Source organism: Mesoplodon densirostris, chromosome 2, assembly GCF_025265405.1.
Source record: "Mesoplodon densirostris isolate mMesDen1 chromosome 2, mMesDen1 primary haplotype, whole genome shotgun sequence".
Classification (NCBI taxonomy): Eukaryota; Metazoa; Chordata; class Mammalia; order Artiodactyla; family Ziphiidae; genus Mesoplodon; species Mesoplodon densirostris.
In genome coordinates this window covers 52,516,186-52,660,364 of record NC_082662.1, presented here as the reverse complement: position 1 = coordinate 52,660,364, position 144,179 = coordinate 52,516,186, and the positions used below count along the sequence as shown (strand labels likewise).

General features: G+C 39.2%; 1 protein-coding gene across 1 annotated transcript; it reads left to right on the top strand.

Moving 5' to 3' along the window:
- Window positions 1-43,715: 43,715 nt before the first annotated feature.
- C2H1orf87 (chromosome 2 C1orf87 homolog) lies at window positions 43,716-133,052 on the top strand. Its single transcript, XM_060119356.1, is given in 15 exon segments — window positions 43,716-43,822; window positions 71,377-71,611; window positions 85,214-85,354; window positions 85,937-85,973; window positions 85,976-86,050; window positions 86,053-86,186; window positions 87,902-87,965; window positions 88,176-88,257; window positions 91,944-92,109; window positions 99,691-99,788; window positions 117,619-117,662; window positions 120,521-120,547; window positions 120,973-121,052; window positions 124,856-125,063; window positions 132,892-133,052. Coding segments are annotated over 15 exon segments (1,659 nt in total).
- The last annotated feature ends 11,127 nt before the right edge of the window (window positions 133,053-144,179 follow it).

The following is a 144,179-nucleotide window of genomic DNA, read 5'->3' as shown; positions in this document are numbered from 1 at the left end:
AGGCACTGAAGCTCTGAAAAGTTACATCACTTTCTTAAGGTCCCAAAATTATTGCAGAGTTGAAATCTGAACTCAGATCTCCTAAATCTTGTTACTAACTGCCTCTTAGAACTGAAAGAACAGCATTAAGAATCCCTCTTTGACCAAGATTAAAACTACTAATCATTAAATTAAAAGTGCCTTGTAGGGACTTCTCTGGTGGCACAGTGGTTAAGAATCTTCCTGCCAATGCAGGGGACACGGGTTCAAGCCCTGGTCCAGGAAGATCCCACGTGCCGCGGAGCAACTAAGCCCGTGCGCCACAACTACTGAAGCCTGCGTGCCTAGAGCCCATGCTCTGCAACAGGAGAAGTCACCACAGTGAGAAGCCCGCACAGCACAATGAAGAGTAGCCCCCACTCACCATTAACTAGAGAAAGCCCATGCACAGCAATGAAGACCCAATGGAGCCAAAACAATAATTTTTTTTTTTAAAGCGCCCTGTAATCACTACAATCTTGTTTTTCCAATGATCATGGTTGTCCATAGCTTTCAGGAAAAAGTTCAATGTTCTTACCTTAACCCACAAAACCCACAAGGCTCTCCATCACCTTTCTTCCTACTCATTTGCCTTCCTCTCTCCTTAATCCCCAGAAGCTTATCTTATTCTACAGAACTGCCCTCCACCCCAGACAGTAATTACAATTTCTCAGTACACATGCCACTCCTCCACTCAGGGTGCCTTCTCTCCCTTATTTATCCAGTTAACTCAAATATATCTTTAAAAATCAGCTCTATGGTCTCCTCTTCTGGAAAGCCTGCTTTGACTCCAGCTTAATTTAGATGCCTCTGCCCTGTGTCCCCACACATACCATGGGGACCAAACTCCTAACTATTCTCCATAATGACTCATTGACTTGCTTTTCTCCTTTACCAGACTCAGAACTCTCTAAGAACCAGACTATGTTGAATTTATCTTGTATCCTCAGCATCTATTACAGCAACTGAGGCATAAAAAGTGATTAATGATTCTGAGTGAGTAAATGATTAAAAACAAGGTTGATCAGGAGATGACTAACAAGACATATGGGAGACAATTTCTGAGAAGCCAAATTCTTTCAGCCACAGTATGGCTTTACCTACCTGTACAATTTCACATATCACTCCCTGCTGCCCCCTTCCAACTCCTCCCATCTTATACTAGAAGGGATATTTTCTAGTATAAGAAATTTCTTATAAGTATATATTATAAGTATAATTTCTGTTGGCCTAAAACAATTAGACTGCCAGTTATTTCTCAGGATCAGTAAAGAATTGCTCTTCGGGGTCTGCAACCATGGTGAGCCATGAGCAAGTCCCCCGCAAAGATGGAGAGAAGAACACTTTCATAGAGGGGAAAAGGAAGTTGGGAGGGTTGTAGTAAACAAAGAGCCCACAGCTTTTCATTGGCTGAGTTCTGACAGTCTCTCACTGGGAGCTCTTGCCAGCAAGGAAGAGGAAGCCCTTCTTTTTCCTGTTGGGCTCTGCCTATTGTCACAGGGCATGAGAGCCCCCCTTCTGGTCTCCTAACTCTATTGAATTGAAGTTTCTGTTTATTCTTTTTTTTTTTTTTACCACCCATTCATGATTATCTTTGATATGTTAAAGTTTAGTTTTATGCTCTCAACTTTCACTGACAACTGCTATGAAAAATAACCCCCAAAACTCACTGCTGATTCTTATGAATCTCTATATTGAGAAGTTCTTAGAAAGTTTAGCCCTAGAAGAACGTAATTTCCCCTTGATGGATTTGGCATCCTTTTTACAATATAAGCTATGTAACCAAGTATGATTTCATATTCACTTTAGCTTCTAGGAAATTTAGAGTCAAACTTCTTGCCCAATCATAGAAACTATACAGGCCCTCTGGTTTGCAAATTTTTATTTTTATTTTACTTTCTGGTCTCTACTTCAATTCAACATTTTTTGAGAACTTACTGGATGCATGAAACTGTTCTGGGGGCTTAGTGTATATCAATTAACAAAATAGAATTAAAATTCTACCCTCATGAAACTTACCCAGTTTCAAGGTATATCATTTTTTATGTACATCATACAAACCAATTCCAAAATTAATGCTGTACATATGATCTAAAGTTGATGCTTATATTTATTCAATCCTATTTCCTTCTTTTATAATGCATTTATTATAATTACATCTCTCAAATAAATTTTGTAAATGCTGACATTCACAGATTTGAAACCTCTAAGAAAAACATAAAATGCTGGTGGAATTAGAATCATCTCATTTCCGACTTTCTTAAATAATGGTAATTGAAAATTTATAGGCAGCTTCAGTAATTCCTAATCAGTGCTTTTTTAACACATTAGCAGTTGGTGTCTGGAGTCTGACGTTTGCTGTGAATGAGTGCCTGACAGCTTTTGTTGTAAGTTTGGGCTTCTTTTGCCTAGTAATTTGCTCCCTGCTGTCTAAGGGGAGGGAACTTTACTTTCCCAGATGTCCTACAAAGTGTCAGTGTCAGTCTCCCAACGCACCCCAGAGCTCACTGCTCCCCACCAATACCAGCGACCCTGACCTGAAGGTTTCCTAGCTACGGGTCAGATATGACTTGTACTGGGATTGGGAGGGCTTCTCCTGAGATGCACCTGCCAGTCTTCAGAATACCTAGAGAGTTTCTTTTTATGCAAGACCTTACAGAGACATCCAGAGCATCAGCTGAGAGCTGGATCTCCTTCATGCACTAAGAATATTCAGTTTGTAATACAATTAACAAAAGCACACTTTGCATTGGATTGTATATACTATACAATGGCAACCTGATATTTATGTCCTATTCAACTTCCCCAAAGGGTTAGAGAAAACCTTTAGAGTGAAATGGCTAACCAACTGAGATCTACTGTATCTATCATTTTTCCTATCATTGTTGAAACTCTTCTCCTGGGCCTCATGCTGTTCTTGTCTCACACTGCCTATTCTGTCAGAGGATCTGACCAATGGGCGCCTGAGCTGAAAATGTATCCCTCATTGGGAAGAAAAATTTAACTCCATTCACTAAACCTTACCTCACTTACACCATCTTTATTTAACTGTTTCACACTATCAATACCATATAGGCTACACATACAACAGTGCTATCTAATCCAGCCTAATTCATCAAGAATTTAATGAATAACTACTAAATATGCAAAATAGACAGAGAATGACTATGGCAGGGACTTGGACCTCCTACAAGGTCCCTCCTGTTTGTGTGCTTGAAGGATATTGTCACCTGCTGGCCCATAGTTCACCGTTTTTCTTTGTTTTTTGTATATTGAAAAATGTGACTTTTATACTACAACGAAGCAAATCATAGCCTCCCCACTTCACCACTTATGTATATGATCCCATTTTCTTTTAATAAATATACCACATTCCCAAGAGCTTATAATCATTTCCTTACAGGAAGATGGCAAGAAAATGTGCTCCCAAGCTATGGATACACAAAACATCATCAACAAATCATAAATGCATTTTACTGGACAAAAGAAGGCCCTCCCCAAAGACTGCATACTGTGTGAATCCATGCATACAACATTCAGGAAAAGGTGAGACTATAAATACTGAGAACAAATCAATGGTTTTCAAGGTTCAGAGGGGGGTGCTGGGCTTACCTAGAAAGAAACTGCATAAGGGAATTTTGGTATATATATAGAGAGATGAATCTGTGTCATGATTTTAGGAGTAGTTGCATGACTCTGAGTATCAAAACCTACAGAATTGTATAGTCAGGAATAATTTTATTTTAGGTAAGAAAAAGTTAATAAATATCAAAGCCCATGTGATGAAAAGAACTCCAGCTACAAGTCTAATAAGTATAAATTTGCTACACTACCTAAGATATATATTTATATCATCTTTAGTTATTAACCTTTAGACTTATGATGTCCAAAACAATACTAGAATTTTGATAAGATATATCCAAGTATTTAAATACCTTATAATCATAGATACATGGAATCTAAAAGTTATAAAGAATCTTGAGGGTAATTTACCATTAGATTAACAGATTAACAAGAAAAACATATAATCATCTCAGTAGATTCCAAAAAATCCTCTGATGATATCCAACATCCAATTCTGACTAGAAAAAAAAAAGACAAAAACAAACAAAAACCCTCTTGGCGCTCAAGGCATAGAAAGGAACAACCACAATCTAATGAACCACATCTACAAAAACTGTGAAGCAAACATCATACTTAATAGTAGAAGACTGAATGCTTTCCCCTAAGATGAGGAGCAAATCAAGGGACCACTTTGGACCACTTCTATTTAACATTACTGGCCGTTCTACACAGAGGTACAAGGAAACTATAATGTTTTCATGCCTATTTACCAAATTATACACTTCAAATATGTGTGAGTTTTTTGTATATCGAATATACCTCAATAAAGCTTTAAAAATTATGGGATTTAAGCACAGTCCTTTCACCTACTGCTAACCAAAGCCTAATCAAGTTCTTGGTCTCTTCACAGTCTGAGAATATTGGATCGTAGAAGTAGCCGGGAAGTCAGGAAATCACTAGGTGGAGACAGGCCTGATGTTTGGGAAGTGGCTAAGCATTCTCTTCTGACAACATGGAGTAAAATAAATCAGACTTCCAGAAATCCTGTTCACTAGGAGCATACACTATGAGTTCTAACCTCCCTGAAAAGTAGAAAAGATAGTATAAAAGACTTAGGGTTTTGGAATCACACAGATTTCAAATCAAATTCTGAATTAACCAATTCTTGGTTGTGTGATTTTGATATATTTATTACACTTTGTGAGCTTCACTTCCTGCTCTGTCAAATGAGGACAATAATACCTTTTTTTCTAAAGGGTGCTTTGAGGAACAAAATAAGTTATCCTATGTTAAATGACATATATTAGGCATTCAATAAATATTGTACAAGTTCCCTTTCTCTTCTCCAAAATCCTTTAAGCCTTTTCTGCTTTTATTTTGTTTCCAAAGCCTTGTAAATAATTATCCAATTATTTATTAGGCATTTTCTCACAATCAACCCCCGTGCTGTGTAGTGAGTTATCATAGAAGGAACAGGCATGGCATTTACCTAGAAAGAGCTCACAGTCTAGTCAGGAAGACCAATGCATAGAAACAAATGCTATCCTGCAAGCAAAGTAAGTACTACAAAAAGTAAGGCTACAACAAGTAGAGTGAATAATTTTGCTCAGATGACTCAAGTAAGGTTTTTCCAGAGCAAAAAGAATGTCTTAAAATATGGATGAGAGTTACTAGGTTTATGTGGATGTGGATGTAGGGAAAAGCATTTCAAGCTGAGCAAACAAAAAATATATACTATATTCACAGACTTTACTAACAAAGTGCTTTTTGCATCTTGCTTCATGACATAAGTCTGATCCACACACACTGAGACCAACTTCAGGTGTCACCAAGCAAAGCCCATTAACAATTCTCCAGTGCAAGCTCTCGCCTCTCCATTCTTTGATCATCCTTTGCTTCTGAACCAAACTCAGTCTTGTTCTATTGGCATGAGCCACACCCAGAAGGAGGACCCTTGTTGGGGCCCAACTTGGGAGGGTCAGTAACACATGGACTCCTACAGCAAGTGTTTAACTGCATGACAATCTGCCCGAAAACTCCATGGCACACTTATCTTATATGATCTTCACATCCTTGGTCTACCCCAGGCTCTGGGAAAGTAAATAGAAGAGGCCCAGACCATCAACAATCTAATCTTGGAAAAAAAGGTTGTGCCTTCTAAGTTCCCCACCAAGTTTGTCTTTATCACAACATTTGTATCACTTGAAGTTTTCTCCCTCTTAGGCTATAGGAAGTAGAGAAATGGCAAGCTCCTTGGGCATATCAGATATAGATATAAATACTGAATATTAGATTTCCAAACTAATTGCAGAGGGAATGAAACAAATTACCCACCTCTAAAGAAATTGCTGAGCACCTTAGAGAAAAGTACCAAATAACCATACCACAACCAGCAAATCTGAAACATCTGGAATCAGGTCCTTTGGAATACACATCAAAAGCTATATATTGAATAGATCAAGGAAGTATTCTTCTCCTGAGCTGGACAAGTTAATTTGATTTAGAATCACAGACAGTAAAACTGTTCCATTTCCCTTACCATGCCATTGCATCTCTTTTCGTGAAGTGTTCTAATATGCTGCCTTGACTTGAAGTTGCCTAGATGTGAGAGGCATCATGAAATCCTACAGGTACCAAATTCTTGATTTCAAGATTTGTGCTCATTTCATTGCAATATGCTGCTTCTGAAAGAATGGGCATTCCATTCTCCCCTCCCCCACCATACCTTTTAGAAGGATCTTGAGTAATTGAAGCTCACTCAGGATTGCTCAGTTTTGATGCAGAAAAGGGAGAGATCGGAGTTTAGGTACATGAGTCCAAGGAGAGTCAAGCTTGAAACACCTTACAAAGAACAATAATTAGAAGGCTCTAAAAAGAAGTAAAGGAAAAGGAACTACTTACGTGCTTTGTGCTGTGCTAAGTACTTAATCACAGCCAGTGATAGCTATTAATATCTCTATTTTAAAGATAAAGAAACTGAGGCTTGGTGAAGTAGTAAAGATGGTCACAAAGCCATCAGTCTTTTATAATCATAATAACCTTATTTGAATAGTACTTGGTATTTTTCAATGTGTTGCTAAATCCATTCTTTAAATTGCTCCTATTTTCATCTGTATGAAAAGGACAAGACATATTTTCTGAATTATATTTTATACCTGATCAAACTAAGGCACAGAGCTTTAAATCCTTTGTCTAATTGACTGCCAAAAAAACCCCACTACCCCATAGCTTACAGTAGTAACAATTTATTGTATCTCATGATTCTGCAGTGAAGTCTCTGAGCAGGGCTCAGCTGTATGACTCTTCCAAGTAGCACTGAAATCTCTCAGTAGTATTCACCTGGCAGATGGGCTGGTTTGGAGGACTGAAGATGGCTTCACTCATGTGTGGTGCTTTGTCAGGGATAGCTGGTAGGCTGGACTCAGCTGGGACTTTTTTCTTTTTAATTTTATTGAGATACAATTGACAAATATCATTGTTTAGATTTAAAGTGTACAACGTGATGATTTGACATACATATACATTGTGGAATGATTATCAAGATCAAGGGGACTTTTGACCAGAATGCCTACACATGGCCTCTCCAGCATGATGGTCCTAGGTTAGTTCCAAAAGAGGGTGTTACAGCGAACAAGAAGAAACTATATGACATTTATAACCTAACTTTGAAAGTCACATAGTCACTTCTCCCAGATTCTATTGGCCAAAGCCGTCATAAATTCATGCAAATTCAAGAGGAGGGAAGGTAAACATGAAATGAAATGGCAAAGGACCCGTGATGATGTTCCAAGACTGCCATAGGTGCACAGGTACTATTGGAATCATGATTTAAAGCCACAACTTTGTCCCATTCCCTTGATGCTCTACCTGAGGAACCACCAATTCACAAGCCTGCAGGGTTGGAAGGGTAGGGAAAAGGGGCTGCCAGGGAACAATGGCAACCCAGAAGGCATAGGCTCAGGGCTGTGCCAAGAATCCATTGCCGTTTGTGTTGGTCTATCATGAAAATCTAGAAATCCAGATCTTTATGTGAAATCTCCCAATTTTTAATTATTAGGAAATAATTCAAAATTTTAATATACTACATGAATTAATTTTAATCTCTAATTTTTTTTCACATCTTTATTGGAGTATAAATGCTTTACAATGTTGTGTTAGCTTCTATTGTACAACAAAGTGAATCAGCTATATGTATACATATATCCCCATATCACCTTCCTCCTGAGCCTCCCTCTCACCCTCCCTATCCCATCCCTCTAGATGGTCACAAGGCACCGAGCTGATCTCCCTATGCTATGCAGCAGCTTCCTACTAGCCATCCACTTTACATTTGGTAGTGTATATATGTGAATGCTACTCTCTCACTTCATCCCAGCTTCCCCTTTCCCTGCCCTGTGCCCTCAAGTCCATTCTCTACGTCTGCATCTTTATTCTTGCCCTGCAACTAGGTTCATCAGAACCGCTTTTTAAAATTCCATATAAATATGCATTAGCATACAGAATTTGTTTTTCTTTCTGACTTACTTCACTCTGTATGACAGATTCTAGGTCCATCCACCTCATTACAAATAACTCAATTTCATTTCTTTTTATGGCTGAGTAATATTCCATTGTACATATGTGCCACATCTTCTTTATCCATGCATCTGTTGATGGACATTTAGGTTGCTTCCATGTCCTGGCTATTGTAAATAGTGCTGTAATGAACATTGTGGTACATGAACCTTTTTGCATTATGGTTTTCTCAGTGTATATGCCCAGTAGTGGGATTGTTGGGTCATATAGTAGTTCTATTTTTAATTTTTTAAGGAAACTCCATACTGTTCTCCATAGTGGCTGTATCAATTTACATTCCCACCAACAGTGCAGGTTTCCCTTTTCTCCACAACCTCTCCAGCATTTATTGTTTGTAGACTTTTTGATGATGGCCATTCTGACTGGTATGAGGTGATACCTCATTGTGGTTTTGATTTGCATTACTCCAATGATGCTGGATTGGAGCATACATTGGATTACAGCTTTGGATTACTCCAAAAGTTACTCCAATGTTGAGCAGCTTTTCATGTATTTGTTGGCCATCTGTATGTCTTCTTTGGAGAAATGTCTATTTAGGTCTTCCTCCCATTTTTGGATTGGGTTGTTTGCTTTTGTGATACTGAGCTGCATGAGCTGACTGTATATATTGGAGAGTAATCCTTTGTCAGTTGCTTCATTTGCAAATATTTTCTCCCATTCTGAGGGTTGTCTTTTCATCTTGTTTATGATTTCCCTTGCTGTGCAAAAGCTTTTAAGTTTCATTAGGTCTCATTTGTTTATTTTTGTTTTTATTTACCTAACTCTAGGAGGTGGGTCAAAAAGGATCTTGCTGTGATTTATGTCATAGAGTATTCTGCCTATGTTTTCCTCTAAGAGTTTATAGTGTCTGGCCTTACATTTAGGTCTTTAATCCATTTTGAGTTTATTTTTGTATATGGTGTTAGGGTGTATTCTAATATCATTCTTTTACATGCAGCTGTCCATTTTTTCCAGCACCACTTATTGAAGAGGCTGTATTTTCTCCATTGTATATTCTTGCCTTTGTCAAAGATAAGGTGACCATATGTGCATGGGTTTATCTCTGGGCTTTCTATCCTGTTCCATTGATCTATATTTCTGTTTTTGTGCCAGTAGCATACTGTCTTGATTGCTGTAGCTTCATAGTATAGTCTGAAGTCAGGGAGCCAGATTCCTCCAGCTCCGTTTTTCTTTCTTAAGATGGCTTTGGCTATTCAGGGTCTTGTGTGTTTCCATACAATTGTAAAATTTCTTGTTCTAGTTCTGTGAAAAAATTCCATTGGTAATTTGATAGGGTTAATCTCTAACTTTTATCTCTATATCACACAATTTGAACTTTTCTGTTTTGTTTTCATGTCTGGAGGAAAATGAGTTAATTATTTGTTTCTTTTGCCAACTACAAATTGACACTTGCCATCTACCTCTGCAAGAATTAAATCATGAGTCACTGCAGCTGCTGACCTTCAACACTCCCTAAAAGGGGTTTAGGGTGGACATCAGGAATGAGGCACTCTGTGCTCTGGGAAAAACTGGCAGAAGAGGTCTTCATATAATTAGATATTTTCAGGAGATTTTATGAGCCCAATTCTTGCCTCTCCTCATGTTTAGAAAAGCACTAAAATCATTAACGGTGACATCTGCTCCTCGTGACTAGCAGACAGCCTCTGCCAAAATGTGTGCTTGAGTGCACGTACCTCGTTCACTAAAATCATATGTAACACTGACCTCCCCCACTGCCTCTTTGGAGCAGTTTCTCAGAGCTCTCTGAAATGCTATCTCCCAGGCTAGAGTCCTCATTTTGCCCCAAATAAAACTTCACTCACAACCCTCACGTTGTGCATTTTTTCAGTTGACACTTTCAAAGCAAGAAGTATAGGTCCCAAATATAGGTCTGGTGTCAGACAGCCACAAGTTCCAGTCCCGGTTTTGCCACCTGATAATTCTGTGCCTGATGCTAAGTCACTTATGCTCTCTGAGTCTGTGTCCTCAACTATAAAATGGGGATAATAATAATAGTTATCTCATAGGACTTCTCAGAGTGAAAATGAGGCAAGAAGGCTAGCACAGCTCATGACACATAGTAGGTCCTCAGTCAGTGGTACTTAACATTATGAAGGGGAAAACATCCTCCCCCACTCTGACAAGAATCAGTCTGGAGAACTTTCACCAGGAGTCAAAAGACCTGAGTTTTATTCTGGCCTGAAGTGAGTCTAGGCTATGGATCAGTAGTCAGCGAGGCAGGAAAGTAGGAGGCCCCTGCAAATCTGAGGTCCAAGTTGGGCTATGACTTGAATAAAGTGCATGAAAAGAGAGGCCATGGTCTACACAGAGGCTGAAGGACCAGGCAAGCAGCATCTTTGAGCCCTGGCCTTGGAATCAGGTTGTTACTTAGATGATCTTGGGAATATTACAGGATTTCTGTGGAGTTTGCTTGAATTCCTCACAGGTAAAATAAATAACATAATCTCTTCTTAAAAGGGTTGATGTGAAGATCAATTGAACAAGTTCATGTGAATTATCTGTCAATGTCTCATACATATACTTAATGAATGTTTATTGAATCTGACTCTGAGCCATTCCAAAGTCAGGCAGAAGACTGCAGATGTTTCCTCTTTAAAACTCAGAACACATACGTACACACACATACACATACACACACACATGGGTGCATCTAAAACTGTTGAAACCTGAATACACCCAGTGGATTGTACCAATGTCAATTTCCTGGTATGAATATTGTACTATAGTTATGGGAGATGTAACCATTAGGAAAAACTAATTGAAAGCTATACACGGGACCTCTGCACATTTGTTTGTTAGGTTTTGGGGTGGGGGGGGTTTGCTACTTCCTACGAATCTATAATTGTTTCAAAGTAAAAAGTTTTTTAAAAGTCAGAATAAACAGTGGAATATCAACCAAAGAGAGAGTGAGAGAAATCAGCAAGACACTCCTAACAGAACACATGGCAAAGAACAGGAAGGTGGGGAGGGTAGGGGCAGCAGCAGGAAATTCACAGGTATTGAAAAAGGCTGGATGAAGCCTGTAGGGAAACAAACAGCTGTGAAGCACTGATCCTAAAGCTTCAAATCTCAGGCCATTTTCTCTCACAGCCTAGACACTTCTTGCCTGGTTACTATTCTATTCAGAAGACTATCTTGGGACCTACCTAGACCAATGGCTGCAGACAGAAACAGGTAAATAAGCACACAGGACCAGAACCAGAGGGTGCACTATGGAATAGAGGAGGAGACAGAGGAAGGAATAGTGGCCACCAGAAAACATACCAAAATTTGATTATTCATCATGCCACATGTGGTTTTACATGTGTCCCAGAGCTTTCTCTGAGGCAAATCTTGAATGGTGCATTTGGTTTTCAGGCAGATTGGTGATCACTTTCTTGTTTATTCAATCCACAGAAAGGTTAATTATGCTAGTGACTGTGGCTGGGAAACAATTCTTGGAAAATGCTTTGGTAACAACAGGTTGGCAGTGTATGAAAACCATCTGCTTCCCACAAATGTTAAGGTAAACTTTCAAACTTGTGGGGTTAGCAATTACAGATTGTATGGTAGTTTAGCAGAGGGAAAATACATGCTGTGTTGATGTAGACTTTCGAGATCTTCTTGACACCCAGCTGAGAAAGAGCACCCTGTTATAAGAAGGATGGTCTTTGAGCATATCAAAACTTTGGGTAAGTCATCTTTGTTTGCATGTATTAAGGCTAACAGAACAAGAACATCACACAAGGGAATATAGTATTTATACTGAATGTCTCCTAAGTAAATTAAGCCTCTCTGGTTTGCTCTTGCCTTGACCCACTAATGGGAAGAGGATTATAGATGGAAGATTTGTTTCTTATAAAAATATTCAGTTTATTCTACAAAGGAACATAAAATGCTGCTCCTCTGACCCCGTAGCAGGAGCTGCTCTCAAGGGCTGCAATTGTGATTGTTCCAACTGCTTTGTCATGAAGAGGTCTACTCTCCAACTCTTCTGATGGCAGGCCTTCATGGTTCTCCACCTCCACTCTGGAGGAGAGAAATGGAAAGGGCTAACGGGCTCCCAACTTAGCAAATGTTGTCAAGACCACTAATCCATCATTCTAAGGGTACTTCTCAAAGAGACAGATACTTGTGAAAATCATTCAGCTGAGGCTGAGAGGGAATATTTTAAGTAAAGTGGAGTTCAAAATTATGAATGGCAGCAGAGAATGGACACAAATTGTATTTGCTAATGGAAGTGAAAAATCTAATTTGTCCCTTGTGGTTATATCTTGAATAGCAACACCTTATAATGCTTAGGCCCTAGGTGGCTTATGTCCACTACTTATTGAGGAATGGCCACATAAATATATAAATTAAAATTTTAGGCAATCTTAGATCTATAGGTGATTAACACCATCCCCACAACATTCTCATCCTGATTGACCATTTATGACATTTCTGCTAAGATCTGGAAAGGCAGGGTGAAGAAAATGGTGATATCTACCTCAATTTGTATGTGTGAACATCTTATAGCGGCGGTTATAAAAAAAAAAAAAAGGAAACTTCTATCCTTGTCAGAAGACTGCAAGGCATTAAAAAGAACACAGAGGGGTTTCCCTGGGGGCACACATTGGCTTCCCTGTCCAATGCAGGGGACACGGGTTCAAACCCTGGTCTGGGAAGATCCCACATGCCACAGAGCAATTAAGTCCATGCACCACAACTACTGAGCCTGTGCTCCAGAGCCCGCAAGCCACAACTACTGAGCCCATGTGTCACAACAACTGAAGCCCGTGTGCCTAGAGCCCATGCTCTGCAACAAGAGAAGTCACCGCAATAAGAAGCCTGTGCATCATAACGAAGAGTAGCCCCTGCTCACTGCAATTAGAGAAAGCCTGTGTGCAGCAAAGACCCAATGCAGCCAAAAATAAATTTATTTATTTATTTATTTATTTTTTAAAAAAAGGAACACAGAATCTGGAATCAGATGATATTTATTTTAATAGAGACTCTGACACCAAATAACTGACCTTGTGCTAGGTATTCAAACTCTGCAAATCACAGAATTTTCATAATTAAAACTGGATCAACAACAATAATATGCTTCTCATAGGACTGCTGTATGAGACCCAGCTATCTCTCCAAGTGACAGATACATATTATTTCCTTCTTCTTTGTTAATCAGGTCCCAGTTTTGCTTACATGTTCACACTCCCCTTGGCTATATACTCAGAGAAAGGACCCCTCCCCAGGCCTAAGTGGTTAATCTTGACTAGTCTAAGTCAAACATGGCCCTTCCGTTGCCCCTGACAAAATCTGGTTTAGGCATAGGCATGTGACAAAATTCTTGCCAAAGAGACATGAAGGGAAGACTCTGGGGGAAGGAGGCCTCCAGAAGATGGATTATTCACTCTTACACAGAGCCCCATAAAGACAACTTCACTTTCCTACCTCAAGATAGTGTTAGCTACATATGAGATCCATAACTGCAGCGACCATAAAACCATGAGAACAAAGCCAAGAGAATTTTAAAGAACCCAAGCTAGATCCGGGATGCATTTATGAATTAGCAGCCAAAGAACCAGCCTATCTCTGGATTTCTTGTTATGTAAGATGATAAATTTATTCTGTTTAAGCTACTTTCTCTTTTACTTGCAGCATCCCAGGGAATCTTACCTGATATAAGAATCAAATAAATAATGTTTATGGGGGTCTACCATACAGATATGGGATGGACCAGATGCAAATGGAACCTTACCAAAGTTGCAACCCAGCTTCAATGCATCTCAGTCTCAGACTGTATTTGTGTGACCTGCCCTCTATTGACGATCTTGAGCATATGGCAAACTCACTCTAGAGGCAAATGACATCACCAAGAGCTTCCACAAATTCCCATAAATTATGTCTGCCATTCAATTAAACATAACAGACATATCAACAAACAAGAATAACAGGAAGAACACAGACAATGGAAAAAGAACAGGAGATGACCTGGTTTGGGAACCCATCAGACATGAACTTTAAAATAACTGTCAGTAGAGGCTTCCCTGGTGGCACAGTGGTTGAGGATCCACCTGCTAATGCAGGGGACACAGGTTTGAGCCCTGGTCTGGGAAGATTTCACATGCCAAGGAGCAACTAAGCCTGTGTGCCACAGCTGCTGAGCCTGTGCTCTAGAGCCCACGAGCCACAACTACTGAGCCCACGTGCCACAACTACTGGGGCCCACACGCCTAGAGCCCATGCTCTGCAATGGGAGAGGCCACCACAATGAGACGCCCGCACACCACAAGAGTGGTCCCCACTTGCCGCAACTAGAGAAAGCCTGCATGCAGCAACGAAGACCCAACACAGCCAAAAATTTAAAAAAATAATAAAATTAAATAAATAATTTTTTAAAAAAGCCTTTGTCCAACTTAATAAAAATAAATAAATGTCAGTAAAATATGGAGATGACAAGATGGAGAATGTAATCAGAGAACTGGCACTTACAAAAATCAAATTAAAAATTTAGAACTAAAAAATATAATAATCAGGGCCTCCCTGGTGGCGCAGTGGTTGAGAGTCCGCCTGCCGATGCAGGGGACACGGGTTCGTGCCCCGATCCCGGAGGATCCCACATGCCGCGGAGCGGCTGGGCCCGCGAGCCATGGCCGCGGGGCCTGTGTGTCCGGAGCCTGTGCTCCGCAACGGGAGAGGCCACAGCAGTGAGAGGCCCGCGTACAGCAAAAAAAAAAAAAAAAAAAAAAAAAAAAATATATAATAATCAAAATTAAGAATTCTATATGGACATAACAGTGAACCCAGAGTTAGGTCAATAGAAACTATTCAAGCTAACACTGGGAGAGCAAGAAAAGATAAAAATTTTAGAAAGTACCAAGAAAGACATATGAGAGAGGATATAAAGCTTTATCATGTATATAATGGAATTGCGTAAAGGAAGAAGAAAAAGAAAGGATCAAAGGCAATATTTGAAAGTTGACAGTTGAAACTTATCAAAAATTGACAAAAGATATTAAGTCACAGATTAAAGCAGGATATATAAAAAGAAAACCACACCTAGGAATATCATAATAAGACTACTAAAAACCAAAAACAAAATCATTTTAAAAGCAGCCAGAGGAAAAAGCACACTTATCCTCAAAGGAACAATAGTAAAACTTAATGCCTGACTTTTCAATAGAAATTTTAGAGGCTATAAAACTATAAAAATGTTTTTTAAAGTTCTTAAAGGAAATAACTATTATCTCCCAAAACTAAAACCAATGAAAAATGGTACATACCCAACAGAAATAAGTATTTATCTCCTACCAAAAGGAAGCCTGTACAATAATATTCATCACAGCTTTATTATTAATAGCCCAAAATGAAAAACAACCCAAGTGTCCATCAATAATAGAGTGGATAAATAAATTGTAATATAGTCAGTGGGATACTACATGGCAATAAAAAACAAACCAAATATTACACATAAAAGATGATTCCACAGACCTAATGTTGAGTCAAAGAAGCCAGAAACAAAAGTACATGTTGTATGGTACCACTTGTATGAAGTTCAAGAACAGGCAAAACTAACGTATTGTTGGAGAACACAGAATTGCAGTTACTTCTATAGCAAAAGTGTCTGTAGGGAAGGATGGGAAAACTTCTTGGAGCGCTCTACATGCTCAAAACCTTGATTTGGATGGTATACATAAAACTTCCTCAAGCTGAATGCTGAGATTTTGTGCTTTGAATGTATGTAAGTTGTTCCTAAATAAAAATAATGTCACATATAAAGAAGAAAAAAGCAAAGAGTAAATAAAAATGTTTCTATACAAGCAAACAAAAAACCCTGAGAAAATTCATTGTCAACAGAATCCCACTAAAGTAGTTAGCTCTTCAGACAGTAGGAAAATGATTCTAAGCAATAAAATCAAAATGCAGGAAAGAATTAAGAACAATTGGTAGAGGTACATCAAGTATATAAACCTAAATGAATATTATCTATACAAACAATGATAATAATGTCTTGCAAACTCTAAAATGTATGTGTTACTTTGCTTGACATTAATAACCAAAAATCAGGAAAAGAATAAAAGGAGTATAAATGTTCTCAATCAGCAATATCTGGGAAGTGGTAAAAGATCTAATTTATATTAGACTGTAATTAGTTACATGTGCTTGTAATTTCTAGGATACTCACTAAAAGTATGGTAAAAGAATATATAACTAACAGGTTAATAGAGGAGAAATGAAGCTAGACATGAGAGAAAACACACATTAAGTGTAAGTGGATTAATATTTTGATTAAAAACAAAAACTAAGAGACTGAATAAAACAAAACACAACAATATGCTCCATCTTTAAATATAAAGATATTAGACAAACTGTAAGTAAAAGATAGCTTCCTAGGCTGGATTTCTTCAGAAGCAGACCCTGACACAAGTATTTGAGTGCAAATAGTTTACTATTAAGTGATGACAGGATCATATGTAAGGGAATAGGAAAATGAGACAGGGAAAGGAAGGATACTGGATGCATTAATGAACAGTTTAATTCTTGGGGCAATTATAACTGAATTCTGCTATGGACTGATGCGGGATGATATAAAATATATATCACAGTTGTCTCAACTGAGGGGTTAGAAAACTGAGATACTTATCCCTAAACTCCCACACCTTATTGGCAGAGGGCTCTGCCTGGAGAACTACTAACTCCCCCTACTTCCTGCCTGCCACAGGAGTCAATTAAAAATGTCAGGCAGAGAGTTGAAGGTGCTTATGGGACTCAGGAGGATGATGTAGCACTTCCTGGAAGACTGAGTGCTGAGGAGATACCAGTAGGACATCCATAGCTTCAGCCACAAATGAAAATATATATACCATGCAAACACTAATTTAAAAAAAAGAAAAACAACTATATCAGACAATGTAGGTAAGACACATTTAAAAAAAATTTTTTGGCGGCACTGCACAGCATGTGTTATCTTACTTCCCTGACCAGGGATTGAACCCGTGCCCCCTGCATTGGAAGAGCAGAGTCCTAACCACTGGACCACCAGGGGAGTGCCAAGACATATTTTTAGAAATTAAAAAGAAAAATTTTCATAGGAGAAAAGGATGATTTAACACTTATTATTATGAACTCAATTGCATAGATTCACAATACATGAAATGTAAACTGACATAAGAAAAAAGAAAAAATAAATATATAATCATAGAAATATTAGCATGCCTCTCTCAATAAACAGTATATACACTGACAAAAATATCAGTAAAAACAAACAAGAAAAGATCTGAATAGCACAAATAATACTCCGGAACTAATTGATAGCTATAGAGCACTGCAACTGAGAGCAACAGTAGCAGTACACACAGTATTTTCAAGTGTACATAGAACATTTATCAAAATTGACAATACACCTGACTATAAAGCAAGTCTCAACGATAATTTAAGTCACACATAACATGTCCTCTGAACATGGTGGTTTAGAGCTAGAAAACAATAACAAAAATCTAAACAGAAAATCCCTAAAACTAATGATTATGCAAAATAATTCCAAATGAACCTTGGGTTAAAGAATAAACCACAATGAAAATTAGAAAATATTTTGTACTAAATTATTAAAAAACATATCAAAACTTGCAGATGCTGCTGAAATACAGACTTAAAGGAAAATGTGTAGCATTAAAAGCATATGTTAGAAAAGAAATTTTAGAAGGCCCAAAGCCAATGTTTTAAGTGATTAATTGAAATAGTAGAAGGAGGGAAATAAAAAAGAGCAGAAATAATAAAATGGAAAAAAATACAGTAGAGGAAATAAACAAAGAAAAGTGCCTATTAAAATAACAAAAAGAATAAATGCTTAGCAAGATTGATCAAGAAGAGAGGGACAGAGACAGAGAAAGGAGGACAGGGGAGTGGGGAGAGAGATTTGATAACCAGGTATGAAAAAGAACATATCACAACATATCCTACAAACACTTTTTTCAAAAAAAGGAAGAATAAGGAGAGGATATTATAAATAATTTTATGCCAGTAAATTTTAAGAGTTAAGTGAAATTGCCAAATTCCTAAAAGAAGGAAATTTGCCTAAACTGACACAAGAATAGAAAACTTGATCTATAGCTATTTAAAAAGTTAAATTTCCAATTAAAACATTCCACCGAATGGAGAAGTCTCTAGGCTCAGACAGCCTCATTAGTTAATTCTTCCAGATATTTAAGGAGAAAATATCATCAATCTTGCACAAGTTTTTCCAGATAATAAAAAAGAATAGCTAACTTTATGAGATCAACATAACCTTGATGCAACAACCTGACAAGGATATTGAAAAAAAGGAAAATGTCAGAGAAATTTCTCTCAAGAACATGTAAAAATCCTAAATAAGACATCAACAAGTCCAATCCAGCAGTATACAAAAATGATAGTACCCAAGGCCAACTAGGGTTTACTCCAGAAATAAAAATTCCTGGTTGGTTTAGCACTCAAAGTGCAATCCATGTAATTTAGCACATTAATGGAATAAAGAATAAAACAATATGATAATCTAAATACATAAAAGCATTTGATAAAATCCAATACCCTTCTTCTAAAAATTCCTAGCAAACTTGGAATGGAATGAACTTTCTTAATTGGATAAATACTATTCTTTAAAACCTTATATCAAATATCATACTTAATAGTGAAATATTGAAAACTTTTTCCCTGAAATGGAGAATGTGACAAGAATGCTTGATACTACCATTTCTCTTCAACATTGTAATGAGGACTGGGCTAGCACAATAAGGGAAGAAAAAATAAATAAAACCATAGAACTGGTATGGAAGAAATTAAAAGGTCCTTACTCACAGATGACATGATTGCATGCAATAGACAATCTGAAAGAACACACAATTAGAACTAATAAGTGAAAATAGCAAGGTTGATATTTAAAAAGTATTTTTATATAGCACTAACAAATAGAAAATATTTTAAATAACACCATTTACAGTAGCATCATAGACATGAAATACTTCAAAAAATTTAACAAAAGATGTGCAAGATTTCTGAACTCACAACTATGAGACATTACTGAGAGAAATTAACACCAATATAAATGGAGGGATATACCATCCTTATTTACTGGAAAACTCATACTGTTGATTCAATACTATTCAATACTATCCCATTCCACATCTGTAGCAAGACTAGTTATTATTGTAAAAAGTGACCAGCTGATTCTAAATTTTATGTGGAAATGCAAAAAGCTAATAGCAAGACAATCTTGAAAAAGGCAATACTGCAAGATTTACCTACCCAATATCAAAACTTGTTTAAATGTACATTGATTAAGACATTGTAGTACTGGTGCACAGATAGACAAATATATCAATAGGAGACAAGAGAGTGTTCAAAATTAAACCTATTCATATACGGTCACTTGGTTCGGACAAATATTCTCTGCAGTGCAGTCAGGAAATAATGGACTTTGCAATAAATGGAAAATGAATTGGAAATTATTATGGGAAAAGTGAACCCTGATTCCTTCCTAACAACAAACAAAAACTAATTCCCGATTAAAAGTAGATCTAAATCTGGAAAGTAAAGCATTAAATCTTCTAGAAAAAAAAGAAAAAGAAAATACCTTTATGGAAAATAAGTGAAAGTTTATTAAACAGGACACAAAAATCAACATTATAAATCAGACTATATAAAAATTAAGAAATTTTATATGCCAAAAGACAACACTTCAAGAGTGAAAAGTTAGAGGGGAGGGATAAATTAGGAGTTTGGGATTAAAGTATACACACTACTATATATAAAATAGATAATCGACAAGGGCCTACTATATAGCACAGGGAACTGTACAAAATATCTTGTAATAACCTATAATGAAAGAGGATGTAAAGTGTGTGTGTATGTATATATACATATATATATATATATATAACTGAGTCACTTTGCTGTAGACCTGAAACTAAGACAACATTGTAAATCAACTATATTTCAATAAAAACTAAAAATATAAATATATAAATACATATATAAACAGAGTGAAAAGGTAAACCACAAATTGGGATAATATATTTGCCATATATATACAGCAAAGAACCTATATCCAGAATTTTAAAAAAGAAAAGAAAAGCCTACAAATCAAGAAGAAAAAAGACAGAAAACCTGAATAGGCACTTCCCAAAAGGAGATATTCAAATAGCCAATAAGCATATGCAAAGGCAATCAACTTCATTAGGTGTTAGAGAAATGCAAATTGAAATAAAAATAATACCACTACACACCCAACAGAAAGGGTATAAATAAAAATTCTGACAATACCAATTGTTGGTAAGTATATGGAGCTACCAGAACTCTCATTCTCCGCTGGTGAGGGAATAAACTGAATTACTCTGAGAAACCTTTAAGCAGTACCTAATCAAGCTGAAGATTTACACTCTACAACCTAGCAATTTATCTCTTAGGTATACAACCAGCAAAAATGTGTTTCTGATTTACCTGTATATCAAAAGACAAACACAAGAATTCATAACAACCCAAATGTCCATTAATAGTAGAATGAATTTTAAAAAATACTATACAGCAGCAAGAAAGAATTATTGCTACAAGTAACAACATGGATGAATCTCACACACTAATTGAAAGGAATAAACCACACATAAGAGTATATAATTCCATTTACTAAAGTTCAAAAACAGGCAAAATTAATCTAAGTTGTTGGAAAGCAGAACAGTGGTTACCTTTGGTTAGGAAGAGGCACAGGGGAGATTTTTGGGGGGGGGGGTTGTATAGGAAATCTTCACTTTTTTATCTCAGTGCTGGTTACATAGGTACACGTACTTTGTAAAAATTACTTGACCACTTGTGATTCGTGCATTTTTCTGAATATATATCATAGGTAAATAAAATGTATTGAAATTAAACAACACACATTATATAAATGTACTTTGTAAAATGAAAAACATGTAAAAGCAAAATGAATGTCCACAAAAGTACTTTGTAAAGGAGTTTGATTGCTCTGTTGTAGGAACAAAGTAAATGATCAAGAGATGTTTGACTTTAAAAATATGTGTATCACTGAGTCACTTCGCTGTATAGCAGAGATTGGCACAGCACTGCAAATCAACTATACTGCAAAAAAACTTCTTTTTAAAGAGATGTTTGACAAAGACAGGAAGAAAGAAATATACAAAGGACTGAAAAAAAAAAACAGTAGAAAGGAAAGGAGAGAGGGAGGGAGAGTCCAACAATGCAGTACAGCCAGGGATGTTCCACCTTGAGCAAACTCTGTCCTGCTAGCTCTCGGATTCACTGATATAACTTGTACAAAAATCCAAGCAACCGCGACAGTCAGTTAACTGCTAAGTACCAAGCTCTGGGCTCTTCTTCAATCATGCCAAGGACGTACTTTATACCTATTTTATGGGTGAGTGTAATGAGGCTTGGAGAAGTTGGATACCTGTGCAAAGTCACAAAACCGGTAAAGACAGAAGCAAGGATGTGAATCCCTGTCGATGTGACTTCCAGACCATATTCTCAACAGCCACCCTCTCCTGCTAACACAGGAATCAATAGTTACCTATTTAGATATGTTTTGAAAGGTTAAGTAAATAGCAAGGTCTAAGGATCTCCTGCATCCCAAACTGCTTTCCTAATACTTATCTTCCTTTATCTTTTTTAAAAATGTTCCTTTATCTTTGATGAACAGAGATGATGTTCCTCAGGAAAGAAAAAAGTGATGACATAGCAACAGCTTGATGTCCCACAAAGCTGTCTGGAGTTGGTCTCTGGAAGTGTTTGTGGTTTGCACACGCAGGGGACGGCAATGGGGATCTAAAGCAATGGGACTCATGTACACTGACTTCATCACTTACTAAAGAAAAGAGTCCTTTGCTCTGAAAATAAATGTGTTCCTTCCATTGCTCAGAAAGGCCTCTTTATTCACAACCTGATCTTGGCCTCAGGCTGGTCTGGCACTTGCAGTATCAAAACCACACTGGAAACCCTCTGAGTGATACCTTCATTCCCCTGTGCACTTCCTCCATCCAGGCAGCACTGTCCCTCGCCTCATTTTAATACTTTGGCATTCAGTGTCCTACTCTTCTGGAACTCTCATTAAGACATGTTTGTGGTTCACCTACTGGGTGACTTCAGAGCCTTATCACAGTTTATCCTTATCACACATCTTTGGGGTAGCTTATTGGATTCCCATTTTGCATTGGAGGAGAGTGAAGGTCAGAGATGTTAAGGGGTGTGTTCAAGGACACACAAATATTGAAGGACAGAGCCAGGACCTATCAGATACTAGATACTGGTCATTCCTTTCTACACACACCTATATAACACCCACAGTTGTAGACCCATATGAACAGCAAAACATCCTGGAAAAGAGGGAGGAATGTGAAAAAAAAGCAGACAAAACCTTAGTGATCTGGGGCTAAATGAAGAACCAATCTTGCATATTTCAGTAGCCTCTTAAACATTTGTAATTGAATTGCATTAGAATTATTCAGCTACATTTTACAATTATGCCTGTGGTGCATGCATTCATGACTCAGGCCTTTAGTTAACAGTAGATACCAGGTACTGGGCTAAGAACTGGGTTGATGATGATGGCGATGATGATGATAGTGACAATGACAGCATACTGTCTACCCACATGGACCTTACCATCTAATTGGAAAGTTAAACAATCACATTAACAACAAAGAGTGTTGTCTGTTATGACAAGGGAAATTATGACCCTGATCATCAAGTAAAAAGTACAATCATGATTACAGTTCTGTTGTCAAAAAAGGCACCAAAGTGTCAAATGTATTTAAAACAAGATATTATTAAAAGAAGTCTGGGACGTTTACTTGCCTTAATAACTAGAAAAACATTTGTTAACTTCTTGGGGATAATCAGAAAAAAATAAGAGATTATTGGGCTTCCCTGGTGGCGCAGTGGTTAAGAATATGCCTGCCAATACAAGGGACACAAGTTCGAGCCCTGGCCCGGGAAGATCCTACATGCCGTGGAACAACTAAGACCGTGCGCCACAACTACTGAGCCTGAATTCTAGAGCCTGCAAGCCACAACTACTGAGCCCACGTGCCACAACTACTGAAGTCTGCGGGCGCCTAACGCCTGTGCTCCACAACAAGAGAAGCCACCGCAAAGAGAAGCCCGTGCACCGCAACGAAGAGTAGCCCCCGCTCACTGCAACTAGAGAAAGCCCACGTACAGCAACGAAGACCCAACACAGCCAAAAATAAATAAATTAATTAATTATTTTTAAAAAGAGACTGTTCTAATATGACAGATTATCTGCCTTTGTTTTACTAAAATCAAAGCTCATTAGCATGTCTGGTTCTACCTTCTGTGTCTAGCAGGGCAGTATGGAAAGAGCAAGGTCTTTGGAGGCACAAACACTGAGTATAAATATCAAGTGTGTCATTAGTTTTTTTCTGATTCTTCTTATTTCTATTAGAAAAAGCCACTCATAAGAATACAGGGAACAGAGCTGTTGGAAGAACCAAGGAAGACAATGTGTATAAACAAACGTTGTTACCTATTATATTACTCAGAAATTTTTTTGGTTGCAAATGCCAAAAATCTAATTCAATTAGTTTTAAAATTGTATTTGTTAAAACCTTTTGTCCACACAAAAACCTTCACACAGATGTTTATAGAAACTTTATTCATAATTGCCAAAACCTGGGAGCAACCAAGATGTTCTTCAGTAGGTGAATGGATCAATAAACTGTGGTACCTCCAGACAATGGAGTATTATTCAGCTTTAAAAAGAAATGAACTATCCAGCCATGAAAAGACATGGAAGAAACGTAAATGCATATTACTAGGTGAGAGAAGCCAATCTGGAAAAGTATGATTCCAACTATATGACATCTGAAAAAGGCAAAACTATGGAGACAGTGAAAGAGTCAGTGGTTGCCAGGGATGGAGGAGAAGGAGGTCAGGGTAAATAGGCAGAGCACAGAGGAGTTTTAGGGCTTCCCTGATGGCACAGTGGTTAAGAATCCGCCTGCCAATGCAGGCGACACGGGTTCGAGCCCTGCTCCATGAGCACCTAAGCCCATGCACCACAACTACTGAGCCTGCGCTCTAGAGCCTGCAAGCCACAACTACTGAGCCCGTGTGCCACAACTACTGAAGTCTGTGAGCCTAGAGCCTGTACTCCACAACAAGAGAAGCCACTGCAATGAGAAGCCTGCACACTGCAGTGAAGAGTAGCCCCCGCTCGCTGCAACTAGAGAAAGCCCACGAGCAGCACCAAAGACCCAACGCAGCCAAAATTAAATAAATAAAAAGAAATTTTATTTAGTATCATACAGAAACTACTCTGTATGATACTACAGTGGTGGAAACATGTCATCATAAATTTGTCTAAACCCATAGAATGTACGACACCAAGAGTGAACCTTAATGTGAACTATGGACTTTGGGTGATTATGATGGGTCAGTGTAAGTTTGTCAATTGTCACAAATGTACAGCTCTGGTGGGTGACGATGGGGGGAGCCTAAGCATGTGTGGAGGCAGGAGGATATGGGGAATCTTTGTACCTTCCTCTCAACCTTGCTGTGAACCTAAAACAGCTCTAAAAAATGTGTCTTTTTTTTTTTTTAATGGTATTTACTGACTCCCATGACTGGAAAGCGTGGGGTGGATCTCACCTCAAGCACTGCTGGGCCCAGGGGCTTAAAGGATGTAGCCAGAACGCTCTCCATCTGTTGCCTCAGTTATTCTGTTGGCTTCGTTCTTTCCTATTGTAAACAGTCTTCTTGAGTCTTCTTACCTCATCCTGGCTGGCAATCCTACAGGAGAGACAGTCTCTCTCCCCACTTTTATATATATAAATCCTAGGGATCCTGGTTGGCCAGGCCTTCATCCTGTACCCAGCCCTTGAGTCAGTTAATGGGGCTAGAGTGAGAGTATTATTGTGACCAGCTAGGCCTGGTCACACTATTACCCTGTGGTGACATGGACAGGCACGGAATACGATGGACTATGGCCTGGAGGAGGGGTGACTGCCCAAAGAAGAAGAGGGGATAGAGAAAAGCATGTTGGAGTGTCAGATCTGCACAATCCACCACACACACTGACTAAGTTAAGATCTGTGGATTTCTATACACTTCACGATACTCCAGCTGTGCGATCTAGGCCTATATATTTCACTGCCCTATGCTTCATTTTCCTCATCTATAAAATAAGGCATTTCCTTTGTAAGCATTAAATGAAATAATAAACCCCAGATGCTTGGTACCTGGCACATAGAATTGCTCTGTAGAAGGCAGCCATTACTAATAAGATTAATCCCCATCTCACAGACCTGGGAAGAAAGGCTCAGAGAGGTTCTAATTTGCCCTGGGCCACATCCATGGAACACCCTATGGAGAGATCATAACAACAAGTATAAGAGCCTGGAGTCCTGCAGACATCCTTTGCACTTAGGGAATTATACAAATGATTTCTCATTGATGACTTCTGGTCCTGAGGGAGATGAGGCTCACTTTTAGCTGTGCTTAAGGACAATTGTATAGTCATCATAATGTCTTGTGCTGCATGCTGCTTTTATTTTTCAAAGTGTTTCCCATCAATTACATCATTTTACTCTTAAATATCCCTATGAGTCAGGGAAGACATTATCACCATTAGTTGTTGTTCTTATTATTGATTTTTTTAAATGCTCTGCTTGTTATAGAGCAAATACAGCCATTCCCATTTTTAAACTGTTCCTAATATATTTTTTCATGAATTCTGGTGCTTAGTTTTCTCTGACTTGAATTATCCTCTCCAAATTGAAAATGGCAAATGTCCTTGACAAATGCACAGCAAGATGGCTTAGGACGAGACTAAGGAGTGGGAAAGCTGGAAAACTGATTTTTACATACAAGCAAATGAATGACAAAATCTGTATTTCCCAATCCTAAACTTCTGCAGAAGCTGGAGTCAGGAAGACCAGGGAATCTGTGAACTAGCTAACACCACAAGTTAGCAGCTGTTCACATTGGGCCCAGACAATTGCCAAATGAATGCATTTCTCAGTGTAAACAGAGCTGATGGAAAGTCTGGGCCTTGTGAAATCTTGTAAAGGTCGGGAGTCCCAGATTCTACTACTCAGCTCTGTCACTGACTAGCTGTCTGACAGTAGGAAAGGGACACCTGCTCTCTGAGCCCCATTCACTTCTGGAGAGTGGAATACCAGGAACTTCTGAGGAAGGTAGGTCTGGGTGTGAACCCAGCTTCCTTATATTCTGAGTGCGTGGCAAGCCATATAATTATCTGAGCTCTAATTTAATCACTCAAACTGCTTATATTTGAAAATTAAATAGCATCAATATGTACAAGGACCTAATACAGTGCCTGCTGCATAGCAAGGATCAATAATTATTAGTCTCTCTTTCCCTAGAGCAAAACAAACAAGTCTATATATATCTGATAGATAAATTTATATATATATATATATATATATATATATATATATATAGGAGCATAGTATAATTATATGTATATATAATTACTGTGATAAAATTAAAACTTTCAGTAATTTAAAATGATTACAATACATTTAATATGCAATATACATTAAACAACTCATACTCTGTATTATTTCAAATTCTCAAATAAATATTCCATCTTCAAAAAGAGTATCATTGTGTAAAAGCCAGGGTTAGGATCACTCTATTCTCTCATAGAGTAATTATTCAAGGACCTCCTATGTGTCAAGCACTTCCATGCATATAATGACAAGCAAAACAGATAAGGTCTCCACCTTGCATCTAATGGAAGTTCAGGCAATGATGACAAAGAACTGTTCCTCCCTGGAGAAAGTACCTAGGAAGGATATCTGGGGAACACATCAAAGGGCCACCAAGTTCATTTTCAACAGAATTTATCCAGGTGAAAACAGAAGCAGAGGATTCTACATAGAGCAAAGCGAACATAAGCATTAGCTCTGAGAAGGAAGCCAAAGAGATGTTCCCTAAGGCAGAATCTATCACAAATGATTGGCCAGAGACAAGATCCTTATCTAAGTATATAAAATAAGCAGTGACCATATGATGAAGGTCTACCTTTTCAAGGAATTTCACCATTTTCTCTAAAACAATCCATGTGCATATCTGCAAAAAACAGAAAGAAGCTTAGCTACTCAACTTGCTTTGGTATCCAAAAATTCTTGAACAGGTCTCTAAAGGTAATCAGTTTCACAGCCCTCCCATTGCCTTAAGGGAAATCTAGTTTCACAGTATGGTTAGATCACTCATCAGTCACATGTCACTTAACAGCTAGGCCTCAGTTTCCCCATTATCAAATGCTGATAGTCATAAACCAATTCACTTTTCTTTTCAACCACCCACGAGACCAACACTTTAATGAAAAAGGGTATTTTGATGTCACCCCCTTCGTTATGATTCTATGAATTTATCTTAAAGCCTGACTTTATCATCAGCTGGTTACCATTTATTTAAAAAAAAGAGGAAACATCTCTGCATAATAAGACTCTAGTGGGAATGATAAGGGAATTGGACTCACTTATAAAAATCAAGTAGCAAAACGATTTAGCTGTTGGTTCACTCCAGCCTGGGCTGTGCTTTGCATGAAAAATGAGCTCATCTTTGAATGTAGCAAATTGTGCTTGTTTGGGTAGTGCTTCTAATCGAGGCATCTATATTTTCCCTCAATCACAGGAAAGCAAATTGTCAGTGGCATATTGCTTTGATATTTCAACCATTTGCGGGATTCCCAGCCTCCAAAATGTCTTAAACAGAAGCATGAAGCATGAATAGGCCAAACTAGAGAAACCAGTATTTATGAGCCTATTCGAACCTTGTAAAGATTTGATCAGCAAATATGCCAATTGATAGACCATAATGTTTTACAACTGCAGTTGTCTTGGTCTATAAAACTTATTATAATTCTGAAGGGATTTCTGCTTTCTTTGCAGACATTTCTGTTTTACTGCCACCTAGTGGTGAATATTAGAACTGGCAGTATTGCTGCTGGAATTTTAGGAGGCAGAAAGTGAAAGAAAAAAATAGTAATAAAATAAAAAGAAACAAACAAATGATCCTAAAAGGCATCTTTCTCTCTGTCTCACGCGTCTCACCTTCCCTATCCAAGTAATCCCCTCCGCTTACATACATAAACACAATATTCCAGGCAGATTCTATAAGGCTCTTGTATAGCTTACGGACTATGCGGTAGAAAAAGTCCCAAAACCACTTTTGACAAAGAGCCCCGATCGTCCTGATCTTTAATATCTACCAGACTATAAATAAAGCTGATGTTTTTACTCTCATTTGACTCCTCTTTCAAAAATCTCCACCAGTTGGAATGCAGTACTTAGAAGCTTCTAGACCTCTGACGACAGAGACCAAGACGGTGGTGGTGTTGAGGGGGCCAGGATTGGCTCCTCAGGATGATACTGGGATGGCCTTGGCAGATTCACTGCTCAGGAAAAGCACATGGGAATGTCAAGCGGAGCTCCTTTCTAGGACATTCCTAGGGCACCAACCAAAGGAAGCAAGAGAAAATCCCAGTCACCAATGTCCTGAGCATACAGAGAAAAAGGTCTCACTCTACAGAAGCTCTATGGCTTCCCACAGAAATATTGGTTCTAAGCCTGCATAGCAGTCTTGGGTCCCATTAGATCAATTATTTTCAACCTGAGGGAGTAGCATCCCCACAATAAGCATGGGGTGGTGGATATTTTGATTGCTACCATGAATGGAAAATGCTCTTGGAAACTAGTGCTAAATGTTCTTCCCAGTCCTGCACAATGAAGAATGTTCCATCCAGAATGCCACTACTGTCCCCACAGAGAAACACAGCATTCACTTGAGGATGGGGATGATTCTTCATTCCTTCTTTTATTCTTTGATAAAGCATTTCCTGAGTTCCTTTGTGTCAGACCTTGAGTTAGAATCTATGGATCGGCTATTAAAGACACAGCCTCCTTAAAATTTCAAAGGATCCCAGTGGGTATTCCATTCATTCTCAACAACATGGTACTTTTGTTGATTTTCTTTTTCTCCCTTGAGGATATGGTAACTGATCAGGAAGCCACTTGAGAATAGCACAGCCTTGTCACAGTCACAGATGAGGATGCCCACCAGGTGGATATTGATTACCTCCCAAGGGTGCTGTTGTCCAGTGCACTCAAAGTATCACACTCTCAGGAGACTCTAGCAGAGCCACATTCTGATTCTTATGGTGTTCATGCCAAGGTGGACGGAAATAGCCTTCCTTTCTCTTGTGTGTTACACTTTGTCACCTACTTACCAAACAAGTGCTGCTTCTGTCTCTGTGACTCAGAGTCTCTCCACATCATCTCCTTTACCATCTACTTCTAGCTATGTACAGTCTTGGGTATGTGGTGGGATACCTAAATCTCAACAAACAGCATATGTCCATCCTATTTCAAGCTAATTCCTAGATACCCACATGAAACCACTTTATCATATTCCTTCAGTAGCTCCTCTCTACCCCTGGAAAAATCCCTCATGCAAACCCACTACCTGAGGCCTTATTCACCAGGTCAGTACATCAGATACATTAAATCCCAGTTTAGACTCAAGCTGGAACACTCCCTCCCATTGCATAAGAGCTGAATCAATGTCCTTACATATGTTAATGAGAAAGATAGAGAGAGATGGATAGAGGATAGATGATAGATATGATGTGATAAAACATCACATGTAAAAAGTTTGACACATACCAGGCTCTTAATTAAATTTAGCTGTTATTCTTAATACATTTTTGGAGAATTCTGTTGTTATCAATGCCATTTTAAAGATGAGAAACTGAGGCTCGAAGTCACAGAGCAATTAGTTCATAAAGTTAGGATTCTAGCTTATTGATCTCTGACTCCAAAGCTCAGGCACTTTTGACTAGGCCATACTAGCTCTACATTCCATTCTCAAAATATCTTCCTTTTATGTAGATCGTGTAACATGTTCACACCACATACAGGCGACTGTGTGTATACACATTTCATCAGTGTTCTTCTTTCCTTAAGCATGGCTTTCTCTCTCATCACATTCTGATGAGGAGGCATCCTTTGGAAGATGTGGTCTATAATGGCTAGACTGCAGCTTGCAGCTGAAGCCAAGTAAGGTGTCAGCTGTGTGTCGGCAGAGCTTATGCCCCATACAACATACACCAACTTATGCTGCCCTAGAGATAATCACAGGCAGACTACAGAAATAAGTAGCTATCTTCTTCTCATTATGTGTTGTGGGTAGATAAACCGTAAACAATATTTCCTTCATTTGAAAGTTGTAAATGCAACAGATGGGGAAATTTCTGTTAATAGAGTATTAGAAACCTTACATATCTCTATTTTGTTTGTAAATACAATCTTGTTCTGAATCACAGTGATTTTCTGCAAGTCTGGGTGTGGTGGACATTACTAGGGCTCCTCAGTATCCATGTCCTCCCCATTTCCAGACACACAGAGACCATACTTCCCAGGCCCCACTTGCATTAGGAAGGGCCACGGTACCCGTCTGGCCAATGAGCTGTAAGCAGAAGCAGTGCTTGTGTGGCTTCTAGAACAAAGTAACTTAGTTCCACATGGGTAACCTTTCAGAACTTTTTTCTTGCAACAGCCATTGTGGAAGCCTGTGTTAACATGGAGGTGCCAGAGGGTCCACAGGGTCCACAGAGACCAGACTGCGGAGCCAACCAACACACAGAGGATAATTGTCCTGGAGAATTGCCCAAATCCACGGCAGAATTTGCATAAATAAAAATAAACTTTTGAGTTTTGTTTTCTTAAGCCACTGAAATTTAAATGTCATCTCTTAACAACGTAAGAGACATAATTTGGACCCTCCTAACTAACGCTGTGGGTGAGGTCATTTCACTCATACCATAAAATAGCATACACATCCTTCCATCCTAATCCAAGGTAATATATGCATTTTAATCTCATACTCAACGTCTTCTATAAACTGTCCCAAACCTACCTTCCGAAATTACCTTCTACCATCCTCCAAGTGAAACTAACCACCATTCTTTGACCACATCTCACAATTCCTTGCTCTTTTTTTTAATCTATGTTGTTCCCTTGCCTAGCATACTGTCTCTTCCCTTCACACATATCAAACTGCTATCTTTAAAAGACCCAACTCATATGCTACCTCTTCCAATGAAACCTTCCCTAATCCCACTATTCTGAAGTAATTTCTCCTTCCTTCAGATTTTCATATTTCTTGCTGTTCCTTCTAACTGTATATTTTGTATTATGCTTATTTTACATGTAACATTATATTAGTTTCAGGTGCACAGCATAAAGATTTGAAATATGTATGTATAGTAAAATGATTACCCCAGGCTACTTAATTTCTATCACTGAACATAGTTACATTTTTTTCTTCTGATGAGAACTTTTAAGATCTACTCTCAGCAACTTTCAAACATACAACACAGTATTATTAACTATAGTCACCATTCTGTACATTATATCCTCATGACTTATTTTATAACTGGAAGTTTGTACTTTTTGACCCCCTTCACCCATTTCACCCACCCCCGCCCACCTCCCACCTCTGGCAACCACCAATCTGTTCTCTGTATCTATGAGTTCAGGGTTTGGGTTTTTTTTTAATTTTTTATTTCTATTTTTAGATTCCACAAATAAGTGAGATCCTATAGGACTTGTCTTTCTTTGTCTGATTTTTTTCACTGAACATAATGCCATCAAGGTCCAGCCATGTTGTAGCAAATGGCAAGATTCCCTTCTTTTTTATGATTGAGTAATACTCATACATATGTCAAATCCTTTGCCTGTTTTTTCATTGAATTAATTATATTTTTATTGTTTAATTATATACTGTAAGGTTTTAATGTGTCTTGCCGGAACTCTTTTTCTATTACTAGAGTATGTTATTTTTACTATATGTTTTTAAATGGCATTTATGACACATACAATTTTGTAATTTGGTTTTAAAATTTAATATATTGTGATCATCTTTACATGTCTATGTCTAATTACGTCACTTCCAATGACTGCTCTGTGGTTCATTATATGAATGTTCCATAATCTAAAATCTAATGCTTTTTTTTAACATCTTTATTGGAGTATAAAATCTAATACTTTAAATTAGATTTAAAGTCCATGGGACTTTCCTGGTGGTCCAGTGGCTAAGATTCTGCACTCCCAATGCAGGGGGCCTGGATTCTATCCCTAGTCAGGGAACTAGATCCCACATGCCTCAACTAAGAGTTAGCATGCCACAACTAAAGTTCCCACATGCCACAACGAAGGTTGCACACATAGCAATGAAGATCCCACATGCCACAACTAAGACCCAGCGCAGCCAAATAAGTAAATAAATAAATATTTTTAAAAAAATGTTTAGGGCTTCCTTGGTGGCACAGTGGTTAAGAATCCGCCTGCCAATGCAGGGGACAGGAGTTCGAGCCCTAGTCTGGGGAGATTCCACATGCCGCAGAGCAACAAAGCCCGTGTGCCACAACTACTGAGCCTGTGCTCTACAGCCCGCAAGCCACAACTACTGAGACTGAGAGCCACAACTATTGAGCCCATGCACCACAACTACTGAAGCCCACATGCCTAGAGCCCATGCTCTGCAACGAGAGAAGCCACCGCAATGAGAAGCCCACGCATTGCAACGAAGAGCAGCCCCGCTCACAGCAACTAGGGAAAGCCCGCACAGCAACACACCCAGCACAGCCAAAAAAAAGATTTAGATTTAAATACAGGATTTATTTTAAAGGAAAAGAAAAAAATGCCACGCTGCATCTATATCTTTGAACACTTATACAATCACTTCTTTTTTTAATTGAGGTATAATTGACATATAACATATTAGTCTCAGGTGTACAACATAATGATTCCATGTTTGTATACATTGAGAAATGATCATCAGGAGTCTAGTTAACATCCATCACCACACAGAGTTACAAATTTTTTTTTCTTGGGATGAGAACTTTTAAGATCTACTTACTCAGTAACTGTCAAATCTACAGTATGGTATTATAAACTATAGTCACCATGCTGTATATTATATTCCCATGACTTGTTTATTTTATAACAGGAAGTTTGTACCTTTTGAGCCCCTTAACCTGTTTCACCCACCCCATCCCGCCTCTGGTAGGCACCAATCTGTTCTCTGTACCTATGAGTTTGCTTTGCTTTGGTTTTTTGTTTGTTTGCTTATTTGTTGTTTATATTCCACATATAATACAGTATTTTTCTCTTTTTTCACTTAGCATAATGTCCTCAAAGTACATCCATTTTGTTACAAATGACAAGATTTCCTTCTTTTATATGGCTGAATAATATTCCTATATCTATATAGAGAGATACAGCAATCACGTTTTCTTTTTCTATCCATCCATCAGTGGATACAGGTTGTTTCCCTGTCTTGGCTATTGCAACTAATGCTGCAATGAACATGGGGTGCATACATCTTTTTAAATTAGGATTTTCATTTTCTTCAGATAAATATCCAGAAATGGAATTGCTGGAAACATATGTTAGTTCCATTTTTAAGTTTTTGAGGAATCTCCATACTGCTTTCCATAGTGGCTGCACCAATTTATATTCCCATTAACAGTGCATAAGGGTTCCCTTTTCTCCACATCGTCACCAATACTTGTTATTTCTTGTCTTTTTGAAAATAGCCATTCTAACACATATGATGTGATATCTCAATGAGGTTTTGACTTGCATTTTCCTGATGATCAGTGATACTGAGCATCATTTCATGTACCTGGCCATGTATATCTTCTTGGAAAAATGTCTAATCAGATCCTCTGATTAGATTGTTTGTTTTATTTGCTATTGAGTTGTATGAATTCTTTATATATTTTGGATATTAACCCCTTATCAAATATATGATTTGCACATATTTTCTCTCATTTAGTAGGTATCCTTTTCATTTTGTTGTTGGTTTCCTTTGCTGTGCAGAGCTTTTTAATTCAATGTAGTCCCACTTGTTTATCTTTGCTTTTGTTGCCTTTACTTTCAGGGTCGAATTCAAAAATTTACTACCAAGACCAACATTAAGGAGCTTACTGCCTATATTTTATTCTAGGAGTCTTATGGTTTCAGGAGGTATGCTCAAGTCTAAACCATTCTGAGTTGATTTTTGTGTATGATGTAAGATAATACTCCAGCTTCATTCTTTTGCATGTGGCTGTCCAGTTTTGCCAACACCATTTACTGAAGATTCTGGTTTTTACCATTGTATATCTTGGCTCCTTTGCTGTAAATTAACTGACCATCTATGCATGAGTTTACTTCTGGGTTCTGTATTCTATTCCATTGATCTAGACATTCATGTGCCTGTTCTTATGCTAAGACCATGCTGTTTTGATTACAACAGCTTCATAACAGTTTGAAATTAGGAAACATGAGGCTTTCAGTTTTGTTCTTCTATCTCAAGATTGCTTTGGCTATTGAGATTTCTTTGTGGTTCCATACAAATTTTAGAATTGTTTGTTCTATTTCTGTGGAAAATGCCATTGGGATTTTGAAAGGGATTGCACTGAATCTCTGATTGCTTCGTGTAGTATGGACATTTCAAGAATATTAATCATTCCAGTCCTGTATTATGAATATTTATGAGCATATTTTACCTCTCCGATTGGTAATCTTGAGAGGGGCATTCAAATCTGGTTCATCATCGTAACTTCAACAACTCAGTGTGGTACCTTAAAATTATGCCCAATAAATATTTAATAGATATAGATACCAGTGATACTAATATAGTAATCTTTATCATAAAATCAACTTAGACCATTTGGGGGCTCTATCGATAAGTGTTCCTTCTCTCAACCACTTTCTTACTTCCCACCAAAAAGAGGGAGCATTATCCCAATCAGGCCATTTTAGAAGTGGGTGGGGATACTGGGCATTGAAAAGTCCTACATCTACACAAGGTCCCTCTTCTAGGCCATGAAGCAGTATTAGGAAGTGAAGCAGGCTTCCTTCTTTCCCCACAAGCATTCAGGAATTGAGTTTATGGCACTTGGGTTTCATAGCTGGCAGTAAGAAGATTAGAACTGGGAGGAGAGTCATGGCTGCAGCACTGACATTTATTGAGAATGTAGGGTGTGTCAGGACCTGTGCTAAGCTCTTTATGTATACTCTGTCACTTGTTCTTCCCAAGAGCAGCAGGGAGCTGTAGAACATGGTGGTGGTGCATAAGCACTGAAGCTGGACTGCATGTGTTTGAATCCCAGCCCTACCACTAAGTAACTGTATAATCTAGGACAAGGTATTGAATTTCCCTCTGTCTCGGTTTCCTGAATTGAAAATAATATTCCCTACTTCACAGAATTATTATGATAATAAATGTGTTGGTAAATAGAAAACACTTAGAAGAGGGTCTGTGCATAAGTGCATAACAAATATTGCTTTGAAAAAAAAAGAATAATGTAGTTATTGTTATGATCTTCCTTTTACAGATTAAGATACCAGGCATAAATGTTAAACCCATTGCCCAAGGACATGCAACAGTAAGTGGTGGAATTGATATTTGAACCCAACTTTCTGATCTCAGAGTCAGTGTTCTTAATTCTACCATACAGCCTCTTTGAGACCTTCAGAATCATTGGGCATAACTTATGAGATTCCTTTCAACCTTGAAATTCTGTGATTTACAGCTGTTAATGCTTAAAATCAGGTAATGTTCTTAACAATCCAGGGCAGAGGTGACCAGAATGGTCTTTCTGTGATTTAGAACTTCTAGTCTGCAGTCATTCTCTAGGACCTTTCGTTAAGACCACATTTTTCTAGGACTCTTTTTTTGTACTCTAGAGATGAAAAATGTATCCTCCAAGGAGAAGATGCAATACTTTAGAGTCAGACAGATGTGAATTTGAATCACTGTTCTACCACTAATTTTCTGTAAGACCTTGGGCAAATTATTCAACCTCCTATCAGACTAACCTCTACCAGGTTCCTATACCTTGTAACTTACTGGATACTCTCTCTTCCTCAAGGCTAAGGGCTCCTCCAACAATTTTGTTTATCTTTCTGCTTTTATCTCTTTTCTCTCAGTGCAACAATTCATTGGTTCAGATGAATTGGCCTAACCCAAACTAGGCCAACTCTAGTAAATGGAACTAAGAAATTCTAGGTTTACTGGTCTCTTGAATGGAAATAATATAAACTCATGAATTGTGGGGATAACTTTTTCCCATGGTCTGGGATCAGAAAGCACCAACTTATAGCAGAGAAGAGAATAAATGAAGCCGATGTACACAGAGAAGCAGAGACAAAGGTTAAGAAAAAAAAAAATTTCCATGTCCCTGACTGTGCCAGAGACCTGAGTTCATTTCTGTACTCGAGTTTCATGAGAAATGCCCCTTTTGCTATCATTGGCTTTAGTGGAATTTCTCCTATTTACCATCAAAAGTCCTGTCTGATCCGGCATTCTGAGACCAGATTCCTCAACAGAACAAAAAAATAAATAATATATCCCTTATAGGAACATTACTGAAATTAAATGAGATACCACACCTAAGTGACTCACTCAGTGACTGACATATTGTAAATCTTAAATAGAAGATGCTATCCTTTGTTAAATGGTCTTTACTTATCATAATTCATATTATGCTATTACAAATTATTCAACATATGTTTTTTTCCTTTCATATATTTAAAATATACTTATGATCACATATTATGTGCCAGCACTGTGCTTAGAACTGGCCATATGATGAATAACACATAATATTTACCATCAACAAGAGAAACCGGGTAGGGAAAAATGATAATAAATCAGTAATTACAATTGAGAGCAATAAGTGTTAATATTACAAACCAGGTTCATTTTGCGGGATGAACAGCAAGCCAAAATGCTGAGACTCTGAAGTTTGCAGCAAAGAGGGTTTGTTCACAAGGCAGCCAAACAAGGAGACAGAAAAACAAATCTCAAATCTACCTCCTTCCCAGAAGGCAAGGGGCTTGGGGTATTTATGGGATAACGAATAATGAAGTGGTAGGCCTGAGGCATGGGAGCGGAGAAAGGTGATTGGGAAAAGGTGCAACAATGGTTGTTCTGAGCAGGCGTAACTAAGAGCTATAAGCCTATGCACGTTCAAAAGATCATTGAGTGGACATTAGCGCATGCCCAGTTAAAGGGTCGGTGGTCTTATCAAGTCTTAACTGGCTCAGCTCAAACTAGACACAGCTGACTCCAAGTCCTAGAAAACAGCTCAGGCAAACATCTTATTGTTCAGGCTACATGCTGCTTGGAGGACATGCTGCTTGGAGAGCAAGCAAATCTTAAAATAACCTTGATTAGTGAAGGCAGGTGAATTGGATTTAACCCATGGGTTCATTTAGACTGCTAGTTTACTGAAGAGAGCAGACCTACCTGCCTAGGGACACTGAGAATAGATAACTTCACAGAATTGGTAACATTCGATCTTATCTTGAAAGAAACAGGGTCATGAGGAAAACATTTCAAGCAAAAACAACAACTTCTGCAAAGGCATGAGGGATAAAACTCCATGGGAGGTTTTTAAGGAACTGCAGGTAACTTGGTGAAGCTTCAGCTGGGGAGAAAGAGAGGGAGATGGGATTGGAGAAGTGAGTAACAGCCAAACCAAGGAGGCCATAATAAAGAACATGTGGGACTTCCCTGTTGGCGCAGTGGTTAAGAATCCACCTGCCAATGCAGGGGACCCGGGTTCAAGCCCTGATCCGGGAAGATCCCTCATGCCAGGGAGCAACTAAGCCCGTGTGCCACAACTACTGAGCTTGTGCTCCAGAGCCCGCAAGCCACAACTACTGAGCCCTTGTGCCACAACTACTGAAGCTTGTGGGCGCCTAGAGCCTATGCTCCACAACAAGAGAAGCCGCCACAATGAGAAGTCCACATACGGCAATGAAGAGTAGCCCCCGCTCTCCACAACTAGAGAAAGCCCATGTGCAGCAATGAAGACCCAACACAGTCAAAAATAAATAATAAATAAATACATTTATAAAGAAAGAAAGAAAGAAAGAACATGTATATCATCCTAAGGAGGAAGGCTAAAGACAAACCCTTACCATATACCAAATACTATCCTAAATGTTTGTTAATTCCTTTCAACCTTACATGATTGTAGGCATTGGTACTACCCATGAAGATATAAAGTTACGGAAAGGCAAAGTACCTTACCTGAAGTAACACCATACTAAGTGAAGAGCCAGATTTTGTATCCAAGCAGTTAGGCCTTCTTATGGATTGAATTATGCCTTAGTTAGTTGAAGTTACTATAACAAAAATACCATAGATTGACTGGTTTAAACAACAACCATTTACTTCTCAAGTTCTGAAGTCTGGGAAGTCCAAAATCAAGGTGCCAGCCATTTCAGTTCCCGGAAAGAACCCTCTTCTTGGTTTGCAGAGGTACACTTTCCTGCTGTATCCTCACGGGATGAAGAGAAAGAGCTCTGGTCCCTGCTTTCCTCATAAGTGCACCAATCCCATGACCTCATCTAAACCTAATTACCTCCCAAAGGCCTCTCCTCAAATACCATCATATTGGGGGTTAGGGATTCAACATATAGATGGGGGAGGAGCGTGAATATTCAGTCAATAGCGAATTGTATGCCCCCCAAATTCACACATTGAAATCCTAACCCCCAATACCTCAGAATATGACCTTATATGGAAATAGAATGACTGCAGAGGTAAGATGAGGTTATACTGGAGTAGAGTGAGCACAAATGTGCACACAGGGAAATGCCATGTGAACAAGAAGGCAGAAATTACAAGCCAAGGGAACACCAAATATTGTCCATAAACCACTAGGAACAAGGACACAGGCATGGAAGAGATTCTGCCTCACCACCCTCAGAAGCCACCAATTCTCCTGACACCTTCTTGGACTTCTAGCCTCCAGAACTGTGAAACAATAAATTTCTGTTTTTAATCCACCCACTGTGTAGTACTTGTTATGGCAACACTGGTAAACTAATATAGGGCCCAAAGTCAACCCATCTACCCAAACTAATATAGGGCCCAAAGTCAACCCGTGTAGTATGCTACATGACCTTGTTTTTCCAGAGCCATGAGAGCATTTTAAAGAGGAAAGAAACTTGGCCATATTTGCATTCTGTTCCAAAATCCGCCTGCCCTCATTCATCTTTTTACTTGACATCCTCCATTAGTCATAAAGATCATTGGCTTGGGTCCTGTATGTTTCTTTGGCCAAAAAAAAAAAAAAAAAGTATAATACCCCATATTCTTTGCAACACAGCTCAGCTTACATTTGTATTTGTCCCTTCTCTTTTTGGACAGGGACTTCAATGTAAAATGCCTCAGTTTTATAGATCTTTGAATAAACTGTTCAAAAGAGTAGTGTTTTATCGCTTCCTATTTATAAACTCATTCTGTTCTGACTTATATGGGCAAAAACAAAACACTGGAGACAATTTTTTCCTCTTCCTTAGTCTGTTTGATGGTAAATGTAAAATCATGAAGTTTTAGGTGGGGGCATTCTTTGGTCCCCTTATTACAGCTATTCATCTTTATGGGGGGTGAAGGGGAGAGAGATGACTCTATTGGATGGAGATGTTTCTCTGGAATCTTTCTCTGGTGACTCGTAATCTAAAGCTGTTGAATTCAAGGAAGGCAGTTTTAACTGCAGTATTTAATCTTATGGAGACGTTTATTTTTTTTTTTTTATTTTTTATTTTTTGCTGTACGCGGGCCTCTCAGTGCTGTGGCCTCTCCCGTTGCGGAGCACAGGCTCCGGACACACAGGCTCCGCGGCCATGGCTCGCGGGCCCAGCCGCTCCGCGGCATGTGGGATCCTCCGGGATCGGGGCACGAACCCGCGTCCCCTGCATCGGCAGGCGGACTCTCAACCACTGCGCCACCATGGAAGCCCTGGAGACGTTTATTGCATAGCTTTTTGTTTTGTCTTGTTTAACATAAACCACCGGAGAGATGTTTCCTGGTTATGTCATTTCATAAAGCAGAGTGTGAAGTAAAAAAAAAAATCCCAGATAAGAAAAGGCCATTCCTTCTTAAGAATTCTGTCACAGAAGCTGCTTCGCTAAGGGACTTAGAGCCTTAAAGCAATGCCAATAAAAACATTAACATTAATAGTAACAATAATAACAACAACAATGGCTAACTAACATCCACAGAGGAGGTGTGGAGTTGTGGTTATAAAGGCTACTTCTAGAGTCAAACACACCTAGATTTTCTTTCCAGCTCTGACTGTAGTTATTGCTTGTCTCTACCTTAAAGATAAAAGAGTTAAATTGTTTGTTCAAGGTCGCTTGGCTAGGAAATGGCAAATCAAAGGCTCCCTGGGGTCTGAAAAAATATATCAAATTTCATTTAAATACCTCCAAACTGATAGAACAGCTGTATTATGGAAAGCCTCCCTCCAATGCCATTATGTTTCTAGTTAGCATTTATAAAACCTCTAAGTCAAGATAAGGTCAACGGATAGTCTTTAGTAGAATATCAGATATGATCAAGATCAATTTACTCCGTCAAGCTTTATCACAGAATTTATAGTGAAACTTAAAATGTCATTCAATCTTTTAACTGCGCCCCACATATAAACCTTAGCAACATGAAGTTTAAGAGTCTCTGTATTAGTCAGAACTCTCTGGGTAAAGATTAATGAGGCCCATCTCAAAATATCCTAAGTAAAAGGGAAATTTATCTCTCCTCTGTTTGGGAATTCTAGACTCTAGCTTCAGGTATAGCTGGATCTAGGCTCTTTGTCTTGTCACTTTTAACACACTGGCTCTATTTTCAGTTCTGATCTGGCTTCCTCCTCTTCTACTGAAAAAAAGGTAGTATGTGTTGATATAGATCTCTGCCAGCAGCCTCAACACCTTATCCTCACAGGTTACTAAACTGTGGGCAGATAGAAGACTTCTTTATCTTCTGACATCTGTGTACTAGCCATTGATAAGAACTGTTCAGCCTACTCAAGCCATAGAGTATGATCAGTTCTATAAAGAAGAAGATCCTTCAGTGGCATTGCATTAATTTCTTATGGCTGTTATAATAAATACATTATCACAAACTTGGTGGTTTATAACAACACAAATTGGAGGCCAGATGCCCAAAAGCAGTCTCACTAAAGTGAGACTAAAGTCAAGGGATCAGCAGCCTGTGGTCCCTTCTGGAGGCTCTAGAGGAGAATCTGTTTCCTTGCCTTTCCCAGCTTCTGGAGACCACCTGCATTCTTTGGCTCAGGACCTCTTCTTGAAATCACTCTAACCCTTTTCTTTCAAGGTCATATCTCCTACTTCCTCTTCTGTAGTCAAATCTCCTACTGCCTGCCTCTTTTAAGGACATTTGTGATTATATTTGGATCCACTTGGATAATCCAGTATAATCTCCTCTTCTCAAGATCCTTAACTTAATCACATCCGCAGTCCCTTTTGCCACAGGAGGTAACATTAATAGCTCCCATGGATTAGGATGTGAACATCTGGGGGGCCATTATTCAGCCTACCACAAGCATAGTCCTGGAAGGTATGATAACTGATGAAAACAGGCAAAGAAAGACACGTTTTATAAAAGAGAAACCAAATTATACAGAGAATGGAGAAATCCTTTTCAGCTTCTGGGATCTGGTTTGGCTTCTTGACAGATAATTATAATAATGATGAAAGCCAACATTTATATTGCTCCTTATGTGTCAGGCATTGTTCTAAATGCCTTATTTATATAACTCAATTAATCTTTACAAAACATCACCCTCATTTTATAGAAGATGAAACTAAGGTATAAAGACATTAAGTGACTTGAGTAAGATCACATTGCAACAGTAGAGCCAGGACTTGAACCCAAGGTATCTGATTCCCAGGCACATACTTTTGACCATTTGAGATGGAACTTAAAGAATGGAGAGCAGGCTGACACAATGAGGAAACAGAAGGGTATTGTAGACAGAGGGAAGAGAATGAACCACAGGGGCAGAGAAATGAAAGGTAGATTCAGGCCAGTGAGTGGAGCAGGTTGAATGGAGTTTAGCAAGTCTGGGAGAAGTAGTGGGATAGCGAGTTAGGTCTAGCTTGAGGCCAGGGCACAGAAGACTTTGAAACCATGGACATTCTCCATGGCTGATGGGAGACCTTTGAGACATTGGACTAGAGGAAGGGGCTTATCAGAGTTGTACCTTGGGAGAACTGATCTGGTGACAACGTGAAAGCTGGACTGGGGGAGTGAGAAGGGAGCTGCCCCCTCTTCTCTACTCCCCTGGTACTTTGTATATCATAGAATATGCCCACTAGAGAGTGAGCCCTAGAGGGGAGCCCAGTATATCATCCATCTCTGGCAGCATGTGCCAGTAGATGATACAGTAAAGCACAAAACACAATACAGTTAGAGGGCAGGAGGCAAAGGTTGTGGATGCTGGGACTGCTGCTGCTGCTTATGGAAATAACACCATTCTGGAGTCAGTTTAAAGTGCCTTTACCCACATTTGCTGAAGACTTTTAGCATAATAAAGAATGCCTAGAAATTTTGGATATATGTAGGTTTATATTCAAATCTTGCCTCTGTCAATTACCTCTGTAATTGACACGCACCCCTGAGCCGCCCGAGTGGTAAGGCTGCCCCCACTGAGCTCTCCAGGGAAAGGATTGACACGCAGCTGTTGGGTAGAGAGGACCCCCATAATCACAAATTCTGGTCCTTGAAGTTTCCAGATAGCTTCAAAGAAGTTGTAGGGATGGGGCTACCCTCGCAGAGCAGGTCCTATTGCTCACCACACACTAAGTGAAGCTAGGGTTTTGGGAAGAACCCTGGTCTACTTATCAGACCAGAGTACTGGAAACAGGTATGCTCTCACTCGCTGTGTGACCTTGGTCAAATAACACCCTCTCTGGGCCTTGGTTTCCCAATCTGTAGAGGGAGCATTTGGATTAGAATGATTTCTAAAAGCCTTTCAATCTCTGAGAGCCTCTGATAGGGAATGGTTAGCCTGGGACCAGGTTTATAGAACTTCTAAGTTTCCCCTGGCATCACACCTATTTAAACATGCAATGAATATCTGGTGCTGGATCTCAATTTTAGATCCACTGCATTGTTGCAGAAACAGATCAGTGATAATGAGAAAAATCCCCTTTTCTATGCACAGTGTTCCTTCAGGTGCATGATCTCATTGGCTTTCCCCTAAATCCAGAGAGCAGAACTGGAATTATTCTGGTTTCATAAATGGGGAAACTGAGCTTCAAAACTGAATTTGAGTTCTTCACATGTCCCTCTAGAGCCCTGGTTTCCTCTCTGACCTCACAAGAATCCTGTCACCTGACTTGTAGTACAGGAAGGCAGAGTCACCGAATGGCTGTCAACCAGTTTTGCAGACCTCTTAGGTGGAATTCCCAACTCTGCTAATTTCTGTTATGTGATATTGGATAAGTTACTTAGCTACATTATACCTGTTCCCTCAACTGTAAGACAAGAATGATAATAGTAATTAAGAGTATCTTTCTCATGATTTTATTAGAAATACTGAAATAATAAAATAGGTAAAGCACTTGGTCTCGCTATTATTATTGTTGCTGTTATTATTGACAAGGATGCTACATTTGCCTAGTGGAAAATCCAGAGAAAGAGTTTTACTTATTTTCCACCCCCAAGGATTTGAAGAGGTTTTGAGAATTATGTCTTCAGTTTGGAAGACTGCCCGTGGATCAAATGCGATGCCTGAGATGATGGTGAAAATCATTGGAAGTAAACATTTTCGATATCTTGTGGAGAAGCCAAAGATGTAAGTTTACTATTTGAAAAATACCTGTTTTGCTTGGATGATAATGAAGTTTTTTCCTTAATCCAGAAATTTACATTTTAAAAATGCTGTCCATGGAAAATTAAGTCATTAAGATGAAACAGTAAAAGTAAAATAGTGTTGATAATTTCTATGCACAGTGTTTTCCTAAAGTTTTCATCTTTGTAATTCCCCACATTCCTTAATTACTTGGGCTGATTTTCCAAATAGATGGGAAATATAAGCATTGAGACATTTATAAATATTAATGGAGTATTGCTGCTTCTTCTCATCAGGTTTGTAATCTACCACATTAGTAATTTTTGGGGGGTGGGGAGGGAGAGGGGAAGGTTGTTAATCAAACTGTTATGAATTAAAGGAGTGGGCTTGGTAATGAGTCATAAATTGTAAGAGTTTCACTTACTTTTCTTCATAATCCATATTCCTCTAATAGGGGCTTCTCAGAACATAACTAAGAGGGCTTTCTTCCTCTAAACTCATCACAGTCACACTTGACGGGGGACACTCATGTATCGCTAAAATTCTCTATATGTTTGGCACAGACAAGTATGACCAGTTCTTCCTTCCAGAGTTTTGGTGGTTTGCATAAGAAAAAGAAGATACTTATCCCTGCCTTTCATCTAGTAGACATTCCATAAATAGCAGTTAATAATTACTTTCCCTCCTAAAATGATTTCGTTAGTTCTTTCCTCTATTTCAGAAACCCACAGACCAAAAAAATAGAGAAACACAAAGATCTAACCTCATTGAACATAGGTTCAGAAAGCAGTGGACACCAAACCTGGCTATCATCAGAATCACCTGGAGAGTCCTTAAAAATAAAGATGTAGGGTTCAACCCAAGACCCATTAAATCAGAATCCCTGAAGATGAGGCCATGAGGACTACTGTTATGTAGTATAGGCTTTAGAAGGGCAAATGGGCTTTACCTCCCCACCAATCAGTATGGTTGCCCCAGGGGATTCCAAAATGAGTACTGTAATCAATTAGTAATGTCTGTCATGGTACAGGAAGTGAGCTTTGCAGCACGTGAGTCATATATTTGAGATCCCTACAGACCTGAGAGATGTGAGTTTGAATCCTGGCTCTGTGCCTTCCTAGACTTTTGACATTGAGAAAGTGAATGAACATCTCTGGCCTCAGATTCTATCAAGTGGGGATAAAATCCATCTATCTAGTAGGGTTGTTGTGAGGATCAAATGAGAAAAAGTATGCAAAACATCTTTCCAGTGCCTAGAAGTATATTCAACGTGCTTAATAAATGGTTCTGCTATTATTATTGAGGCAAATCTTTCCATGGATACAAGACATTAAGTAAAAAATCAAATCTCTTTCTATGAAACACTTGGCATCCCTTTTACATTCTATGCCAGGTTATCTCTGTTTTGTAGATGAAGAAACTAAGATACTGTGATAAGTGATTATTTCAAGATCTGCTGATCTTGACAAATCCCAGTTATTGTCCAGAAAAGTAAATAAGATCAGTTGGAATGCCTTGCTCAATTCTCCTTCTACCTGAAAGACTGCTATTCTACTAATTTCCATTCCTCTTTGAGGTTGTTTGTTTAACCCCTTCATCCTCAACCCCTTCCTTTTTCCAGGGGTATCAGAGTCTAATACGTTCCTAATGGGGGTGGGAGGTAGGGGAAGCATCCTTGTCCTTTTAAAGTGGAGAAAAATTCCATCTGTCTTATAAGAAGGTACCTGTATTTATTTCTCTTTATTCTTTAAACTTTAGATTCAGGAAATAAGAGTACATTACATCAACTACATTAATTGGAAATAAAAGACACAGTTCTCTTTCTTCTATGACACAGACAATAAAACAATTGGTTTTTTTAATATTAAGATAAGTTTTCTGTTTCTGTTTCTATGGACTTGATATTACTGTTGCTGGAATGACATAGGACAGTTAACAAGCTTTCCTAAAATATTCTTGTATGGTTCAAAAATAAATAACTCTCAAGAGGCTGAGTTAAAGACAGACCCACCACTACCATGCCTTCGCATGTTCCAAAGTCTGACTCTAAAAAACATTTTAGTCATGCTACATCTACACCTTTCAGCCAGGGCCTCAAGAAGGTGTTTTCTTTGGGGTAAATCAGTTGAGCCCATAAGTAAAAAATGTACATAAGAAACATAAGTAAAAGCCAAAAGAGGAAGAAGTCTCTATAAGGAAAATCTGGATTAAAAAAACATTACAAATTAATAATGGATGGAAAAATAGAACTATTCTCGTGTAACCACATTTAGTTCAGATTTCTTATAGGATGTGTGGAAAAGATGGATAGTATATCAGTCAGAGAAGTGACCTTCAAGGTACAAGTCAGTCTATTAGTTTGCTAGGGCTGCTGAATGAAAATGCCATAAACTGGGTAGTTTAGACCAACAGAAATGTATTGTCTCACAGTTCTGGAGATGTGTCAGCCAAAACCAAGGTGTCAGCAGAGCCCTGCTCCTTCTGAGGTGCCCAGGAAGGATCCTTCTGTTCCAGGTCTCTCTCCTTGCCTCTCCCTATATATGTGTCTGTGTACAGATTTCCTCTTTTCATAAGGGCACCAGTCAGTTGGCTTATAACTCTACTACTCTAGCATGGCCTCATCTTAACTAATTACATCTGCAGTCACCCTATTTCCAAATAAGGTCACATTCTGAGATACTGGGGTTAGGACTTCAACATATGAATTGGGGGGGAGGCACATAACCCATAACAACCAGTCTCCCATTTTACAGATGAGGTGAGACAACTGAGGCCTCAGTGAACTTAAAGTCAGGCCACTTATTAAGAATTAAGACTGGAATAGCACTCCCTCCATCTGTTTTTAGTTTAGCCTGGACAGTTACTAACAGGAGATGAACGGAAAATACTCAATGCCTACTTAGAATACATATTTTTCACAAAAAAGATCAAGGTACAGGCTTAAAGAGTAAAACAGGTGTCCCTCAGTTTGTGCCACCATCGTTTTCCTCATATATCCCTACACCAGCCTTCCAACCCTGCTTCCCGCCTCTAATCTCATTCTCTCATTCACTCTTTGAATCCTTGTTCCTCAAAGGGTAGTCTATGGACCATCAATGTCAACCTCACCCGGGATTCTGTTAGAAATGCAGACTCTGAGGCCCCTCTCCAGCCATACTGAGTCAGAATCTGCACTGTTGTCAATTCCCAGGTGAGGCCTATGCAACATTCGTGTTTGAGAAGCCCAGTTCTCAAGTATAGCTAGCACCATCTTTTTAAAATGCAAATCTAATGAAGTGCCACCATCACCAGCCTCAGATTTGCCTGCCTCCCTCCCACTGTGGGCTCCCATAACATTCGTAGGGATTATTGCACTCTGACAATTTCCTATGCATTTCTGTGTTCCCCCCATTTACCTGTAAATTCTATGTGTACAACTGTACCCTCAGCACTGAGTGCAAAGTCTTGTATGTATTGAAAGCCTAATAAATGAATTAGAGTACAATAGATGCCAAGAAAAGGAAAGATCTAGAAAGACAATTCTTAGTGCTTTAAATATAAGTCTAAAGGCCCATGATGCTAAAATAACACGAAGATATTACTATGGAACCCTGATGAGTCATCTGATAGCTGATCCAGAAGAACATATGCCAGTTGACTTGAGACAAATATCTCATTTTCTAAAAAGAGATAAAAGTTGGTAATGAAATCACAGAACTTGAGGCTTGTGGACAATCCCTGGCAAAATTACAGACCAAATAATTAAGTATATTAGATGTGAGAACAAAACACAAAGGTGATGGTCACTAAGGGTTGGTGTATGTTGACTAAAAAACAGAGCATGCTAAACTGACCGCATTCTCTTTATTGATGAGGTTACTGCAGTGCAGATGAAGGGAATCATAAAGCACAGTTAATTGGTTAATTTCAGTGAGTCATTAGGCACATTTTTCTCACAAAGACTTGAAATAAGGCAGAGAATTCTGGACTGAATAATATTAAGACAGGCGACATACCAACTTGGTAGTGACTGAACAATGGATGTAAACACAATGTGTGGGAGGTGGAGAGGTTGAGAGGATTTATGTGTGACCCTGTTCTTAGTCAACATTTTTTGAAATCCCCAACTGAAGGAAGATAGACAAAGCACTTTAGTAAACAGGTAGGTAGTAGAATGCTGGGAAGACTTGGCAGGAAAATGAGTGAAAACCAGCAAGGTAAAATCAAGAGAAATATATGTAAAGTATGTTTTTAGATAAGGGTACATGTAAGAGATTATATAGAATAAATGTTTGGTTTTACTTGCTGTGAAGTAGTAGAATACATACTGGTCTCTGAGAATTCCCTGGCGGTCCACTGGTTAGGACTCTGTGCCTTCACTGCCAAGGGCCCGGGTTCGATTCCTGGTTGGGGAACTAAGATCCCAAAAGCTGTGCGGTGCAGCCAAAAAAATAAAAAATGAAAAAAAATTTAAATTAAAAAAAAGAATACATACTGGTCTCTGCTCCCACCCAGCTCCTGGTATGGAGCCCCTAAAACTCTCACAATTTCCTAAGAGATAAGAGCACTAGGAGTATCATTTGTTCTACTATTTAATCTTTGACCCTAGTTCCTGACACAAAGCTCCTAAAGCCCTAAGAATTTCCTGAGTGATAAGGTGTCTTTTGTTCTAATGAGGATACTCTTGGTGGGATCCTGGGTGGCTCCAGGATGGAGGTTGGTCACGAGAAAGACCAAGCCATGATTAAGGCCGCGGGGCCTGTGTGTCCGGAGCCTGTGCTCCGCAACGGGAGAGGCCGCGGCAGTGAGAGGCCCGCGTACAGCAAAAAAAAAAAAAAAAAAAAAAGCTTGGAACTTTTAGCCCCTGACACCACCCTATCCTCCTAGAGGGAAGTGAAGCTGGAAACAGAGTGAATGATTGATCATAACTACATGAGTAAACCTCCTAAAGATCCTAAAAGTATGGGGTTCAGCGAGCATCTAGGCTGCTGAACACATCTATGTGCTGGGAGGGTGTTATGTCTGTAGAATGCATGGAAGTCCCATGCCCTTCCTCACATACTTTGCCCTCTGCATCTCTTCCATCTGGCTCTCCCTGAGTTGTATCCTTTTACAGTAAACCAGTCATCTAGCAAGTAAATGGTTTTCTTGAGCTCTGTGAGACACACTAGCAAATTCATCAAACCTGAGGAGGGAATTATGGGAACCCTAATTTATAGCCACCCTGTCAAAAATATAGGTAACAACCTGGACTTGTGACTGACACCTGAAGGGGGCAGGGCAGTCTTGTGTGATTGAGCCCTTAACCTGTGGCATCAGTGCTAACTCCAGGTAGATAGTGTCAGAATGGAATTGAAATGTAGGACCCTCAGCTGATGTCAAAGAACTGCTTGGAGTGGGGAAAACCCACACATATTTGATGACCAGTAGTGTGTGGTAGTAGTAGAGAGTAGAGTGGAGGACAAAATGGAGGGTTTTCCCCTGTACACTTGGGTTTGAGCTCAGCATGAGCCAAAGGTGTCCAGATAGAGGAATGGTGGGTGGGGCAGGAGGCAGGCATCATACTCAGAACTAGACCTGTCACCTGGGAGTACTATGCTTCATCCTGGATGCAACATTTTAGGAGGGATCCTGGCACACTAAAGGTGCAAGCACTAAAGGGATGGCATTATGGAAGCTCCAGGGTGTGACATGTGGCCTAGGGGAACATTTATGGAATCTGGGAATTGAGTTGTTAAATAAAAGAGGAATTGGGTCCCTTTCAAGAAACTCCTGTGAGTAGAGATGCTTCTGGTGAATAAAGTTGGACTCTATAGTTCCTTCCCATGCCAAGAATCAATGACCCAAAGCATTTTATTCCATAGTTACATTGCTGTTGGTATAGAACTTCTAAGCACAGGGGAAGTTGACTCTGAGATTTTATGGGAAAGAATAGCAAATATTTGTAATAATGTACATTGATGTTTAGAGCCAATAAATATAAAATTCTTTATTTTTCCACATGACTCTCATGGAGCCCATATTCTGTCACTTTTTAATCCTTCAAAGCCCTTCACATTAATACAATATTTTTGAGTTTCTTGAACTCTTTTAAAGTGTTAATGTTAACAGTTTTAGAAATTAATACATATATGGAATTGACATCTTTTCAGTTAACAAACAGTAATTTAGTACTTGCTGAGTGTCAAGCCTTAGGGACACAACAGGTTACCTAAAATTCTAGTGATGGGAGACATACAACAAACAGGTAAACAATGACCATTCGAGTGAGGATAGTGCAATGAGGAAAAATAGAGGAGGGTCATAAGGGTATATGGAATCACAAGGAGTGTTCCCAGAAGGTGTCTCTAAGCAAATGGCATTTAACTGAGACTATGTAGAGATGAGTCAGAACCACCCAATGAGACTTATCCATGGTTAGCTGTCAGTGGGCTGGCTAAGACTAGCCCAACTCTATCCCAGTGGGTGTGGCTCACCAGATTCCAACTTTCCATAAAACTAGTAGTTTCTTCTTCCCTCTCCTGCCCCAGAAGAAGAGGCTGCAACTTCCCACAGATCCCAAGTTCTCCAGATATTGGACATTTGGCTTTCCCCAACAACTGCTACAAATAGCACCTAAGTTGTGCATCTGGAGTCTAAGCAGATTTTTTTGGTACTAGGTCGCCTTATGCCTGCTTCATACAAAAGTGCCAAAGTGTCACTTCCCAGGAGCACAGCACCCAGAGATCAGGGCAGCTGCGTAGCTGCTGATTTTCCACCCATGAGAGTCAGTCTGTACCAAGTGACACCACAGGTGTTCATCACCATCCCCGTGCCTCCACAGTTCTACACAGAGTGTAAACTATGCATATAGCTGAGGAAAGAGCATTCTGGGCAGAGGGAACAGCCAATAGGAAGCCTCTTGGTGTGTTTAAGGAGGAGTAAGGAAGCTAGAGTTGGTGGAGCTAGTGAACAAGGGGAGGGGTGTAGGAAATGAGATCAGGGAGGCCCTAGGAGCTCAGATCATGGGCCATGTGGTCCCTGGTAGGAACTCTGGATTTGTTCTATGTAGAATGGGAAGACATTGGAAAATTGAGAGCAGTGGAGGACACAGTCGAATTTATGCTTTCTAAAGGATGGTTCTGGCTGCTGAGTGGAGTATAAACTGGAAGAAGCATGAGTAAAATGAGAGAGACCATTTAGGGAGTCATTATGGTAATCCAGGCAGGAGATGGTAGCAATAATCAATTATAGTCCCTACATAAAGCCTGGATAAACTTTGTGATTTAAAAATTCAAATATCTACTTATTCTTTTTTTAAAGAAATAACTAATTGTAATACTTTATCTTTGTTTATTGTATTTCTTGCTATATAATCTACATATTACTTTACTATCCATGAACTCAATCTGTCCCTAAAACAGAACGATATCAGGGCACAAACAATTGTCTATGTTTTCACAAGTTCAAAGAAAGGAATATGCTAAAATCATACTTCTCCTATGCCCTTTCCACTGTTTTTTTTTTCTTTTTTATTAACCTCCTACAATAGGTTTTAAGTTATTATTATTATTCTAGACACTGTGAGAAGTAAAAAGGAGCATGAGGTACTGTTTGGGACATATGTCTCCAGCCCAAGACATAGACATAGAGCTTTAAATTAGAGTATAGTGCTTTATGTGAGTAAATGTCAAATCAATGGTATAAAAAACAGGTGGCCATTGATCTTAAATCTTTTTTTTTTTTTTTTTTTTTTTTGCTGTACGCGGGCCTCTCACTGCTGTGGCCTCTCCCGTTGCGGAGCACAGGCTCCGGACACACAGGCTCCGCGGCCATGGCTCGCGGGCCCAGCCACTCCGCGGCATGTGGGATCTTCCGGGATCGGGGCACGAACCCGTGTCCCCTGCATCGGCAGGCGGACTCTCAACCACTGCGCCACCAGGGAAGCCCTGATCTTAAATCTTGAGACTGTGAGGTAAAAGTTGTTACTTTACCATTTGAAATCCTACACTTCCAAAAATATAATAAATAGTAAAAGGCAAAAACAAAACACTATTTACAACATATATGACAGGAAAAAATTAATCCTCTTAATGTATAAAGAGCCCTTTCAAATCAATAGGGAAAAGATGATCACCCCTGTTTCAAAAACTCGCAAAAGATCTAGACAGGCAATTCACAAAAGAAGAAATAAAAATGAACACTAGATATATATGTATGGTTGGGGCAGTGGGGTGGGGGATTAACCTGAGTGGTAATGAAAGAAGTTTAAACAACAGTGAGATATTATTTTCTACCAATCAAATTGGAAATATTTTTATAATGGAAATACCCAGGTTGACAAGAGTTTAGGGAAAAGAGTACTCATATGCTATTGTTTTTTAGGTATACTTATAAAAAGCCTTAAAAGTGTATGTATTTTGGCATCAAATCACCACCTGTGGATCAATTCTGAGGAAATAATTATGGGTGGATATAATGGTTTGGTTTCAAAAATGTACACAAGCATATACAAGTCTGGGTCCAGTAGGAAACAGATTGCATAACTCAAATTAGGATGATTCAAGGAGGATTTGTTTACAAGAGTAAAAGAATTCCAAGATATAGTACAGGAATCATGAGCTAGCAGCTGCAAGGTCTGCAGAGATAGGAAAAGGGGAATGTTATTGAGATGGAAGCATTCTGTAACTCAGGCCACCTGGAGAAAAGAAGTGACCTTTGGGCAGAAGACACAAGTAGCTTGAGACACTCTTGCAGGGAGAACGAATCTCCTGCCAGGGCCAGAATCAGAAGACATGGGAGCTGACCAGCTGATCAGTCCACAAAGGTCAGAGTGGATGAGGACACAAGGAAGTCGGAGAAAAGGAAAATGTCCAGGAGAGAAGCAATATTTAAACGAGTAAAAATTTGAGAACAGTAAATGTTCCCAAATAATAGAGGACTAGTTAAATAAACTCTTGTATATCTATACAATGAAATACTATCTAGCCACTTTAAATGTTCTTGTGGATACATAAACATTGATGCGTAAGGTATCCACATTATATTGTCAACTGGAAAAATTTTAAAAGATCACAAAACTGTATAATCCTAGTTTGGTTTAAGAGCAAAACAAAACATAAGTTCTTGTATATGTACAGGGAAACTTTCTATAAAGAGATAACATAATACCTTGCCACATATAGTTTAACCACTTATAATTTTGAGAAAGCACAGATTTATTTTTATGCAGTACACTTTTTTTAGGACTTTATTTTTTACAGCAGTTTTAAGTTCACAGCAAAATTGAAAGGAAGGTATAGAGACATCCCATATACCTCCTGCCTCCACACATGCGTAGTTTTCCCCATTATCAACATCCCTCACCAGAGTGGTGCATTGGTTATAATTGATGAACCTACACTGACACATAATAATCATCAAAAGTCCATGGTTTACCTTAAAGTTCACTCTTAGTGTTGTACATTCTATGGGTTTGGATAAATGTATAATGGCATGCATTCACCATTATAGTATCAGACAGAGTATTATTGCCCTAAAAATCCTGTGCTCTGCCTATTCATTCCTCCCCTCCTTTTCTATAGTACACTTTTCAAATCCATGGTCTCTTTACATACCACTGATTTAGTTCAATCTAATTAAACAAAACCCCTATAGCAATCATTATTGCTCCTTGTTCCCATAGACCCTGCAGATGTATCCAGAACATGTTACAGAGAGAGAAGAACTGTAGGAGCCGTTCGAGGATCTCAGAGCACGGATGGAAAACCTGGCTCAGAGCTGTGCCTTAAAGCACGGAGATAATTGATGAAGAGGCCAGGCAGCTGCACAATTATCTTGCTTAGAAACAGGGGAGAATGCAAGTGCAAAGAACATTCAATTTCAAACCTATAGTTGAAATTGTTGGCTCAAAGATTTAAAAACAGCACAGTCTGCACAGCTCCTGGGTATAATTCACCTGAGGACACTTTGATACAACAATGTTTGGGGGTTTTTTTCTGTTAAATTAAGGAATGTGATTCCAAAGAATTGTGCTTTATCAGAGCAGATTTTAAATATGAATTAATCTTTTTTTTAAAGTGGGTGATTTCTATAACTTATATTTACTATTATTAGTAAATAACAAGGTGGTGGGAGAGATTACATGAACTCTGTCTTTTTATCTGTTTAAATAGATTTTCCTCAGTTCCTATGAACTGTGAAATGTTGATCCTTTAAACTTTAGTTTTACCTATCAAAAAAGAAAGTTTGGGGACCCAAAGGAAAGAGCATCCCTTCTGTACCTGGGTGATGAGAAAGGTGTTGATAAAGGAGATAGCACTTTAACTTAGGACTAAAATAAAATTACCATTTGTCATGGGCTGACTGGGAACCCAGGTTCAGTGCTAAATATTTTATACATCTTATCTTGATAAGTATTATTTTTCTAATCTCACAGATGAGAAACTGAAAATTAGAGATGTGAAATAACATCAAAATCACACAAGTTATGTTTGAGGTTAGGACTCAAAACCAGGTTTCTTGGACATATAGCTCAAGTCCTTAGCCACTGCCTGAAATTATTTGTACATTTTGCACAACTATGGAAAAGACCTTCCTTTTTCATTGTCTATGCCATTGTTTCTCAAACTTCAGTGTACATAGGAATCATCTGAGGTGTTTGATAAGAATATAAATTTTCTTGTACCGCTTTCAGAAATTCTGATTTAATAAGTTCAGAGTGACCCAAGCTTCTATCTTATTATCCAGCACCCTACACAATTCTTACCTGCCTCAGGTGGTCTGAAGTTCAATCACTGTCTTTTTCTCCAAGAACAAGCCCTTCATTCTATCTGGAATATTCTCCCACCTCTTACTTTCTCTTTCACCTGCTATGTCATAAATCAATTCCTTCATGGAGTCATTTCCACTCCTCTTAAGCAGATTTGGTTTGACAACCCTCTGTGATTCTATATCTCTTTTTTACTTACTCTATTTTTTCAATTATCACATTGTATTATAATTTTCTGTTTAAATGTCTGCTTTTCTCGCTTAACTGTGAGATCTTTGAAGACAACAGAGCCTGAAGACAGTGAGTGGATTGGATGCTCACTGCAACCCTGACTAAGAAGGTAATAATGCATAGCTAAAAAACAAGTAAAATAGAAGAAAACATCCATGGTGTAAATGTGCCTAATGCTGTAGAATTGGATTTACATGTAAAAAGAAGGTTTCAGAAGAGTAGGTATGTTGGGTTATCATCTTCTGTGAGTTAATTTATCTGAAGAAAATGAAAACACTAATTTGAAAAGATATGTGCATACCAATGTTCATAGCAGCATTATTTACAGTAACCAAGATATGGAAGCAACCTAAGTGTTCATCAACAGATGAATGGATAAAGAACATTATATATGCAATGGAATATTACTTAGCTGTAAAAAAGAATGAAATTTTGCCATTTATGACAACATGGATGGACCTGGATGCTTAGTGAAATAAGTCAGACAGAGAAAAACAAATACTGTATGTTTTCACTTATATGAGGAAGCTAAAGAATAAAACAAATGAATATAACAAGACAGAAAGGGACTCGCAGTTACAGAGAACAGACCCGGTGGTTGCCAGAGGGGAGAGGGGTTGGGGGAGGAGCAAATGGGTGAAGGGGACTAAGAGGTACAAACAACTAGGTATAAAACATGTATAAGGGGCTTCCCTGGTGGCGCAGCTGTTGAGAGTCCGCCTGCCGATGCAGGGGACACGGGTTCGTGCCCCGGTCTGGGAAGATCCTACATGCCGCGGAGCGGCTGTGCCCGTGAGCCATGGCCGCTGAGCCTGCGCATCCAGAGCCTGTGCTCCACAACGGGAGAGGCCACAACAGTGAGAGGCCCATGTACTGCAAAAAAAAAAAAAAAAAAAAAATGTATAAGATGTACAGCACAGGGAATATAGCCAACATTTTATAATAACTTTATATGGAGTAAAATCTATAATGATAGTGAATTATTGCACTGTACACCAGAAACTCATATAACATTGTGAGTCAACTATACCTCAATTAAAAAAGAAAAGAAAACATTGGGGGGGGAGTAAATCATACCAAAGAACAATTGGTGATTGAGCTGGTTACTAATTTTGCAGCCAAAATGACCCCAATTTGAGAAACTATTCTCATTCTGTAAAGTAGTATAGTGCAAAATGCCATGAAAAATACACTTTGGTTATTTTCATTGTTGTCAGAATGTGGTTCAATGCTATGAAGAGAGATGTGGGATACTTTGGAAATAACTTTGGGGATGTTATGAATCCCTTGTCCCTGGAAAGGTACAAACCAAAGCTGAAGGATGGCCACTTGGGTGTTCTGAGAGGGACTTTATAAACCTAGGTTGGAAGATGGACTAGGTACTTCTGTGTACATTATTTTTTATTAACATTTTAAAAGAGAATCAAAATCCTCTTGTTTAACAGTAGCCAGTTTGTTTATTATGGGTATGAAGTTGAGGAGAAATGTGGAGGAAGGAGTACACACTTTGGAGCCATACAGACCTGGGTCTGAGCCCTAGATCTCTACTTATTATCAGTTTATCAATGAGCAATTTACTTAATCTCTCTGATGATTTTTTTTCTCATCTGTACAATGATGATCATAATGCCTACTTTTCAGGATTATTAGAATAACATGAAATAATTTATGTGAACTTATACACAGTGGCTGACACATAGAAATAAGCATTTAGGACATGTTAGCTAGCATAATTACAATGACAAAGAAATAATTTGGGCATGGGCTTGGGAATTAATGTACTTTAAAAATCTTTCTGAAGACTAAACATCAATGATCATAGTATATGGATGGCTCCAGGGAGTAAACAAAAAAATAAAAAAAGAAGAGGAAAAAACCCTCACACTTCATCACAACATCATTTGCTACATTAGCACAGGCTTTACGTTTCAGCTTCCCCATGGAGTTTGGTGAGATTTTCAGCTGCAGTCCCCTCCGAGTCCCACTTTATTTTTTATTTTGTTGTTGTCTTTTTAAAAGAGAAAAGTCTGGTTGTGCCGATTATCTGTTATTACTTCCAAACAAGAACATGCTTTCATTTACTGAAATTAGATCCCCATTCACTGTGTTGGCACACTCCGGGCTGTCTTCTCCAGAGGGTTTGAGGCCTGTTAGATGGTACGCAGTTGGAAATTGGCAGCACTGAGCCTCTGCCAAGGCTGGCAGACCTTTAAGATGGCATCTGGTGACCTTTCTGCTGAGCCCCCTGGGTCCTCCATTTGCAAGTTGATGTTCTCACGAGGGGTGTAATCCAAATCAAATGTGAGATCTGGTGAGATGGAGTTTCATGGGAGGTGGGGCCAGTGTGGGATCTGTACATTGCTTTGGGCAGACGATGCTACTAGACACCATTGTGATGTTTCTTTCTAATCCTGAGACTCTGAGCTCTACAAAAGGGTGGCACTAAAGGGCTGATTTGCAGGAAGAGCCTAGTGTGAGAAAGGGAACAATTGGACAGTTTTCTCCTCATTTATTTATCATCCAGCATTACTGTCATCCTTCCTAATTGCCGTAGTTCCCAGATGACACTAAACCCTTCACAGCATCCCTGAGAGCAGCAGCTGAGGTTAGCAGTACATATGAGGAAGCTAGCTGTGTCTTGCTTCCTAGACAGTATTGATGACATTTTTTTCCTTCCTTTGAAATGGCAAATTTCTATTTTCAATACTGCAGGTAGATAGCACACAAGCCTAGAAGAAAGAAATGTGGGTTTGTGAACAAGATAACCGCAAATGCCTGTTGACGAATTGTGCTAATAGAAGACACATGCCATTTCTCAGCTAGGGCGTCTTTCTCATAATTTTAAAGTGCTATGTATATTGTTTGATTAAAAAAAAGAAAAACAGCTTTTACTTCAAACAGAGTTAACAGGTCATTTTTGATTTTACATCTACTGTGGCTGTTTTAACAGGCAGTTACACTTCACATTTCTCAGGCAATTCTGTCCTGAGACTGCCCACAAAATGATTTTGAAGGTGATTAAAGCAAAGATGATTCATCCCCCTTGCCTTCATCCAGAAGAGTTAACTGTCTGCCCCATGACCATTTTGCTTTTTAATCCTGCACTTCCTGCATGCCTCATCCTCTAATTTCTGTTCCTCACATATTCCCTAACTTCCATGGATCCTTTCCTGACTCGGAACAATCAAGGTGCAATCAAGAAGACTTAGACCCGAGTTTACAGGCTCTTTGGTGGGGCTAATACCAGACTCCAGGAGGGCTCATGCCAAGGAGTACTTCCCAGAACTTCTGCTGCCAGTGTCCTTGTCCCAGCAGTAAGCCACAGCCACATCCACCTCTACAGGAGACCCTCCAACACTAGCAGGAGAGGGGATTAAGAGAGCTGCTTAAAGGAGCTCCAGAGGTGGGCGTGAGCCGTGGCTAACAGCGCGGACCTCAGAGACGGGCATGAGATGCTAAGACTGCTGCTGCTGCCACCAAGAAGGCTGTGTGCGAGCACAGGTCACTATCCACACCTCCCTTCTGGGGAGCCTGTGCAGCCCGCCATTGCAAGGGTCCCGGGATCCAGGGACAACTTCCTCAGGAGAACGCACAGTGTGCCTCTGGCTAGTGCAACATAAAAAGGCCTCTGCCACCACAGGCTCGCCCTGCATCATGCGCCTCCCTGCCCCCGGCCTGAGTGAGCCAGAGCACCCGAATCAGTGGCTCCTTTAACCCCGTCCTGTCTGAGAGAAGAACAGATGCCCTCAGGCGACCTACACGCAGAGGCGGGGCCAATACCAAAGCTGAGCCCCGGGAGCTGTGCGAACAAAGAAGAGAAAGTGAAATCTCTCCCAGCAGCCTCAGGAGCAGCAAATTAAATCTCCACAATCAACTTGATGAACCCTGCATCTGGGGAATACCTGAATACACAATGAATCATCCCAAATTGAGGAGGTGGATTTTGAGAGCAAGATTTATTATTTTTTCCCCTTTTCCTCTGTTTGTGAGTGTGTATGTGTATGCTTCTGTGTGAGATTTTGTCTATATAGCTTTGCTTTCACCATTTGTCCTACGGTTCTACCCGTCCGTTTATTTTTTTTTTTATGCTTAAAAAAATTTTTTTTCTTAAGAATTATTTTCATTATAATAACTTTATCTTATTTTATTTTATTTTATTTTATCCTCCTTCTTTCTTTCTACATTTTCCCCCTTTTATTCTGAGCCGTGTGGATGAAAGGCTCTTGGTGCTGCAGCCAGGAGCCAGTGCAGTGCCTCTCAGGTGGGAGAGCCAACTTCAGGACACTGGTCCACAAGAGACATCCCAGCTCCACATAATATCGAATGGTGAAAATCTCCCAGAGATCTCCATCTCAACACCAACTCCCAGCTTCACTCAACGACCAGCAAGCTACAATGCAGGACACCCTATGCCAAACAACTTGCATGACAGGAACACAAACCCACCCATTAGCAGAGAGGCTGCCTAAAATCATAATAACTCCACAGACAACCCAAAACACACCACCAGACGTGGTCCTGCCCACCAGAAAGACAAGACCCAGCCTCATCCACCAGAACACAGGCACTAGTCTCCTCCACCAGGAAGCCTAAACAACCCACTGAACCAACTTTAGCCACTGGGAACAGACACCAAAAACAACAGGAACTACGAACCTGCAGCCTGCAAAAAGGGGACCCCAAACACAGTAAGATAAGCAAAATGAGAAGACAGAAAAACACACATCAGATGAAGGAGCAAGATAAAAACCCACCAGATGTAACAAATGAAGAGGAAATAGGCACTCTCCCTGAAAAAGAATTCAGAATAATGAGAGTAAAGATGATCCAAAATCTTGAAAATAGAATAGAGAAAATGCAAGAAACATTTAACAAGGTCCTAGAAGAACTAAATGAAACAAGCAATGATGAACACCACAATAAATGAAATTAAAAATACTCTAGAAGGGATCAATAGCAGAATAACTGAGGCAGAAGAATGGATAAGTGACCTGGAAGATAAAATAGTGGAAATAACTACTGCAGAGCAGAATAAAGAAAAAAGAATGAAAAGAAATGAGGACAGTCTCAGAGACCTCTGGGACAACATTAAACGCACCAACATTCAAACCATAGTGGTTCCAGAAGAAGAAGAGAAAAAGAAAAGGAATGAGAAAATATTTGAAGAGATTATAGTTGCAAACTCCCCTAATATGGGAAAGGAAATAGTTAATCAAGTACAGGAAGCACAGAGAGTCCCATGCAGGGTAAATCCAAGGAGAAACATGCCAAGACATATATGAATCAGACTATCAAAAATTAAATACAAAGAAAACATATTAAAAGCAGCAATGGAAAAACAACAAATAACACACAAGGGAATCCCCATAAGGTGAACAGCTGATCTATGAGCAGAAACTCTGCAAGCCAGAAGGGACTGACAGGACATATTTAAATTCATGAAGGAGAAAAACCTACAACCAAGATTACTCTATCCAGAAAGGATCTCATTCAGATTTGATGGAGAAATTAAAAACTTTACAGACAAGCAAAAGCTGAGAGAGTTCAGCACCACCAAACCAGCTTTACAACAACTGCTAAAGGACCTTCTCTAGGCAAAAAACACATGAGAAGGAAAAGACCTACAATAACAAATCCAAAACAATTAAGAAAATGGGAGTAGGAACATACATATTGATAATTACATGAAATGTAAATGGATTAAATGCTCCGACCAAAAGACACAGACTGCTGAAGGATACAAAAACAAGACCCATATATATGCTGTCTACAAGAGACCCACTTCAGACCTAGGGAAACATACAGACTGCAAGTGAGGGCATGGAAAAAGATATTCCATGCAAATGGAAACCAAAAGAAAGCTGGAGTAGCAATTCTCATATCAGAAAAAATAGACTTTAAAATAAAGACTATTAGAAGAGACAAAGAAGGACACTACATAATGATCAAGGGATCGATCCAAAAAGAAGATATAAAAATTGTAAATATTTATGAACCCAACATAGGAGAACCTCAATACATAAGGCAAATATTAACAGCTGTAAAATGGGAAATCGACAGTAACACATTCATAGTAGGGGAATTTAACACCCCACTTTCACCAATGGACAGATCATCCAAAATGAAAATAAATAAGGAAACACAAGCTTTAAATGATACATTAAACAAGATGGACTTAATTGATATTTATAGGACATTCCATCCAAAAACAACAGAATACACATTTTTCTCAAGTGCTCATGGAATATTCTCCAGGATAGATCATATCTTGGGTCACAAATCAAGCCTTGGTAAATTTAAGAAAATTGAACTTGTATCAAGTATCTTTTCCAACCACAATGCTATGAGACTAGATATCAAATACAGGAAAAGATCTGTAAAAAATACAAACACATGGAGGCTAAACAATACACTACTTAATAACAAAGTGATCACTGAAGAAATCAAAGAGGAAATCAAAAAACACCTAGAAACTCATAAGAATGGAAACATGACGACCAAAACCTATGAGATGCAGCAAAAGCAGTTCTAAGAGGGAAGTTTATAGCAATACAATCCTACTTTAAGAAACAGGAAATATCTCGAATAAACAATCTAACCTTGCACCTAAAGCAATTAGAGAAAGAAGAACAAAAAAATAAAAACCCAAAGATAGCAAAGGGAAAGAAATCATAAAGATCACATCAGAAATAAATGAAAAAGAAATGAAGGAAACGATAGCAAAGATCAGTAAAACTAAAAGCTGGTTCTTTGAGAAGATAACCAAAATTGATAAACCATTAGCCAGACTCATCAAGAAAAAAAGGGAGAAGACTCAAATCAATACAATTAGAAATGAAAAAGTAGAAGTAACAAGTGACACTGCAGAAATACAAAAGATCATGAGAGATTACTACAAGCAACTCTATGCCAATGAAATGGACAACCTGGAAGAAATGGACAAATTCTTAGAAATGCACAACCTGCCAAGACTGAATCAGGAAGAAATAGAAAATATGAACAGACCAATCACAAGCACTGAAATTGAAACTGTGATTAAAAATCTTCCAACAAACAAAAGCCCAGGACCAGATGGCTTCACAGGCGAATTCTATCAAACATTTAGAGAAGAGCTAACACCTATCCTTCTCAAACTCTTCCAAAATATAACAGAGGGAGGAACACTCCAAAACTCATTCTATGAGGCCACCATCACCCTGATACCAAAACCAGACAAGGATGTCACAAAGAAAGAAAACTACAGGCCAATATCACTGATGGACATAGATGCAAAAATCCTCAACAAAATACTAGCAAACAGAATCCAACAGCACATTAAGAGGATCATACACCATGATCAAGTGGGGTTTATTCCAGGAGTGCAAGGATTCTTCAATATATGCAAATCAATCAACATGATATGCCATATTAACAAATTGAAGGAGAAAAACCATATGATCATCTCAACAGATGCACAGAAAGCTTTCGACAAAATTCAACACCCATTTATGATAAAAACCCTCCAGAAAGTAGGCATAGACGGAACTTTCCTCAACATAATAAAGGTCATATATGACAAACCCATTGCCAACATTGTCCTTAATGGTGAAAAATTGAAAGCATGTCCACTAAGTTCAGGAACAAGACAAGGTTGCCCACTCTCACCACTATTATTCAACATAGTTTTGGAAGTTTTAGCCACAGAAATCAGAGAAGAAAAGGAAATAAAAGGAATCCAAATCAGAAAAGAAAAAGTAAAGCTGTCACTGTTTACAGATGACATGGTACTATACAAAGAGAATCCTAAAGATGCTACCAGAAAACTACTAGAGCTAATCAATGAATTTGGTAAAGTAGCAGGATGCAAAATTAATGCACAGAAATCTCTGGCATTCCTATACACTAATGATGAAAAATCTGAAAGTGAAATCAAGAAAACACTCCCATTTACCATTGTAACAAAAAGAATAAAATATCTAGGAATAAACCTACCTAAGGAGACAAAAGACCTGTATGTAGAAAATTATAAGACACTGATGAAGGAAATTAAAGATGATACAAATAGATGGAGAGATATACCATGTTCTTGGATTCGAAGAAACAACATTGTGAAAATGACTATACTACCCAAAGCAATCTACAGGTTCAATGCAATCCCTATCAAACTACCACTGGCATTTTTCACAGAACTAGAACAAAAAATTTCACAATTTGTATGGAAACGCAAAAGACCCTGAATAGCCAAAGCAATCTTGAGAAGGAAAAACGGAGCTGGAAGAATCAGGCTCCCTGACTTCAGACTATACTACAAAGCTACAGTAATCAAGACAGTATGGTACTGGCACAAAAACAGAAAGATAGATCAATGGAACAGGATAGAAAGCCCAGAGATAAACCCATGCTCATATGGTCACCTTATCTTTGATAAAGGAGGCAGGAATGTACAATGGAGGAGGACAGCCTCTTCAATAAGTGGTGCTAGGAAAACTGGACAGATACATGTAAAACTATGAGATTAGAACACAAAAATAAGCTCAAAATGGATTAAAGACCTAAATGTAAGGCCAGAAACTATCAAACTCTTAGAGAAAAATATAGGCAGAACACTCTATGACATAAGTCACAGCAAGATCCTTTTTGACCCACCTCCTAGAGAAATGGAAATAAAAACAAAAATAAACACATGGGTCTAATGAAACTTCAAAGTTTTTGCACAGCAAAGGAAACCATAAACAAGAACAAAAGACAACCCTCAGAATAGGAGAAAATATTTGCAAATGAAGCAACTGACAAAGGATTAATTTCCAAAATATACAAGAAGCTTATGCAGCTCAATAATAAAAAAAACAAACAACCCAATCCAAAAATGGGCAGAAGACCTAAATAGACATTTCTCCACAGAAGATATACAGACTGCCAACAAACACATGAAAGAATGCTCAACGTCATTAATTATTAGAGAAATGTAAATCAAAACTACAATGAGATATCATCTCACACCAGTCAGAATGGCCATCATCAAAAAATCTAGAAACAATAAATGCTGGAGAGGGTGTGGAGAAAAGGGAACACTCTTGCACTGCTGGTGGGAATGTGAATTGGTACAGCCACTTTGGAGAACAGTATGGAAGTTCCTTAAAAAACTAAAAATAGAACTACCATATGACCCAGCAATTCCACTACTGGGTATATACCCTGAGAAAACCATAATTCAAAAAGGTTCATGTACCAAAATGTTCATTGCAGCTCTATTTACAGTAGCCAGAAGATGGAAACAACCTAAGTGTCCATCATTGGATGAATGGATAAAGAAGATGTGGCACATATATACGGTGGAATATTACTCAGCCATAAAAAGAAAAGAAATTGAGTTATTTGTAGTGAGGTGAATGGACCTAGAGTCTGTCATACAGAGTGAAGTAAGTCAGAAAGTGAAAGACAAATACTGTACACTAACACATATATGTGGAATCTATGAAAAAAAAATGTCATGAAGAACCTAGGGGTAAGATGGGAATAAAGACACAGACCTACTAGAGAATGGACTTGAGGATATGGGGAGGGGGAAGGGTAAGTTGTGACGAAGTGAGAGTGTGCCATGGACATATATACACTAGCAAACGTAAAATAGATAGCTAGTGGGAAGCAGCCGCATAGCACAGGGAGATCCACTCGGTGCTTTGTGACCACCTAGAGGGGTGGGATTGGGAGGGTGGGAGGGAGGGAGATGCAAGAGGGAAGAGATATGGGGACATATGTATATGTATAACTGATTCACTTTGTTATAAAGCAGAAACTAACACACCATTGTTAAGCAATTATACTCCAATAAAGATGTAAAAAAAAAATACTTAGTCCCTTGGGATGTATCTATGTAGAATTGGACAAATCGCGTGAACTGTCGGAACCTTAATTTCTTCATCCTAAAATGAAAGTAATACGAGCACCTACCCATAGGGTTGATCTAAAGATTAAACAAAAGAATGTTTGTAAATTGCTATAATGTGGCTGTCATGTAGCTAAATAGTCAGTGATACTATTATTTTTGCAACCATTGCAAACCATAGCTACTTATCTTTCTTAGGAACTTCAAATAGCACTGATTCTTTGTAACATTCACTTGACATTTATTTATATATCAATTAGGTAGATTTCATATTATTTATGTAAATTTTATGCCAACTTCTTTTAACACTTTATAGAAATATACTTATGTAATACATAAAAGTGCACGTTATAAGTATACCACTCACTGAATTTTCACAAACCTGATTTACCCTTGTGGCAGACATTCAGATTCAGAAACAGAAGGTACCAACATCCTAGAAGGCCCCTTGATGTTCCCTTCTCGACTTTATACCTCCCCCCAAAGATAATCACTATCCTGACTTCTAGAAGCAAGTTTATACCAGTTGTTAACCTTATTATTTCTGTTATTTTTGGACAGCAAAATGAAATGAAATTTCTTGAGGTCAGGGACCATATGTTATATGTCTTCTCTCATTACAAGAACTATGTGTTATATATACACTCTTCTTCTATCAATCCCATCTTGCTGTATTGCCATTTGATTGCACCGTCTGGCAAAGCCCCAGCCCTGGACGAGCCCCGCTGTCTGTCTTCCTTGCATCTCCACGAGGATTACTGGGTATGTGCCCTCTCCAACTGGTGCTGCAAAATCCGTGGTCACCAACCTTCAGTGGCTGCTCAGTTGTGCCCAGCCAACCTTCCTTATTTTTCTGATCAGCTACCTTCCACTCTTTATAGAAGCTACGTCAGGCCGTGTGTCCTTAATTCAGACTTCCTATCCCAGCATTTCCTTTCTTGAGACCCAACAGGTAACCATACCTTGTATGTCAAAGAGAAAATTCAAGCTGTCAGCAATTTGGTCAGTCTCCTATCGCCAAATGTTAAAATTTGCCTACATCCTCAGCCATCTTCCTACTTCCCCACTCTGAAGTTTCATTTCTATCTCTGTTCTCTCAGAGATCTTACTTTGTCAGGGTTCACCTTATTTAATCAATGATATCCTCTCCTTTGGTCAGTTGGCTCTTCATTTATTTTTTGCTTGTTTATTTATTTATTTATTTATTTTTATTTATGGCTGTGTTGGGTCTTCGTTGCTGCATGTGGGCTTTCTCTAGTTGTGGTGGGGGGGAACTGGTCTTCATTGCTATGAGCAGGCTTCTCATTGCTCTGGCTTCTCTTGTTGTGGAGCACAGGCTCCAGGCATGCGGGCTTCAGAGGTTTTGGCTCATGGGCTCTAGAGCACAGGCTCAGTAGTTGTGGCGCACGGGCTTAGTTGCTCTGCAGCATGTGGGGTCTTCCCAGACCAGGGATCGAACCCATGTCCCCTGCATTGGCAGGCGGGTTCCTAACTACTGTGCCACCAGGGAAGTCCCGGCTCTTCATTTAAATATGTTAAAGTCCCTACTGTCTTTAGTTTCTTTTTTATAATTTTGTTTTTTTAATTGAAGTATAGTTGATTTATAGTGTTGAGCCAATCTCTGCTGTGCAGCAAAGTGACTCAATGATACACATAGAGACATGTTGTTTTTTATATTCCTTTCCCTTATGGTTTAGCACAGGATACTGAATATAGTTCCCTGTGCTATACAGTAGTAGGACCTTGTTGTTTATTCATTCTATATACAATAGCTTACATCTGCTAATCCCAAACTCCGGTCCTTCCCTCCTTCACGCCTCTCCCCCTTGGCAACCACAAGTCTCTTCTCTATGTCTGTGAGTCTGTTTCTGTTTTGTAGATATGTTCACTGGTGCCATATTTTAGATTCCAAATATAAGTGATATCATATGGTATTTGTCTTTCTGTTTCTGACTTACTTCACTTAGTATGATAATCTCTAGTTGCATTCATGTTGCTGCAAATGGCATTATTTCATTCTTTTTTAAGAATGAGTAGTATTCCATTGTATATATTTACCACATCTTCTTTATCCATTCTTCTATTAATGGACATTTAGGTTGTTTCCATGTTTTGGCTGTTGTGAATAGTGCTTCTATGAACATAGGGGTGCATGTATCAACGTTTTCTGAAGAACTTCCACATTGTTTTCCATAGTCGTTGCACCAACTTACATTCCCACCAACAGTGTAGAAGGCTTCCCTTTTCTCCACACCCTCTCCAGCATTTGTTATTTGTAGACTTTTTAATGATAGCCATTCTGACCAGTGTGAGGTGGTATCTCATTGTAGTTTTGATTTGCATTTCTCTAATAATTAGCAATGTTGAGCATCTTTTCAAGTGCTACTGGCCATCTATATGTCTTCTTTGGAGAAATGTCTATTAAGGTCTTCTGCCCGTTTTTTGATTGAGTTGTTTTCTTGTTGTTGAGCTGTACAAACTGTTTGTATATTTTGGAGATAAACATAATAATAACAAAGCCTTATCTGAAATAGACGTTGCACTCCAGTCACCACCCCATCGCTCTCTTCTCTTGCAGCCAAAATTCTTCACAGAGGTCTTTATACTTCCTACCTTTAGCTTTTTGTCTCCCCTCTTACCTCAACCCACTTCACTCTAGCGTCCACCTCTGTTACCTCAGGAAACTCCCTTTATCAAGATTCCTGATGACATACTTATGGTTTAACTCAATGGACACCTTTCAGGACCCATCTTTCTCAGCAGCACATGACACTGTTGACTATGCCCGCTTTCTGGAAACATTCTCTTCACTTTCCTGCCAGACCACACTCTCCTGGTTTCCCTTCCACCTTACTTAGATTTCTTCTAAATCTCCTTTTAGGGCTCTTCCCTCTGTAAAAGTAGGTGTTCCTCAGAGTTCTTTCTTAAGCCTTCTTTGCTTCTCATGCTGCCATGACTAAGAGAATTAATGTAAAAAATATACATACACAAAATCTTGGCCTTATTCAAATAAACAAGTATTGTAGCAATTGTTTTATGCTCACATAACATGACATGCTTTAAAATGGGTCCTTTCCACTGTGTCAATAACAATAGCTAAAATTTATACAACTTTCTAGGCATAAGGCATAGCTATTTTTTTAACAACTTTATTGGAATACAGTTGCTTTACAATGGTGTGTTAGTTTCTGCTATGTAACAAAGCGAAACAGCTGTACATATACATATATCCCCATATCCCCTCCCTCTTGCATCTCCCTCCCATCCTCCATATCCTACCCCTCTAGGTGGACACAAAGCACCGAGCTGATCTCCCTGTGCTATGCAGCTGCTTCCCACTAGGTATCTATTTTACATTTGGTAGTGTATATATGTCCATGCCACTCTCTCACTTCATCCCAGCTTACCCTTCCCCCTCCCCGTGACCTCAAGTCCATTCTCTATGTCTGTGTCTTTATTCCTGTCCTGCCCTTAGGTTCTTCAGAACCTTTCTTTTCTTTTTTTTTTAGATTCCATATATATGTGTTAGCATAAGGTATTTGTTTTTCTCTTTCTGACTTAACTTCACTCTGTATGACAGACTCTAGATCCACCTACCTCACTACAAATAACTCAATTTCGTTTCGTTTTATGGCTGAGTAATATTCCATTGTATATATGTGCCACATCTTCTTTATTCATTCATCTGTTGATGGACACTTAGGTTGCTTCCATGTCCTGGCTATTGTAAATAGAGCTGCAATGAACATTGTGGTATGTGCCTCTTTTTGAATTATAGTTTTCTCCGGGTAAATGCCCAGTAGTGGGATTGCTGGGTCGTATGGTAGTTCTATTTTTAGATTTTTAAGGAACCTCCATTCTGTTCTCCATAGTGGCTGTAACAATTTACATTCCCACCAACAGTGCAAGAGGTTTCCCTTTTCTCCACACCTTCTCCAGCATTTATTGTTTCTAGGGGTTTTTTTTATTTTTATTTTTATTTTTTATTAGTTTCTGCTTTATAACAAAGTGAATCAGTCATACATATACATCTGTTCCCACATCCCTTCGCTCATTCATCTCCCTCCCTCCCACCCTCCCCATCCCACCCCTCCAGGCAGTCACAAAGCACCGAGCTCATCTCCCTGTGCTCTGCGGCTGCTTCCCACTATCTATCTACCTTACATTTGGTAGTGTATATATGTCCATGCCTCTCTTTCGCTTTGTCACAGCTTACCCTTCCCCCTCCCCATATCCTCAAGTCCATTCTCAAGTAGGTCTGTGTCTTTATTCCCGTTTTACCCCTAGGTTCTTCATGACATTTTTTTTAATTCCATATATATGTGTTAGCATATGGTATTTGTCTTTCTCCTTCTGACTTACTTCACTCTGTATGACAGACTCTAGGTCTATCCACCTCATTACAAATAGCTCAGTTTCGTTTCTTTTTATGGCTGAGTAATATTCCATTGTATATATGTGCCACATCTTCTTTATCCATTCGTCCGATGATGGACACCTATGTTGTTTCCAGCTCCGGGCTATTGTGAATAGAGCTGCAATGAACATTTTGGTACATGTCTCTTTTTGAATTATGGTTTTCTCAGGGTATATGCCTAGTAGTGGGATTGCTGGGTCATATGGTAGTTCTATTTTTAGTTTTTTAAGGAACCTCCATACTGTTCTCCATAGTGGCTGTACCAATTCACATTCCCACCAGCAGTGCAAGAGTGTTCCCTTTTCTCCACACCCTCTCCAGCATTTATTGTTTCTAGATTTTTTGATGATTACCATTCTGACCGGTGTGAGGTGATACCTCATTGTAGTTTTGATTTGCATTTCTCTAATGATTAGTGATGTTGAGCATCCTATCATGTGTTTGTTGGCAGTCTGTATATCTTCTTTGGAGAAATGTCTATTTAGGTCTTCTGCTCATTTTTGGATCGGGTTGTTTGGTTTTTTGATATTGAGCTGCATGAGCTGCTTTTAAATTTTGGAGATTAATCCTTTGTCAGTTGCTTCGTTTGTCAATATTTTCTCCCATTCTGAGGGTTGTCTTTTCATCTTGTTTATGGTTTCCTTTGCTGTGCAAAAGCTTCTAAGTTTCATTAGGTCCCATTTGTTTATTTTTGTTTTTATTTCCATTACTCTAGGAGGTGGGTCAAAAAGGATCTTGCTGTGATTTATGTCATAGAGTGTTCTGCCTAAGGCATAGCTATTTTAAAATTTATTTTTCCTGATAATAAAATAACATTTCCTCATGTAGGAAATTTAGAATAATAGTTTTATAAGATATAATATGATATAATATAGCATAATGCAATATCCTAACTTCTATTAGGAGATACTTACTGTTTACTTCTGACATTTCCTTCTAGATATATTATGTACTCTAACACATGAACACATATATATCTCTACATGAATTTATAGTTAAGATAATTATATGTTTTCATTTATTTGTATAACTAGACATTTTCTTTTGTCATTAAAATTATTCATAACTATTTTATTGGCTCCATACATTCTCTCATATGAAAATAGAATGAAATCCTCAATACATCCATCTATTAAAAAATACTTAGAGTTTTAAATTGTTCTTTTTCTGCATTTTTTTCCTTAATATACATTCTTAAAAATTGATTTACTAGGTTAAAAATTTCAAGTTCCTGACTCTTAACATGTTTAGTCTGGTCATCCACTATAAGAATTATATCTATTTAAGTGACCATGAGCATTTGTTTTTCTTAATTCCAAAGAAGTTTTCTATATTTAAAACAATGCCTTGGGCTTCCCTGGTGGCCCAGTGGTTAAGAATCCACCCGCCAATGCAAGGGACAGGGGACACAGGTTCAAGCCCTGGTCTGGGAAGATCCCACATGCCGCAGAGCAACTAAGCCCATGTGCCACAACTACTGAGCCTGTGCTCTAGAGCCCACAAGCCACAACTACTGAGACCGCATGTCACAACTCCTGAAGCCTGCACACCTAGAGCCCGTGCTCCACAACAAGAGAAGCCACCACAATGAGAAGCCCATGCACCACAATGAAAAGTAGCCCCCACTCACCACAACCAGAAAAAAGCCTGCTCAAGGCAACAAAGACCCAATGCAGCCAAATTTTTTAAAAAATAATAATAATAAATAAAATAAATTTAAAAAATAAAACAATACCTTGTAATTGTTTTGACTTATGTCTTTAGTTATTAAACAAAGTTGAATAATTTTTAGATTTTTGTTTTTTATTTAAATTTCTTTGAATCATTCCTATAGGTTTTTCTCTTTTTTTCCCCTCTTTATTTAATATTAAAATTAAATGGAAGACTACTGAGAGAAAAAGAAGCCTCACGGTGAGGCAATTAAGGAGAGACATAGAGCAGAACTGGAGCTGACAAACTGCCTTGACTTTCTTCCTTTTCTAGTTGCAAACACTGAAAATATCTGTTAGACTTGTAAGTACAAAAGATATGTGATAACCTTTACGGTTCATCTTTGACACTGCCATTTCTTACAGTAAGGGTTTGGAGCAGATGGACAGATTATGAGTATATGGAAGATAAAGCCTGAGAAGAGAATAACATGGTCTCTCTATGGTAAATGATCCCTAGACAAATAACCAACATTTACTTCTTCACTACGCCATGCTAATTTACCAATGTTCCCAACACCATGCTAATACCTTCCCTTTCTTATGCCAGCCTAGTGCAGATGGAATCTGCTCTGAGTAACAAAGTGCAAAACTGTTTCTTCTCAGCAAGGAGTATGAGAACTTGAAGGCAGAAACTCAAACAGTACTCCAGAAATCAGTGACTGGTACTGCAAAGCAGATTAGCAGAGACCCCCCAGCTTCTACTAATCCCACAGATCATCAAATCAATCATGACCCAGATGATGTGGAAAAGAGCAAGCACCCAGAGAAAAACCAGAAACCAGAGGACAACCAATAACTCCTAACAGGAGCACTAAGTTGCAGATTTCTAGATGGCAAAGTGAGTAACAAATACCTGAACTTTTCTTGGTAATTGGATAGGAAAATTCAGAATTAGGTCGGAAACATAGACTCACACTAACACACATTTCTACTAATGGTAATTAACACAACTTGCATCAGATAGAATTAGAATCATTTTTTTATCTGAAAATGAATTTTAAGGCCATTTTGTATATTGCATCTTTGTTGACCACTAACTGAATTGGTCAGCCTATTCTATCTGTGACTAACTCAGCGATAGTTATACAGTGATGTCACCATACATGCAAATTTGGGGTGTGCTAGAGGGGGAGGGTTCGTTTGCTTTAACATTACAGGAAAAGATCATTTATGTTCAAAATCCAATGAAATATGTCTAGGTATCAAAAAATTATCAGCCTTAAACTATCTTGATATAAATATATTATCACTGCACTCTGTTAAGAATCAACCAAACAATCCACAACAAACTAACTTGGTAATGATGAATCTAAATGATTATTACTTTGTAATTAAAAAGCAAGAGTAGCAGCAATTGAAAACTGGACCCAAATCAAGACAAACTAATGATTCATTGGTAACAAAGTACCATTTCCCAAAATTTCTGAAGTTGCAATTAAACAGACATATAGAGGAGTTTTGCAGTGCTGCCAAGCATGAAGTAACAGCCAGATATTTTAGTAGAATACTGAATTAGAGTCTTCAGTAAACACTAACATAACTATTTTTAGTTTATAATTTTAATAGCCCTTACTAAATCACTCAGATGCTTGCTAGTTTCCAGTCATGACAATATAAAAGCCTGTGGATTTGGGATCTTTTGCTCATGAGAACTCTGCAAAGATTAAACTTTGGAGTGGTTACCAGTCCACCAATGGACCTCAGACCATGTTCTGCAAGGTCTCGAACACTGTGGACTTCTCTTTTTCCTTCCTAAAATTTTTATTGATCCTTCTAATTATAAAATATTATATACTCATGTAGAAATTTTGTAAAATGGAAGCATATAAATAAGAAGAAATTAAAATTCAATCAAATAGTGGTATATTTCTTTCTCTTCTTTCTTCCATGCATGGACACTGAATATGAACCATTATGTATATACTCTTTATTATCCTGGTCTATTCACTCTATATCAAGAATTCTCCCCCGGCTTCAAAAAATTCATCCTAAGTATCATGTTTAATGTCTCTATGAGAGTCATAATCAGAACTAACACTTATATAACATTTACTATGTGACAGGCACTATTCTAAGCTCTTTACATATATTAACTAACTTACTACTCCCCAAGCACCCAATGAGGTAGGAACTCTTATTATCTTCAGATCATAGATGAAGGAACTGAAAAACAAAGAGGTCAAGTGTGTTGCCCAGGTCATAAGGCTGAGAAGTGGCAGAGCCACAGTTGAGGCTCAGGTTCTAGATTCTTAATCCCCAAACTGTATTCATTCTTTTATGTGGATATAATATAGCTCATTTAACTAATCCCTTATTGATGGGCATTTAAGTCACTTCTAGTTTTTCTCTTATAAATGAAATTTTGTTTCTTGGCACTCCCCCTATCACATCAAGTTACCCATTTGGGGTACAGTTTCTGGATTAGCCATTGTAAAAGGCAGAATGTTCATTGGGTATGCTGTTCTTGGACCCCCACAATCTGATTATTTGCTAGCTCTGTAGTGCCAGAGGGAGATGATTTGTCCCTCCTCTCCCAGTATTCAAGGAGGTTTCTGATGGGAGGCTCAGCAGGGCTAACACCCAGCCACCAAACACAGCAATACCTCATAGGAAGTGGGGGCCTAATGGGTTCTGTCTGCCGAGTGTATGGTCCTTGGTGGCCAGGTGGCAGCCACAGTTGCCTGGTACAGAGACCCTCATTACCATCTTGACTAAGTGGTAAAGGGAATCCTGCCACAGTGAAAGAAGTAAACCAATCAGAACTCCTTCTAGATCCTTATTCCTCATACACAGATGAAAATAAGCCTTCCTCCCTGGGATGTAACAGGCAATCTGGACCAGTTGAATTTGCTCTAAAAGAAAAGTAGCTGATAGAGACTTGAGCCAACATGGGTGAGGACAGGCAAGTATGAAACTCTATTGTAAATTACAGATAAATTTGAAGACTATCGTTAGTAGGAGGTAAGTAAAGCTGAAAATGTTAAGAGAATCCATAGTTTCATGTATCCAAGAACAGTAAGGTAGCTTAGAAATCAACAAATACAAACTTTCATTTCACAAATGAAGAATAAGAGGCCAAGAGAGCTTAAATGATGGTTCACGGTCTCACAGTTAGAGCCTGGCTCTTCTCACTGCCAGCCCTAGGACCTTTTGTCTCTAAATTCTCTCCTTCCATGTCTTTGAAAATACATATATGTTGTTTACACTGTTTCTCAGAATCATCAGCTCTGCCTTCTCTCAAAAAAAAAAATGTATGACTAGAAACAGACTCAGTACCACAGTTTCAAAAATAAAATTAAAGTGTGCTTTTTGCATCTGGCAGCATGAAAATGAAAGTGTTCATGTTTTAATTTTAATAATTATCACAGTTGATTGGTAGTATGTTCTTTTCAGAGTCCTTTTGCATGTTTTATCTTGTTTGTTCTCCACAACAGCCGTTGAGGTAGGTAGAGACACATGATGTTATCCTCATTTTATAGATGAATAGACAGATGTCAGGGACATTTCCACTTGACTGTGCATTGGCAGCTGAGATTCAACAAGTTCAAAGCCAAACCTTTGATCCTGCTCTTCTTCCGGTGGTCTGTGTCTCACAGAAAGTTCCCACAACTCTCCCAGTTGCATAAGCAAGAAATCCGGACATGCTTTCCTCTTCTCCATCCCTAACTCTGATATCCAACTAATCACTGAGCCCTTTAAATTCCATCCTTTTTATGTCTCTCAAAGTGTCCTCTTACTTATGTTTCTTCTGCCATCATCCTAGTCAGACCACTATTACACATCAGTAGGAAGATTTTAATTATCTTAAAACAGGACTTATTTTTCTATGTTTTCTTCTCTTTATTGGTCAGCTGTGATAACAACAATGCTGTGGGACAAGCAAGCCCAATACTCAGTGGTTTATAACAATAGTCGTTTTTGTTCACACCACATATCTGAGTAAGACAGCCTTTACTTATTACAGTAGGACTTTCGAGGCTTGGCTCCAGACTGCAGATTTGGTTCAGGTCTGCTCTGTTTTTCTTATTGTTCTGAATCCAATGGGCTCCTCAAGGCAAGCTCTTCTCATGGTAATGGAAACATTTCAAGAGGACAAACACAACTGCATTACTCAACCACAAGTACATTTTAAGTCTTTGCTTATGTCATATCCACTAACATCCCACTGGCCAAAGCAAGCCACATGGCAAAGCACAACGCCAATGGGGCAGGGATATATATATGCTACCTCTTTTAGGAGGAATTTCAAAACCACTGATCAAGTGTATCCCCTACTTAAAAAACTTGAACACCACTGTTTAATCATCACTGCCCTAGTAGAAAATTCAAACTCCTTGACTTACTGTACCAACTCAATTCTGTTCACTGTCTACTTCCCTTCAATCCCTACCTTTCACTAAACTGAACTTCTATGTCCCAAATAGAGTTCTGCTTCTTTTTATCTCCTATCCTTTGACCATGCAATTACTTTTATGTGAAATTCTCTTCCCTCCTTCTCTATTTAACTCCTAATTACATCGGGGTCTCAACACAGATATCAAGTCTATCGAAACATCATTGTGGGCTTCCCTGGTGGCACAGTGGTTGAGAGTCCGCCTGCCGATGCAGGGGACACGGGTTATTGCCCCGGACCGGGAAGATTCCACATGCCACGGAGCGGCTGGGCCCGTGAGCCATGGCTACTGAGACTGTGCATCTGGATCCTGTGCTCCACAACAGGAGAGGCCACAACAGTGAGAGACCCATGTACCGCAAAAAAAAAAAAAAAAAAAAAAAGAGAGAGAGAGAGAAACATCATTGTCTCACCACCAAAACTTCCTTTTCTAAGGTACATCTACATCAATCTGTGCATATGGCAGATGTTATTATACTATTAAAATAGTTTGTTTCCTTGTCTATGTCCTTCCATGAGTCTGTAAATTCCTTGAGAATATTCATTTTTGTTTCCAAAGTGCGTCTCTCTATATATTAACCCAAAGCCAACATATTATTTAATGGAGAAACACTAGAGTCTTTCACATCAGAGTCAGGAGAAGTCAAAGTACCCAATATCTCTGCTGGGTTTTAATATTATGTTGGAGGTATTAGCTAATATAATTAAACAAGCGAAAGCAATCCAGGCATAATAATTAAAAAGGAGGAAAATCTCTTTTCAGATGGTAAGATTATATATATAAACTGTCACAATTTCTAATGAAGAAACTATTAAAACAGTAAGAGGGACTTCCCTGATGGCCCAATAGTTAAGAATCTGCCTGCCAATGCAGGAGACATGGGTTTGATCCCCGGTCCGGGAAGATCCCACATGCCACGGAGCAACTCAGACTGTGCACCACAACTACTGAGCCTGTGCTCTAGAGCCCGTGAGCTACAACTACTGAAGCCCACGTGCCTAGAGCTCATGCTCTGCAACAAGAGAAGCCACCATGATGAGAAGCCCTTGCACTGCAACGAAGAGTATCCCCTGCTCGCTGCAACTAGAGAAAGCCCACGTGCAGCAACAAAGACCCAATGCAGCCATAAATAAATAAATAAATAAATAAGTAAGTAAATTTATTATAAAAAATAACAGTAAGAGAATTTGGCAAAATAGAGTTATAGCATCAATATCCACAAATCAATGGTTTTCATATATACACACACACACACACACACACACACACACACACATACGTACGTACAAAAACTAGTTAGAAAATAAAATGGAAAACACCATTTACAATAGCAAATAGATACTTAACTAAATTAACTAAATAAATAAATCAGATACATAGGTATAAACTGAACAAGAAATAATGTCCAAACATTTATGAGGAAAAATATAAAATACTCTTGAAAAACATGAGTATATTTGAATGATGGAAAGGTATGCTATTATATTCTTGTACAGAAAAAAATTAACATCATCAATTTCTATCCAAATCCCAATGACCTTTTTTGTATAAATGTAAAAACTCATCCTAAAATTCATATGGAATCTCAAGGGACCTTGAATATCCAAAACAATCCTGAAAAAGACCAAAGCTGGAGGACTTATACTTTCTGATTTCAAAACTAACTGTAAAGATACAATAATCAAAGTGGTATAGTACTGGCATAAAGAGAGACATATGGACCAATGGAATAGAATAGGGAGTCCAAAAATACACCTTCACATATATGCTGAAATGATTTTTTTTTAGATTTATTTATTTATTTTTGGCTGTGTTGGGTCTTCATTGCTGTGCGTGGGCTTTTTCTAGCTGCAGGGAGCAGGGGCTACTCTTCGTTGTGGTGCGTGGGCTTCTCATTGCGGTGGCTTCTCTTGTTGCAGAGCATGAGCTCTAGGGCGTGCAGGCTTTAGTAGTTGCGGTGTGTGGGTTCAGTAGTTGTGGCTCGCAGGCTCTAGAGCGCAGGCTCAGTAGTTGTGGCTCATGGGCTTAGTTGCTCCGTGGCATGTGGGATCTTCCCGGACCAGGGCTCAAACCCATGTCTCCTGCATTGGCAGGCGGATTCGTAACCACTGTGCCACCAGGGAAGCCTGAAATGATTTTTTGACAAGGATGCCAAGATGATTCAATTGGAAAAAGACTTTTTTTTCAACAAATGGTACTGGGAAAACTGGATATCTGTATACAAAAGTATGATCACCATATACAAAAATTAACTCAAAACGAATTTATGACTTAAATTTAAGATCTAAACCTATAAAACTCTTGAAAGGAAAAATAGGGAAAAACCTTCACGTTAGATCTGGCAATGATTTCTTGGATCTGACCCCAAAGGCACAGGCACCAGAATAAAAAATTGACAAACTGGATTTCATGAAAATTTTAAAATGCTGTGCATCAAAAGACACTATCAAGAGAGTAGAAAGGCAGCCCACAGAATGGGAGAAACTATGTGCAAAACATAAATCTGATAAGGGAATTAATGTCCAGAATATATAGACAACTCCTAAAGCACAACAACAACAAAACAACCTGATTCAAAAATGGGCAAAGGACTTGCATAGACATTTCTCCAAAGAAGATACACAATGACCAATAAGCACATGAAAAGATATTCAACATCACTATCACATTAGTGAAATGCAAATCAAAACTATAATGAGGTACCACCTCACACGCATTAGGACAGCTACTAAAAAAAAAATGAAAGAAAGGAAAAAAACAGAAAATAACAAATGTTGGCAAGGATGTAGAGAAATTGGAACCCTTGTGCACTGTTGGTGAGAATGTAATATGGTACAGCCGCTGTGCAGCAGTTTCTCAAAAAGTTAAAAATAGAATTACCATTAGGTCCAGCTAGTCCACTTCTGGTAATACACAAAAGAGTTGAAAGGAAGGTCTCAAGGAGATATTTGTACAGCCATGTTCATAGCAGCATTATTCACAATAGCTAAAATGGAGAAGAAACCCAAATGTCCATCAACAGATGAATGGATAAGCAAAATGTGGTGTATGCCTACAATGGAATATTATTCAGCCTTAAAAATGTAGGAAAGTCTGATACAGGCTACAACATGGATAATTTTCACATTTGTTAAGTAAAATAAGCCTGTTACAAAAAGGCAAATACTGTATGGTTCCACTTATACAAGATACTCAGAGTAGTCAAAACATAGGGACAGAAAGTAGAATGGTGGTGCCAGGGCCTGAGGGGAGGAGGGAATAGGCAGTTGTTTAATAGGTATAGAGTTTCAGTTTTGTATGATAAAAAGAGTTCTGTGGATGCATGGTGGTGATGGTTACACAATAACATGAGTAGACTTAATACCACTGAACTGTGCACTTAAAAATGGTGAAGATAATGAATTTTATGTCATGTGTATTTTACCACAATTCCAAAGAATGGGAAAAAACATGAACAAAATCAAGATGTCAATCCTCCCTGAGGCAATTTATAAACTTAATGTGATTCCAGTAAAAATAGTATAAGATTTTTGTTTTGTAAATCATCAAATTGGTTATAAAGTTAATTTGAAATAATAAACAAGCAAGAATAATCAGTAAAACCCTGAGAAAAGCAGTGGGTACATGGCTAGCATTACCAGATATAAAATGTAAAAGCTCTGTTTCTAAAATAGTGTTACTTTGGCACATAAATAGATGAGACTAATAGACTTGAAAAAAAAAGTGAAGAAATAAACCCAATGGCATATTGCAATTTTGTGTATAATAAAGATGACATCACAAATTAGTAGGGAAAACATAGACTTTTTAATAAGCAATATAGGATTATCTAGCTATAGAGAAAATTTTAAATCGTGTATATTCCTCACATATTATACATGTAATGATGTATACCAGGATGTATTCCAAATGGATCAGGGATTTAATATAAAAATTAACTGCATGGTAGTACAAGAAAATGGGCAATTTCCTCTATAATCTGAGATAAGGGAAAATTTTCTCAACTGTGACTCAACATGCAGATACAATAAGAAAAAATGTGATAATTTTGATTACACATATGTGGCCAGAACAACCATCAGCAAAGCACATAGATACTTAACAAACTGGGGAAAATATCTGCAACTTATATCATAAATATATCCCTAACAGATAGAATCTTCTATCTAAAAATTAAGAAGAAAAAAGACAGTAAACTATTAGAAAAATGAACAAAATATAGGAACAGACAGGTCACAGAATGATAAATATAAATGACCCTTAAACATATCAAAAGATATAGCCTTGCTCTTAATAAAAGGAATGAGAGTTAAAACCACCTTGAGATATAACTTCTCACCTATTACACTGGCAAAAGTCCAGAAAATTGACAACATACTTTGTTAGAAGGTAGAGGAAATTTTAAATGGAACAACCACTTTGGAAGGAAATTAGGCAATAATCAGCAAAACTACTTAAGTATGAATTTTTTGACATGAAAATCTCACTTTCAGAAATCTATCCCAAAGGTATACTGGAAATATGTCTAACAATTTATGTAGAAGGTATTCGTTGCAGCATTACTTATTATATCAAAAACTGTAAACAACCTAAATTTCTTTTTTTTTACATCTTTATTGGAGTAAAATTGCTTTACAATGGTGTGTTAGTTTCTGCTTTAAAACAAAGTGAATCAGTTATACATATACATACGTTCCCATATCTCTTCCCTCTTGTGTCTCCCTCCCTCCCACCCTCCCTATCCCACCCCTCCCTCCCACCCTCCCTATCCCACCCCTCTAGGTGGTCACAAAGCACCGAGTGGATCTCCCTGTGCTATGCGGCTGCTTCCCACTAGCTATCTATTTTACGTTTGCTAGTGTATATATGTCCATGCCACACTTTCACTTCGTCACAACTTACCCTTCCCCCTCCCCATATCCTCAAGTCCATTCTCTAGTAGGTCTGTGTCTTTATTCCCATCTTACCCCTAGGTTCTTCATGACATTTTTTTTTCATAGATTCCACATATATGTGTTAGTGTATGGTATTTGTCTTTTGCTTTCTGACTTACTTCACTCTGTATGACAGACTCTAGGTCCATTCACCTCACTACAAATAACTCAATTTCTTTTCTTTTTATGGCTGAGTAATATTCCACCATATATATGTGCCACATCTTTATCCATTCATCCAATGATGGACACTTAGGTTGTTTCCATCTTCTGGCTACTGTAAATAGAGCTGCAATGAACATTTTGGTACATGAACCTTTTTGAATTATGGTTTTCTCAGGGTATATACCCAGTAGTGGAATTGCTGGGTCATATGGTAGTTTTATTTGTAGTTTTTTAAGGAACTTCCATACTGTTCTCCAAAGTGGCTGTACCAATTCACATTCCCACCAGCAGTGCAAGAGTGTTCCCTTTTCTCCACACCCTCTCCAGCATTTATTGTTTCTAGATTTCTTGATGATGGCCATTCTGACTGCTGTGAGATGATATCTCATTGTAGTTTTGATTTGCATTTCTCTAATGATTAATGATGTTGAGCATTCTTTCATGTGTTCGTTGGCAATCTGTATATCTTCTTTGGAGAAATGTCTATTTAGGTCTTCTGCCCATTTTTGGATTGAGTTGTTTGTTTTTCTGTTATTGAACTGCATGAGCTGCTTGCAAATTTTGGAGATTAATCCTTTGTCAGTTGCTTCATTTGCAAATATTTTCTCCTATTCTGAGGGTAAACAACCTAAATTTCCATCAATAAGGGACAGGTTGAAAAAACTAAGGTACATCCATACATGGAGTATTATAAAAACTTTAATAAAACTGTAGAAAGTAATGAAGAATATCACTATATATATGAATCATATATATACACATATATATACACACATAGACATACATATAATTGTATGGTTATATCCATACTATATATCATTGTATGGAATAATATAGCTAGATGTACTATTAATTAAACAAAAGCAAAGTGAAGAAAAGTATGTAGATTATGCTTCCAAATATCTATTATTGCTTATGTTTTTAAAAATGAAGGAATTAATAAAGTTTTTTTTACAAAAACATGGTTACCTCTTGGGACTAGAGGGACTATAATGGAGGGATCAAGAATAGAAACCACAAATCTCTGACTAAATCTTGTTCTGTAGATTTGGCTTTGGAACTATTTAAATATTTTACATAAATATAAAACTAACTTAAATGTTTAAAAAAATTAAGCCCTAAAAATTGAAAACAAAATAAAGTAAGTCTGTTTTAGTTATCTATTGCTGTATAACAAATTGTCTGAAAAAGTGGCCACTTAAACCAATAACCATATATTATCTCTCACTGTTTCTGAGGGACAAGAATCCAGGAATGGCTTAGATGAGTAGTTCTTGCTCAAGGTCTCCCATGAAATTTCATGCCAAATGTCAACAGGAATGCAGTCACCTGAAGGCTTACCCAGGGCTAGAAGATCCACTTCTAGGCCCCTTTGAGTGGCTATTGACAGAGATCTCAGTTACTTGTTGGCTGTGGCCAGAGATATTGTCTCTTTTCAATTTGGGCCTCTCCATAGGGCTGCTTGTGACATGGTATCTGGCTTTCCCAAGATAAGTTATCCCAGAAAGGGAGAGAGAGAGTGAGTGTGTGTGTGCACAACCAAAACTGAAGCCCCAATGTCTTAATAACCTAATCTCAGAAGTGGCATACCATCACTTGTACAGTGTTCTTCTATTGGTTATCCAGACTAATTCTAATTAAGTGTGGAGGGGAAGGCCTGCACAAGAACATGAGTACTAGGAGGCAGGGATCACTGGGGCCACCTTGGAGACTAGCTACCACATGAACCTATGTATTAATTGACAGCAAAACCAAAGAGCGTGGAACTATTGTAAATAACTTTAAAACAGAATAACTTCACTGTATGTCTCTAGTGGGGTATATATTCTAAGGAAATTTTTTTTGAAAAAATACCTTTAAAGGTTTTCAGTAACCATTATGTTGATATTGTTCTTCTGTCCACCCCTCATAGATCTTTTGGAAGGAGACACACAGAAAATAGCAAACAAATTCATAATATAGTTGTACAATATACAAAATATTTAAAATACATATGGCATTCATTCTTCACAGCATTCCTGGGAGCACAATATATTTTCCCCTTTTCATATCAAGGCCATAAAATTTAGTCTGTAATGTCTACGCCAAAAGATCTATGAGGGGCTGTTAGCATTCATACCTGTCTTGTTCACCTGTATCTCTAGTGCCAAAGATAAAGGCACTGAATAAATTTTCTGTATAAATGGGAATAAAGGGACTAAAGAACACCTTGACTCCATGAGAATGATAAGTGTTGATAAATGCGTATTTAGAATACTGTAATATAGAAGTGTATCAATTCTCAGAAGCAGAAAATATTTATATGTGCTTGAAAATATAAATATTTTATATTACAAGGAATTTATAAAGAAACGTATTGTTCTGAGAACACTATGTCTGAAATACCTAACTAAATACCTTGCAGAATGAAACTGTTCTGTGGACAGACTGTGGAATAGTTCTTATCCCAGAGGAAAGGTGAAAAGCAGGGTCCAAATCTTATCTGCACAATTTACTAGGAAGTAAATTTTGGGCAAGTCTAGCCTAGTGCTAGATCTACGAAAAACATTACCATGACTCCCCACTGCCCTCAGGATAAAGCACAAATACTAACAAGAGTTAAGGCTATTCATCTCCTTTCTCCTGCCTCCCTCTCCAGCCTTGCCTTTTGTCTTTCCAAAAACTTAAGTGATGCTCTGAGAGCATCCATTACTCTCTTTTAGGCACGTGCACCTTTGAGGTTTTCTACATCCAGTTTCCTTTTCCTGTACTCTTCCTTCTTCTCTTCTCCTCTTTATTCCCCTTTATTCCCATTCCGTCCATCACGGAAGTCTCCACTCCTTAGCCTATCCAAATCTACCTCATCTTTCAAGCCTAGACTTAAATGTCATTGCTTCCAGACCTGGACCACCAAGTCCAGGTTAGATGGACCCATGGGCTGTTCTAATAGTGTCCCTTACCATCCCATGGTGTACTGTCACAGTCGCTTGTCATACCTCTCATCATCTGCAAGCTCTGTGAGAGCAGAGGCCATATCTGTTTTATTCACTGTAGGGCCTATCACAGTGCCTGGCCTAGCCTAGGCAAGCCATAAGTATTTCTTAAATGAAGGAATACAGTTACTTAACTTCTGTAAGCCTCAGCATTCCAAATATAAAATGGTACAAATACTACCTACCTTATAGGGTTGTTGTACGGATTAAATTGAATGATATAAACAAAGTACTCATAATGGTACCTTGTAGAGAGTATGTGCCCAATATATGTCATGTTATTATTATGCTTATTTTAGAATGCTCTGCCACTGCTGCTCACTCTGCCCACTCTAGAGACCCTCTTGATTTTTCTTTAAAATGTTTCATGACTATACAGCATCTGTAGGTTGCTATTCATACTGATAGGTTATTCAATATAACTATCAATTGAGTACAGACACTCAGTTTTCAGTGAATCCTTCTGATAATGTCTCCTTTCAATTACTTGACATTAAAAATAGCCATGTGATTCAATTTGTACCCAGGATTTTAATTTAATCAAGTATGGCAAGGTGACACATATAGAGGCAACTGCCTTTGAAAGAATGTATTATTTACATTTCCCAGTGAAAAGGGGGCATGCCACACCATGCAGGGCCACATGTGGAAGCACCAAAGTCAATCAGGAGGCAGAGGAGTGAGGGGAGAGCACAGGCCACAGCCTTTACTGGGGTTTCCATGGGAAAGGTAATGCAGATCAGAACTGGCTGGTTTGAACAATTCCAGTGGGCTTTGGGCCCACTGGAGGCTCAAAGAGGGGCTGTCCCCAGTCTTATATCTGGACCTGGGTAGATTTAGGGCAAGGGAAATATTGGCTTGGTGTGTGAGAGTTAGATAAAGGAGGTGGTTAGAGATATGGACTTAGGATTGGTTGGTTCACATATTAAAGATGTATTAGCAGGCAAGCTGCTTACTATCTCTAGGAATTACTTAGCACTTGAAGGGGCAGTCTCCTCCAGCCAGCAAGGCCCCCAAGATGTCAAACCATCATAAAATACAGAAAATAAAAAACATTATTACTACATCATACACCATGGCATGAGGGAATGGGATTTTATCATTGACCCTTGTTCCATCATTTATTCTGTTGTAACCTTTAATAACATTGCTCTTGGGGTGTAATATTCTAGGTGTTTTAATCTCTTCTATTCCATTCTTGACAAAGCTCACAATTGCCTTTGCTGCTCTTCTTGAATCTGCTAATTGAAACAGCCCAAGGTTAGCCCTATCTCTAATAATAGCCCTCCATTTGCCTATAAACATCTTATGGTCTACCTATTTTTTCTTTGTCACCGACACCTTCTTTATTGCACAAAAGAAAAAGTGTCTAATTGTCCATTTATTTATCAAACTTGTGTTAACTGCATAATGATGAAGTTAATGTTGAGGTAACCTTTCTCTTCTGTGGGGATTCAATGACTCAATGACCACATGGGCTGAAGTCATTTGGAACTGTGAATGTGTTTTAAGTATTTGTTGACTCGGACTTCCCCGGTGGTGCAGTGGTTAAGAATCCACCTGCCAGTGCAGGGGACATGGGTTCGAGCCCTGGTCCAGGGAGATTCCACATGCTGCAGAGCAACTAAGCCTGTGCGCCACAACTACTGAGCCTGTGCTCTAGAGCCCATGAGCCACAACTACTGAGCCCACGTGCCACAACTACTGAAACCTGCACGCCTAGAGCCTGTGATCCACAACAAGAGGAGCCACCGCAATGAGAAGCCCAAGCACTGCAACGAAGAGTAGCCCCCACTCGACACAACTAGAGAAAAGCCCAGGCGCAGCAACAAAGACCCAGTGCAGCCATAAATAAATAAATAAATTTATTTATTTTTAAAAAAAGAATTTGTTGACTCACTCATATTCTCCCTTTTTTCTTTCTCTTCACCCATCCCTTCTGATCCTTACTACTATTTGTCTTTGTTTCTTTAAGATTCCCAACCAGGAAAATGTCTACTGCAGCTCTGTACCAACTGGAGACCAGTCCCTGTCCTATATCCATGGCCTCCCCAGGAGAAACCTTAGAGACTGGTCCTTAGAACAGATGGCAAGGGGCAGCCCTGACTAACCCAATGTGTGTATCCTAAAAGTTGTTGGGCTGTTTTCTATTGTGGTTGAAGGGGTATTATTTGTTAACTGTACATTTTGATGTGAAACAGATAATAAGAAGGTCTGAGCATGGACTGGTGGACACCACACTCCATATGTCCCATCAGCTTTCAAGGAAGCTTCCCTGAGGAGTTCACTGGCAAACCTCAAATGATTCCCCTGAACATTGCATCTTACTTCCCCCTTACTCCTCCCAGATCCAATGAGTCTCTAAGATTTGTTATTCTAAATTCCCATATAATCAAAAATTGTTTTGTAAAAGGCAGATGATACATGTTAAGGAGGCTTCTAACAGAGCATGTACTCTGAAATGATTTCCTTCTTTTCTTCTCCTAAAGAAAAAGGTCCTGAGACATTGTAAACTAATGAATATACCCAGACTGAATACTTACTCTGAAGTGTAAGTGTTCTTCCCTGTTCTTTTTAGGACAAGGCTTAAAAGTGGATGCTTTGATACCAGCCAAACTAGGCTTCTTCTTCCTTGCATTAGTGTTTAGTCATTTTGTTTTAGAGCCCTGTTAATTTGTTATTACTGTTGTTGTTTCAGGATATTGGCCAGAGGCCAAGTGGAACAACAAAAGAAGACACTTCTTGCTGGTCAGAAGAGAACTCAAGTCATGCCTTTTGAGTTCTGGCTTATTAGACAAGCTTCAGAAAGAGCTGAAGATCCTGTCTCTTCAAGATTTCTTCTCCAATCTCAGCTGAGCTGCCTCTTCTTGAGGCTTGAGGTCCCTCTGCAGTTACCAACAGTCAAGATCCTTTGCCAGCGATTTTCTGGGAGGGGATCTCCTAAAATGGTATGACCATCTTTTTATTTTAAGTGTGGGTTCCTTTTGTTTACTTCACTTGTACCCACCAGAGTAATAGAATTAAAAGATAAGTTTCTTTCTTGAAAATAACCTTTACTATTGACCCATAAGATACAAAGCATATTTATATTCATATGTGGAAATCTCTAGTCAGATAAGACCCAAATAGAAAACAGATTTAGGTCTCAGCCTTGTTTAATTTCTCTTTAAAGGGTGTCCTGTCCAAACTTTCATTCTCTGCTCTTAACAGCATTGGGATACTTACAGAAGCAAGATAATGGGTCCACCTGAGTCTATTTACAAGCTGATCAGTCTATAGGCTCTGAGGTTAGAATGGAGAACTTATCAAAGATGTATCATGACAGTTCCTAGAGAGTTAAGAGGTGAGAGGTATCTTTGAAATATAATTCACCACCATCATTTCACTGAGTAGGAAACTGAAACCCAGAGGGGTTAAGGAACTTGCTCAGGGCACCCAGAGAATTAATAGTAGACCCAGGACAGAGATAAAGGCTCCCCAAAGATGAGACCAGGGTTCTTGCTCTGAGCACTGCACTTCCCAAGCTCACATTGTGAGTGAATACAAAGCATAATCCAAGTGTAACCAAATTCTGGGAGCTAAAGGAAAATATCCTAAAATAGGAAGAAATAATACCAATGGATAAATCACTTGTGAGCATGTGTTGATGGAAAATCAGGCCAAAACCAATCTCATAGGGCTAATCTGAGGATTTAGTAGTATAATAAATGCAAATTACCTGGTCTCATGTTTAGCATTTAGTAGGTACTCAAATAAATGTTAGTTCTATCTCCTGCCCATCCCTTATCTGTGAAAATAGAATCAGTTGTATATTTATGAGACATATTTAGCAATACAATATCAACCTATTAGTACAAACTCTCTGAATCTTCACTTCAAGCCAATTCACCAGCCTGAGATCTAGTTTCTATCAGGAACTTATCTGGCTCCCCATCTCCACTGCTATGCCCTCTACTGCCCTGGAGTTGTCTGCCCACCAGACCAAAGTCCCTAGCATATCATCCAGCCCAGCAATGGAAATGATGACATTCTTTTAGTCCTTTACTATGTAAAAAAAAAAGTCTTGAGTTTTTCACCTAGGTAAATAAGGCCTTGCCCCTAAGTAATCTGACTATATCTGTTGAATATATCTATGTAAGAGATGTGTGTGAGAGAGAGAAGCTAGATGCTAGGTTATGCTATTGTAACAAATTGCCCCAAAGTTTCAGTGGCTCAAAACAATAAAAGTTTATTTTTCATAATGAGTCCACCCCAGGCTCTTCTCAGTACCATCATCATCTTAGCTCCAAACCCATGCTGATGAAGCATCCACTCTGTAGGACTTTTGGATGTGATGGCAGAGGGGAAAAAGAGAGACCTGGAGGGTGTCATGTCAGCAGTTTAATCATCAGCCCAGAAGTAGCACGTGTCACTTCTGCTCACAGCTCACTGGCCAGAACTGGTCATCACCCTACTCAACCAGGAAGTATTATTTTACCATATGTCCAGAGGGGAAAATAAAAGGAATCGTTGACAAAAAGCACTAATCATTATTATATTTTAAAACCTGTTTTTAACAGTTTTAATGCTAAAACTTTTCCAAATACATTTTATCTCAGCAGGCATCTTCTTTCCCCTACATGTAAATTAAATGAGGCTGTTCTGTTTGATATTTAATTTTCAGGTGAATTATGAAAAGCTACTCTGGTTTTTTAAAGTTGCAGCTTCAGGGTTTCCCTGGTGGCGCAGTGGTTCAGAGTCCACCTGCCGATGCAGGGGACACGGGTTCGTGCCCCGCTCCGGGAAGATCCCACATGCCGCAGAGCGGCTAAGCCCGTGAGCCAGGGCCACTGAGCCTGCGCGTCCGGAGCCTGTGCTCCGCAACGGGAGAGGCCACAACAGTGAGAGACCTGCATTCCGCAAAAAAATAAATAAATAAAATAAAATAAAAAATAAAGTTGCAGCTTCAGATGATCCACAGCAAAACAAAAGAGTTGAGGACAGCAAGGTGAAAGAAACTCAGGGTGATAGGCATCAAACGTACTTTTCTCCCTTTTTGTGGGCATAGTATTTGTAGACTTCAAGAGCTGGCAGGGATTGCGGAGGTCGTACACTCGAAAACTTCACCTAATGCAGAATCACTTTGCTCTTCACCAACAGTTGGCTTCTGCTTATAGATATTTTTTTCTCTCTTGTACACAGGCCAGCATAGAAAGTTATTTGCAACAATTACCAGCTTCTTAACATCAAGCATGTGGCTTTTTTATGAAGTTGCCATGTGAAAATGAAAAACCTCATTATGAAATCAGAAATGAGTGTATACTGGGGCAGAGCTCCAGTTCATACAGTATGATTCCAGAAATACGTTCTGTCAGTGAACTCCTGGGTTACAGGCACTAGCAGAGAAAGGTTTGAGGTACAGAAATCAAAAATTCCTTCACATAATCTCAAAGGAAAGAAATGACTCAACGTAAAAATAGGATGTGAGGAATAGCGTTAGAAATGAGGCACAGTAAAACATGACAGTCTCTGTGTTCTCCACAAAAAATGACAAAGTGCAGTGGTTAGGAGCATAACTTCCATTGACAGAAGCCTGGACTCAATTCCTGTTTCTGCCCATTAGTGGCTCTGCAACATTTGGCTGGTCATTTATCCTCTCTGTGCTTCCATTCTCCAACTGTAAAATGGGAACAATGATAGATTTCCCTTCACTTCATAGATTTGTAAGAGGAACTGAGTTAGTCAATGCAAAGTTCTTAAAAATAGTGCCTGATAGATAGTAAGTGCTATATAAGTGTTTTTTACTATTTTAAACTATCCTACCAGAAGACACTCTTTCCTCTTACAAATAATGTGACATAGTGGTTAAGAGCCATGGCATTGAAGTGTATCACTTCACTCTAGGAAAAAGGCACCGTGTCCTATAAAAATATCCCTGGGCCAAGTAATAGACTTGATTCCTTTCTATGATGTGCCCTTTTTGACTGCAATACTTCATTCAACACACATTCATTGAATGCCAGCTGCTTGCCAGGCACACTTTGCTGAGCACAGTGAATTCAGAGATTGGCAAGGCCCAGTATCTCCCTCAGGGGCTCACAGTCCAAAGAAAATGATGCTGCCATGTGGGTACACCAGTCAACTATCACTTGGCGCAATTGCCCTGCTGAGAGCTGTAAAGCCCTGGCAATATTTAATAATCAGCAACCACACTTCACATAGAACAAATAGTGAGATTTGAGCCCTGAAGGGTAGTAGACGATGAACCAGAACATATTGCCACTTATTGGCAGATATGGGTCTTACGAATCCTAGACAGAAAACTTTTCTTGAGCCCTAGACTAGGTTATATCTCTTTGCGATATGATCCCATAGCCCTTTCCCTTTATAACAGTCATTGTACTTGTAATTACTTCTTTGACATTTGAGGTGAGGAATGGTATCTTTCCTGGCCAACTCAGTGTCCAGCATACTTCTAGCATAGTTCCTGGCACATGGGAGATGCTCAATAAATATCTGTGGAATGTCATTAGCACTCCAGTTATCCAGAGAGCTTGCATCACTTCACTCGCAGGGACATTCGGAAATCTACTGTATAGAAAAGGTGCATAAAGACATCATTTTGAATTCATCAGAGAAGGTGCTGCTCTATATAAACCAGACAGTGTGTTTATGGAAGAGCAGGACTGATGACCTGTAATTAATCCAGGCTCTTTGTTAATTAATGTACAGCTCAGAAAAAGGCCCTCCCCGGTTCCATCAGGTAGAGCCTTAAATGGGGCACTCTGTGATGTTTAAAAAGCCTCCAGCATCACCAGTGGCAGCAGAAGTGGCAACAGCTCTCATCACCTAAGTTGGACCAGATGAAGTGAACTCCTGCAGCATGTTTTTCTACGAAATCCACCAGCTGCAGTAAATGGGTTCCATATAACACCTGCCCATTCAGTACTCTGTGTGCTGAGCCGAAGGCCAAAACCTTACGAATTCCTACCCACAGGAACTTGTTTTGCAAGAAAAGGAAAGAGGAAGGAAAACTTCTGATTCAAATCTGGGACACATACATCAGATTGGTAAGGCCAATCTGTACAAGATCCACATGATATAGGAGCAAAACAGACTCAGCCCACGTCTTATGGAGCAGTCTACTAGGGAGGAGGTCAGGCAGGAAACAACAGCTAAAAGAATAAGGAAGCAGTTGCAACTTGAGGGAGACTTAGTAAGGAAAAGAACAAAGAACTATGAAAGAGTCTCTCAAGCAGGGGGTTATGGAGCAACAGGAGGGCTGCCGGTGAGCCTCAATTTCCAGTTCCTCATTCAGGGACATCACATTGGCAGCTTGACATCAGCCATGGTGGGAGTACTGGCACCATGAAAATTAGTAATGCTACAGGTTAGGGCTTTATCTTGGAGAGCTAGTCGTTAAAGATTTACTGGCACACCACTGAAAGGAAACTGATTTACATGAGTGGAGGTTGGGGGATGTCATGGAATGTCCCTCTAGGGAAGTGGCACTTAAGTGGGAGTGGAAATAAGGAAAAGCTTCACTGTGGAGAAGATAGTGCAGCTTGGATCTGGGAGGACACATACATTTGAATGTTAAATGAGTAAACCTCTCAAACTAGTTTCACAAAATAAATGACTATAACATTTCATCACCCTGTTGTTTTTTGCCAATTATTTAAAGTAACAATGGTCAGTTAGATACACTATTTTAATAACTACTTACATTTGCATGCCAGACGGTAAGTAAATAATTGTACCCAAACATTTTCTGGGTTTTCCAGATACAAAGAGCAGAGTCGAGGATAATGCAGGAAGTTCACCTGCTTCAAGATTTCCTTCTATATAGATCCCTGGTTACAGGGATCTGGTAGGATCTGCTGTGGCAATGGACAGTTTGGAAATTTGATTTGCTATCAGTAATTATCTGGGCTTAAGAAAAGATAAAGCAGGAAAAGTAAACTACTATGGTCACTTCTAAGTTTTTCTAACCTGGAAAAAAAGAGTTAGTGGATTACAAGTTTTGGTCTATGTTCTAGTTCAGTTGGTTGGTACCTCTGGTAGAACAGACTGTGGGACTCAATAGAGTGGAACAGACTTTAGTTAATCTATGCAATCTCCACATGTAGTCCCATGACAAGGTTACCCAGATTTAGAAGGCCTTACTAGGTGGGTCCTCTCATTCCACAGTATATATTGGGGTGAGAGGTATGGTGTGAAAACACACAGCAGCTTTTTTGTTGTTGTTGTTAACATCTTTATTGGGGTATAATTGCTTTACAATGGTGTGTTAGTTGCTGCTGTAGAATAAAGTGAATCAGCTATACATATACGTATATCCCCATATCCCCTCCCTCTTGCGTCTCCCTCCCACCCTCCCTATCCCATCCCTCTAGGTGGTCACAAAGCACGGAGCTGATCTCCCTGTGCTATGTGGCTGCTTCCCACTAGTATCTATTTTACATTTGGGAGTGTATATATGTCCAAGCCACTCTGTCACTTCATCCCAGCTTACCCTTCCCCCTCCCCATGTCCTCAAGTCCATTCTCTATGTCTGCGTCTTTATTCCTGTCCTGCCCCTAGGTTCTTCAGAACCATTTTTTTTTCCACATCTTCATTGGAGTATAATTGCTTAACAGTGTTGTGTTAGTTGCTGCTGTAGAGCAAAGTGAATCAGCTTTGAGTGGACCATCTTTTCACAGCCTTTCTCCTGCCTCTCCAAGCAGTACTGCCCCTCAAGACTCCAACTGCCAGTCAGAAGTGAACTACCACCTGTTGGAGATCTTGAAGATGGCACTAAGGGCAGCCAAGGGCAAACTCAACATGGAGAATCTCAACCTGAGTTTTCGAAAAGAAGATCGTTCGTTCTCTGGCTACCTGCCCCAACCCAAGGTAACCAAAATTAGATTTCAGATTCAGTCATCTCTAGAAGGCTACCTTGGGGCACTAGGGTTATAGTAAGAAGGCACCATTATATTATTCACTAAGAATAATACATACTGAGATACATAACTGGCTAGCTTTGAAAGTAGGAGTGCATATATACTATGTAGGTTCCAGGAGCATTTATATAATGTAAGTTCAATATTTATAGTGTAAGTCTAATAATCATTTCCCAAATTTCAATCAACCAGGAGGAAAGTGATGTGCTAAAGAAAACAGAATGTTTACAGTAAAAGATTTCCTCTTCCTGTTTTTACAACTAATCCTTATATGATAAATCGGCCATCCCTTTGGAAATCAAGCAATATCTTGTTTAATAGAAATTTAAAAGTGATTAGAAGACACTAAAATAAAAATTCAAATTAAAAATATAGAAGGCACAGTTATGATCTGTGTTCTGCCTGTGGATTACATTTTATAACTGTTTTTTTTCTGTGCCCAAGAGGAGAAAAACAAGAGAGAAAAGGAATTGTGAAATGTGCAGAATTGGTCCAGGAATTACTTACACTGGGCTATGTTTTATGCTAACAATAGACAATATGACAATACCAAATAATCTTTCACAATGGAAAAGAAATATTTTTCTAAGGCCAAGTGTTCATTTCTCACACCCTCTACCAGCTTCCAGTGAGGTCAGCAGGTGGTACTCTGTTCCTTAGGGACACCAAATTGTAGGGACTGATGGGATTTATTGCTGACAGAGATTGGCATGCTGTTTGGGAGCATTAATTAACATTGCAGATATGTTTCCTGAAAGAGGATCCAGACCCATATAACTCATGTGCTGTCTTTAGCCAGACAAACTCCAGTCATGAGGTTACCTTGGATAATGACCACTGTTACTGCAATTCCATTCACAACAACTTTCACCTCCAAGCTTTACTGAGTTCTTCCTACAGTGCCAAACACTGCACTAAATGCTCTACTTACATTAACTCATTTAACACTTACAAATAAGTACAAGATCTAGGTAGATGTTATAATACCCATTTAATAAATGAAAAACAACAACAACGGAGTCTCAGAGAAGCCAACTGAATCTCTCAAGGACCACAGCCAACAAGAGGCAGAGCCAGGATTCAAAATACAGATGAATACTGGAAATTGAGACACAATTGGAACTCCAATAGGCAGAATATATCTGGAAGGATATATTTGGAAGGAGTCCAGGATACAGGAGTTAGAATTCCAGAGGAATAGAAGGAATTGGAATTTACAGACCCCCAAAACAAAAACTTCCTATAGGAAAGATTGGAAAATGCCTTTCATCCAGGTAAACAGGAATTAAGAATTGAGAGAGTCAGAGAATTCAGAAGAACAAGTGATGTTTACTAAGGAAGCAAGGACACAACATACTGAAAGTGGATTCTTATTCTAGGACAGAAGTAACTTTCTCTGTGCTTACATTTATACAGTCAACTAACCATGCAAAGGCAAAGCACATGATAGTGTGTACATGTGTGTGTGCATGTAGATTGTATACATGAATATTAAACATGCAAGCCTGTTTCACTAGAAGAGGGAGACAACACTACAGGAGATTGCACACATCATAAATGGCCTTCATTATGTTATTGAGAAGATCAGTGGAAATTGACTAAGAAGGAACCATTTCTTGTTAGATTGGAAAATACATAACAGCATCAGTGAAGCTTGAATGTTCTCAGATGCCCTGGTGGAATGGTACATAAATGACTTGAAAATCAAAATAAATTTACTGAAACTCTTTTTAGCCTCAGATTTTCCATCTGGAAAAACTGGGTTCCAAATATCTTACCTCCCGTGTCTATTGTGAGGATTAAGCAAGATAAGTATGTAAAGGTACTTAGTATACTGTCTGATATATGAGGCACTCAGTAAATAGGTTTCCCTTATATTAAAAAAAAAAAATCTGTGGTGAAATTATCACTGCAAAATAGCCTAAGGAAGGAGGACCTTTCCCAGGGTCAAGCGATAGCCACATTGAATGCTGGCTATCAGAGCGGGCCCTGAATGTCCTCCACCCTGAGCTGGCCCTGAAAGTTTAAATTTGTGGTTCATATCCAAGGAAATAGGGCACATTTTCCTTGAAGCTGGTCTGCCTCTCATGAGCCATCTGGCATCTCTTAAGACATCTGGAACTCATTCAAAGTATATTACAGTTCTGGGAGGCATGGCAAATAGAATTCTGTTTCCCCAGAACGTGAGACAAATTGAGGCCCAACAGACACTGGACATGGCAAGCAGCAGTGATTGCACCCCAACATACTTGTTCCTGGATGCAGGACTTCCGAGGAGACTGGGAAAGGCCATCTGAGTTGGAAGGGTTTCACAGACCTCCTTAAGTTTCTCACGAAATTTATGCACCCCGTGCTGAGGGGAAAAAGAGCACATCCTCACAGCCAATATTTCAGATGGCTCAGAGGTCATTTGCCTCTACTCAGATAAATAAATGCAGTTTTGAAGGGTGATCTATGGGTCTTGTCACTCGAATCAATGGCACTGTCGCCATTCTCAAAGAAGAGTATAAAAACGTATCTAATATCTGTCATCCTCATTCTGTCGACTCACTCATTCTGTTCCTCTATCACATTTTTGACGCAATGATGGCTCAGGAAGAATTCCTGAGGCAACATGGATCCACATACATTTATTTATTAACTTCCCTGACCATTATTCAAATCAGGTGTAGAGTGAATAGTCTGTAGAACCTAAGAAGTTTCCAAGCATGCAGGCTCAGTTTAACACTTTTATACATAATCCATATTCTTTCATCTTCTTTCTGCTCTACATCACAAAGACCTCCCGAACTACTTGCAGACCTTCCTGCCAGGAGGAGCTGCTAGAACACAGGTTGCTCTACCTCTAATTACTCTTGCTTCATTTTCATGCAACTTCCTCATTATCATCAAGAGAGAGTCCCTTTACTTAGGAAACTGGGGCTTGTGAATGTGAGGTTCACGCCTATGGCAAGACTACAGCTATGACACTAGTTTACCAAGTGACCAGAACTGTAAGACTTTCTTCTGCAGTTTGCCAGACTCCTTTTTTGTACTTAGTTGTTTCTATATCAGTACACTCTGCCCTAAAATGATAAATGGTTTCTACTAGCTTCAAATCATTCCCTTCTTCCAAAGCAATAGCCAGATTTCTGAACAATATGGCATGTTTATTCTTACATTCAACATATTAATCACTCAATGTGTTCTGTGTGATAAGACACTAAGGACAGCAAACTATTAAGATTTCAGTTCCAGAGTTCTCCAGGAGCTCAGGGAAAAGGTAATGTTTTAAACATGATACAATTCTATATGTAAAAGGCAGTGATGGCAGTAAATTTGAACACAGAGAAGGAACACCAACCTAGCCTCACCCAAAAACTCAAGAGGAGATGATGCAAATACTGAATCTTAGAGGACGTGTGAATTTGGCAAAGAACTGGGGGAGAGCAGAGGAAGGGACAGGAAAGGTATTCTAGGTAAAAGGTGCAATGTGAAATGTCACTGAAGTAAGAGAGAACATGGCTAATTCAGGGAACTGTAAGCCATTTCATATAGGCAGAGCACAGTAAATATATTGTGGCTGGGGATGGTGGGAGATGCTGCTCAAGTTGATGTTAGAATGAAAAGGAGGAACTTGTTTTTGAAGGGTCTTTCTAAGAAGTGTGAACTTTATCCTAAAGCCCCAGTGGAATCATTGAAGGATATTAAACAAATGAGTGATATGGTCAAATTTGAAATTTGAAAAGAGCGCTCTAATAGAATGTGGAGAGTTAGAGGCAGAGAGAACCTTTAAAAGACTGTTCCAGTCATTCAAGCAAGAAATTATGAGGTTTTAGACCAGGGTAGTAGCAGGAGGGATGGCAATATTAAGGAGATAGAAAAGTAGGTCTTGGTGATTTAATTACACGTAGGTCCTGAATTCAGAGGAATCAAAAATGACTCCCAAGGTTCTGGCTTTGGCAACTTGGTAGGTGGTGGTACCGTTCTCTGAGATAGGAAACAAAAAATCAGTAGTTGGGGAGGTAAAGGAAAGGATGATGAGTTCAGTTTTGAACGTGTTGATGTAGGTTGAGAGCTTAAAGCTAAATGATTTAAGGGTCTTCAGTATGGAGTTGAACCCTTGGGAGTAATTAGGATTACTCAAGGACATAATGGAAAGTGAGAAGGGAAGGTTGAGGAGGATGCCCATTGTTAAGGAGTAGGTAGAGGAAGACAAGCCAAGAAAGGAGACTAAAAATAATCAAAAGAAATATGGCAGTGGTCAAGAAAGCTTAGAGAATAGATTTATGGAAGTATGGCATGATCAGCCATGTCACATGCTGCAAAGAGATCATCTGTAATCAGGACTCAAAAGTATTCATTAAATTTGAAACTGTGGAGGTTACTAATGACTTGGTAAACACAATTTAAGTAGAGTGATGGGGTAAACTGCAAATGGAACCATAAATGGGAAGGGAGGAAGTTGAGAGAGCATCTGTGCATCACTCTCTCGAGGAGCATTTTGAGGAAATGAATATTTATTTTACATGTCATTTCCTAAATAACATAAATATTTTATTTACATTTGATTTTTAAAATGTCGTTATTGAACAGAAGAAACTATACATAGCCAAATATTTTCTTATTGAACAAGGGACATCCTAATGAATATGGATTTTTAAAATAATCCTAGATAACATTAAATTGCCAGGATTTTCTGGTAGATGTTTCTATTGCTCTTCCACAACTGTCAGCAGTCAGTTCCTAGCTATCAATCAATCTGCTTCTAGGAACCCTGATGTACTATTTCTAATCTGCTGTTCATTTAGCCTGGAGCAAAATTCAATGTTGCCAGAAGTAAATAAACTGTTTTTAGAATAACCTCTTAATATTGATGCTTAAAAATACACTAATATGGGCTTCCCTGGTAGCACAGTGGTTGAGAGTCTGCCTGCCAATGCAGGGGACACGGGTTCGTGCCTCAGTCTAGGAAGATCCCACATGCTGTAGAGTGGCTGGGCCCATGAGCCATGGCCGCTGAGCCTGCGCATCCAGAGCCTGCACTCCGGCCACAACAGTGAGAGGGCCACGTACCGAAAAAAAAAAAAAAAAAAAAAAAAAAAACGCTAATATGCTCTAATCATGAGGATAAGTCTATTTTTATTTATTGAGTAAAATGGCATAATGTGACTAATTTCTACCTCTCTCAATTTATATTTTTCCAACCTATGCCCATACACATTCCACTCTTCAGGACATTCAATTCATTCATTCATTCCTAATTCATCCATGTATTCATTTATTCAATAACTATTTTTCAACACTGTGCTAGGAATGGTGATAGGAAAATGAAGGAGACACAATTCCAGCCCTCAGTAAACCACTGTCTTTTAGAGAAGTTCTCATGAACAGATATTTACTGCCCAGTGAAAAGGGGTATAAAACTATAGTAGGGTGAATTATGCCAAAATACATGCAGTTTATAAAAAGCACCATGCTCTTTCTCACTTATCATTTATACATGCTTTTCTTCTGCCTGGAATTATACTCAACCCCTTTTTCTTCTGGCGAACTATTATTCGTTTTCTTCATGTTTTAAATAGATCTTTTTTTTTTTTTTTTTTTTTTTTTTTTTTGCGGTACGCGGGCCTCTCACTGTTGTGGCCTCTCCCGTTGCAGAGTACAGACTCCTGATGCGCAGGCTCAGCGACCATGGCTCACAGGCCCAGCCGCTCCGCGGCATGTGGGATCTTCCCAGACCGGGGCACGAACCCGTGTCCCCTGTATCGGCAGGTGGACTCTCAACCATTGAGCCACCAGGGAAGCCCTAAATAGATCTTTTTCCTTCCCTGACATACTCTTCTATAGCTAGTAAGTAACATGTGCAAGTTTCTAACCCAGATTGGCTGTTTCCTTGCATAAAGACAAATGAAAATTAGCTTTTTGTCACTGTATTAAAATCTAGGTTATATTATTCAAGTACGGTCAGACCAACAGATCAGGAGGTGATTGCCATTGAAAAGACAGTTTGTTACTCAGCTCCCAAAAGGAGGGGAATGGAACACTGCACAGGCCACATGGGGAAGCACCAGGAGTTAGGAGGAAGAGAGGATGAGGGAAAATGTGGGCAAGAGCCTTTATTGTGGGATGGGTGAGACAAGAGTAAGAAGGCTTAGGATTGGCTAGTTTGAATAATTTCAGTGGGCTCTGGGACATAAGGGCCATTCCTAGTTGCCTAGCACTTGGCCCTTGAGTAATTAGGACATGGAAATAGTGGCCCAAGCGTGAGAGCCTCAATAAAAGAAGTAGTTTGTTTGCAGATGAAAGACACACTTGCAAGCCATTCCTTCACTATCTCTAGGAATTGGCTAGCCCTGTGAGAGAGGCAGTCTCTCCAGAATCAGCAAGGCCCCATGATGTCAAAGCATCAGAATAAAAAGACATGCTTAATACAGTCAGTGTATGGAAACTCCTCTAAAAATAATAATAGTAGCTACAATTTTTCCAAACACTGAATTAGACATTTCTTTTCTTTCCTTTGCCCCTTTCTTCCTTCCTTTACTCCTCCCTTCCTTCTTTTTTCTCTCTTCCTCTCTCTCTTTCTAGTTCTCTTGCTCCCCTTTCTCTCCTTTCCTTCCCTCTTTCTTCTATATCCCTTCTTCTTCCTTTTCCCTGCCTTCCTTTTCTTCATTTCTACAAATATTAATCAAATTCCTACTAAAATCCAAGCATTATTCTAACTGCTTATTTTCTCTTGAGGAGTAGAAAATACTGGTCTTACTTAGTAGATGAAGTAGTTGGGAATAAAAAGGTTCAGTAACTTACTGAGGTCACACAAATCACAGGCAGCATATCCGGTATTCAAAATTAGTCATGTTTTATTCTTAAGTCTCTATGTTTAAACATTATGCTAAACACAGAACACATACTGTGACAACCCTAAAAGTTTGATGTGTTTGAATCTAAGTATCACACACCCACCAACTTCAGAGATTAACTGGTTTGTCAGCTGGACTCAGAAAATATTAAATACTTGGGAAACTGCAATGACCCTTCATTCATCCACCCCACAAATATTAATTGAGCACCTGGTTTCTAGACTAAGTTTCATCATTTATTAACTATGTGACATTGAGAAGGTCACTTAATCTCTCTAAGCCTTGGTTTCCTCATATATAAAATACAGATAGTGATAGTAACCTTACTAATACAACAAGCTCCTTTGGTAAATCAAAGTAGTTGTACAAAAATAGTTTGTAATTTACTTATATAATAAGTGTGTATAATTTCTAGGTCTGGACCACCCATTCCATGGCTGACAAAAATGTAAGATCAGCATTTCAAAGTTCAGTGGCTTCTGAGTAATGAACTATACCTTTGTGTCAAGCCACTAAAAATTTGCTGGTGATGCACATTCAGGTGGACATTCTTGTCCTAAATGGTATCTTAATGGTATAATGCACTCCTGGTTATTAATTCTTTGTCCAAATTATATAAGTTCTAATTATAGGAGGGAAATTCAAATCTTAATTTTATTATATTGAAATTTCAAATCTTTTCTTATTTGCAGATCAGGGCTATATGTAGGAAACATGGATTATATTTGACTTTGAGCCTTCTGGAAACATTACTTAACCATCAAGATTTGGGTTACCAGGACGAAATAAAGTAAGTTGATTTTTTATTCACACAGTCTTTTATTAGAATACCAAACACATAGATCTGTCTTTAGGCTAGAAGTTTTATGTATGAAGCAATCAATTTTATCACCTAAAGACAAAGTTAAGGAATGTTTGCTTATATTAAGAACAGAGGATCTTCTTGGTCATAGAAAAACAAAAGCAGTAAACTTTCACTTCCAGTTTACTGGTAAATGGTAAATCAGATGTACCATTTCACCCTAAATAACTAAAAAATAGGACAAAATATATGAAGCAATATTTTTCAGACTTTGGACATCAGGCAGCATAGAACAGTGATTCCTGAGAGAAGGAAATGAGGTAAGCTCAGTTTACTGAACAAGAAGAGGGATTCCAAACTGAGCCCAGCATTCTCCTTGAGCTAAAGGGACAGAGTATGAAGTTCAGGAAGGCCAAGAAGGCTAGAATGTCCAGTACAAAGTAGCAGCAAGGAGAGATCTCCTAGGGGTACTTTCTGGAGATTTCCAAAGAGTTGCCCTCATGTCTTCATGTGAAGACTTGGCTAATGTATGCATTTGAGGAAACCCAAGGCCAGGGAAAGAAACACCAAAAGAAAAAGGTGGGGAAATTTTTAGATCTCACACAGATTTGGGAATAGTTCATATTTCCACCAATAGAGAGAAACACATGTGGCATTGATTAGCATCCCCAGAAGGGTATTGTGCTGTAGTGAAGCCTAATACATGAGAAATTTGAGTCTCAGAAGGAGAGAAGACAAATAGGGGGAAAGAAAAGAATGTTGAAAAAACAATGGCTGTAAGTTTTCTGAATTTGAAGAAAACTATAAAGACACGGACCTAAGAAGTGTAATGAAATTCAAATATTAGAAATTTGAAGTAAGCCATACCAAGGCTCAACATAATCAGATTGCTTAAACTAGCAGTAAATAAAAAACCTTAAATGCACAAGAGAAAATGACAAATTACATATAGAGCAGCAAAGATAAGAATTACAACAGATTTATCATTAGAAAAGATGTAAGCAATAAGACAGTGGAAAAACAACCTTAAAGTATTGAAGGAAGAAACTATCAATCTGCAATTCTACATCCAGCAAAACTATCTTTCAAAAACTAATGGAAATTAAGACTTTTTTTCACACATACAAAGTTGAGAGAAGTCATAACTATCAGAGCAGCACTACAAGAAATATTAAAAGAAGCCCTCAGGCAGAAGGAAAATAATCATTTTTAATCTACACAAAGAAATGAATAGTACAGGAAAAAATAAATGCCAATGAATAAAAATACATTTTCCTTATTTAAAAAAACCTCTTTAAATAATAATTGACTATTTAAGGCAAAAACAATAACAATGTACTGTGGAGTTTATAACATAATAAAGTGCAACATTTGACAATGGCATACAAGACTGGGAGGGGGAAATAAAATTTTACTGTAAAAAGCTCCTTATACTATTAGCTAAGTAGTAAAATTTTGGTTGAAGGAAGAATGTATTGAGTTAAAAATACTAATAGAGAAGATTAAATGGAATAATCACATGTAAATACTAAGAATAGATCAAAAAAAAGAGGGAAAGAAAACTAACAGGACAAATAGAAAATAAATACAAATAAAACTAATAGATTTAAATCTAGCCATATCAATAATTACAATAAGTATTAATGATTCAAATGCATCAATTAAAAGGAGGCAATTTTCAGGGACTTCCCTGGTGGTGCAGTGGTTAAGACTCTGTGCTCCCAATGCAGGGGGCCCGGGTTCAATCCCTGGTCAGGGAACTAGATCCCATATGTATGCCACAACTAAGAGTGTGCATGCCACACCTAAGGAGCCGGTGAGCTGCAACTAAGAAGCCACCCTGCCGCAACTCAGGAACCCACTTGCTGCAACTAAGACCTGGTGTAAACAAATAAATAAATTAAATTAAATTAAATTAAAAGGCAGCAATTTTCAGATTTCATTTAAAAATCAAGACCCAACTAAATGCTATCTGAAATGAACCCCTTTAGAATATAAAGACACATAGAAAGTAAAAGGATGGAAAGTGATATACCTTATTAATTCTAATGAAAAGAAAGCTGGGATGGTTACACAAAAGTCAGACAAAGTGGTTTCTAAATCAAGAGGTATTGCCAGAAATTCAATTCATCAAGAGGACATACAAACCTAAATGATCATGCCCTTAATAATATAGCTTCAATTTACATGAAGTAAAAACAAAACTGGAAGAAGGAATAGATTCACAATTATAGTTGGAGAACTGAACATCTTTCTGTCAGTAATTGATAAAACAAGTAGACATAAAATCAGTAAGAATATAGAAGACTTGGACCATATTATCAACTAAATTGATGTAACTGGCAATTACTCCACACAACAGCAGAATACAGATTCCTTTTAAGTGTTCATGAAATATTTAAGGGATAAACCCTATCTACCCTGATCCATAAAACAAGTCTCAGTAAATTTAGAAGGATTAAATCATATAAAATTTGTTTTCTGACCCACCAAAATTAAATTAGAAATCAAAAAACAAAAACAAAATAAAATCTTGGAATTCTCCAAACATTATGAAACTAAACAATACACTTATAAATAACCACTGATCAAAGAAGAAATCACAAGGGAAATTAGACAATATTTTGAACTGAATTAAAATGAAAACACAATACACCAATAATCTTTGTCTTTATTTCTTTTCTTTTTCTTTTTTTCCCCAAACCCACTATATAATACTTTAAGGGAAGGGCTAGAAAGTGGTATACTTAACAAGAGCCTCAGGTCATTCTTTTTTTTTTTAATTTTTGAATTTTATTTTATTCATCTATTTATTTATCTTTTTTTTTTTTTTTTTTTTTTTTTTTTTGCGGTATGCGGGTCTTTCACTGTTGTGGCCTCTCCCATTGCAGAGCACAGGCTCCGGATGCACAGGCTCAGTGGCCATGGCCAACAAGCCCAGCTGCTCCATGGGTTTATTTCTATTTATTTTTATTTATTTCTTTATACAGCAGGTCCTTATTAGTCATCAATTTTATACACATCAGTGTATATATGTCAATCCCAATTGCGCAATTCAACACACCCCCACCCCCACAACCCCGCCGCTTTCCCCCTTGGTGTCCATACGTTTGTTCTCTACATCTGTGTCTCAATTTCTCCCCTGCAAACTGGTTCATCTGTACCATTTTTCTAGGCTCCACATATATGCATTAATATACGATATTTTTCTCTGTCTGGCTTACTTCACTCTGTATGACAGTCTCTACATCCATCCAGGTCTCAACAAATGACCCAATTTCATTCTTTTTTATGGCTGAGTAATATTCCATTGTATATATGTACCACATCTTCTTTATCCATTCGTCTGTCCATGGGTATTTAGGTTGCTTCCATGACCTGGCTATTGTAAATAGTGCTGCAATGAACATTGGGTGCATGTGTCTTTTTGAATTATGGTTTCCTCTGGGTATATGCCCAGTAGTGGGATTGCTGGGTCATATGGTAATTCTATTTTTAGTTTTTTAAGGAACCTCCATACTGTTCTCCACATTGGCTGTATCAAGTTACATTCCGAGCAACAGTGTAAGAGGGTTCCCTCTTCTCCACACCCTCTCCAGCATTTGTTCTTTGTAGATTTTCTGATGATGCCCATTCTAAATGGTGTGAGGTGATACCTCATTGTACTTTTGATTTGCATTTCTCTAATAATTAGTGATGTTGAGCAGCTTTTCATGTGCTTCTTGTCCATCTATATGTCTTCTTTGGAGAAATGTCTATTTAGGTCTTCTGCCTATTTTTAGATTGTGTTGTTTGTTTTTTTAATATTGAACTGCATGAGCTGTTTATATATTTTGGAGATTAATCCTTTGTCCACTGATTCATTTGCAAATATTTTCTCCCGTTCTGAGGGTTGTCTTTTCATCTTGTTTATGGTTTCCTTTGCTGTGCAAAAGGTTTTAAATTTCATTAGGTCCCATTTGTTTATTTTTTATTTATTTCCATTACTCTAGGAGGTGGATCAAAAAAGATCTTGTTGTGATTTATGTCAAAGAGTGTTCTTCCTATGTTTTCCTCTAAGAGTTTTATAGTGTCCGTCTTACATTTAGGTCTCTAATCCATTTTGAGTTTATTTTTCTGTATGGTGTTAGGGAGTGTTCTAATTTCATTCTTTTACATGTAGCTGTCCAGTTTTCCCAGCACCACTTATTGAAGAGACTGTCTTTTCTCCATTGTATATCCTTGCCTCCTATGTCATAGATTACTTGACCAGAGGTGTGTAGGTGTGTCTCTGGGCTTTCTATCCTGTTCCATTGATCTATGTTTCTGGTTTTGTGCCAGCACCATATTGTCTTGATTACTGTAGCTTTATAGTACACTCTGAAGTCAGGGAATCTATTCCTCTGGCTTCGTTTTTTCCATCAAGACTGCTTTGGCTACTCGGGGTCTTTAGTGTCTCCATACAAATATTAAGATTTTTTGTTCTAGTTCCATAAAAAATGCCATTGGTAATTTGATAGGGATTGCATTGAATCTGTAGATTGCTTTGGGAAGTATAGTCATTTTCACAATATTGATTCTTCAAGTCCAAGAACATGGTATATCTCTCCAACTGTTTGTGTCATCTTTAATTTCTTTCATCAGTGGCTTATAGTTTTCTGCATACAGGTCTTTGTCTCCCTAGGTAGGTTTTTCCTAGGTATTTTATTCTTTTTGTTGCAATGGTAAATGGGAGTGTTTCCTTAATTTCTCTTTCACATTTTTCATCATTAATTTATAGGCATGCAAGAGATTTTTGTGCATTAATTTTGTATCCTGCCACTTTACCAAATTCATTGATTAGCTCTAGTAGTTTTCTGGTGGGATCTTTAGGATTCTCTATGCATAGTATCATGTCATCTGCAGACAGTGAGAGTTTTACTTCTTCTTTTCCAATTTGTATTCTTTTTATTTCTTTTTCTTCTCTGATTGCCATGGCTAGGACTTCCAAAACTATGTTGAATAATAGTGGTGAGAGTGGACATCCTTATCTTGTTCCTGATCTTAGAGGAAATGCTTTCAGTTTTTCACCATTGAGAATGATGTTTACTGTGGGTTTGTTGTATATGGGCTTTATTATGTTGAGGTAGGTTCCATCTTTGCCCACTTTCTGGAGAGTTTTTATCATAAATAGGTGTTGAATTTTGTCAAAAGCTTTTTCTGTATCTATTGAGATGATCATATGGTTTTTATTCTTCAATTTGTTAATATGGTGTATCACATTGTTTGATTTGTGTATATTGAAGAATCCTTGCATCCCTGGGATAAATCCCACTTGATCATGCTGTATTATCCTTTTAATGTGTTGTTGAATTCTCTTTGCTAGTATTTGTTGAGGGTTTTTGCATCTATATTCATCCGTGATATTGGTCTGTAGTTTTCTTTTTTTTGTAATATCTTTGTCTGGTTTTGCTATCAGGGTGATGGTGGCCTCATAGAATGAGTTTGGGAGTGTTCCTCCCTCTGCAATTTTTGGGAAGACTTTGAGAAGGATGCGTGTTAGCTCTTCTCTAAATATTTGATAGAATTCACCTGTGAAGCCATATGGTCCTGGACTTTTGTTTGTTGGAAGATTTTTAATCACAGTTTCAATTTCATTACTTGTGATTGGTCTGTTCATATTTTCTATTTCTTCCTGGTTCAGTCTTGGAAGGTTATACCTTTCTAAGAATTTTTCCATTTCTTCCAGGTTGTCCATTTTATTGGCATAGAGTTGCATGTACTTGTCACGTAGGATGCTTTGTATTTCTGTGGTGTCTGTTCTAACTTCTCCTTTTTCGTTTCTAATTTTATTGATTTCATTCCTCTCCCTCTTTTTCTTGATTAGTCTGGCTAATGGTTTATCAATTTTGTTTATCTTCTCAAAGAACCAGCTTTTAGGTATTTTTATGTTTCTTATTGTTTTCGTTGTTTCTATTTCATTTATTTCTGCTCTGATTTTATGATTTCTTTCCTTCTGCTAACTTTGGGTTTTGTTTGTTTTTCTTTCATTAGTTCCTTTAGGTATATGGTTAGATTGTTTATTTGGGATTTTTCTTGTTTCTTGCGGTAGGCTTGTGTAGCTATAAACTTCCCTCTGAGAACTGCTTTTGCTGCATCCCATAAGTTTTGGATTGTCGTGTTTTCATTGTCATTAGTCTCCAGGTATATTTTGATTTCCCCTTTTATTTCTTCAGTGATTTCTTGGTTACTTAGTAACGTATTGTTTATCCTCCATGTTTTTGTGTTTTTTACACTTTTTCCCCTGTAATTCATTTCTAATCTCATAGCATTGTATTCGGAAAAGATGCTTGATATGATTTCAATTGTCTTAAATTTACTGTATGTAAATTTACTGCGGGTGGTGGAAGGGGGAAACATAGGAGCCACGGAGGAGAGCACAGCCACAGGGGTGCAGAGGGCAAAGCGGAGAGATTCCCGCACACAGGATTGGTGCCGACTGGCACTCACCAGCCCGAGAGGCTTGTCTGCTCACCCGCTGGGGCGGGCGTGGCTGGGAGCTGAGGCTCAGGCTTCGGTCAGAATGCAGGGAGAGGACTGGCGGCGTGAACACAACCTGCAGAGGGTTACTGCACCATGGCTAGCCTGGAGGGAGTACAGGGAAAAGTCTGGACCTGGTGAAGAGACAAGAGACTTTTTCTTGCCTCTTTGTTTCCTGGTGTGTGAGGAGAGGGGATTAAGAGCACTGCTTAAAGGAGCTGCAGAGACAGGTGTGAGCCATGGCTATCAGCGTGGACCCCAGAGACGGGCACTAGATGCTAAGTCTGCTGCTGCTGCCACCAAGAATCCTGTGAGCAAGGACAGGTCACTATCCACACTGGCCCTCTCGGGACTCTGTGCAGCCTGCCACTGCCAGGTTCCCGTGATCCAGGGACAACTTCCCCGGGAGAACGAACAGCACGCCTCAGGCTGATGCAATGTTACGCTGCCCTCTGCCACTGCAGGCTCACCCCGCATCTGCACCACTCCCTCCCCCTGGCCTGAGTGTGCCAAAACCCCTGAATCAATGGCTTCTTTAACCCCGTCCTGTCTGAGCAAACAACAGACGCCCTCAGGTGACCTACAGGTAGAGGCGGGGCCAAATCCAAAGCTGAACCCCCGGAGCTGTCCAAGCAAAGAAGAGAAAGGGAAATTTCTCCCAGCAGCCTCAGAAGCAGCAGATTAAAGCTCCACAATCAAATCCATGAACCCTGCTTCTGTGGAATACAGGAATAGACAACAAATAATCCCAAATTGAGAAAGTGGACTTTGGGAGGAAGATAGATCATTTTTTCCCCTTTTCATCTTTTTGTGAGTATGTATGTGTATGCTTCTGTGTGAGATTTTGTCTGTATACCTTTGCTTTCACCATTTGTCCAAGGGTTCTGTCCATCTGTTTTTTTTTTTTTACTTTAAAATTTTTTTCTTAAAATTATTTTTTATTTTAATAACTTTATTTTATTTTATCTTACTTTATTTTATTCTATCCCCTTTCTTTCTTTCTTTTTTCTTTCTTTCTTTCATTTTTTCTGCCTTTTATTCTGAGCCATGTGGAGGACACGGTCTTGGTGCTCCAGCCAGGAATCAGGTCTGTGTCACTGAGGAGAAGAGCCAACTTCAGGACACTGGTCCACAAGAGACCTTCCAGCTCCACGTAATATCAAATAGTGAATATCTCCCAGGGATCTCCATCCCAATGCCAAGACCAAGCTTCACTCAACGACCAGCAAGCTACAGTGCTGAACATCCTATGCCAAACAACTAGCAAGACAGGAACACATCCCCATCCATTAGCAGAGAGGCTGCCTAAAATAATAATAAGGCCACAGACACCCCAAAACACACCACCAGACGTGGACCTGCCCACCAGAAAGACAAGATCTAGCCTCATCCACCAGAACACAGGCACTAGTCCCCTCCACCAGGAAGCCTAAACAACCCACTGAACCAACTTTAGCCACTGGAGACAGACACCAAAAACAACAGGAACTACGAAGCTGCAGCCTGCGAAAAGGATACCCCAAACACAGTATGATAAGCAAAATGAAAAGACAGAAAAACACAGAGCAGATGAAGGAGCAAGGTAAAAACCCACCAGAACTAACAAATGAAGAGGAAATAGGCAGTGTACCTGAAAAAGAATTCGGAATAATGAAAGTAAAGATGATCCAAAATCTTGGAAATAGAATAGAGAAAGGGCAAGAAACATTTTAAAAAGACCTAGAAGAACTAAAGAGGAAACAAGCAATGATGAACAACACAATAAATGAAATTAAAAATACTCCAGAAGGGATCAATAGCAGAATAACTGAGGCAGAAGACCGGATAAGTGAGGTGGAAGATAAAAGAGTGGAAATAACTACTGCAGAGCAGAATAAAGAAAAAAGAATGAAAAGAACTGAGGACAGTCTCAGAGACCTCTGGGACAACATTAAAGGCACCAACATTCAAATTATAGGGGTCCCAGAAGAAGAAGAGAAAAAGAAAGGGACTGAGAAAATATTTGAAGAGATTATAGTTGAAAACGTCCCTAATATGGGAAAGGAAATAGTTAATCAAGTCCAGGAAAAACAGAGTCCCATACATGATAAATCCAAGGAGAAATATGCCAAGACACATATTATTCAAACTATCAAAAATTAAATACAAAGAAAACATATTAAAAGTGGCAAGGGGGGCTTCCCTCGTGGCGCAGTGGTTGAGAGTCCGCCTGCCAATGCAGGGGACACGGGTTCGTGCACCGGTCTGGGAAGATCCCACATGCCGCGGAGCGGCTGGGCCTGTGAGCCATGGCTGCTGAGCCTGTGCTCCGCAACAGGAGAGGCCACAACAGTGAGAGGCCTGCGTACCGCAAAAAAAAAAAAAAAAAAAAAAAGTGGCAAGGGAAAAACAACAAATAACACACAAGGGAATCCCCATCAAGTGAACAGCTGATCTCTCAGCAGAAACTCTGCAAGCGAGAAGGGAGTGGCAGGACATATTTAAAGTGATGAAGGAGAAAAACCTACAACCAAGATTACTCTACCCAGCAACGATCTCATTCAGATTTGATGGAGAAATTAAAACCTTTACAGACAAGCAAAAGCTGAGAGAGACCAGCACCACCAAACCAGATTTACAACAAATGCTAAAGGAACTTCTATAGGAAAGAAACACAAGAGAAGGAAAAGACCTACAATAACAACCCAAAACACTTAAGAAAATGGGAATAGGAACATACATATTGATAATTACCTGAAATGTAAATGGATCAAATTCTCCCACCAAAGACATAGACTGGCTGAATGGATACAAAAACAAGACCCATATATATGTTGTCTACAAGAGACCTACTTCAGACCTAGAGACACATACAGACTGAGGTGAGGGGATGGAAAAAGATATTCCATGCAAATGGAAATCAGAAGAAAGATGGAGTAGCAATTCCCATATCAGAAAAAATGGACTTTAAAATAAAGACTATTACAAGGGACAAAGAAGGACACTACATAATGATCAAGGGAGCGATCCAAGAAGAAGATATAAAAATTGTAAATATTTATGCACCCAACATAGAAGCACCTCAATACATAAGGCAAATACTAACAGCCATAAAAGGAGAAATCGACATTAACACAATCGTAGTAGGGGCTTTAACACCCCACTTCCACCAATGGACAGATCATCAAAAGTGAAAATAAATAAGGAAACACAAGCTTTAAATGATACATTAAACAAGATGGACTTAATTGATATTTATAGGACATTCCATCCAAAAACAACAGAATACACATTTTTCTCAAGTGCTCATGGAATATTCTCCAGGATAGATCATGCCTTGGCTCACAAATCTAGCCTTGGTAAATTTAATAAAATTGAAATCATATCAAGTATCTTTTCTGACCACAACGCTATGAGACTAGATATCAATTAAAGGAAAAGATCTGTAAAAAATACAAACACATGGAGGCTAAACAATACACTACTTAATAACGAAGTGATCACTGAAGAAATCAAAGAGGAAATAAAAAAATACCTAGAAACAAATGACAATGGAGACACAATGACCCAAAACCGATGGGATGTAGCGAAAGCAGTTCTAAGGGGGAAGGTTATAGCAATACAACCCTACATAAAGAAACATGAAACAACTCAAATACACAACCTAACCTTGCACCTAAAGCAATTAGAGAAAGAAGAACAAAAAAAAACAAAGTTAGCAGAAGGAAAGGAATCATAAAGATCAGATCAGAAATAAATGAAAAAGAAATGAAGGAAATGATAGCAAAGATCAATAAAACTAAAAGCTGGTTCTTTGAGAAGATAAACAAAATTGACAAACCATTAGCCAGACTCATCAAGGAAAAAAGGGAGAAGACTCAAATCAATAGAATTAGAAATGAAAAAGGAGAAGTAACAACTGACACTGCAGAAACACAAAAGATCATGAGAGATTACTACAAGCAACTCTATGCCAATAAAATGGACAACCTGGAAGAAATGGACAAATTCTTAGAAATGCACAACCTTCCAAGACTGAACCAGGAAGAAATAGAAAATATGAACAGACCAATCACAAGCACTGGAATTGAAAATGTGATTAAAAATCTTCCAACAAACAAAAGCCCAGGACCAGATGGCTTCACAGGCGAATTCTGTCAAACATTTAGAGAAGAGCTAACACCTATCCTTCTCAAACTCTTCCAAAATATAGCAGAGGGAGGAGCACTCCCAAACTCATTCTACGAGGCCACCATCACCCTGATACCAAAACCAGACAAAGATGTCACAAAGAAAGAAAACTACAGGCCAATATCACTGATGAACATAGATGCAAAAATCATCAACAAAATACTAACAAACAGAATCCAACAGCACATTAAAAGGATCATACACCATGATCGAGTGGGGTTTATTCCAGGAATTCAAGGATTATTCAATATATGCAAATCAATCAACGTGATATACCATATTAACAAACTGAAGGAAAAAAAAATATGATCATCTCAATAGATGGAGAGAAATCTTTCGACAAAATTCAACACCCATTTATGGTAAAAACCCTGTAGAAAGTAGTCATAGAGAGAAGTTCCCTCAACATAATAAAGGCCATATATGACAAACCCACAGCCAACATCATCCTCCATGGTGAAAAACTGAAACCATTTCCACTAAGATCAGGAAAAAGACAAGGTTGCCCACTCTCACCACTATTATTCAACATAGTTTTGGAAGTTTTAGCCACAGCAATCAGAGAAGAAAAGGAAATAAAAGGAATCCAAATCAGAAAAGAAGAAGTAAAGCTGTCACTGTTTGCAGATGACATGATACTATACATAGAAAACCCTAAAGTTGCTACCAGAAAACTACTAGAGCTAATCAATGAATTTGGTAAAGTAACAGGATACAAAATTAATGCACAGAAATATCTTGCATTCCTATACATGAATGATGAAATATCTCAAAGAGAAATTAAGGAAACACTCCCATTTACCATTACAAAAAAAAAAAGAATAAAATACCTAGGAATAAACCTACCTACAGAGACAAAAGACCTATATGCTGAAAACTATAAGCCACTGATGAAAGAAATTAAAGATGACACAAACAGATGGACAGATATACCATGTTCTTGGATTGGAAGAATCAACATTGTGAAAACGACTATACTACCCAAAGCAATCTACAGATTCAGTGCAATCCCTATCAAACTACCAATGGGGTTTTTCACAGAACTAGAAAAAATTTTTTTCACAATTTGTATGGAAACACAAAAGACCCCGAATAGCCAAACAATCTTGTGAAAGAAAAATGCAGTTGGTGGAATCGGGCTCCCTGACTTCAGACTATACTACAAAGCTTAAGTAATCAAGACAGTATGGGACTGGCACACAAACAGAAATATAGATCAATGGAACAGGATAGAAAGCCCAGAGATAAACCCACACACATATGGTCACCTTATCTTTGATAAGGGAGGCAAGAATATACAGTGGAGAAAAGACATCCTTTTCAATAAGTGGTGCTGGGGAAACTGGACAGATACATGTAAAAGAATGAAATTAGAACACTCCCTAATACCATACACAAAAATAAACTCCAAATGGATTAAAGACCTAAATGTAATGCCAGACACTATCAAACTCTTAGAGGAAAACATAGGCAGAACACTCTATGATGACTAAATCATGGCAAGATCCTTTTTGACCTACCTCCTAGAGAAATGGAAATAAACCCAAAAATAAACAAATGGGACCTAATGAAACTTAAAAGCTTTAGCACAGTAAAGGAAACCATAAACAGGATGAAAAGACAACCCCCAGAATGTGAGAATATATTTGCAAATGAAGCAACTGACAAAAGATTAATCTCCAAAATTTACAAGCAGCTCATGTAGCTCAATATCAAGAAAACAAAAAACCCAATCCAAAAATGGACAGAAAACCTAAATACACATTTCTCCAAAGAAGATATACAGATTGCCAACAAACACATGATAGGATGCTCAACATCACTAATCATTAGAGAAATGCAAAGCAAAACTATAATGAGATATCATCTCACACTGCTCAGAATGGCCAGCATCAAAAATGTACAAACAATAAATGCTGGAGAGCATGTGGAGAAATGGGAACCCTCTTGCACTGTCGGTGGGAATGTAAATTGATACAGCCACTATGGAGAACGGTATGGAGGTTCCTTAAAAAACTACAAATAGAACTACCATATGACCCAGCAATCCCACTATTGGACATATACCCTGAGAAAACCATAATTCAAAAACCGTTATGTACCACAATGTTCACTGCAGGTCTATTTACAATAGCCAGGACATGGAAACATCCTACGTGTCCATTGACAGGTGAATGGATAAAGAAGATGTGACACATATATACAATGGAATATTACTCAGCCATAAAAATAAAAGAAATTGAGTTATTTGTAGTGAGGTGGATGGACCTAGAGTCTGTCATAGAGAGTGAAGTAAGTCAGAAGGAGAAAAAAATACAGTATGCTAACACATATATATGGAATCTAAAAAAAAAAAAATGGTCATGAAGAACCTGGGTGCAAGACAGGAATAAAGACACAGACCTTCTAGAGAATGGACTTGAGGACACGGGTGGGGGAAGGGTAAGCTGGGACAAAGTGAGAGAGTGGCATGGACATATATACACTACCAAATGTAAAATAGATAGCTTGTGGGAAGTAGCTGCATAGCACAGGGAGATTGGCTCGGTGCTTGGTGACCACCTAGAGGGGTGGGATAGAGAGTGTTGGAGGGAGGGAAATGCAAGAGGGAAGAGGTATGGGGATATATGTATATGTGTAACTGATTCACTTTGTTATAAAGCAGAAACTAACACACCATTCTAAAGCAATTATACTCCAATAAAGATGTTAAAATAAATAAATAAATAAATAAAATAAAAAATCTCAAAATTAATTAAAGACCTAAATATAAGGCCAGAGAGTATAAAACTTTTAGAGGAAAACAAAGGCAGAACACTCTTTGACATAAATTGCAGCAAGATCTTTTTTGACCCACCTCCTAGAGTCATGAAAATAAAAACAAAAATAAACAAATGGGATCTAAGTAAACTTAAAAGCTTTTGCACAGCAAGGAAACCATAAACAGCATGAAAAGACAACCCTCATAATGGGAGAAAATATTTGCAAATGAAGCAACAAACAAGGGATCCATATCCAAAATATACAAACAACTCCTGCAGTTCAATATCAAAATAAATAAATAAAATAACAATCAAATAATGGAAGAACCTCTATATTGACATTTCTCCAAAGAAGATGTATGGGTGGCCAAAAAGCACATGAAAAGATGCTCAGTGTCACTAATTATTAGAGAAATGCAAATCAAAACTACAGTGAGGTATCATCTCACACCAGTCAGAATGGCCATCATCAAAAAATCTACAAAAAATTAATGCTGGAGAGGGTGTGGAGAAAAGGGAATGCTCTTACAGTGTTGGTGGGAACGTAAACTGATACAGCCACTATGGAGAACAGTACGGAGGTTCCTTAAGAAACTGAAAAGAGAATTAACGTATGACCCAGCAATCCCACTACTGGATATACTCCCAGAAAACCATAATTCAAAAGGATACATGTGGGAGTTCCCTGGTGCAGAGTGGTTAAGAATCTGCCTGCCAGTGCAGGGGACACATGTTCAAGCCCTGGTCTGAGAAGATCCCACATGCTATGGAGCAACTAAGCCCATGCGCCACAACTATTGAGCCTGCACTCTAGAGCCCACAAGCCACAACTACTGAGCCCGCGTGCCACAACTACTGAAGCCCGCACACCTAGAGCCCATGCTCCACAACAAGAGAAGTCACCTCAATGAGAAACCCACACACTGCAACAAAGAGTAGCCCCCTCTCAATGCAACTAGAACAAGCCTGCATGCAGCAATGAAGACCCAATGCAGCCAAAAATAAATAAATAAATAGATACATTTTAAAAAAGATACATGCACCCCAATGTTCATTGCAACACTATTTACAATAGCCAGGACATGGAAGCAACCTAAATGTCTATCAACAGAGGAATGGATAAAGAAGATGTGGTACATATACACAATGGAATATTACTCAGCCATAAAAAAGAGCAAACTAATGTCATTTGCAACAACATGGATGGACCTAGAGATTATCATACTGAGTGAAGTGAGTCAGACATAGAAGGACAAATATCATATGATACTGCTTATATGTGGGATCTAAAAAAGGGGTACAAATGGGGCTTCCCTGGTGGTGTAGTGGTTGAGAGTCCGCCTGCCGATGCAGGGGACACGGGTTTGTACCCTGGTCCAGGAAGATCCCACGTGTCACAGAGCAGTTAGGCCCGTGAGCCATGGCTGCTGAGCCTGTGCATCTGGAGCCTGTGCTCTGCAATGGGAGAGGCCAGAACAGTGAGAGGCCCACGTACCGCAAAAAAAAAAAAAAAAAAAAAAAAAAGAAAGGGGTACAAATGAATTTATTTACAAAACAGAAGTAGAGTCATAAATGTGGAAAACAAACTTATGGGGACTTCCTTGGTGGCGCAGCAGTTAAGAATCCGCCTGCCAATGGAGGGGACATGGGTTCAATCCCTGGTCCAGGATGATCTCACATGTCGCAGAGCAACTAAGCCCATGTGCCTCAACTACTGAGCCTGTGCTCTAGAGCCTGTGAGCCAGAACTACTGAGCCTGTGCATCACAACTACTGAAGCCTGCATGCCCTAGAGCCCACATGCCACAACTACTGAGCCCATGCACTGCAAGTACTGAAGCCTGTGCACCTAGAGCCCTGTGCTCCACAACAAGAGAAGCCATCACAATGAGAAACTCACACACCACAATGAAGAGTAGCCCCCGCTTACCCCAACTAGAGAAAGCCCATGTGCAGCAACGAAGACCCAAGGCAGCCAAAAAAAAAAATTGAAAGAAAACAAACTTATGGTCATCAGGGGATAAGTGGGGTGAAGGATAAATTGGGAGATTGGGATTGACTTATACACACTACTATATATAAAATAGATAACTAATAAGAACCTGCTGTATAGCATAGGGAAGTCTACTCAATACTCTGCAATGGCCTATGTGGGAAAAGAATCTAAAAAAAAAAAGTGGATATATCTATATGTATAACTGATTCACTTTGCTGTACACCTGAAACTAACACAACATTGTAAATCAACTATACTCCAATAAAAATTTTTAAAAATACAAAACAATATTTCTTTGAAAGCTATTGTTTGAAATTCCAATTGAACAACCAACAGAAAGAAGGAAAAACCCCTCTGTGGAAGACATTAACATCTCATAAAATCTCTAGAATTATCCATACAAAATGTTCAGTTAGAAATGGTCATGAATGACACAAAACAGAACATGGATTTTCAAATAACTCTAATTAATATGTTTAAGAAAATGAATAAGATGAAGAATTTTCAGCCATTAATTTGAATCTATAAAAGGAATCAAATGGAATATCTAGAACTAAAAAATACAAAAACTAAATTTAAAAACTCAACAGATGGGTTTAATAGAAGATAGCTGAAGAGAGGATTAGTGAACTGGAATATCGTTCAATAGGAAATATCCAGGTTGAAGCATAAATGAGAAAAGATGATGGGATATACAAAACAGAATGTATACGAGACATATAGGAAATGGTGACACTATCCAACATATGTAATTAAGTTGCAGAAAGAGAGGAGGAAGAGAGTATAGATGAAGCAATATCTGAAGAAATTATGACTGAAAAATTTCCAAAAGTGATAAAAATATCTCAAACCACAGATCCAAGAAATGATACAAACTCCCATGAAGACAAACACAAAAGAGCTTAGACTCCTCCAAACATGGTTTGTTCTAAGATCTAAAGTAGTATTTTACAAAAATGAAATATGACCCCAACTTTGAATCTCTTCACAGTGGAGCCTGTGAAGTGAGGGAAAGAAAGAAGGAGAGCAGGAAGCATGGAGCAGGGCTGTAGCATGACTACTGATGGGGGAAAATTAGGAGGGAATGATGGTAGCCTCAGAGGTTCATTGATCCCTTCAAACATTTTCTGATGGCCCGTCACTCAAGATAGCACAGAAAAATGGCTAAGAGCTTAACCTCCCTTTTATTAAGAAAAAAAATCCATAGTAATTCCTAGTTAGAACTACTTATACTGAAGGGACAGAAAATCCAACTCAGTTTGTTTAGACATTAAAGAGATTTCGTTTATGTAACTTAAAAGTCTTGCAGCAGCAAGAGCTATAGACATGGTTTGATCTAGCCATTCAAGTGTCAGATCAAAGATCTGCTCTCTTTCTGGCTCCCTGATTGCTTTACCTGGTGTTGGCATCACCTTCAGCCTCTAAATGTTGGTGTCCCAACTGCTCTGGGCACTCCTGCAATAGCAAAATAGCTCTGGCAGCTATGTTCATCATATATTCACAGCACTCTCTTTTGGGAGGTCCTGCCAAGAAGGAGAGAACTTTACTAGCTAAGAAACTGTAACAGATATCTCCTCTCATCTCAGAGACTCAGACTGAGTTTCATGTCCGTCTTTGAAACAGGACTGTGTTTGAGTTACCAAAATAGTCTTCAACGAATCGGAAACCAAGATTGGAGTTGGAACTAAGGATCATTCCCACCAAACCACAGCACTGGGATGAGGGAGGGGTGGCCCCTACAAAGCAAGATATCATTAGAAGGGCATAATGAAGGGTCACATGCATGGCCCATAAGACCCTTTAGTTCTGCAAATATCTAACCCACTTCTCTTCTCTTTTCATCCCGTGTCAGCTAGGCTCTTCTCTCAGCTATTGCTTGAATGCACCAAATACTCCCTTCCTTGAGGCCTTTGCCTTTGTTATAGCTTCTTCCTGGAATGATCTTTCCCCAGACATTTGCATGGCTTTCTCCCTTGTTTCTCCACTCAGGACTCTATTTAAGTGTCACTTCATAGAGGCCTTTGTTGAATTCTCTATCTAAAATAGCAACTGCAATTACTTTCTACCCCCATCATTGGCTTTAGTTGTGTTTCTAGCACTTATCACTACTTGACGTTATTTTTTGTACCTACTTGTTTGCCCTCACCACTGGAATGTACACTCCATGAGAAGATTCTGCCTTGTTCATTGTTGTATCATAATAAGCATTTAGCAAATGTTTATTGAGTGAATGAATGGGTTAGAATCCCAACCTAACCCTACCTCTGTCATCTCAAGCAGATAACTGAAACTTTCATTGCTCAGTCTCCTCACCTGTCAAATGGAGATATTTCTACCTCACAGAGTTATTCTTCAGATTAAGAAAACATGTGGGAAATGTCTGACATATATAGATATTCAAGATATATATGTTTTCTTCTCACAAAAGCTTCATCCAGTAGGTCCAATGAGGCCATATTCTATCTTTCTTTCTTTCTTTCTTTCTTTCTTTCTTTCTTCTTCCTTCCTTCTTCTTCATTTCTTTCTTTCTTTCCTTCTTTGTTCCTTCCTTTCTTTCTTTCTTAGAAAGTATAGATGATTTACAATGTTTCAGATATACAGCAAAGTGATTCAGTTATTCATATATATATATATATATATATATATATATATATATATATATATATAATGTTTTTCAGATTCCTTTACACTATAGGTTGTTACAAGATATTGAATATAGTTCCCGTGCTATACAGTAGATCTTTGTTTATCTATTTTATATATAGTAGTGTATATCTGTTAATCCCAAATTACCAATTTATTCCTCCCTTTCCCATTGCCCCTTCCCCCCCCTTTTTTTTTTTTTTTTTTTTTTGCGGTATGCGGGCCTCTCACTGTTGTGGCCTCTCCCGTTGCGGAGCACAGGTTCCAGACGCGCAGGCCCAGCGGCCATGGCTCACGGGCCCAGGTGCTCCACGGCATGTGGGATCCTCCCAGACCGGGGCATGAACCCATGTCCCCTGCATCGGCAGGCAGACTCCCAACCACTGCGCCACCAGAAAGCCCCAACCCCTTTCCCCTTTGGTAACCATAAGTTTGTTTTCTATGTCTGTGAGTCTATTTATGTTTTATAAATAAATTCATTTGTCATTTTTTTAGATTCCGCATATAAGTGATATCATATTATATTTGTCTTTTTCTACCTGACTTACTTCGCTTAGTATGATAATCTCTGGGTCCATCCATGTTGCTGCAAATGACATTATTTCATTTTTTTAAGTCAGTTGTTATCTATTATGGCTTTACTTTAGTATAACCTGGGAATTTTTTAGAATTCCCAAAGGGTTCTCACCCCTAGAGATTCTGATATAATTGGTCTGTGTGACACTTAGGCATTGGTAATTTTTAAAGCTCCCCAGGTGGGAGCATTTTAGCAGCCCGTGTTGAGGACCATTGATTTCAAGTCATTAGTTGGGGTGGGGGAGAGAGGGTAGGGCTGGCCGTGTAACTCAGAAACCATTGGAAGCCCTGTAAAACCTGGTTCTTCCAATACCTGGAAATCTCTAGAAGCCAGCTTGGCCTATTTCTTCCAGCACAAATCTTCAACTGGCAGTCTAGACAGATGGTTATTATTTATCCTTCCTGCTGTGTTAGAAAGAAAAAAAATCAGCTCTGCCTCAGGTTTCTCAATTTTCACATGTGCAAACCATTACCTTTTAAAATATGCTTATAGGCATTAGGAGGGAGAAAGGGAAGCTTAAAAGAGACCAGGGAGATGAGCATGCATCTTCTTCTAATAGAACTTTTAGAAGTGCAGACAGTAGAGAAACTGGACCAGGACAAACTCTAGGTTCTAGATCTTATACTAAAAGGGATAATGCATGTGAACAGTGCCCACAAAAATGCCTGACATCATAATTAATGTAAAGTCCTCTTTTCTGGAGAAACTGGATTGCTTAAGGTCACATAAAATAACACAGTAACAAATAATACTACCTGGTATTGGGCATCTTTCCTGTGTTACGCATTTTATTAGGCAATTTTTTTAATCTTCACAATATTACTGCAGAAAGCTATTATCATTCCCTTTTCACAACTGACAAAATTAGGATCTGAAAGCTTGCAGCTGGTAAAGGGAAGCAGCCAGATTATAGCATTCAGATCTGACACCAAAGTTCATCTATAGCATCTGGGTTACGTATAGAAGAATAAAGAGAGAAATCCTTCCTCCCATAGGGCCTGAAAAAGAATGGGAGACACAGAACTATATATTCAGTGACTGTATTTTCCAAACTTCAGATTAGGGCACATGATCATCCATTTAGTCAACCAACATGCAATGAGTATTTATTCTAATGCTGGGTGCTGGGACTTCAGAGAAGATTATGAAATCACATTGCCTTCTCCATCAAGAAACTGTGGGAGAAGATTCATAATGAGTTGTAGGTGCAATGTTAAAAGTCTAACAAAAGGCTTTTTAATCCAATTGTGAATTTATTTATATAAACATCCTTACATAGATAACACTATTAGTTAACATTTATTGAGTACTTGCTATGCTCCAAGTATTTGCTTTACATTTTCTAGTTCATTTAATCCTCACAATAACCTATAGATGGCATTATCCCCATTTTACAGAAATGGAAACTGAGACACAAAGAGGACAAGTCCCTTGCCCTAGGTCATGCAGCTAATAGAGAAAGGAGCCAAGACTCAAACCCAAGGCATCTGACTTCAGAGCCTCTATTCTCCACCACTGTGTTATACTGTCGCCCTCTACCTTTTGTTTAAAATTCATTGATTGAACCATTTTATTGAAAATAGCAACACCCAACTCAGAAACAATATGTATTTGTTAATGGAATATTTGAATTACACATTAAATATTGAAGCTGAAGCTCCCAGAAGTCTATGCTGTGTAGTTGTCATACTGATTTATACAGTAAATGAATGTTGCCAAGTCTGATGGCAGGTGCTGAGTGATGAGTGAATGATGCCCACAATAAGCCTTAGAGGATTTAAACTGAAGGTCTTTATGTCTCTTTCCTGCATCCTAAGGAAATTTCTTCTATTCATGAAGGCAGCAGCCTGAGCAGCTAGCACCTGGACAGTAAAATCTCCTGGGTTAGGGATGCCATTCAAACCTCTTCCCATATAGGACTTCTGACCATTGAAAGGAACAAGGAAGGGAGAAGACAAAGGTTTTACATGATCCTTCAAGTGAAAACTTGGGTGGAAAGGGAGGCAGAAGTGCTTGCTTCTCTAAGAGGCAGGACCACAGGAAGAGGTCCCTTGCCACTTCCCAAACTGTAAAAGCCCTCCTTATTCAGGACATTTCTACAGGCTGATGTCTCTGCTTATCTGGAACTCTCTGCTCTATGCACATGCCCACCATCACCTTTGCCTGGAAACTCCTATTCATCCTTCAGGTCCCCACTTTAAGTGTCACTTCCTCCAAGAAGCCTTCTCTGATCCTTCACCACTCCTACCCCTAGCCCAAAAGGAATTTATTTTCACATATTCCTGTGTTGTCTTTATGGTAGTTTGTAATTAAATAATAATCTTGAGTGATTATTTAACATTTACCTCCCCTTTGTGAGCTTCATCAGGGCAGGAACTAGATCTTTCTTATCCACCAGTGTATCCCCATCACCATTTACAATGCCAATCGTATAGCAGAGCCTCAACATTTTCTTTGCCTGGATGTATATGTGTATGTGTTAAAATGAAGAGACCAAACTAAAACCATTTTTTTCTTTCTCATCCAGGAAAGAAACGAAAAGAAACCTCTGCTACTCCAGTGCATCCTGAAGTTAATGAGATATCTCAAGGAAAAACTGAACATATGGTATGCAGCTGGGTATACAGACCTCGACGAAGGGCTTCATCAATCCTTCGCCTTCTATTCACTGATGCTGGGTGAGACCCTCCTTTCTGAGGTTTTTATTTCCACCCAGTGCATTGATATCAGACTATCTTTGACTTCAAGATTCTACTCCAGCAGAGAAGGAATAGAGACAAACTCCTAAAGTATGGTTGGTTTCTCTCCTAGCTGGTATGCATGCAGAAACCACTTATCACCACTCAGTGATGGGCTTGCCATTGGCCCCTGAAAGTTGAACTTGTAGCATGTGGACAGGTGTCCTTCCAGAGCCTGTGACCAGTCCACCAACTGCCAAAAGGATGGTTGTGAGACTTATTTTAACATCTTAAGTCCAGCTTCCAGAAATTTAGGGTGACCTTTTCCCCAGACATCACATTTTAAAATGTAATGGGCTCTTTGATTTAAAAAAAAGAAAATCTGGCAAGCAGTTAAAATTCATTTTAATATTCCCAGCACTTAACCAGGAGAAGATGCAGACAGAATTGATAAACAGCCTGAGTTTCTCTGTTGTTCTTGTTTTTAAATGCCCGGATTAGAACACAATTCATCTTCAGATGATGGGAGGCCTCTTCATGCACTTCACACTTCGAAATATTTTAGAAAATAGTATCCATTTTGGCAAGCCTCTTGCCATGCAAGAAACAACAGCAAATGCTTTTCTCCTTGAGTGTTAAGTGTGCTGTGAATAAGATTACAAAAAATATATACTTTGCTCTTTTATTTTGCCTCTTGTTTGAGGATTTTACTGCCTCTCTGCAATAATCGATTCTTCTCATATTCCTGTATAAGCAGCATTCGTTGTCCCACTTTTTAGAAAGGGGATTTGAAGCAGAAGTTTGGTAAAGCAACTTTCCTATTGTTCCAGGAAAATCATTCATTTATTCATTCACTTATTCATTCCATAAACATATTTTGAGAACCAACTATGTGACAGTCACTAACCAGAACTTGAAGATACATAAATGATTATCTCACAGGCCCAGGCTCAAGATCTTTAGGGGATGGGAGAGATACTCTAACAGGCAATTACACTATCCCATAATAAGTGCTATGATGGATAAAGGGGCTACAAAGAATTGCCCCTCACCTAGGCTGGGGCTATCAGGGAAGGCTTCCCCCAAGAAGTGAAATATGAGTTGGGCCTTGGAGGATGAGTAGGAGCCTAACACATCAAGGCATAGGAAGCAAGAAGGACTTTTACAACAGAGGAAACAGCGTATATAAAGCATAAGGGCATTAAACAACTGTATTTTTTTTCTGGTTTTATGTGGCTGGAGAAAAAGATGTATACATTGAAAGAAGAGAAGGAAGAACAAGAACTTGAATGGTCTTATGGGCCAAGCAAGGAATTTAGACTTCATCCTGACACAGTGGGACCAAAACAATATAGGGTGTGTTAGTTAGTTAGTTAGTTATCTACTTACGTACTTACTTCCTAGGTTTAGCTTAATTCAGGCCCATACAAATTCCCCCATTCCCTGTCTTTAGTGGTCAAAGAGAGTGTTGAACTATCTGAAGAAATATATAATTATTTAAAGTCAGTTTCTCAGCTCTAAGGACCTCTTTGAATTTTCTAAAATCATCCACCAAACTGTATGCAAATGTGCATTTATCTGGGTAGATTATCTAAAGTTTTCATTGGATTTCTAAAGTGGTCCAAAGCTCTAAAAAGTATAAGAATCACTATTGGGCTTCCCTGGTGGCGCAGTGGTTGAGAATCTGCCTGCCAATGCAGGCGACACGGGTTCGAGCCCTGGTCTGGGAAGATCCCACATGCCGTGGAGCAACTGGGCCCGTGAGCCACAACTACTGAGCCTGCGCGTCTGGAGCCTGTGCTCCGCAACAAGAGAGGCCGTGATAGTGAGAGGCCCGCGCACCGCGATGAAGAGTGGCCCCCGCTCGCCGCAACTGGAGAAAGCCCTCGCACAGAGACGAAGACCCATCGCAGCCATAAATAAATAAATAAATGTAAATTCATTAAAAAAAAAAAAGAATCACTATTTTATTTACTTTATAAAAACTTTCAGCTTCTCCCAAAATAGACTTTATCAAAGTAGAATTCTTATATATTAATCTCTCAAAATGTACTGATCACTAGTCATCCGTATGGGTGCAGTTTTGTATAGCATTATATTATTTTAAACAAGACAATTCTTCACGTTCCCCAGTAGCAGCTGAATCCATGTTTGTTAACTTGGCCTCTTATTGAAATTACTATTCTTTAGAGAAAGGGGATCTCCACAGCTTATATGTGAGAGGTTTGAGACAAGGTACAAAATTGGAGAAATTCAGGTATTTGAAATTTGGGAGAAGCACAGATGGTATACAAATTGGAAAGCCTAATTCTATGACAAATTAGTTAAGAATATTTGAAATACAATTAATATAACCAACTCTACCAACTTAATTTATTAGAAGGATAAGGAAGGAGCATACTATTTATATATATATATATATATATATATATATATATATATTTGTATACATATATCTCCCCAAGGATAGAAACATAACAATCAAATCAAAGACTTGAACCTTGAACATCATCATGACTTCTTATATCTTATCTCTTCTCTGCTGTTTCATATCCTCTCTGTCTCTCTCTTCTTACCTCTCATCCAGAATGATCTCTGTTTTCCTATCTCTGGCTTTAACTCTCACAAATGGTTCCAAAATCACTGGAAAATGTGTTTATTGAACATTTTGCATTAGGTGCCCAGTCCTGCACTATGTGCTTAGACACATGATGGTTCTCTCTACAGCCATATGGATTGAAAGGAGGGGCAATTCCTGGAAAACTGGGGTTGGGCAGATCAAACAATAGATGCTCACTCTCTCTACATGACAGGTGACAGAATGTCTGACATGGCTCTACTGACCTCATTTGTCTATTTGTTCTAAAATGATCTCTATTTTGTACTGGACATGGGGTTAGGATACAAAGATGAGCTAGATATAACCTCTATACCCTCGATCTAGTTTTGTGTCTATCATTCACTATATGATCTTAGTAAGTCACTTCCCCACTCTGGACTTCAGCTTCCTTTGTTAAATGAATAGGACAGACAGAACTAGTGGTGCCTTATGCTTCGTTATAGTGAGTCCACAAGCCAAAGATAACACCACTATTGTTTCAATCACTTTTTGTCAAGAATCTCACACTCACAATCCAGAGGTTTTTCCACCAAGAAATTATAAGCATTGCCTATGGATCCCACTAGTATAAAACAGAGTAGAAGGGCCTCCCTGGTGGCGCAGTGGTTAAGAGTCCGCCTGCCGATGCAGGGGATACGGGTTCATGCCCCGGTCTGGGAGGATCCCATATGCCGCGGAGCGGCTGGGCCCGTGAGCCATGGCCGCTGGGCCTGCGCATCCGGAGCCTGTGCTCCGCAACGGGAGAGGCCACAACAGTGAGAGGCCTGCATACCGCAAAAAGAAAAAAAAAAAAAAACAGAGTAGAACATCATGAAAGTCTTAGTCAGTTACAAAAACTTCTGTTTGTGTAAATCAGAAATGCAAACTGAATAAAAGTCACAATTTTATCCTTCTCTTAAAGAAAAAAGAAAATATTCAACATAGTAGTCTATATCCAGCAAGACTTAGCAGATATGGTCCTATGGTACAGAGGACTTGAAACTCATCCTCCAGCTTTACAAAGCCAGACCTACAATAAATCTCGCTAGTTGTGTAGCCTCATGTTGGCCAAGATACTGGGGGAGCTCTGGGTTATGAATATGTTGCCAGTGAAATGTTTGTTGTTTTGGTAGAAAACTCCAGAAAAGGATTTGCAGCCAGAAAACCCGCCTGCTGAGACTTCAGCCCCCAAAGATCTCCTGAGCGCTTTGAAGATCAGGCCACTCTCACAGCCTTTTGTCAATCCAGTGATGAAAAACACGTCTGAAGAATGTGAGACATGGATCGACAGGCTCAGGCAGCTAGAAAATGCCCTCTACCTCTGTGATCTGAGTAATACAGGTGACGTGTGCAGCTTACAGCTCATATGTCTTTTTCTTTTTTTCATTTTGTACTGGGCTCCACAAATGTTTTTAATTAATTTTTATTGGAGTATAGTTGCTTTACAATGTTGTATTAGTTTCTGCTGTACAGCAAAGTGAATCAGCCATATATATACATATATATATGTATATATATATATGTGTGTATATATATATGTGTGTGTGTGTGTATATATATATATATATATTCTTTTTTAGATTCCCTTCCCATTTAGGTCACCACAGAGCACCAAGTAGAATTCCCTGTGCTATACAGTAGGTTCTCATTAGTTATCTATTTTATATATAGTACTGTATACATGTCAATCCCAATCTCCCAATTCACCCCACCTCCTCTTCCCCCCTTGGTAACCATAAGTTTGTTTTCTACAACTGTTACTCTATTTCTGCCTTGCAAGTAAGTTCATCTGTGCCATTTTTCTAGATTCCATATATAAGCAATATTATACATTTGTCTTTCTCTTTCTGATGTACTTCACTCTGTATGACAATCTCTAGGCCCATCCATGTCACTGCAAATGGCATTATTTCATCCCTTTTTATGGTGGAGTAATATTCCATTGTATATATGTACCACATCTTATCTGTCCATTCAGGATGACCCTCAGAATGGGAGAAAATATTTGTAAACAAAGCAATCGACTAGGGATTTTTAATCTCCAAAATATACAAACAGCTCATGCAGCTCAATATCAAAAAACCCAAACAACTCAATCGAAAAATGGGCAGAAGATCTAAATAGACATTTCTCCAAAGAAGGCATACAGATGGCCAAAAAACACATGAAAAGATGCTCGACATCACTAATTATTAGAGAAATGCAAATTAAAACTACAATGAGATTCCACCTCACAGCAGTCAGAATGGCCATCATCAAAAAATCTACAAACAAAAAATGCTGGAGAGGGTACGGAGAAAAGGGAACCCTCTTACACTGTTGGTGGGAATGTAAATTGGTACAGCCGCTATGGAAAACAGTATGGAGGTTCCTTAAAAAACTAAAAATAGAGCTACTACTATATGATCCTGCAATCCCACTCCTGGACATATATCCAAAGAAAACCATAATTTGAAAGGATGCATACACTCCGACGTTCATTGCAGCACTATTTACAATAAGGACATGGAAGCAGTCATACACCTTTCCATTTGTGTTGCAGTCTAAGAGTGGACACCTCCCTTTCTTTCACTTCTTAACAAATACAATTTGTACATAAACCATGTGCCTGGCACTATGCTGAGTGCAATCAGGAAACACAAAGATAAATCAGACATGAATCCCCCACCAGGTTGCTTACAGTTTCTCTTAGTCTCTAACCCACAATCCAACCTTGTAATTCTCCTGATTGAAATCATCAGCATGCCTGCTAACAGGCTGAACTCTAAACTGTTTAGCAAGGCAAAAGCTGGTCCCTATCCACCTGACCAGTATCTTCTCCTTCTATTGTAATTCTCTCAGCATATCCTACCCTATCATAATGAATAACTTGCCTTCCTCAAATGTGCCTTGCTTTCTCCTGTGGCTGTGTCTTTTCTTTTTTAAAAAAATAAATAAATTTGGGCTTCCCTGGTGGCGCAGTGGTTGAGAGTCCGCCTGCCGATGCAGGGGACGTGGGTTCGTGCCCCGGTCCGGGAAGATCCCACATGACGCAGAGCGGATGGGCCCGTGAGCCATGGCCGCTGAGCCTGCGCGTCCGGAGCCTGTGCTCCGCAACGGGAGAGGCCACAACAGTGAGAGGCCCGCGTACCGCAAAAAATAAATAAATAAATTTATTTATTTATTTATTGGCTGCATTGGGTCTTTGTTGCTGCCATGGGCTTTCTCTAGTTGTGGCGAGCAGGGGATACTCTTCGTTGAGGTGTGCAGGCTTCTCATTACGGTGGCTTCTCTTGTTGTGGAGCATGGGCTCTAGGTGCGTAGGCTTCAGTAGTTGTGGCACACAGGCTCAGTAGGTGTGGCTCACGGGCTCTAGAGCGCAGGCTCAGTAGCTGTGGTGCACGGGCTTAGTTGCTCTACGGCATGTGGGATCTTCACAGGCCAGGGCTTGAACCCGTGTCCCCTTCATTGGCAGGTGGATTCTTAACCACTGCACCACCAGAGAAGCCAATGGCTGTGCCTTTTCTAACCCTACGCCCTCTACCTGAGCTGTCTGCCTCTGCTCTATCCCTGCCAACTCCCCACACTGTCCACCTGGCTAAAAAATACCTAAACACATTTATGTCAGAACTCAAGCTCTACTCCTCTGAGACTCCCATGATTTCCCCAGACAGATTTAGGCCAACATTTATCTGGCCTCTTAGAGTTCTTTAATACCCATTATCATATTTGATATATTGTATTTTTCTATTTGGGACTTAGTACTATCTAAGTACTAAGATACTTTTTTATCCTGAGTACCTTGCACAATTCTGTTCAACCTTTTTTTTAGGAAACAAATAAACGAATGTATATAAGTAACTAAACCCAAAATAGAAGGTGACAAATACCATTAGAGGGTGCTGTGTGGGCATTCAGACAAAGGAGAATTCATTCCTAGTGAGGTGATAAGGTTATGTTAGTGTGAAATTGATCATTAAGGGAAAGTGCAGTTTTTATACAAAGGACTGAAATAGAGGGTCCTTCCTGGCAAACATGCAAGTTAGCCAAGCAAAGCATTATGTATGAAGCTCAATACAAGGAATTTGGTTTGAATAGAATACAAGGGCTATTAAGAAGAATATTAAATGAAAAAGGTGAAAATATAGGATGGGATCAGATCTAGATGACGGACCAAGTAACTTGGATTTAATTCAAAGATAGTGAGCACATTGTGTTTCTAAGCAGGAGAGTGGTATAATGAAGTTGTATTTCAGAAAGGTCCTTGATGGCTATGTGCAGAATGAAGGAGAAATTTAAAGCATAAAAAGGATAAAGGATGTTATTGCAATGCTTAAGTGAGATAATGAAATTCAGAACTAGGTCAGAGACCTGTGAAATGGAAAAGAGGCAGCACATACAAAAACACATGCACTGAAATTGTTGTCCTTAACTACATACTGTTATTCATGAAGACTTAGCATTACATGTGGAGTCTAAAAATATGGAACACATAGAAATGGTGGTTGCCAGGAAATATGTGGAAATGTTGGTCAAAGGGTAGAAACTTTCAGTTATAAGATAAATTCCAAGGATTTAACATACAGAGTGGTGACTCTCATTAACAATATTGTGTTGTGTACTTGAAAGTTATTATGAGTAGAGCTTTAATGTATGCACCATAACAACAACAAAATGGTAATTATGGGAGGTAAAGGATTTGTTAACTAACCTTATTGCAGTAAACATTTCATAACATATATGTGTATAAAATCATCACATTGTATATCTTAAACTTACACAATGTGATATATCAATTACATCTCAATAAAAAAAGTTAGTGTACACATTAGTACTTTCTAGAAGTAATCATATAACAGCACTAATGCCTTTTCATTCTCTGTATGTTTTTGTTTCATTTTGCTTTGAATTTCCAATGCAAGTTAATTCTAGACCACATGAAGTATGAATACCATATAATACCCAATGACTTCCAATAACTATACCAAAGAGAGGGGGGAATGAAAATTTTAGATAAAAAATGTATCTAGATGAATTAGAAACTCATTTATTAAACATTTGTTATGAGCCCAGCCCTGTGCTAGAGGCTGGACCAGGAGGGAAACCAGAAAGGATGAGACATGGTCTCTGGCCTCAGCGAACTTTTAGGTAAGACACAGAGGCTGCCAATAGTTCAAAGCCAGTAAAAGAAAAATTTTAAAGACAGAATAAAGTATTATAATTAAAGACACAAACTAGACTTAAAGAGTCCAAAGACAGAGGAGATGAAAAAAGCTCAGTGAGTACTCAGAGAGAGCTTCTTGGAAGAGAGAACTTGAGCTGAACCCAGAGGAGAGGTAGACTTTGAATAGCTGGGTAGGGCATTCTGAGTGTGAAACTATCTTCTGCAAAAGTTAGAAGGTGAGAATGAGTATGATGGGGAAGAGAGTGAGAAAGACAGGACTGACGGTCATGTTGGATTGCATAGTGAAGTTGAGACCCTATTGTGAATCCTGAAGGCTGGAATAAGGCTTAATTCTCTACCCAGTGTCCACCAAAGGTTCAACCAGAGAACACAGGGAAAGCTGAAATGGATCATTTAAGGAAGATACTGGGAAAAAGGGAGATCAAAAGTTTACTGAAATAACCTTTATTTCATGAGTCTGTGTATACATATCAAGACTGTGAGAGTGTTGATGGGGTTACAAACAAAAACAAAACAAAACAAAAAATCAGGTAGAGAGAAAACACATTTCCAAAGAAACAAATGCTGAGTTTTGATGATGGATGATGGATCATAAACTTAGTTGCTAAGAGACTCCCAAAGACTGGGACCTTTCTCATACTTCTGAACTACTCTGGGGAAAAACGGAGTTTTGTTGACTTTGGGGCAGATTCTGGCAGATTTGAAATGACTTTCTCATGGCCTTTTCACTATTTATGCCTGTTTTCTCTGTTTCTATGAAATTCATTAGTTCCTCAATAGCCAAGGAATGTGTCAGCCAAATCTGGAAACATCTATAACTATCTTTAATGAGGAAAGAGGATTAACTGAGGTCATCTTGTTGGTTTATTAGCCACAGTATTTAGCAGACCACCATGGCCCTCCTCTAGATGCTGAGCAGATCATCCCTACTCTGCCCAATGATGAATCAGTGCTCTTTATTATGTGCAAGGAAATATGTAGGCCAGGGTGTTCCTCATCCAGGGTGAAGGCAGAACATCCATCATCAAATTAGCATTTCTGGGAACCTACTCTGAGCTTATTCTTTAATGGGGGTTGTCAAGAAAATATCCTTGAGGAGAAAGAATAAGGAATGACTATGAATAACTGGTCATGCTTTCTAAAGAAAGATGGGGGGTTGGGATAAATATTTGAGTGACTGGTAGATTAGGAATTTTTCCAGTGAACTGAAGGCTAGACAGAAAATATTTTAGAGTTCAAGGAGGCATAGTGCAATGAGAGCCCTCAAGGACATGGGTCTGGACTTAACATACGCTGCATCACTAACTCCTCACATCAACCACATGCTGAAGGGATTAATGTCCTTATTTACAGAGGAGAAAGCCAAACTCAAAGTGATAAAATATCAGCAGGTGGGAAGTTGAGGCATAATTCTAACCCAGTTCTATTGGACTTCCTGCTATACCAATCCCCCTGAAAGATCATGAGATTTTGTTTGTTACTTTGTTGGTTTGTTTCTTTGTGTGTTTTTAATCAGATTCAAGTCCAGACTTCACCAATTGCTGAGTCACTTATATTCGCCAAGCCTGTTTCCTCTTCTATAAAATAGGACTGATAATAATAAAACATACCTCCCAGATTTGAGAAAGGATCCAATGAGATTTAAAAATTCTTTGTAAACTGAACATGAAGTGGATAATAAAGATGTTCTTATTTCATTCTGGTTCTGGTGGGACAAGGACAAGCTTCCCAACACTAAGATGGATTGTAAGGTTATTTTATGCAGCTGTCTTGGGCATCCCCTAATGACAGCAAATTAGACAGAGATAAATTTCAGTCAATGGACTTTTGCCTGAGGCGCGAATCCTCTACCAATGGTAAAACTTAGAAGATAGAAGAAAAGTCCCCCCACACACACCAGTGGTAATTCTTATATGCATTTTTTAACATTAATTCTAATTTTTAATTAAAATATAAACTAAATTATATATATAAATAATTTCTTCTAATTAAAATATTTTCTTATGTATTTTAAGTAATATTGATGATATAACTATTATAACTATCCATAAAAATACCTACATTAATGAGTGCTTAATAGTTCTGGGCACTGTGCTAAGCACTTACTATTTTATTAATTTTCAAACAATTTAATTATCCCTATTTTAGAGTCAAGGAAACTGAGGCTCAAAAGTTAAAGTAACTTACTCCAAAGTCCATGACTTATATTTCCAGAGGTAGAATATGAGGAAATGTCTTGAGGGATCCAACCTAGACCAGGTCAAGAGCCTACATCCAATCAGAAAATTGCAAAGATGTAATTGGCCAACTCAAAGAAAGATATTTCTGCAGAGGAAAGGGCCAACATTCTAATAGGAGAAAGAGACAGTAAATAAACCTGAAGAGAATAGACAATTAAAAAACAGTGGATTGGATAGGACGGGATGGGGTGAGATGGGATAAGATGGTATGGAATGAGATGAGATGGGATGGGATGGGCTGGGCTGGGCTGGGCTGGGCTGGGATGGGATGGGATGGGAAGGGACAGGACAGGACTAAACTGAATAGAACTGAATGGAATAAATCACATTAGGACCCCAGCTGTCTGTAGTCCACTGTTAAAAACACTCATTAGAGAGCAGTTCAGAGAGGAGCATCATGCTCAACTGTCCCTTGCACGTTTAAATCCAAACAGAGCTCAAACAGAGATGACAGGTATCCACTATAGCCCAAATCTAATAGACTGGTCGTGGCTTTCTGCAAAATGACCAGGGGACCACTCCTTCTGGATTCTTTGAGAAAGAATTTTACAATCATTATTATAGTCTGCACAAGTACAGGAGACTAGAAGAGCCACATGCAAGGGATGTATCTCACCCCTATAAAAGATATTTAAAAGCTTGACACCTGTAGCATAGATCTTCACAATTCATGGAAAATATTTAGAAAACAATCTGAGCCCTGCTTGAAACAATCTCTTTCCCCTCATTCTATAATACAGTATGGTGGTTAAATGCATGGACTAGAACAACCTTGGGCAAGTGACTGCTCATCCCTATGCCTCAGTTTTTCTCTCTGTAAAATGGGCTGTTGTGTTAAGTGAGTTAATATTGGTAAATTGTTTGGAGGGGTGCCTGAAACATGGTAAATGTTATATATGAGTATCAGTCGTTATTGTTATTGTTGTTGCACTCTAGTTAATTTTCTGCATCTCTTATCACCCCAACTGGTTGGTGATCTTCCTAAGGTAACAGACCACTTCTCAAAATCCTCTCTATTCCCAAGCACAGTATCTGACATATATAAGCTCACAATTAAGAGCTTATGAATGAGTCATTGACCTTTGCTGTTGTCGTGTTCTACACTTAAACTCCTCTCTGCAACTATCAAAATCTACTTACCCTTAGCATGGACAACACATTGGCATTGGTACATATAACACGTGGGTACCAGAGTATGTCCTGTGATAAGCACCACCATCTCTATTATACAGATCTAGACTCTAAGCCACAAGAAGTTAGGTGATTTACCTATGATCACACAGCAAGCTGGAGGGAGTCACAGTAAATATATTTCCAGAAATGCATAAAAATGAGCTGTTTAAATCCTGAATGTCTAGGAACATGTTTGGATATTTCAGTAAGATAAACATAAACTAGAGAAATTAGGAATTGTTTTTAGCCAGCACCCCACCATTTTCAAAACTTGGTCTTTTAAAATTTTATGGCTATGAAGAACAAGCTAAAATCGCTTTAGAGTCTACCTATGGATTATATTGGACCCCATCTCCTCCCCAAAATCACCCTCAGATTCCTCTCAACATCTATTATGCATAGCCAGGATTGTAAATATATTTTTAGGGTGTCACTTGGTTTTTAAGAAGCTTAAAATTTCAAAATATTAGCATTTAATTCTTGCTCAGAAGTCATTCAAGCTAATGCATTTTCCTCTTTCTTGGTTTTTCTTTTAAAAATACTCTTAAAAAATACTCTTTAAAAATCTCCCACCCACCCAACCCAATGGCAGGAGTTCTGGAGAAGGAACGAGCCAGATGCCTCATTCACAACTACAATCTTATTTACAACCTGTCCCTGAGCCCTCGGAAAATTGACCAAGCCTTGCGGAGATTCCATGCTGGAGAAAATATGCTCTTGGAGCCAGCGCTTCAGTACTTAAAGGAGCTATGATAACAAGCCCATATTGTGAGAACAGATGTTCCTTTTGTCTCCCTTTTTACCCTGACACATGTTTCTCCTCAGCCCGAGTGCAGTGGTGGAGGCGCTGTCAGAGTTGAGGCCGATGCAGCTATTGTCGACACTTTGAACTTGGACTTGGTTTCTGGTTATGATGCTCGCTCATAAGCAGCTCAAAGTGATACAAGGAAACCAGGTTTTCTCTTCAGAGGTGGCAAAAACCCAATTTCTTAAAATCCCCTTCTATTCTTAAAAAGCTGATGATGAATATTCAATGATTTTTTTTCTGTATTGCTGATCAAACTGTTTTTTTGCAAACGCTGCAATTCCATATAGTAAAAAACATGCTAGATATTGTCAACTCCCAAAAATGCCTGTGAAATAATAGACCTAAATATATCTTTTTTGGATGAGTAAGTCAGCCTTTCCTCTAGTCACTATTCTAGGATTTCCACATTGTAAGAAAAATAAAAGTATTAACAATATATTTTCCTAATACTAAGCAGCAGAAGCAGAATTTCAAGTGAAGTTTTCTGAACAAGTCCAATATTTTCTCTAGTACAAAACTAAATGATGTTACACTGTCTCCAAGGATATTTTCCCAGAATATGGAATACATGTTTTGAGGAGGGACTCCTGGAACAAAGGTTTGTGGAAATAGGTAACATCTTCTTTGCTTCCTCTGGCAGGAAAACCAAGTAAAACTTTCCACCAGTTCCCACAGTTCTTCTAGTCTTAACATCCACCCCCCTGCAATTTGCACCACCCTGGCCACAACATACACACTTACATTCACATCACACCACTCAGGCAGTATGAGCTCATTGAAGGAAGCCCAGGACTTCAGAGACAGAAGTATTCCCAGTACCATCATTAATGCTGAATGACCTGGATCCTGATTTTCCAATCTCTGTGCGTGGAAGACAGGATGAAGGAGTTAGGTCAAGGGAAAAAGCAAACAGAAAGGTCTCTGAGCATCCCCTTTAATACATTTTACATAGTGGGGTATCTCCTAAAATCTTATAAATTAAACCTTAAGAACAAAATAATTTGGATCCACTAACATAAATGATCTCTGAGGGCCTTCTAGTCTCTCCTGCTCTAGTTTTTATAATCCTTGAGTTGCCCAGAAAAATGTCCCTCTAACACTCTAGAGCCCTTGGGCTTCCTAGCTGCCTTTTAGAACAGAGAACTAAGCAGAAAAACATGGCTTTCTCATGCTACCAAAGTACTAAATGAGGGAAATTAGAATATTAGATCAGACAATGTAATATGCATTGGGCAACTACTGTGTGTCAGGAACTTGACATATTCTGTTTCATCCAAATCTGACAACTCAATGTGGCAGCTTTCACAGCTCCTTACAGATGAGGAAGCAGAGGCTCAGAGAAGTGAAGCAGAAGAAAGCTGCTGGGTTGTGCCTATGGATAATTGGCTGGAGGGATACACTGCAGCTCTATTTACAATAGCCAGGACATGGAAGCAACCTAAGTGTCCATCAACAGATGAATGGATAAAGAAGATGTGGTACATATATACAATGGAATATTACTCAGCCATAAAAATAAATGAAATTGAGTTATTTGTACTGAGGTGGATGGACCTAGAGACTGTCATGCAGAGTGAAGTAAGTCAGAAAGAGAAAAACAAATACCGTATGCTAACACATATATATGGAATCTAAAAAAAAAAAAGGTTCTGAAGAACTTAGGAGCAGGATAGGAATAAAGACACAGACCTAGAGAATGGACTTGAGGACATGGGGAGGGGGAAGGGTAAGCTAGGACGAAGTGAGAGAGTGGCATGGACATATACACACTACCAAATGTAAAATAGATAGCTAGTGGGAAGCAGCCACATAGCACAGGGAGATCAGCTCGGTGCTTTGTGACCACCTAGAGGGGTGGGATAGGGAGGGTGGGAGGGATACACAAGAGGGAAGAGATATGGGAACATATGTATATGTATAATTGATTCACTTTGTTATAAAGCAGAAACTAACACACCATTGTAAAGCAATTATACTCCAATAGAGACGTTAAAAAAATAAAATAAAATAGATTAATTAATTAATTTTAAAAACCAGCCAAAATCCAGTTCAGGCACTTAGTAGGTGGCAGCCTTGGCAAATGTTAAATCTCCCTGAGCTTCAGTTCCTTCATCTGTAAAATGGGAGTAATTGTACTCTTCAGGGGAGTTTTATAAACACTGAAAGCCATGTCATGCAGACACATAGTAGAGATGGGCCTTTCTTATGTCCCTTCTCTTAGCTGCTGAGCCTCAGGAAGTTTGAACAATGGTCTGTGTGAAATGGCAGAGAGCAATAACACTACTGCTACAGCACAAACAAATTTTGAGATACATCTGCTTTCTAGAACCAAGTGCCAGTTGCTCTTAGATCATCTCCGGTCTGGAAGTCTCCACTGCTTTACCCCAGGATGCGTGTGGTATGTATGTGTAAGGGTGTGTATTTGTAAGACTTGTCCTTGTAAAAGTAAATACTCATTAGATTTTCTCTGAGTAAGTATTAAAAAAAACACACAAAAATTCGGGCTTCCCTGGTGGCGCAGTGGTTGAGAGTCCGCCTGCCGATGCAGGGGACACGTGTTCGTGCCCCGGTCTGGGAAGATCCCACATGCCGCGGAGCGGCTGGGCCCATGAGCCATGGCCGTTGAGCCTGCGCATCTGGAGCCTGTGCTCCGCAACGGGAGAGGCCACAACAGTGAGAGGCCTGTGTGCCGCAAAAAAAAAAGAAAAAAAAAATTCAACTTAAGTCATAGAGAACAGCTTAGATATCTAGGTGACAAAGTGACAGCAGAAGTTAAAAGAGGCCGGGCTGTGAAGCAAACCACTGGACACAAACAGCAAAATGCTATGAGGTCATTATGCTTCCAAATATTTTTTAGTGACCACTATGCTAAAACTTTTGCATGGCTTGCTTATGGAAAATCGTTACCCTTCTCTCTTTTTTTTTCTCAGATCAGAGTTGTTCCATATACTCCCTGTGACTGTGTCATTGTGAACTTCTAATAAACACTGGGTAGAGGGAGTCTGGTGTCTGTGATCTTGACCATCTTTCTCTAGCAGAATCTTTCTAAATGGGTGTCTATGTGCAGTGGCTTGGTTAAGCTCCCTGGAGGGACTTGGTGTCGACTGCATCTGCCCCAACTCTCCAAAAACCTCAGCCTCTAAAGATGGAAAGAGCACTGAAGACACAGCAGAGGCTGGATCTCACCACCTAGGCAGACTCTTTCCCAGATGTGTGACCCTGAGCAATCCACTACCTCCCCATAGAGTCATTCACATTGAAGGGGATAATGTATACAAATCGCCTGACACTGGCACAGAGATGTGCTCCACAAGGGGGAACTGGCTTTCTATTTTATTCTTATACAGTGTTTCCTTTTACACCATTCAATGTGCCAAATCATTATGTGCCCTTTCCAGATACAGACACCTTATAAGCCAATGGTTGGCTCACTGATCATGTGGTCCTAGAGTGCAGAGACCATGTCCTCCACATTTCTATTCTTCATTCTCTCTCCTGTCCTTACTCCTCACCATAACCCAACCAGGTGGGCATTCCTATGCCCATTGTACAGATGAGACACTGAGGCTCACATGGTAAATGGACTTGCCAAAGGAGTAACAGCTAGTGAGTGACAAAGTCAGGACCAGAACCCAGTGCACAACTTCCAGTCCAGCGGCGCCCTGCAGGTCACAGTTAGAGCAAATAACCCACAGAATTCCCATTAGTGTGTGTGGTCTGACTCCCCAGCAAGTCTAGTGGACACGCCAAGCCAGGACCAAGGTCTTCCTGGTCTTTGTCCCCAGCACAGAGCCCAGATTCACCACCCAATGGGAACCTGGAACACGTTTGTGGAATGGCACCTCCACATGAACATTTGGAAAAGCCAGCAACGTTTGCCCTCTTCCAGTACCCCCAGCTCATCACCACCTTCTGGAGACAGGAATACAGGGTGTTTTCAAGACTCTGGACGTGATCGGGTCACACAAGCAGAAGCACAACTGTACAGATCGCGCCGTCCAAACAGTTTGCTAAGTGCCCACTAACTCTTCAGAGGAATTTTCCGAGATCATTAAGAGAAACAATAACGGGATTTTATATTCGAAATTGGGATCAGAAACTGGACAGCTTTGGAGCTAGCTGGAGAGCTGTGTGGCTCTGAAAATAAACACTCGCCTTTCTGCTCCCCCCTCATAGCCCCCCACCCCTTGTGAGAGCCTTTCAGCTCTGCTTCCAAGTCTCCTTAGCAACAAAGGTAGGGGTTCCCAGAGCTGGTGCCTCTGGAATGCCAGCCATTCCCCTCATTAGCATTCAGGGCCACTCATCTGCCTGCACATTTGGCCATGGGGCTGTGCAAAAGGCAAAGTGGCTTGGGGGAGGCCCAGCATTTAGCGTGATTGGTTGGGACATGGGAAGCCTCCACAAAGAGTTTCCAAACAAAAGGCATCAATATTACTTGTGGAGCCATCAGTCTGCCTGGGGCACAATATGGCTCTGGCTCAGCCACATGCTCCCTCCCCAGGTCCTGTGTGAAGGCGTGGTGAGCTCTCTCCAGATATATCTTGGCCTTGAACACCAGTGTGTTGGATGGTCTCCCTCCTCCTCCCTCTCTGTGCTGCCAGGTCTCTCCTCAGACTCAGTTTTTCCAGGTTGGACAATGGGTGGACTCTAACTGGTGGTGGGAGTGCCCACGGGAGGGGGGTTGACAGAGGGTAAACAGTCAGATGGTAGGACAATCACAAGCAGATGGTGCTGCTGGGAATGGATTCCAGACAAATTCACGGGCATATTGAGCTCTGACAAAGACTTATCTGGTGGAGAGCAATTGGCGCCTTATACTAAGCTCTTGCTCAAAACACACATCCTGCTCTCCCACACAATCTTTGACAGTTCTGTGAGGTTCCATATCATCAGAGTTCCAAAATATTGATCAATAGGCCAATCCCTGGGAGATTCCACCAGCAAAGCTATTTCTCAGCATTCTCATAGAACCAGTCCTTAGCAGAGTTTCCTTCAACCTCCCTGTGTTTGAACACCTTCAGAGATGTGGATCTCACTACTTGTCATCTTTTCCTCTCCACACAGCTCCAATTTGTTCTTCTAAAATGTGTTATCCTTTTAATCCCTTTTCTACCCTCCCTTGGAGCCAAAGGAGGAGGAGGGGGAAGAGGAAGGGGATGAGGAGGAAAAAGGGGGGAGGGGAGGGGAGGGAAAAGGAGGAGGGGGGAGGGAAGGGGAGGAGAGGAGGAAGAGAGGAAGAGGAAGAAGAAGAAAGAAAGCTTTGTTTCTTTCCTCCAGAATGGACTCAAGTTGGGGAGGGTCTCAAGACTGGGAGGAAATTGGGGGAACAGATGTGTAAGCAAGTATATCAGCTTGCTAGAACTGCTGTGTCCAAGCACTACCAACTGGGTAGCTTCAACAACAGAAATGTGCTGCCTCACAGTTCTGGAGGCTAGAAGTCCAAAATCAAGGTGTCTGCAGGGTTGTTCCTTGGACTGTGAGGGAGAATCTGTTTTGTGCTTCTTTCCTAGCTTCATGTGGTTTGCTGGTGATCTTTGGTGTCCCTCAGCTTATAGATGTAAATATGACCCAGATCTCTGCCTTTATCTTCACATGGTGTTCTCCTTGTAAGCATGTCAGTCTCTGTGCCCAAATTTCCCCCTTTTATAAGGACACATCATATTAAATTAGAGCCCACCATAATGCGCTTATTTTAAGGTCATTACCTTAAAATTGATTACCTCTGTAAAATCCCTAGTTCCAAGTAAAGTCACATTCTGAGGCACTAGGGGTTAGGACTCCAACCTGTCTTTAAGCAGGCATACAATTCAACCCATAATAACAAGAAAATAAATAATTGTATGTATGTGACAAGCACTTTGTTAGATCTCTCCTGGGAATGAGGAAGGCAAACAGAGGGTATAAATGCTCCACTTAAGCAGATCAGTGAGAGCTTCCTGTGATAAGACACTTGTGCTCACCCTGGGATGTTGAGTGGAAATTTTCCAGGTGAGTAAAGGGAGATTATCTTTCCAGGAAAGGGAAGAGCATACACAAGCCACATCTAATCTCTTTTCCTCCTATTTTTCAGAATTTGCCATCCTCTCCTCCCCAACACATACACACACACACCAGGCTGTATACCTTCTTCCCTTAGCTCCACAAGCCAGGATTTGGGGTCCTTCCCTCATCACGTGTGTTGAGGAGAGAGTATTGAACACAGGACTCCAGGGATGCTGAGAGCAGCCCAAGTGAGGAAGACATTCACAAGACTGGAAATCTAAATCCTCTTTTTAATGCTGAGTGACTGCCAATAACGGAAGGTGTGACTCTCCCCTGAAATTGGTGGACAATTCCACAGGAACTTCCAGTGCCCTAACTCCAAAGGGTGGGAATTCTGGGTCCCCCGTAGGGTGTATTGTATTATTTTTCAAAATATCTAATGTTACAAACTTGTATCCTCTCCCTAGGGGGTGATACTTTCCCACCTCATTGATGTTAAGTTTAGCCTGTGACTCGTGACTCCCTTTCCAGCAAGAGAATTGTCAACCCACCCTGTTGATCCCAATCACTTACTTTGGTCAATAAAGATGGGTAGAAGAAACATGTCACTCCTAACAGTAGCTTTAAAAGACACTGTATGATTTTTCCACCTTCTCTTTTTCTTCTACCACAATTCAGAAAGCTCTCTGAGAGCAGCCTGGGACCAGGAGCAAAGGCTAATGTGGAACAGAGTGGAAATCAGTATTATAGACATATACATAAACAAAAGTCAACCTTGGAGCATGAACAAAAATTAAGCCACTAAGAATTCGGGATTGTTTGTTATCATGACAAACCTTGGCTAAGCTTACTGACACACCTTTGAAAGTCAGAGAAAAGGGGACATAATTCCAGCAATAGCCCTTGGAACTCTGCAGTGTAAAGCTGAACATTCAGACTCTTTCGAGTTTTCTCTCTCTCTAACTCAGTCATGGAGTGTTTCTTTCAGACACTGTGGCAGAGATAGTTACCTGTCTACCAAAATTTTTACTCCCTCTTCCGTAATGGGGAGTTGAAGATGAAAAAAGTACCTGTCCAGCAGAGATTCCATTTCCCAGCACCCTCTGCATTGAGGCATGGCCTTGTGATTAGTTCTCATCAGTGGAATGTGAACTGAAGTCATATGTGTTCCTTCTCAGTCAGATATTTTAAGAAGTAGCTGGGTCTTCTCCACTTTGTCCTTCTACCATGCTCTTAATGATTAAAACCAGTCTGGGGGCTTCCCTGGTGGCGCAGTGGTTGAGAGTCCGCCTGCCAATGCAGGGGACACGGGTTCGTGCCCTGGTCTGTGAAGATCCCACATGCCGCGGAGCGGCTGGGCCCGTGAGCCATGGCCGCTGAGCCTGCGCGTCCAGAGCCTGTGCTCTGCAACGGGAGAGGCCACAACAGTGAGAGGTCCACGTACCAAAAAAAAAAAAAAAAAAAAAAAAAGTCTGCTTCTTAATCAAAACTACAATGAAGTATCACCTCACTGGTCAGAATGGCCATCATCAGAAAGTCTACAAATAATAAATTCTAGAGAGTGTGTGGATAGAAGGGAACCCTCCTACACTGTTGGTGGGGATGTAAATTGGTGCAGCCACTATGGAAAAACAGTACGGAGGTTCCCTAAAAAAATAAAAATAGAGTTACCATATGATCTAGCAATCCCACTCCTGGGCATATATCCCCAAAAGATGAAAACTCTAATTCAAAAAGATACATGCACCTCAATGATCATAGCAGCTCTATCTACAATAGCCAAGACATGGAAACAACCCAAGTGCCCATCAACAGATGAAACGATAAAGAAGATGTGGTATACACACACACACACACACACACACACACACACACATATACATACACACACAATGGAATATTACTCAGCCATAAAAAGAATGAAATATTGCCAATTAGAGCAATAAGGATGGACCTAGAGATTATCACACTAAGTGAAGTAAGTCAGACAAAGACAAATATTATATAATATCATTTATATGTGGAATCTAAAAAATAATACAAATTAATCTATGTACAAAACAGAAACAGACTCACAGGCATAGAAAACAAACTTAGGGTTACTAAAGGGGAAAGTGTTGGGGGGAGGGATAAATAAGGAGTACAGGATTAACAGATGCAAACTACTATACATAAAATAGATAAGCAACAAGGATTTACTGTATAGCACAGGGAACTATATTCAGTATCTTATAATAACCTATAATGGAAAAAATATATATATGACTGAATCACTTTGCTGTACACCTGAAACTAACACAGTAATGTAAATCAACTATACTTCAATAATAAAAAAATAACATTCTTATTCTTTACTTACTTTCTGATACTTATAGGTCTGTATTTATCAGACTGTGTTTCCTGGAACACTAAGACCAAGTGGTGTTCCTCCAGACAGGTGTTCCATGTTCCAGTAAGTTTGGGAAGCACCCTAGGCTATCTCTCTTCCCCCTTGGTGAGTCTAAATGCCTAATGCACATGCAACTGAGACAAAACAAAACAAGAGGGCTTCCCTGGTGGCGCAGTGGTTGAGAGTCCGCCTGCCAACGCAGGGGACACGGGTTCATGCCCCAGTCCTGGAGGATCCCACATGCTGCAGAGCGGCTGGGCCCATGAGCCATGGCTGCTGAGCCTGCACGTCCGGAGCCTATGCTCCACAACGGAAGAGGCCACAGCAGTGAGAGACCCGCGTACCGCAAAAAAAAAAAAAAGACAAATTCTCTTACCCTTATTTAATCCAAACTTATTTGACCAAAGTACTTTTTATTTTCAAATAATATTTTAACATTCCTCAGAACTAGTGTTCTATGCAAGATACTAAGAAATTCTGTCCTAAGTAAAGTTCCAGCACCTTACATCTTACAAACCCACTGCCACGCTTATTTATTCAGAAAATACAGGTAAAGCATATACTATATCCTGGGCCCTGTGCTGCTGAAGTGTCAGGGCCCTGAATATGTTCTGGCCTATAAGAGGCTATACTTCTGAATAAATAAAAAAGTGTCATAAAACTGCATACTAACTGACCATTCCCTGCTTCCTAAAGATACTATGCATGTTTGTGATTTCTTACCTCTTGCAATACTCTTTTCACTTATTTTTAATTGTTGGATGCCTTTTTATCCTGCAAGATCAGAATCATATGTCCCTCACTATATTAAACTTTCCATAACTCAAACCCTGACCTAAACCCTCCATTTTTAACCTCCATATGTGCACACCTCTGAATAATCAGCGCATCCCAAATAAGCCATCTCAAGCTCAGAATACTCCCACCAGGGCTGATCTTGGTTAATGACACTTCCGACTCCTTACTCAACCATGGCACCACCTGCCCTCATAGTCAGCAAGTGGGAGAGAGAGCAAAGGAACAAAAAGACAGGTGGGAGAGGTGTTCTGTTCCCTTTTTGGTCCAAGAGTGGGATGAGAAATGAGGAAAGTTATTAGGGAGACTAATAACTCTCAGTGTCCACCTGAGAGAAGAGACATACTAACAATCAGAACTGGTGAACAGTGAAGTGGGCTGTTCTCTAAGGTAGGTAGTGTTCTGTCCTCAGAAGCATTCAAAAAGGATGGAAACCTGTCAGTAATGGGAGAGATGAGTGTGGTCCCTCCCAAGTATAGGACACTATGAATGACAGAATAGTTGGGTTATGAAGCATCTGAGAGGTTGCCAGGTCTTGGCCACCTTATCCCAATGCCAGATAAAGAGAACAAAGGTACCATTACCCCTGGGCTTCCCTGGTGGCGCAGTGGTTGAGAGTCCGCCTGCCGATGCAGGGGACATGGGTTCATGCCCCGGTCTGGGAAGATCCCACATGCCACGGAGTGGCTTGGCCCGTGAGCCATGGCCGCTGAGCCTGTGCGTCCGGAGCCTGTGCTCCGCAACGGGAGAGGCCACAACAGTGAGAGGCCCGTGTACCACAAAAAAAAAAAAAAAAAAGGTACCACTACCCCTAAACTAGATTCATCTTCTCTACTCTTTGTAACTATCACCACACTTGTAATCACATCCACATCTTACTCAGTTGACTTGAGGTCTAGAAGACCCCTGCTATTTCTCAGGCAGACCTAGAACAAAGTCCTGTGCACAGTGGCAGCTTCCAGAGCCTGAGCTCCAATCTACACCTGCCTCTGGAAGGAGCACTGGTGGCTGGTTATTCCCCCACCACCTGGAGGGAGTGGTTTCTGACCAGGTCCACTACAATGGCCTATGCATTGTCTAGGGCACATGTATGCCCTCTATCCTCAGAACAAAACACAAGGACGGGCCAGGGATGGAATGGAATGCAAGAAGAATGGCGAGCATTTTACATGAGGATGCTGAGACCCAGAGAAGTTCTGTGACTTTGCTAAAGGCGCAGGAGGAATTGGAGACAGAGATGATGATCTGCTTTCCCTCAGCACGGTTCTTATTGGCCATCACTTGCCAGACCTGCCAGTCCTCCTCCATCCTGGCTTATTACCCAGCTGCCAGCCGCTGGTCTGCCCCATTCCGAGAACCAGGCCTGCCAGGGTGCAAAGAACTGCGCTTCCACACACCAGGGTGGCTTGGAATTTGTCTCCTGCTGCCTCATGCCAAGGTTCCCTGACCCAAGAGAAGGAGAAGGAAACTCTCAGTATTGAATACATGCTGTGGCCAGGTACTATAATCTCACCTAATACCCATGACAGCCTTCAGAGGTGGGAACCATTTATACTTTTTTTTTTTTTTTTTTTTTGCGGTATTTTTTTTTTGGTTTTTTTTATTTTTTGTGGTATATACTTTATGAATAAAGAGAGCTGAGGTTTAGAGGCTCAGCAGGAGAGTGGTAGAGTCATGATATATACACAGAATTTTCCAGCTCCAAGGCCTGTGTCAACCTCCATTCTGCGCTGCCTACGGGGGCCAGTTGCCTGGATGCTGCTTCCTCCTGGGGTTTCTAATTACCCTGGATCTCTTGTATCTAGGGAGGGAAAAGAAGAGCTCAGCCCTGTATAGTTCTCTCTGTTTTACTTAACAAGTATTTACTGAGCACCTACTGTGATCAGACCTCAGTAAACAGTGTGAA